This window comes from Culex quinquefasciatus, chromosome 3 (genome assembly GCF_015732765.1).
Source record: "Culex quinquefasciatus strain JHB chromosome 3, VPISU_Cqui_1.0_pri_paternal, whole genome shotgun sequence".
NCBI lineage: Eukaryota > Metazoa > Arthropoda > Insecta > Diptera > Culicidae > Culex > Culex quinquefasciatus.
Genome location: NC_051863.1, coordinates 158,222,622 through 158,362,621, shown reverse-complemented (window position 1 = coordinate 158,362,621; position 140,000 = coordinate 158,222,622). Strand labels below are relative to the sequence as shown.

General features: G+C 36.3%; 3 protein-coding genes and 1 long non-coding RNA gene across 4 annotated transcripts; 3 read left to right on the top strand and 1 right to left on the bottom strand.

Moving 5' to 3' along the window:
- Positions 1-34,150: 34,150 nt before the first annotated feature.
- LOC6051351 (protein escargot) lies at positions 34,151-121,315 on the bottom strand. The gene is made up of 2 exons (XM_038261826.1): positions 119,723-121,315; positions 34,151-41,195 (listed from the first exon to the last, which is right to left on the bottom strand). The coding sequence occupies exons 1-2, from the start codon at positions 120,099-120,101 to the stop codon at positions 39,826-39,828; spliced, it is 1,749 nt and encodes a 582-aa protein (XP_038117754.1). The 5' UTR covers positions 120,102-121,315; the 3' UTR covers positions 34,151-39,825.
- On the top strand, positions 102,999-103,426 carry LOC119769429. Its single transcript, XR_005278345.1, has 3 exons — positions 102,999-103,165; positions 103,224-103,283; positions 103,336-103,426. It is a non-coding gene; the product is annotated as an uncharacterized LOC119769429 (long non-coding RNA).
- A 6,161-nt stretch (positions 121,316-127,476) lies between the features above and the next one.
- Positions 127,477-128,382, top strand: LOC119770141 (cilia- and flagella-associated protein 251-like). Its single transcript, XM_038264514.1, has 2 exons — positions 127,477-127,500; positions 127,574-128,382. The coding sequence occupies exons 1-2, from the start codon at positions 127,494-127,496 to the stop codon at positions 128,374-128,376; spliced, it is 810 nt and encodes a 269-aa protein (XP_038120442.1). The 5' UTR covers positions 127,477-127,493; the 3' UTR covers positions 128,377-128,382.
- Positions 128,383-134,260: 5,878 nt separating this feature from the next.
- LOC119770697 lies at positions 134,261-135,387 on the top strand. The gene is made up of 2 exons (XM_038266033.1): positions 134,261-134,335; positions 134,395-135,387. Exons 1-2 carry the CDS (start codon positions 134,329-134,331, stop codon positions 135,285-135,287), a joined length of 900 nt encoding a protein of 299 aa, XP_038121961.1. The 5' UTR covers positions 134,261-134,328; the 3' UTR covers positions 135,288-135,387.
- The last annotated feature ends 4,613 nt before the right edge of the window (positions 135,388-140,000 follow it).

Sequence of the window (140,000 nt, the reverse complement as noted above, 5' to 3'; positions counted from 1 at the left end):
TTTCGATTTTGAAAGCATTTTGTTTCGATATCGGAAGCAATTTTTCCAAATCTGCTAACATCGCTGATGAATACGCAAACTTTCCATGTTTCCGAATTCGTCGCAAATATTTTTCGGATTCGCTGACCAGATTTTGTTCCGTGTAAGTCGTCTGGATTGAAACAAATGATTTAAAATCATTTTTTTGTCATTGGGAAAAAAACTCGAACTTTGATCTTGTTTAAGAGCGAGTTTTTCACCAATGTGTAACAGGTCGTAACGAAGTGCTCCGATTTGGATGAAACTTTCAGCGTTTGTTTGTCTATACATGAGATGAACTCATGCCAAATATGTTTGTTTATTGTTCACCGTCTTCGACCAGAGTCGCACAGACTGAATATCTTAAAAACTAACATAGAATTAAACAGTCAAATAACATTAAATTAAATATGAGCCCTCTAAGACAAAGGGAAGTGGGGTAAAACGGGTTTCGAAGTTTGAGGTTCAAAAAACCTAAACAATCTTAAAATTGCTCGCATTTCCGTAAGACTTCATCAATTCCAACTCTCGTAGATGCATTTGAAAGGTCTTTTGAAGCACTTCAAAATGGGCCATAGACATCCAGGATCGGTTTGACTTTTTCTCAAAGTTTTTGCAAATTACTGTTAAAAATTGATTTTTTTAAAACCTTAATATCTTTTTCCAACAGCCTCCAGTCAAAAGATAGGTAATTATATGGACTATAAGCCTACGGTATTAACTTTTTGGCCAATCGCATTTTTTCTCATAGTTTTTCAATTTTTCTACAACAAACATTTTACAACGTTAGTTTTTGCCCTGTAGGCCTCCATAGCGGCACTTTTTGGTCTCAATTTTGTCATATTCGGAATCCTCGAAAAATTTCACGTGCATTTGACACTACTTAAGTTGTTTTGTACTCATAAGTTATGTAAAATTATATATGACGAAAACAAAAAAATGTAGCAAAAAAATAATAACTACGGTACTGTACATCAAAAAATTGCAAAATTATATTTTTAAGTGCCCTCTGATTTTTCGGGTCGATTTTGGAGAGAGGGAGGAGGGGCGGGGGCTTTGCAAAAAACTTGAAATAAAAGTAGTACCAGCTTAAGGCTAAAATAAATAAATAAATAAAAATTAAATACAAGAATAACTGAGTAACTATGGAATTACACGAATCACTACGAAATTACTTGATAATTCTAGAATTACAAGAATTACTGCAGAATTGCTAAATAAGCCACGACTTTGGCACGGTGCCGAAAACTCTTGAAATGAAAATTAAAAGTCGATAATAGATTTATAAAAGGTTTACCGAGATTATTTTTGAAAAGTATTTTTTTTTTAGATTTCTGTAGTATTATGCAGTATATTTTCTCAAAGAAGAATCGTGGAATTATCATTTATTACTGGAATTATCAGGAATTACCAGGGTTCCTCAGGAATTACTGAGTAATTCCTGAAATACAGAATTACTTGCTAAAACTCCACGTTTGATAGCAAAAAGTACTTTAAAATGCATCATACATCAGTCTAGTTGTTTTGCAATAATCAGTTTCAAAATATCAAAGTATTGACGAAATAATTTTCTGTCAAAAAATTGTGGTACATCGGTATTTTATGAAAATTCAAAATATTTGCTAACATACTAAATATGATTAGGTTGGTATACAAGTTATTAAATTTTTTTATTTCAATATTTTTTATCCCAAAAATATTCTTGGAAAATCAGATTACATTAAGCATACTAAACGTGAACCAGCCTAATTTTCAATCAAGCAAAAAATTGCCTCTTCTCACTTGCAATTACTTTTTCTGACGGCATCAAAGGGCCAAAATAATCCAAGAAGCAATTTTTCTGAATATATTTTCCACTTAATTTTGCTATCTGAACTATTTAGACAATTATTATGCATTTACTTTTTCTTAGGAATAAGCCTTAACATTTATTTTAACAACTTTGAGTCGGTTATGATGAACATGGATAAACGATCAGAAATGAATGCCCATTAGGGTGACAATAAAAAAAATCGACATCAGAGATTTCCTCTGACTCGATTCCTAATGCAAAAATAAGTATCTATGCCAATTTTGAGCCAAATCGGTTCAGGCTAAAGGGTCGCTTTTCATCGTTGAAGTTCATATGGGGAAAATCCAGGGGGATGCTAAAGGCCGCCATCTTGGGTGGTTGAGTTAAACGTTTCATGTGATAAAGGTACAACTTTAAATGAGGTCATCGGCCCGATGTGTGCTTAATAATCCCTACTTTAGTAGTCTATTTTGCAAATAAATTGATAAAAATCACCTCACAAACATACACTATCTTTAAAACGTACATTGCGGTAAAATGTTACATAAAAACAATAATTACTTTATTTCCATTTTATGCCTGCAGTTTTTGTACTTTTTTTTACAGTGCGCAGTTGCTTTGTTTTGATTCCGTAACGAACAGCTGTTCTTTTGAGCTGGAGCCGAAGTTGACATTTCCTTTTTGTTCTGGTGCCGAAGGTGACAGCTTGTGTTGGCTACGGGCGAGCTGCCTGTAGTGAGATATAGATGTCGCCCCCCTGGGAAAATCACGAAAATGTATGGGGAAAAACATCGTTTCAGTAATTTTCTGCTAGGCGGTGCAGGTCTCGTCCAAAATTGTCCAAGTGTGAGATTCTTGTAGGAAAATTAATTCCCTACAACTTTGTCGAAGGGTGCAAAACGATCCGAGTTGATCCTGATTTTTGGTGATTTTTCTAGAAAAAATATTTTCTTATATGAGCAATTCTCTGAGATTTCGGTCATTCGATTTTTTTTTTGTATTTTTTAATCCGGCTGAAACTTTTTTGGTACCTTCGGTATGCCCAAAGAAGCCCTTTTGCATCATCAGTTTGTCCATATAATTTTCCATACAAATTTGGCAGCTGTCCATACAAAAATGATATGTGAAAATTCAAAAATCTGTATCTTTTGAAGGCATTTTTTGATCGATTTGGTGTCTTCGGCAAATTTGTAGGTATGGATATGGACTACACTGAAAAAAAATGATACACGGTAAAAAAAAATTGGTGATTTTTAATTTAACTTTTTGTCACTAAAACTTGATTTGCAAAAAAAACACTATATTTATTTTTTTTTAATTTTTTGATATGTTATAGAGGACATAAAATGCCAACTTTTCAGAAATTTCCAGAATGTCAGCGTAGTCGCAGTTTTTCATTTTTTAAAATTAGTGCCCATGGGCAACACCTTTGAAAAAATAATTTTGAAAAGCTGAGAAAATTCTCTATATTTTGCTTTCTTGAACATTGTTGATACGACCCATAGTTGCTCAGATATTGCTATGCAAAGATTTAAAAACAGGAAAATTGATGTTTTCTAAGCCTTACCTAAACAAGCCACCATTTTCTAATGTCGATAATTCACCAACTATAAATCCGATTTACAATGTTAAAACATGAAACATTCGTAAAATTTTCCGATCTTTTCGAATACAATATTTTCAAAAAAATTAAATCAAGACTTACATTTAATATGGGCGTAATATTGAATGTTTGGTCCGTTTGAAATGTAAGTCTTGACTTTAAATTTTTGAAAATATTTTTTTCGAAAATGGGTATGTAGTTATGACACTATTAGTCTACCGAAACATATCGAATATAAAATATTGAAAGGGATGAAGTTTGTTTTGATTGAGTTACTTAAAATGCCTCAAAATTTATAGTTTTTATTAAAAAAATCTATTTCATGTACCAGGACTAAAAAAATCGACGAAGAAAGAGAAATTTTAAATCGCAACTAAAATGAAGGAAAGGAAAGAGGAATTTTGTGATACACACTGTATTACACAGTGCTCAAATTTTTTGAAAATTAGGCTCAAAATTTGAAAAAATAATGCTCTCCTACTCGAACACAAAAAGGGCTAAGGAAAATGAACACATTTTACAGCGACGGAAACGACATGTTTTGGCTGATGGGTCGATTTAGGGTGACAAGAAAAATTTAAATTTTTGGAAAATCTCAAGAGATACCCCCTGGCTCGATTCTTCAAGCAATAATAAGTAAATCGGTTCAGGTTTAAGTATGCCCTTAGCCAGGGGGTGGGCATCGGGCTGAAGCCCTATCCTCGAAATTTTTGGAAGACATATGGGAGAGAGGGAAGAAGAAGAAAAGATGAAGACTCGGATGAGTTTTCAAAAAGCCGTTAGAGAGCGTTCTTTTATTACGTAACGCGAAAATCCTGAAGCGACGCTTTTCCCCATATAAACTTTAAAAAATAAACCATTACAAACAATAACATTATTTGAGTTCTGGAATCGTTTTGATATTGTACGAAATTTATTTCGAAAAAACTGCAAAAAAATTCACAAGATTTCAAATTCCAAGTAATTCAAAACAATGGCAAACTAACACAAAAAATGTAACTATCAAAAGACAGTTCAAAACATTCTGTTATTTTCTTTATTGTTTGTGTCATACTGTTCAAACATCAAATAGATTCAACCTGAGGTTGACCTGTTCGCAAAGTAGACGTGAGTTGTGCGGTTAGCAAAAGCAAACAGGTTAAAAGCGTTGAATCGTGTCGCATAAAATCGTTGACATTCCTTCTGAATGTGCTCCTGTGATGTCCCTTGGTTCAGACAGACAGCTCTCGGGCCAAGGTGCAACAGGACGAAGGACACGTGGGCAAATATGCTGTTGGGATACCAGCTTCTAGCAGTAGAAAAGAAGGACAAACTTGGTTTTTCATTGAATGTGAGCATGATTTGAGGGGAGGGGAATCGGTACTCTTATGGAAATTTACGACAGCTGATGGTCAACGAGAAGAGATGATGACGGAATGCATCGGTGGGTTCCGATGGACATGCTGGAAAGTTTACAGAAAGAGTTGACTTTGATCAATTGGGTAAACAGAAGGAATCTACCGCAGACTATCTTCATTGATTGCAGAAGCTGGATGTTTGCACTGTGAGGCGTTGAGGAAAATATTATAATTAACTCAATTTATTTAATTTCCCTGAAAAACAAGCCACTTATCCGATAAATACAAAAACCGTTTAACTGCACTAACGATGCATCATTTCGAACAAGCACCAACAAACAGCAATTTTCCCATGGCTTCGCTCGGTGTTCAACGGTGCAATTTAGTGAACTGCATCCAAACTGCATTCAGTAACGCCACCAACACCAACAACAAACCAATTGCACTTACAGTTGCCACACCGCAAAACTGCACTGCATATGTTGAGAGTGCATAAAAGACGGGGATTGAGGAGGAGAGGGGTTTAGGGTGGTTCTGTACGTGCCACATAAATCAAGATTCGCCGCAAATCCGCTGCAAACTGCGTCAAATTTCCTTCAACGGCAAAACCACCAAGCTTTCTCCGCTGTGCTGGCTGGTTTGAAGGCAAGGGAAGAATTACTGTTAAGAGGAGTGAGTTTGGTTGTTACTTCACTTCAAAGCAAAACAACTTGAGAAACAATTCTAAAGTTTTTTTTAACCCTCTACAACCTAAAATATAATTATATTAGGTGGTAAAATATGCCAAATACTACCAAAAACAAAAATAAACTATACAAGATAAATGCAAATAAAAATACTAAAAATAAAACAAGAAAAACATAAAACAAAAGAAGTAAAGTTTTTCGTAGAACAAAAGTTGCTCAAAAAGACCTCCTAAACACGGAAAAAATAAAAAAAAATTAAAATAAAAAATTGGGCAGTAAAGGGTTTAGAAGTCCAAAATGCTATTGTATTCCATATGTTTGTAGGAACTTAAAAAACTCTGGAATTATTTTTAATATAACTAAGCAATTTTAAACAAAATACAGTCAAGACAACATTTCTTTTTCGTCATTCGATTATCCGAAGTGAAATCGTGTTAGACTGTGTATTAATGTTGTTTTTTTTAAGAAATAAAGTGTTAGTTTATTTTACGTTTGACTTACAATTTGTTCACCATAAAAGCAATTATTTGCATTTTTTAAATTAGTCAACAATGTTGTACTATAAGGTCATTGCTAATTTTATATCAAGTTTTTGTCTCTCTATCATAAAAAGCATGAAAAGTCAAAATTATTCTTGAAAATTAGAACATTCTTTAATAAATCATGAACAACTGAACGTCTATAATTCGTTTTTTTTTTGTATTTTTAATCAAAACACACAGAAAGCATCTAAAGCATCAGGCTTAAATTGGAAATGTAATAATTTCAATTTTGACAGAAAATTCCGCAACAATACATTCAAATAATGATTTTTTGAATTTGTTATATTTTTAATTTGCATAAAAAATCTTTTTTTATATAAAATTCAAGCGAGTCAAATTGCGCTTTTTAAAAGTTTTGTTCATGGACAATTTTCTACCAAAAGCGGAAATGGAATTTATTTGTATTTTTTAATTTGGCTCAAACTTTGTGAAGGCCTTCCCTATGTCCAAAGAAGCTATTTTGTGTCATTGGTTCACCCATACAAGTCTCCATACAATTTTGGCAGCTGTCCATACAAAAATGGTACGTAGATATTCGAATATCTGTAACTTTTGAACGAATTTTCTGATCAATTTGGTGTCTTCGGCAAAGTTATAAGTATTGTTGAGGACTATTGAGAAAAAAAATAGGTACATGGAAAAAATGCCGATTTTTTAATATTTTTTTAACAAAAACTCAATTTCTCAAAATACGTATTTTTTGATTTTCGAGATTTTTTGATATATTTTAGGGGACAAAAACCCGCAACTTTTAAACCATAGAAAAACATGGTCAAAAAATCTGCCGCCGAGTTATGATTTTTTGAAAAAAAAGTGATTTTTGAGAAAAATCGAAATTTCATGCAAAGACAAATTTCACGTAATTTTTTAATGTAAAATTGAATTTCCAATCGAAAAGTACTCGACAGATTTTTTGATAAAAGGCTCTGTTTTCAACATATAGCCACCGAAAGTTTGATATTAGCGAAATATTTGCAGTTTTTCGATTTTGAAAAAAAATGACCATGAGTGACCATTTCTAAAAAATTGGAAAGTTGGAAATTGGAAAGTTCACAATCTTTTCTATAAAATTGTCTAAGAGACATTGAAGATTGGACCTCTGGTTGCTGAGATACAGCGGCTTAAACAAAAAGAAACACGAAAATTTAAGTTTTCTAAGCCTTACCTAAACAGCCCACCATTTTCTATGGTCGATATCTCAGCAACTAATGGTCCGATTTCCAATGTCAAAACATGAAACATTCGTGAAATTTTCCGATCATTTCGAAAAAAATATTTGAAAAAATTTAAATCAAGACTTCCATTTTAAATGGGCGTAGTATTCAATGTTTGGCCCTTTTGAAATGTTAGTCTTGATTTAATTTATAACTTTGCTCAAGACACCAAATTGATCAGAAAATTCGTTCAAAAGTTACAGATATTCGAATATTTACGTAACATTTTTGTATGGACAGCTGCCAAAATTGTATGGAGACTTGTATGGGTGAACCAATGACACAAAATAGCTTCTTTGGTCATAGGGAAGGCCCCACAAAGTTTGAGCCAAATCAAAAAATATAAAAAATAAAAATGGTCGAAATCGGCCGAATTTCGTAGAGAGTTGCTCTCATATTAGGGGGAATATATCCATTCCCATCATTCTTAGCGGTGGTGTCTGAATGATACTCGATGATTCGGGTTGTTCCTTGAAATTTACTTAAAGTAGGTACACCAACTAGTAGAGCAGCTTCTTGTAATCATTTCCGTTTAATTTGACTTTTACCAAAAGTTTTCCCTATTTTTTACAAGCAATTTACAAAACTATTTGTAAAGTCTTTTCTCATCTGACGAGATTTCATTATACACAGTAAAAAAAATGGTAAAATTACATCTAAAAAGGGGTACATCTTTTATGTCAGAAAATAGCTTTAATTTTACCTCTAATAATGTGTAAATTTACATCTGGCAGACGCTAGGAAAAATATCTGTAATCCTAAAAAAATATGAAACCAGCGATAATTATATCTAGCTTACTAAGTCCGCGCCCCAACCCGCACGGCCAACTCGCCGCTGTGAAAACTGGACGATCAAAGGCAATTTACCTCTATGTTCTCCGTACATTGTATACTGTATTTATTTTATTAACATACATTTAGGATTAAACTAACAAAAAGTTGCGTTTTCAGAGAATCAAGGGTTCCGATTATCGGTTCAAAGATCAGAAATCACTCACTCATCGCCGAACGAATCTTTGCCGACAGGAGCGCGCAACCAGTCGCGAGCGAACAAGCAATCTATCAAATGATAAAAACAAATACAATCGCAAACTATTTTGAGTCATCATTGAGCGACATAGCGCATTCGGTCTCTCTGAGCCATTCGCTGTACTACCTCATTGGAGTGAGAGGGAGAGCGGAGAAAGAGTTTTCAGTTAGTGTAGAAGTGACAAACGATAGAAATGGATCAAAACAGTCTCGTTCGATTTAAGATCACGATTGAAAGAGTTTGTTTTGAGTTATCAGGACTCTTGATTAAAATTGTATCATTTTTATTCATGATATTTTTTACAGTTGTCACTTAGATAATAAATTGAAACACCATTTTGAGAATATTAACATTTCTAGAGTTTTTTTAAGGTCCTATCAGATATTGTCTTCCATATGTTTATAGGACCCTTTAAAAAAAACTCTGGATTTTTTCCATTTTTATGTAAACAACCTAATAAAATTCTTTTACTGACATAATTAATAACGTTTGTAGTATAAAGTTTTCTTTAAAAAAAATAAAGTGACTATTTAGATGCATTTACAAGTTTAAAATTATTTTCTTCTAAACTGCGAATACCTCATTGTTTGTTTTTATTAAAAAATACATTTTTATATTTAAAAAAGTATTTGCATTGTGAACTAGTTTACGGACCATTCCATCTAAATGTTGCATGAAAAATGCAAATTTGAAAATTACCTTCACCAATCCTGCTTTAATTTGGCAGGGCCAAAATTTCATCCAAATCGGACCACCTATTCCTTTTTTAAATCTGCCCAAAAATCAACTTTTTGGCAATTTTATATTGAAAGCTCTATGTTCAAACAGCGATAGCTCAGGAAACACAAATCACACAAATTTTGAAGGAAATTGGACGCATATTCCATTTCCGAGATCAAAATTTAGTTAAAAATATTTTGTCTGACTGTATTGCGCAATCGAAAACTTTAAATGGACGTATCTCAAAACACAAAAAAAATAAAATCAAAACAACAAGCCATTGTCTTAACATTTCAAAGAAAAAAAGTGTTAAAAAATGCATTTTACACTAGTTCAGTTATTTTTCAATCATTATTTTTGAATTTTTTTCAAGATTTTTTTGTAAGATTTGACACCAATAAAAATAATTGATTACCTTTAAAATTCCATTGACATTTTGAAATTTTTTGAAAACTGTACTTTTTGGCCGCCTTATTTTTTGGGACAATTTGAAGGAGGAGAGGGAGTGACAAAAACTACTTCCAATAAGGCTGCTAATATCCCCCCCCCCTCCCTTAAAAAAAGTCTGAAAAATTCAGGGGGCAAAGAATATTTTTCTCAAAAAACTTGAAAATTTCAATGGAAAAAGAAGTCTATCTAAAACGCCCTGTTCTGCATAGATAATCATTTTAGCATGTTTGGGCTCGTTTAAAAATATTATTGATTTTATGGAATTCCAATCTACATCACCCCAAATTTTTTTCGCAAAAATAAAAACTTCGTCAATACTTGACATTTTTGTAACTTTTGATTGCAAAACAACTAGGCAGATGCATTTTTAAAACACTTTTTTCACTCAAATGTTGAAACCGTGGCCTGTTATTTCAATTTTTTAACTTTTTTCTTATTTTTTGCCCCCTCTCCCCCCCTCCCTCGACATTGGTTAGAGTTAAAAAATGGTTTAAAAAAATTAGAGTGCATTTTCAATTGTTTACTTCTGTGGCTAGAGAGATGCACTTTTAAATGTGTTATTTAGGCCAATGCAAAATTTTTGTTCCTCACTCTGACAGCAAAAAAAAAATAAAAGAAAAATATAATTATTCTCAACATGAGACAAGTCATAGTATCAACATTTCAATGAAAAAGTGTTTCAAAATGGAATTTAAACCAGTTTTGCAATCATTTGTTGTTAAGATTTGACAAAATTAAAAATTTTAAGAAAAATAAACATATTGCCTCGAAAATTCACAAAAATTTAAAAATGAAATATTCAAAAAAATCACTCAAAAAATGAACGTTTAATTTTGACCTCCTAGACCCACCTTCATTTATACTTATCGTTCAGAAATATGCACTTGATTTTCATGTATCCATATGAAACTTTGTTTAGAAACCAACTAGTTCAGAAAACTCTGCAATTGGGAACGCCAGGGCAAAGTTTTGGAGTGAAAGGTATAATTTATTTTGAGTTAGAACTATGTTTTCCAAAAAAAAAAATCAAATTCGCTTCAAAGTACGGTCTTACTATCCTAAAAACCCGGTTTCAAAACAAGCCAAACGAACCAACGACTCGATCGGCCCCATTAGAACATTCCTTCAATTAAAATTTCATACCGCAACCACCAATCACAATAAAACTGCAGACATATCGCAAGAACAATTTAATCTCACACAGCACCTCCTCCTGCCCTACCTCCTCCCAAGACTCCCACCAAGTTTGGCGAGCTTTTCAATGAATTGCACTACAGACTGCACTTTCCACCGTCAACCACACACACTCACACACACACACATGTGCAACGTTCTAGAAGAACACATGAATGCCTGCACACACACACACACACACATGTTGAATGGTGGGTACCGCAGAACCTGGCAGACAAGACTTGAGGGGGGAGGGGAAGGTGCACGAGCCAAAACTAGGACCATCCCCGCCAGGCCACCCCACCACCACTTTGGTTATGAGTAGTGCTGCTGCAACTGTTCAGCTGGATGAGAATTGCACAACTGGAGGAGTTTGGCCGTCGTCGTCGTCGGTGGTCGTTTTGTTCCAGATTTATATACGGCCTACAATTGCCAACTAGGCCTACACTAGACTAGAGTCTGCAACAGGGAAGCAGGTTGAAGACGACGACGATGGCCGAAAAACGGGGAAAAACGCATCCGTATACAGCACCGGATGTATGGAGGAAAGAGCGTGTGGTTTAGAAAGATAGCGATAAATAAGGCAGGGTTGAAGGCGGTTTGTTGTTTTGTTGTTTCTACTTTTAACATATTTGAAAACCTCATTAACGTGAAATCAATAACAAACTAATGAAATACTATAAAACATTACAGCTGTTTATTAGTTTATAGTTGTAATGTATTTTCATATTCATTCTTTTTTTTTGGTAAAATTTCATCCCTTCGTTCCAAAAGAACAAGAGAAAAAGATCACCAAAACAAATTTTTATACTTTGTTTGAGTTTTACAATACCAACATCGAGTTTTCAATAAAGTTAAAGAATATTGCTTTGAACATAATGTCCCTATGTTTCCTAGGACAAACATAAGATAAAAATATGAGCAAGACAAGGCACTATGAAAGAAGGACTATTTTTTAAGACATTTTGTATGGTCTATAGAAAAATTTCGTCGGGGCATTAGGTAGCATTTTTTTTGGTTATTTTTAGATTACGCAGGATTTTGTTTAAGAAAAGTTGCTGAAAATAGATGGATTTATGTTCTGTACATATCAATCAAATAAGTTTAAATAAAATCCAGAAGTTTTGGAGAAAATAACTTTTTTTATTTTATAAAATTGGGCATTTATCTGCTTATATTGAACAAAAAAATGATACTTTTTAAGGAAAATTGTTCTGATGCGATTGGTTCGAGAGAATATTTTAAAATGCAATAGTGGCAGAGATTTGAAAAAAAAATTGAACCCTTTTGGGTAAAAAATAGTTGATTATTAGATTACTCTAAGTTTGGCAGTGTGACAAATTGTTCAAATAAAAGATTTTTAATCGATCGTATTTTTTCACCCTTGCTGGAGAGATGCTCACGCGCTTTCGTGCCTGCCGAAACAAGGCAGAACAATTCCAAGCTCTCAGTGAGCTGATGATGAAGTACATCTACAACGGATAAGCTGCCCTGTGCAGCGAAGTTTTTCGACGTTAATAGTCAAAACATACTGTGATTTAGTTTTTAGCTTTTTTATTTCTATCCTTTTCCTTAGCAAATCTAAGTTTTTTTTTATTAATTTTTCCTTCTCTTGCCAAAATTATTGTTAGAATATCCAATTCCATCAAAATGAATTAAAGTTCAAATCATAGTAGAGAGGAACTCCAAATTTCTATTAGATTATAAGAAATACGGAATTGCAAATTGATTATTTGCTAATAAAATAAATTGAATTGAATTAATTTGTCGTACTTGAATTTCTAGCTTGTTTCCGGAATATTTCAAAGAATGCTAGAATTTTGTCAAATCTGTTTTGTAAACTTTTTTTGTAATTCTGTCGTGAAACTAATTCCTTTTTCTGTCATTCTAGAACGATGAAACAGCGCAAATTTACATCAAATTGCACTTAAATTTAAATGTTTAATGACGAGCAAAAATTTTACATCATAAATGATGTAACATTCGAAAATATTTTGTGTGTTTACTTTTTGTATTAAAAATCACAGAATCGAATAGTAACATTTTTTCATAAAAATGCTGAAAAGTTCTACTTTTCAGCACTGAAATTGATGCTGAAAAATTCTCCGCACTTGTTGGGAAAAGTTAAACTTAAAAAAATTATTTGAAAGATTAATTTACTCAATGTACGAACATTTGTCCTATAATTCTGTTCAAAGGGTGTTTTTAGGAATTGCAAAAAACGTTGTATGAAACTCGCAGCAAAACTTGATTGTACTGTAATAAAAATCATCTTAGAAATCCATAATATTTTATAATTATTTTTTGAAATTTACAAAATGGTTTTCAACTGACATGAAGTTTTGTTTCAATTCTCAAACATATTTTTTTATCTCAATGCCAAAATATTAACTCATATTAAATATTTATATTTATTTTATGCGTATGACACGATGCAATGTGATGTTATTCACGATTTGATTTTTTTATCTAAAAATAACAAAATACCGTATTTTTGAGAAAAATTAGGTTGGAAAAATTTACTTAAAAAATAAATGAAAAGGGTTTTGTTAAAAAAATGCAGCTCTATTTAAAAAAAACTCAAATAAAGTGAGAATTCAATATATTTGAAATTTCTTGATGTTTGATGCCAATATGAAAAATTGTGTTTTTTTGCGTTTTCAAAAAATACAGTACCTTACATAAAAATAGTTTATTAAACTCTAATTTAGTATAATTTTCTACAAAAAATCAAGTTATTTGAAACCCGTTGGTACTGCAAATTATAAAAACAAAGATATATTTAAAATTTTGTGGAAATATGTTTTTTAGTAAAAAAAATGTTTGAGTCCAATTCATTTTATTTGAGTAAATTTAAATTTGAGAGTTACTCGAAAAATATTTAATTATGTAAAATAATATCAGACAACTTTTACGTTTCATACAATTTCACGTCGTTTGAAAACTATATTACAAATTGAAAAAATTTCAGAATTTTTCAAAATAAGGTCATTAAAATAACCGATCATTGCGTTGAAATCCATATTGCATAAGGTGGAAATTTCATTTTTTTTTTCAAGAAATACTGACTTTTGTGAAAATTTGTAATTTTCATTGGGAAATTCTAATTTTAAACACATTCTCACGTCATTTCATGAAAAAAAACTTGCAATTTTTGCCTTCCTCACCTTACTGAGGAAAGGTTATAAAGTCACTCAAAAAATGAACTTCTTAATTTGACCTCGTAGACCCACCTTCACGTATACCTATCGACTCAGAATCATGTTCTGAGCAAATGTCTGTGTGGATGTGTGTAGATGGACAAAAAAATTGTCACTCGATTATCTCCGGACTGGATGAACAGATTTTGACCGTCATGCGACCCATCGTTAGTTAGATAATTGAAAGACCTTTCAAATGAGCCTAAAACATCAAGGATCTGACAACCCTATCAAAAGTTATTGGCAATTAGGTGTTGTTATTTATATACTTTCTGGAGGCCGGATCTGAGATATTGTGATAACAATATTGTCTGAATCATCCATGTGAACTTTCGTTGGATAGGTTTTTTTTTATTAGACCTTGCCGATGAGCCAGAAAAATTGAAGGTCTGCGAACCCTATCAAAAGAAATCAGTAATAAAATTGATTTGTTAAACATGTCAAGGGAATGTTGCTATTTTTACTGAATGTGTTGACTTTATGAATGTGAGGAAGGCACCAACCACCTAAAGGTGGATTAAGTTTCGTTTTTTATTTAAAAAAATATGCAATTTTTTTATTTTTTGAGTATTTTACAAAACAAATTAGAGTGTTTTAAAAATTATTTTGAATCATATTTCGAGAAAATGAACTTGTGACATTCACTTTCACATTAATAAATGCAACATTATCAAAAAAAAAATATGTGTTAGTATAAAAATTCTAACTCTGAATTTCACACACCAGTGTGAAAAAGTTGAATTCAAATAAGTTTATTCAAAAAACGTTTGGCTTTCTTACAAAAAATAAAAGATTCAAGATTTGCTCATTTGTGATCAAAAAAAAATATTAAGGATTTTTTTTTAAATTTTGTTTAATAACAACACATTCATAGCGACAAAACTGCTAGTGCCCAAAAATTTAATTTTTGTTTTCAGTTTTGTTTCATATATTTTTCATGATTTTTAAACAATCCATGTTTACTGCTTAAGATTGCATTAATTATCAATAAGGGTTTTTTAAGCAAACAATTTTTGGATTGTGGTACCACAGATCGGAAAAGACTTTAAACATTTTTAGAAAAAAAAATATTTTCATAAATTCATTACCATTTAGAATTTTGATGACGGTAACATAACTTTAATATAGTTTATAAGGCATTACTTTTTGATAATTTAAAAATTTAAAAATTCGTTTTTTCCAAAAATAAAATCCACCATTACATCCCTGTCATCTCCCAGAACACTACCTCTACCCACCTAGCGAATAAAACCCTTATTTTCAACGCAGAAACTGCAACTACTAGCTTATTGTGCTGCCGTCAGTGTAGTTAGGGTACCTGTCGATAGAAATCGCGGCGCACCTGTTCGTTCCAGCACTATGGAAGAGAGAAGTAGAGTGTGCTACTCTACTTGGGAAAACCATAAATTTGCGGAAGTGCAGGTGTTGTTTGCAACAATCGCCATCTTTCCCTCGGCTGCAGCCTCGGTTACGTTTAGCGCAGTTTGTTTTTATGTTTGAAGTTAAGTTTTATGACGGAAATTTGAGTAAAGTGTGTTTTAAAAGTGACTTTTTAGCGCAGAAATGTTCAATAAGTTTAAAGTAAGAATATAGCTTCTAAAAAATCTATCAGAATCAACATTCAACTCATTAGTTCAAGCGATCCCACTTACAAATGTTAGTTTGCACCACAGAGTGGATGTGTTGTTCTGCGGACGTTCAACAACGCCAACGCACCACACTGTGGCACCACGTGGTGGAGAACTCGGCGCTCATTCGCGCCTCCTCCACGTGGGTTCGTATTTCCGATAGAAGCGAACTGCGGGGGTAATTTATTGAATCTTTAACCGATTTATCTTGGAAATTTATCAAATCGGATTCCCGCATACAAGCGAAAGGGTAATGAGAAATACTTTACAGATTTCGTATGGGAGAAGGTGGGAGGACTTTGCGTGTTCTGGGCCTGGGTGGTGGGTTGGAGTATTAATTTGCATTTCACAAACATTCCCGCCCACCGGTTGGTCGATGCAGGAGAGTGCAACTGTGAGGTTCTAAGCTATGCAAGCGCCGTACTGCGGGAGATGACCAACCAAGTGCGTTCTGAACGTAATTGATGGGATTTGGCAGGGTGGATCTCTCTCTATTTATGGATCGCATCATGAATCTGCAGTGACCTTTAGAGACGAGGTTTATTTTTGAAATCAAACGCAAAAAAAAATTACCTTATAAATTACAATTCTTTCCTCCTTCTCTCTCTAACTATCCCCGATCTATTAACTATTTTGAAGGTTATTTTGAAGCTTATTTTCCTTCCAAACTCGGTTCCCAATTTGAATTAAACAGCTGTTGAAAGGTAGTCCACATCTCAGCTTAGGATGGTAACTTCACATAAGTAATGCTTAGGCTTAGTGATTTTTCACGCTCGAAAATTGCAAATTTCACGGGGACCTCAATTTCAAAACACCAAATTTCACGCAATTTTCGCGGAACTTGAAAAATGTTAAAATAACTCTGAAAATTCTATGTTTTAATCACAGAAACTATTTTTTTATGCTTCATTGTGTATTATTATGTTAAAAAAATCTTTACTAAATTTGAATGCGACAAAAAATTCTTCCAATTAAAAAAATCCTCCTGGTAATTGGATGGGCTCTATATATATTTTGAAACAAAATGTAGGGCACGCGTATTCTCATTTACTGAACTGCTCTTTTAATATTCGACTAACAAAGCCCACATGTTTTCGCTAATTTGCTTCTGTTACATCATTTGACATTTTATTGAATTTCATATCAAAGCTAGATTTGTCCAGTAAAAATGAGTAAAATAAATTAAATTTTCTATAATATTTAACAAAATCGAAATTTTTATTCTTAATGAGATCGTTAAACTTGAACAGGCCCAAAACTAATTTGTTATATTTTTAAAAAATGATTCCGAAGATAAAAAAATACTTTTCATTTTATTTTGATTAAAACATAGCTTGTTTCTTTTAATTTCATTCAAAACTATACCTTTCAAATAAAATAGCACTAAAATTTTGAATACAGCGAATGAAAATATTACTAAATTTTGTTAGATTCTAAAAAACTAAAAAATCTCATCATTTCTTCAAATGGTTCATATCAACTTGACACACATATATAATCAAGCTTTTTAATTTCTTTTCTTTTTGGATGAAATATTTATTAAGTTGTTAGGCTGGCCCTTCGAAGTTGGCCCGAAAAATCAGGGGAAAAAATATTTTTATCAAAGAACTTAAAAATTTCAATGGATCAGCTGAAATAAATTTAAAATTCATTCCCCTGCGTTTTTCATTCCATTTTTAAAATGTTTGGAATCATTTTAAGAATGTTTGGGTTGATTTAAAAATCTTTCGAATTTTTGAAAATTTTCGATGTTTGTTATCGCAAAATGTTTTTTTATCTTAAATTTTTGTTTTCGTCAAATTTTACATTTTTTGAAAACTAATGATTGCAAAACTACTGAACTAGTGTAAAATGCATTTTAAAACACTTTTTCCATTCAAATGTTGAAACTATGGCTTGTTATTTCAATATTCATGTTTTTTATTTGTTTGCTCATATTTGCATTCAATGATTCGAGAAAATTGATAAATTTCACGAATTTCACGCCGTCTACGAAATTGTCAAAAATCATTAACCCTATATTAGTAATAAAACCAGGGTATTCACTCGCTTAATTCTACAGTAGTTCATAACATTTTTTTATTCCTTTTTAAGTTTGATAAGTTATTTCATGAAAAATCGTTACATTTTCACACAAACATAAAATTTCACGGGATTTCGCGGAAAAAGCCAAATTTCGCGGATTTCACGCTGTCCGCGAAATCGTGAAATTTCACTAACACTTGTAATGCTTAAGCAACGAAATAAATGAAATGATATGAAACAATTAGTTCTATAAATACTGAAACACAGACGTTTATAAAACATTGATTTGTTAATCACGAAAACACAAAACAAAATAAAAATTTAACATATATTCGATTGGTACAGCCCATTTTAAAATTAAAAATTGTTTAGTTCTTCTGAACTACACCAGGTATTCAATTTCGAAAAGTAAGAGTTTAAGGTGGGAAAGGGGGGAAAAACCATAAAAAAAAATAAATTACAAGCCAACTTTTCAAAATTGAAAAACCGTTTGAAAATGCCTTTTATACCAGTCTAGTTGATTTGCAGTCAGGCCGTTCCAAATATTTTTTGAAGTTTAGGCTGGTACAAATTTCATTTAAAGTTTTTGTTACCCTTCAAAATTGACACGAAAAATCGAGGGACAAAAAAAAATCTCAAAAAACTTCAAAATTTGATAAGAAATTTAAGTGCAATCAGCTAAATTCAATTTAAAATACATTCCTTTGCGTAAAGAATAATTTTTTTCATGTTTGGGTTGATTTAAAAATGATATGAATTTAAGAAAATTTTCGATGTTTAGTATCGCAAAAAGTTTTTTTTTTTCGCTCAAATTTTTGTTTTCGTAAAATCTTACCTTTGTCAAAAATTTATGATTGCAAAACAACTGAATTAGTGTTTTAAAAAACTTTTTGCATTCAAATGTTTAAATTACGGCTTGTTGTTTCAATGTTTATTTTTTTTATTTTTATATTTTGAGACTAAAAAAACAGAAAAAAGTTTTAAATTAAAATTACAGGCCACGGATTCAACATTTGAACGAAAAACTGTTTGAAAGTGCACATTTTCAGTTTTGCTATTATAAGATTGCAAAATTTCTAAGTATTCACGAAAAATTTATTTTTGTGAGAAAAAAAAATAGTGGTGCTGAATATGTAATTTCATAAAAGCTCAAAATATTTTTTAAACAAGCCCAAACAAGCTAAATTTGATTATCAATGCAGAAAATAGCGTTTGAAATTGTTTTGATTTGATGAGACTTCTATTTCCATTGAAATTTTCCAGTTTTAAGAAATTTTTGCCCAATGATTTTTCAAACAAATTTCAAAGAGGTGGGCGACCTAAACTTTGAAAAAATTTGCCCTCATTTAATATCATTAGTTTTCAAATAAATCTTAGTGTCGAGGAAAAAAATTTCAAGGATAAAATCAGCAATAGCACGTCAAAATTTAAATATGCACGTCAAAATTTGAAAAAAAAGCATCAAGGTATTTTTAGGCAAGCCCAAACATGCTAAATTTTCTTTGTCATTATCTGATGTTTTTGCTTGTATAGGTCCAAATAAACCAAATTTTCAGTTTTTCCTTTTTGGGTGTTTTTAATACCCCTGACTCAAGGCGGTTACAAAAACATCCAAAATGCAAAAACTGGGAATTTGGTTTATTGGGCCTTTTAAAAAAACTCCAGATATATGCTAATTATCATCAAGTTCAAGATCTTTGCAAAAAAATAGCCTGATTTTTTGGGCTTATTTTAAAAGAGAGATGACAAAAAAATAAAAAATTTTTAACAGAATAAATAAAAAACGGATTCTATGCCAAATCAACCTCTACAAATCATATAAAACTTTAAAAAAAAAATCCAAATCTTTATGTCTTAGAGTCTTTTTCGTTTGAAAGTCCTGCTTAAAATCGGGTGATTTACAAAACAAAAAAACAAATCGATGTGAATCGAAAATGGGATAAATTGTGACTTTCTTCTCAAAAATGCTATAAAAATATTGAATAGTCATCAGAACATAGAAAATCTCTTTCAATAGATATGTTTTACCAAAACTGTTGTGAATTAAACTTGCAACTCTTATTATACCAATTTGAGTTCTTACAAAAAGAACAATATATATTCAAGGATTATAAAATTTTAAAATTGATTAACTTCCTTTAATCATTAATTTAAAAAATCGGTTCTATCCCATTCACCAGAGTTCCATTCCTCAGAAAAGGTTTTTTTATTACGTAATGTACACAGAAAAAAAAATCATGGTAATATTACATCAGGGAAGGGGTACATCTTTTATGTAAGAAAAAAGGTGTAATTTAACCTCTGGAAATGTGTAGTTTTACCACTTTTCTGCTGTAATGTCACTTTTTCAGTCTAAATTGAGGTAAAATTACTTCATAAAAGAGGTAATATTCAACCTTCCAAAATTAAAGCTTACAAATTTACATTATTTTTTTCTGTGTACTATTTATATTAAAAAAGTGATCAGTTTTAAAAAGTGCAATGTTAAGATTTCGCTTTTTTGGGATTACTGCTAACAAAAGTTGAATGTTTCCTTTTTAAGGAAGGGAAAACTAATAAGACTTTACAAAATTCAAGTTTTTCCTATAAAGTTGCAAAAACTACATTGGTTTTGCTAACGTTCACTGATTAAATTAAATTTAAATTTAAAAGTCAAGGTTCGCCTGTTGGAATATCGCAAAACTGGCAGTTAAACCCTAAAATTTCAAAACAAATATTTTATTGCTTTGATTTTTGCGCAAAAGTAAATAATATTTGATTGGCCTCAGCCTCAAATTCATTAGCATTACTTATTCAGGTTCAGTAAAGACATTATTTTCTAATTTTCAATATAACAGAGACAATTTCGGCGATGAATATAATATATTCAGCAGGAAATAAATAAAAAAGTGATGAAAAAATAAAAATGGAACCCAACACATGGAAAATAATATTATTTTCAGGTTACTGAGGTATGCGACTCATTTCGGAATCACAAAACAAAATGGTCTAATTCCCTAAAGCTTACTTATTTAAACTCTATGTTGCCATTTTTTCGATGATTTTTATGTTTCCTGTATAACTCTTTTATAGTGTTCTTATGCATTTTTCTTGTTACAGTTTTGTTTTGTAGTTTTAAGACTATTTGCAAAACTTTGCTAATTTTCGATTTAGTTTTAGTGTTTTTCACATTTTTTGTTATATGCACTTAAATAAATAACTTCTAATTCGCAACTTAGTTAGTAAAAAAAATACTACATACAAATCTATTTTTACATAAAAAGATAAGGATATTAGTAAAAAAACACGGCCAAAGTTGACCTCCGAAAAATATTTGTTGAACACATTGAAACAAATAAAATAATCAAACTAAAGATTAAGAAAGCAGAGTTCTTATTTTTTAATGCTTTTAGAAGGTTCAAAATTGAATGTTAAATTGAATTCTGGCAATTTTTTAAAATCAGAGCCCGATAGTTACAAACTATGCACGTGGAAGCAAATTCTTGGCATTAACAAATGCATTAACTGAATTAAAAGATGTCAACCCTATCACATGTTCAAATCCATCCCTCCAATCAAGCCGAAAGCCACTGACTGGCACTGCTGCCACGACATCTGAGCCTGATTCGATTCACTTCTAATGGCATTCTAGTGCAATCATTGCCCACAAAAAGCAACTGTCCAAATCCACTGCCACTGCTGCTGCAATCGCTGATAGACTGCCACTCTATGTTTGGTTCATATCGACAAATCTACAACCACAGCTTGGATAACATTTGAAAATGATGTAAAAAAATTACCGATCTATTTTGTATTGTTAATTTCAACAAAAGTTGAGTTTTTTACAACAAAAAATTATGGAATATTTGAGCACATTAAACCATTCAAAAGTTGCTCCACAAATCAACACCCGCCAGTTGGGACGTAAACCGCACACGCACCAGGGATGGGGGTTGCCGATCCGCTCAATCGAATGCAAAAGCCTAAAAACCTCCACACACCTCCCCTCCCCCGCGTCAATTGTCAATTTCAGCAATTGCACACCGGGATTGCAACCGCATAAGCACCGGCTAGTTGTGCAACGCAGCACACTTTCGGAAATTGTTTGTAATTAATACTAGGGGCTGGGCTCCGGTGACTTATGGCCCGGGACCGAGATCAATCGGTGAAAGCACGCAAATTGCTATTTGAATGGGTTGGTGGTTTTTATTTGGAGGAGCGGAGAGGTTTTCTGAGTAGGAAGAGAGTGAATAAAGAGTAAATTTTGGTTTAATTATTAAAGTTGATTTAATGTTATAAGTTTATTAGTGTAATTTTAACTTTAGGGCAGGACTGATCAACATCCGGCCTGCGAAGTATATTTTTTTTGCCTTTCTTACAAAAGAAAGGTTTAAGGTTTGCTTTTGGAAAAACGCTTTTCTCAGAAATCTTTTAAAAAATCGTGCACGGCGGGGAATTTGAAGATTTTTAGAGGTATTTTTGGACTATTTTACAGATAACACTATCAATTTAAAAGAATTCCGTTTAAAACAAAAAGCCATTCGAAAACATGCGCCATAATCTCCTTGGGTCCAAAATTTGAAACTTTTCCAACATGTATTTCCAGAGATATAGCCCACGGGGATGCTACGGCTGTCCTCTGCATACAATGTCACTAGGCTTAGTGATTTTTCACGCTCGAAAATTGCAAATTTCACGGGGACCTCTGTTTCAAAACGCAAAATTTCACGCAAATTTCGCGGAACGTGAAAAATGTTAAAATAACTCTGAAAATTTTGTATTTAAATAGCAAAAACTATTTTTTATGCTTCATTATATAATATTCTTCAATAAACTAAAAAAATCTTCACTAGACTTGAACGTGACACAAAAAAAAATCTCCTAATTTTCAAAAAAAAAATAACTTTGTTTATGGATGTGCTTGAAACAAAATGAGGGGCATGCGTATTCTCATTTACTGAACTGCTTTTTTTTTTTTAAATAATAAAGCTAAAAAATTTTGCTGATTTGCTTCTGTTATATCATTTTACATTTTATTGTATTTCATATCAAAGCAAGATTAAACAATCTTGTAAAGCCAAAATGAATAATATAATTTGAACCTTCTGTGGAGTTTAAAATAGATTTCAAGGTTTTCATCTGACTTTAAAAAATAAAATCAATAGGCAAAAGTAATATAAGTTGTAACAAAATCGAAATTTTTATTGAAAATGGGAACAGAAAAAAAAAGTTTTTTTTACTTTCACGGGAATCAATCATCCAAAAAACCAAATATCGTTAAAATTAAACAGGACTCAGTAAAAAAGCTCATATGTTTTTAAAGGTTGATTCAAAGGCAAACAATTTTCTTCATTTTATTTTTAATGAAACAAAACTTTATTATTTTAAGTTCTTTTGAAAACTTTCAAAAAGATAACAGCGAATGAAAATATTACTAAATTTAGTTAGTCTCTAAAAAAAACCTAAAAATTTTAAACAATTCTTCAAATGGTTCATATCAAGCTTTTCAATTGATAACCTATAAAATTTACTTAAGTAGTCTTTATGCATGAAATATTTTTTGTGCTGCTATTTAAAAAAAAATGTTTTGAGAAAATAAATAGATTTCACGAATTTCTCGCCGTTCATAGAATTGTCAAAAATCACTAACCCTCTATTAATAGCGTCATGTGGGGCGAATCGGGACTACAGTCTGAATAAGGAGAGCACGTTTTAGAGCAGTAAAATGCTTAAAATTTGTAAATGGTTGTACTCAATTTGTTGCTCTGAATATGGTCTACACAGAAAAAAAACGATTCTCATAATCGTGAATTAAGTTCACGAATGTGAGAATCACGAAGGAATTTATTCATGGTGCATTTGCACTATAAACGTGAATATATTCCTTCGTGGTTCTAGCATTCGTGAATTTAATTCACGATTTCGAGAATAGATTTTTTTCAGTGTACCCGAAACCACTCAACAATATTAAAATATTAGACTGCAACATTGCCAAAACAGCTATTCCAATTCACTCCAGATGACGGTAATTAAATCAACTCGCTTATTTTTACAGTAGTTCATAAGATTGTTTTTATTCCTATTTGAATTTGATAAATTATTTTGAGAAAAATCGTTACAGGTTCACGCAAACATAAAATTTCACGGGATTTCACGGAAAAAGCAAAATTTCACGGATTTCACGCTGTCCGCGAAATCGTGAAATTTCACTAACCCTAATGATCTGTAAGTTGATTGGCCAAATAAGAATTTGTGGAAGACATTTCAGAGGATTTGAAAAATACATCTGCTGGGAAGCTTTGCCTGAGACCTGATGCTAAACATATATTGTTGTTGGCGGCATTTTTGGTTTATTTGAGCAGCTACAGGATTTAAAAAAAAAAAAATAAGATTTATTATATTTTGATATGTGACCCTCTGAAATGTTATTCCCGAAACAGCGCCACCAAACATTTGGTGGCGGCTTCAGCAAGCTCCGTCAGTATCACAGGCCTGATATAGCCATATAATAGCTTTACGTCTTATTTTAACCCTATTTTTTCCTATTAAATTATTAGTTTTATGCAGAATCATATATTGAACATCAAATTCAAAACTCTTAGCCCTGTCTTGATCAAAAGATCGACAAGTCGTCAAGTTGAAACATAAACGCCAGCACATTTACGCTTGCGCGTTTTACGCTGCGCGTGAAAGTGTTCTTTCTGGCTTCTCATAACAGATCGACAAAGAGCAATATCGATACATATTTTTTAAGTTAATCATAGACTTACATTAAAGACTGAGTACCCTTTTTGACAAAGGACTTTGTCTTAAAGCTCTATCTGCGGTGTCAATGCAAAATTTTTCGAAAATGTAGCGTTACCGTCGCAAGCCCTCGGCGTGACATTCTGTTTCTGTTGCATAGATGCCGTGAAAACTATTTAAGCTAAAAGTTAGCCTCTGGAGGATTTAGTGTCCATCAGACTTTCATCAAAGACGGGCCTTACGTTGGGAATTTTATTGCTCAAACACACACACACGCAGGTGGTGCACGAACTTGAGAGGAGGTCCAAGAAGTTATTGACGGTAGCCAGAACGGTCACCGGAATACCAAAATTATTGGGAACAATTTGGTAGGATATCGGCCACACCCGGAGTGGCCAGTGCCCTGAGGGAAGGTTCTACCGGGAGGACATTTACGGAACCATACAAATTTGGGCAATATGGGTATCAAAATTCATGGTTTTTGATACTGGTTATGAAAATGACCATTTTGGCAGGATTGGCCACACCCGGAGTGACCATTGCCCTGAGGGAAGGTTCTACCGGGAGGACATTTACGGAACCATACAAATTTGGGCAATATGGGTATCAAAATTCATGGTTTTTGATACTGGTGATGAAAATGGCCATTTTGGCAGAATTGGCCACACCCGGAGCGGCCAGTGCCCTGAGGGAAGGTTCTACCGGGAGGACATTTACGGAACCATACAAATTTGGGCAATATGGGTATCAAAATTCATGGTTTTTGATACTGGTGATGAAAATGGCCATTTTGGCAGAATTGGCCACACCCGGAGCGGCCAGTGCCCTGAGGGAAGGTTCTACCGGGAGGACATTTACGGAACCATACAAATTTGGGCAATATGGGTATCAAAATTCATGGTTTTTGATACTGGTTATGAAAATGACCATTTTGGCAGGATTGGCCACACCCGGAGTGGCCATTGCCCTGAGGGAAGGTTCTACCGGGAGGACATTTACGGAACCATACAAATTTGGGCAATATGGGTATCAAAATTCATGGTTTTTGATACTGGTGATGAAAATGGCCATTTTGGCAGAATTGGCCACACCCGGAGCGGCCAGTGCCCTGAGGGAAGGTTCTACCGGGAGGACATTTACGGAACCATACAAATTTGGGCAATATGGGTATCAAAATTCATGGTTTTTGATACTGGTAATGAAAATGACCATTTTAGCAGGATTGGCCACACCCGGAGTGACCATTGCCCTGAGGGAAGGTTCTACCGGGAGGACATTTACGGAACCATACAAATTTGGGCAATATGGGTATCAAAATTCATGGTTTTTGATACTGGTGATGAAAATGGCCATTTTGGCAGAATTGGCCACACCCGGAGCGGCCAGTGCCCTGAGGGAAGGTTCTACCGGGAGGACATTTACGGAACCATACAAATTTGGGCAATATGGGTATCAAAATTCATGGTTTTTGATACTGGTAATGAAAATGACCATTTTGGCAGGATTGGCCACACCCGGAGTGGCCATTGCCCTGAGGGAAGGTTCTACCGGGAGGACATTTACGGAACCATACAAATTTGGGCAATATGGGTATCAAAATTCATGGTTTTTGATACTGGTGATGAAAATGGCCATTTTGGCAGAATTGGCCACACCCGGAGCGGCCAGTGCCCTGAGGGAAGGTTCTACCGGGAGGACATTTACGGAACCATACAAATTTGGGCAATATGGGTATCAAAATTCATGGTTTTTGATACTGGTAATGAAAATGGCCATTTTGGCAGGATTGGCCACACCCGGAGTGGCCAGTGCCCTCGGGAAGGTTCTACCGGGGGGACATTAATCGAACCATACGACTTGGGGCAATATAGGTATCAAAATTCATGGTTTTTGATACTGGTAATGAAAATGGGCATTTTGACTGGATTGGCCACACCCGGAGTGGCCAGTGCCCTCGGGAAGGTTCTACCGGGGGGACATTAATCGTACCATACGACTTGGGCCAATATGGGTATCAAAATTCATGGTTTTTGATACTGGTAATGAAAAATTCCATTTTGGCAGGATTGGCCACACCCGGAGTGGCCATTGCCCTGAGGGAAGGTTCTACCGGGAGGACATTTACGGAACCATACGTCTTGGGGCAATATGCGTATCAAAATTCATGGTTTTTGATACTGGTGATGAAAATGGCCATTTTGGCAGGATTGGCCACACCCGGAGTGGCCATTGCCCTGAGGAAGGTTCTAACGGGAGGACATTTACGGAACCATACAAATTTGGGCAATATGGGTATCAAAATTCATGGTTTTTGAAACTGGTAATGAAAATGGCCATTTTGACTGGATTGGCCACACCCGGAGTGGCCAGTGCCCTCGGGAAGGTTCTACCGGGGGGACATAAATCGAACCATACGACTTAGGGCAATATGGGTATCAAAATTCATGGTTTGGCCACTACGGGTGTGGCCAATCCGGTCAAAATTGTCATTTTCATTACCAGTTTCAAAAACCATGAATTTGGATTCCCATATTGCCCCAAGTCGTATGGTTCGAATAATGTCCCCCCGGTAGAACCTTCCCGAGGGCACTCGGGTGTGGCCAATCCAGTCAAATGGCCATTTTCATTACAAGTTTAAAAAACCATGAATTTTGATACCCATATTGCCCCAAGTCGTATGGTTCGATTAATGTCCCCCCGGTAGAACCTTCCCCAGGGCACTGGCCACTCCGGGTGTGGCCAATATCCTATACATGTGGTCCCAAGCCCATTGCCCCAATCATAAGAACAGAATTCCTCCCAATTTAGTGCACAAACTGTGTCTTTCAATGTGTGCGTGTGTGTGTGAGAGCAATAAAATTACCACCGTGGATCCGCTTTTGTCGAAACCTCGTAAGGCACTGAATTTTTCTGAGGCTATCTGTTAGCTTAAATAGTTCGCATGAAATGTGGCAACATGGTGCAAATTTTGCCTCCTCTCCTGTTTACGTGGAACTGTCACGCGAGAATGTTGCACCACTGTTGCAACATTTCATGCGAACTATTTAAGCTAACAGATAGCCTCAGAGAAATTCAGTGCCTTACGAGGTTTCGACAAAAGCGGATCCACGGTGGTAATTTTATTGCTCTCACACACACACGCACACATTGAAAGACACAGTTTGTGCACTAAATTGGGAGGAATTCTGTTCTTATGAAGATTGTAAGGACGGTCACCGGACCAGAATGATTTGGGGCAATGCACAGTGTTCGGAATGGCAAAATTAAGTGGAATAAATTGTTAACTCCTTTATTTGATGTCCTAGCCAAATGGTGTCTTCGGAAGAGTTGTTGTACTTGATAAGGGCTATCTTTTAAAGTTATTGACATACAGGGTGACGACCTTCCAGGGTGTCAACCAAAAACTAACTTTCTTGGATGACATTGTAGGGCTTTGGTGTCTTCGGCAAAGTTGTAGAGGAGAAAATTTCATGAAAGTTTGTCGAAGGCACCAAATTTGTAGCTCTTAATCTATTCGAGATATACGCCATTTTTGCAAAAATGGTCCAAAAAAGCACTTTTTTGGTGATAACTCAAAATGTTAGCATTTCAGCGGCCTACTATGTTCTGAAGAGTTGTTTATGACATAAAATTACACATCTTTGCCGAAGACAGCAATATGTTTTGAGCCTTTATTGAAGAGTTATAACCATTTTTATGTGATTTTGAGCCTATTTTCAAGTTGCGCAATTTGGCGCAAAACCGAACAATGCACCTGAAAGTACACACTTTCAACTACATTCCCTGAAAATATCTCCGTGTCTATCCGTGTCTATTTTTAGATATCTCGAATTGAATTTGACGGTTTTTAATCAATTTATTTATATTTTAAAGCGGAATCTTATTGAAAACGTGGTAATAATCGGTAAATTGATCGATTTTTATGGAAAATACATTGTTTATGCTTAAAATTATGACACACATTCTAAAATTATGAATAAAAACATGTTTAGCCCAAAAAAAAAATGTAAATAAAAATTTTAAATAATTGTTTGTATTTAAAATTAAATATTTCCTTTTATATTTGGTCAGTTTAGAAAGGTTGTCGTATTTTTTTATAGACAAAGTATTTTCCATAAAGATTGATCAATTTTCCCTTCAATTCACCCATTTTCAACTCGTATTCAATATGATTTCGATTAAAATTTATAAATAGATTGATTAAAAACCGTCAAATTTAAATCGAGATATCTAAAAATAGACACGGATAGACACGGAGATATTTTCAGGAAATGTAGTTGAAAGTGTGTACTTTCAGGTGCATCGTGCGGTTTTGCGCCAAAATGCGCCATTTTGAAAACATAGCAACTTGAAAATAGGCTCAAAATCACATAAAAATGGTTATAACTCTTCAATAAAGGCTCAAAACATTTTGCTGTCTTCGGCAAAGATGTGTAATTTTATGTCATAAACAACTCTTCAGAACGTAGTAGGCCGCTGAAATGCTAACATTTTGAGTTATCACCAAAAAAGTGCTTTTTTTGGACCATTTTTGCAAAAATAGCGTATATCTCGAGTAAATTAAGAGCAACAAATTTGGTGCCTTCGACAAACTTTCATGAAATTTTCTCCTCTACAACTTTGCCGAAGACACCAAAGCCCTACAACGTCATCCAAGAAAGTTAGTTTTTGGTTGACACCCTGGAAGGTCGTCACCCTGTATGTCAATAACTTTAAAAGATAGCCCTTATCAAGTACAACAACTCTTCCGAAGACACCATTTGGCTAGGACGTCAAATAAAGGAGTTATCAATTTATTCCACTTAATTTTGCCATTCCGAACACTGTGCAATGGCCACTCCAGGTGTGGCCAATCTTGTCAAAATGGCCATTTTCATCACCAGTATCAAAAACCATGAATTTTGATACCCATATTGCCCTAAGTCGTATGGTTCGATAAATCGACGGTAACATTTCAAAAGACATCATGTACATTTTGACACTTTCTGGGTTATTGTATATTCTGAAAGTACTTCTAATAAGCTACCTCTCCACCAAAAATGAGCAAAAGTTACTTCAGTAAAGTCTGTTTAATCATGATTTTAAATAAAGTAACATAAACAAAATCTCTGCCATCAGCAGTCTCTGTTTATATAGCCCTGTCAACCTGTCAAACAAAAGACTACATAAACCTCGTGACGAAAAAAAAGCAACATGAAAAAAGCGCCATGTACATTCGGCGAAGAAAAACGAATCATAACAAAGCGCCCCCCTCAGTGACAGCAGGGTGATATCGACGTTGGTGATTTCAAAAGAAGTTATGTTTGTTTTTCTCAAATAAAATTACGGAAATAATGTTTTATTGAATATGGATGATCAAGTATCAACAAAAGCAATGTTTTTCATCGTTTGTTATCATTAGAACATCTTATTTTGCTTTTATATAAAAATGGTAATTGAAAATGGATGCTCAACATTCAAATGCGTTTTTTTCAAAACGCATGGTTTGTACATGATGCTTTTTGAAATGTTGGCATCGAAATGTCCCCCGGTAGAACCTTCCCTCAGGGCCATGGCCACTCCGGGTGTGGCCAATCCTGTCAAAATGGCCATTTTAATCACCAGTATCAAAAACCATGAATTTTGATACCCATATTGTCCCAAGTCGTATGGTTCGATAAATGTCCCCCCGGTAGAACCTTCCCTCAGGGCCATGGCCACTCCGGGTGTGGCCAATATCCTACCAGTTTGGTCCCAACCCCATTGCCTTGAATCATTCTGGTTTCCGTGTGACCGTTCTAACAATGTTCTTTAGAACAGAATTCCTCCCAAGTTGGTGCACAACCTGTGTCTTTCAATGTGTGTATGTGTGTGTGTGAGCAATAAAATTACCACCGTCGATCCGTCTCTGACGGATTTTCAGTCAAAACTAAATCGTTCAGAGGCTATCTGTTAGCTTAAATAGTCCGCATGAAATGTGGCAACAATGGTGCAACATTCTCGCGTGACAGTTCCAAGAAAGCAGGAGACGAGGCAAAATTTGCACCATGTTGCCACATTTCATGCGGACTATTTAAGCTAACAGATAGCCTCTGAACGATTTAGTTTTGACTGAAAATCCGTCAGAGACGGATCGACGGTGGTAATTTTATTGCTCACACACACACATACACACATTGAAAGACACAGGTTGTGCACCAACTTGGGAGGAATTCTGTTCTAAAGAACATTGTTAGAACGGTCACACGGAAACCAGAATGATTCAAGGCAATGGGGTTGGGACCAAACTGGTAGGATATTGGCCACACCCGGAGTGGCCATGGCCCTGGGGAAGGTTCTACCGGGGGGACATTTATCGAACCATACGACTTGGGACAATATGGGTATCAAAATTCATGGTTTTTTAAACTGGTAATGGAAATGGGCATTTTGACTGGATTGGCCACACCCGGAGTGGCCAGTGCCCTCGGGAAGGTTCTACCGGGGGGACATTAATCGTACCATACGACTTGGGGCAATATGGGTATCAAAATTCATGATTTTTGAAACTGGTAATGAAAATGACCATTTTGACCGGATTGGCCACACCCGGAGTGGCAATTGCCCTCGGGAAGGTTCTACCGGGGGGACATTAATCGAACTATTCGACTTGGGGCAATATGGGTACCAAAATTCATGGTTTTTGATACTGGACATGAAAATTACCATTTTGATTGGACATTTTCCGAACCATACTTGTTTTGGCAATTTATTTCCACAGAGGTGCCAAAGATTGAAAACATTTTATAGGAATAAATTATTTAGGATTAAATACATAGGCAATGTTTTAAAAATTTAAAATAAAATAGAATATTTTTTAGGAGTTTTGTACAAAGTTCTTTGTCATATTGGTCATGTAGAACATAACCACCTGCACCTTTTTCCTAGTAATGTCAATCCAATATGTTTTTTTCTCAATTCAATATAATTGTATTGAGGCTCATTATGTACCCCTGAAATTGAAAAAAAAAATGCATTCGAGGTTTAGCCTAAAATGGTTCGAAGCTTTAGGTCAAATTCTCATTGAGTGGTATCATTATGTTTCTGAATTGCACCAATTTATTTGTCGGAGTTTCATCATTTAGTCTCTATTTCACCTCTGGTGATATTAAATCGGGGTTTTTTAATCTTCCAATAACTGGCTTTTAGGCCATTCATCAAATATGGAATAAAATAAATTTAAAAAAATAAATAACTGTGATCATGCATTTCAATACGGATATTTTTAGCAATCAAATGTTGATAATGTTACGTATTACATGGACTTTGCTTTTGTCGTTTTTAATATAAATATATTTTTACCAGCTTAATTTAAGACGTTGTTTGTAAAATTCTAAATTATTATTTTATTACTTTATATTGAAAAAACATCACATCAGAAAACAAAATTTTCCATTTATTTAAAAAAATTAAGCTAAATTCAACCTTCTAACAGATTTTAACGCGTTTATTCCAAATTCAATTTTATGTTTGCTTAAAGAACATGATTTAACTAAACATTTTTTTTTTACATTTTTTGCCCCCTCCTAGGGGCCATTCTCGACTTCATTAAGGGACATGAATTTGAAAAATATTTGAAACGATCAAAGTAAGGTTTCCATAAATATTTTTTTGCAATTCCGTCGTGAAACTACTTACTTTTCCTGTCATTCTTGAACGACGAAATAGCCTACTTTTCTGTACCAAAAATAACAGAATCGAATAGCAACACTTTTCAAAATAAATGCTGAAAAGTTCTACTTTTCAGCACTCAAATGGGTGCTGAAAAGTTGAACTTTTCAGCACTTGTTTCGAAAAGTAACACTTTTCAACATTTTTTTATTTAAACGATTTATTGACAAAATACATGAAAATTTGACATTAAATTTCACTCAGTGTGTGTTTTTTGGAATTGCAAAAAATGTTGTATGGAACTCGTTGCAAAACTTGATTTTTTCAGCACTCTTCGTATTTATCCAACTCGGTGAACCTCGTTGGATAAATGTACGACTCGTGCTGAAAAAATCCTCTTTTTGCAACTTGTTGCATAATCTACTATTTCCGTTCAAAAAAAAATATTGAAAAATTTTACTTCTCGAAAAGTTTAACTTTTCAGCACTGGTATTAAATGGTATAAATTTTCAATTCTGCTATTTTTGGTATAACAAAGTAGGCCCGATAATGACAGGAAAAGTAAGTAGTTTCATACGGAATTGCAACAAAATAATTGTAAAAATTTGAAATGAAGGATCTCATGTTCATTAAATTTTAAACAATTGTTTCCAAGAATTTCAGAACAAAATGCAAAATTTGGTGACGCATTTTTTTCTACTTAAACTAAAATTCAAAAAGTGTTTTCTCAACAATTAGCATTGAGAGCAAAAATAGTAGTTTATGCAACAAGTAGAAAAAAGAGGATTTTTTCAGCACGAGTCGTACATTTACCCAACGAGGTTCACCGAGTTGGATAAATACGAAGAGTGCTGAAAACATCAAGTTTTGCAACGAGTTCCATACAACATTTTTTGCAATTACAAAAAACACACACTGAGTGAAATTTTATGACAAATTTTCATGTATTTTGTCAAAAAATCGTTTAAATCAAAAAAAATGTTGAGAAGTGTTACTTCTCGAAACAAGTGCTGAAAAGTTCAACTTTTCAGCACCCATTTGAGTGCTGAATAGTAGAACTTTTCAGCATTTATTTTGAAAAGTGTTGCTATTCGATTCTGTTATTTTTGGTACAGAAAAGTAGGCTATTTCGTCGTTCAAGAATGACAGGAAAAGTAAGTAGTTTCACGACGGAATTGCAAAAAAACTTAAATGGAAAAATGAATGAAATTTTCTCTGCTTTTCGAAACTGATTTTGCATTAGGTCTTTTTCATAAATTGTTTTAATTGAAGAAAAAAAATGTTTCTGAAAAAAAAATTAAAACTCTAATAACCTCAGTACAGTACACTTTATAAAAAAAAATCTTTAATCAAAATTTTACGTCTTACCAAAAAATGTTTTATTTTATTTAACATTATTTTCGATCTTCAAAAAATAGTTTTGTTTATAAAATTCGTGACTTTAGCGCCATATTTGGTACCAATGCAAAGTTTAGCAAACCCTTAAAACTTATACAAATCTATAAGTTGAAATTAAATTGATCAATAATCAAAGCAAATTGGTTCAAGTGATCTGTTTTATTAAATCGCGAAAAGATGAAGTTTTGGAAATAATATATGAATGAATCAATATGTTTTAATGTTTCATTGAATTTTTCAAGAGTTATTAAAAAAAATAATTTGGCTCAAAAAACAAAAATAGCTAAAGCAGTTTTCTTTAATACATTTTTAAATCATAAGATGCATGCAATTTTTGTGTGTTTTGATGTCATGTAAGTGAGTGTGTTTGTTTATGAAATGCTTACAATGTTTTTTTTTCTAAATTATTTCAAGTCCGCCTACAATTTACAAACTATCCACATTGTTCTACTTTATTCTAGTCTAGTTAGCTTTTGAATAGTTATTTTTACATTTTACCACGGGAAAAAACAACTCTCAGTTTCGCCCCCCATTTGAAGGAACATTCTACCGATTGACTGCTCTAACTAGTTTACTGTGCAAAACATTACTTGTTATGCTAACGTAAAACGAAAAGTTTAGAAAGAGAATTGGACAAGCAAGAAAAGAAATTAGAATTTTAAAGAGATAAAAAGGGTAAAATCCAACTCGTTTCTAGTAGCACTTCAAACAACTAAAACTTTCAAAAAACAAGTGCAAAATGTTTCAAGCATCGAAATTTCAAACAGTTAAAAAGCCAATTTTGAGTACTTACCGGCACTTACCCTATATTACTGTTACTTTTAGGCAAAAAACGAGGTGAATTTCTCCAAAAGAATAGAAACAAGGCGGACTAAAATGATTCTCCGAGGAATAAAGACAGACCGAGACAGACCAAACAATACAGGGACAGTTCGAAAGAAACGGGTTCCAAAATCAGAACGGAAATGAAAACAAGTGTGTGTTTTGCTTTATAAACTTTTCAAATGTTTTTTTTTGTTTTCTCTATATTTCATTCACTTTTTCTCTGCGCCACTTTTTTTCTGCTTGTTCTCAATCAATAATAATATAATAATAGTTTTTCTTCTTCTGAATGTTTTTTTTTGCGGTTCACTACTCTTAAATAATAGGTTTTTTTCTTGTTTCCTTTTATTGTATAATATCATCAATTTTAATCAATAAGTACTGTATGCATTTTCATTCATTGTTTTCACTTTGCTTCCGCTTGTCACTGGGTTGTTTTGCGAAACATTTCACTCCGACTTTTTGAGGGGTCGTGAAATATTTCAAGCGTGTCGTCTTGTTTTTCTCATTTTTTTGTTGTTGTTTTGTTTTCACTTCTGCCTCGCTTGTTTTATAAAAATATGACTTTTTGCTTGGTGCAATCGGCCGTTTTGATCGCGTCTTTTTTAAATATATATATATATTGCTCACTACTAAACTTTACTTGTTATGGGTTGTGTGTGTAAGTTTTTTTTCTTTCTTTCTCTCATTTGTTGTTGTTGAGTGTCGGTTACCGTTTTTAAAAAGTATTAATTGCTGCTTGTCATTAAAACTTGTGTCATGTTTGCATCTCTTTGTGTAATATATTGCTTATTTACAATTGCTCTGCTGTTCGCTAGTGACTAATTGCTTTTTCATTTCATTTTTTTTTATTAGAGTAAAATGATCAAATCAATGAGTATATGATTCAGTACTGGCTAAAAGTTACGCTTTTCTTAGCATAGGGGGTTTGAATAATTTAAATAAATAAATAATTTATAAATAGTTGAGTATATTAAATGAACCTTATTAGGAGAGTTTTAAAATTTAAAAGGGAAATAGCGGCTACACTTTTGAAGTTTTATCCTTTTGCTGCCCTTTTTCATTTAGTAAATTTCGCTACGCTTTCAAGTTTAGTTTGAAAACTACTTGTCAAAATTAGGTTAGGGGATTACAAAAAATGTAAACAATACACTACCACTACTGGACGCAGTCTCCCGGAGGCTGCTCGCTTAACTAGGTTGGGCTAATTTTTGGTTTTCGTTCTACTGTATGGGGCCTTGCTATGTACATTGTTTTTGTTTTTTTTTTATGTTTGACGTTTCCAGCCGGCGACGCCATTTTGAACCCTAACGATCCTGAGAGAAAGAGAGGGCGCCTTCACCTTAACTAAATTGAGATCGTTGAAAAGCCTCTCGCGAATCTTTTTTGTTTTGGAAATGTTTACAGACTATACTTTGTTTTAGGTTAGTTTTTTCTTGTTTGACTAGAGCACACTCCGTTTCTTTACAATCGTGTTGCAAATGGCCTTACGTTAGCGAATTGAATTAATTTACTTGAGAAAGGATCTCTGCCCGCGGGAATCTGCCAACACTGGTCCGGCTTAAGGGCAGGTTGGGATCCCGCGGGAGATTTCGTAGTTAACTCTACTGCTGAGAATAGGGGGTAATAATTAACAAGGGTTTGTTTACCGAAAGTTATATAGTGTTTGTAGGTTATGGTGTTTTTAGTATAGATAAATATATGGATTTCTGTATGAGGATGGGCTCTACTAATTGCTCGATTACATAGTGGACTAAAGCTCTCGTATATTTCCCAACGTCTGGATGGATAAATAATTGCGTCATGATGAGAGATTAAATTAGAATTGACTGTCGATGGTCGACGAGACCCGTTTCCGGGAACCTCCGGAACCATCAGTAGGGATCTCACGCATCCGAAGAAACGAAATGCTCAAATTGACTATACAATGCATTGAAAAAAGCTCATTTTAGCAGGCTTGATGCACTTATTTAGCATTGAAAACTAATTCAGTGCAACCAAGCCTTTATGATAACTGTTGTCGCTTCCCTTCTTCATCGTTTGAGAAAAAAATAATGAAATTTTTCATCAAATTTGAATTTTTTAACCGAATGGTATTGTTGAAGTGATTCTGATACCGCGGTAGATTGTCTTGAAATATTTCGTTGGCGTCAAACTGTCAAAAATTGATTGTTTTAAATGCCAGTAAATACCTTCTACCACAGTTTTATGTGTAATCAATGTGCTGATTTGGTAGATTTTTGACAGTTCGATACAAACGAAACATTTCAAGAAAATCTTCCACGGATCTATCGAAATCAGTTCAACAATATGGTTCAAAAGTTTGACGAAATTTGACTTTGTTGTGACAGATGTCAAACCAATACGTGTCAAAATTGACTGATGAAATGTTTCATCAATCATTCACCAACCATTGAAGAAGGAAAAGCGACTTATTTTATAAAGGCGCTTGAAACATTTCGTTTGGCAAATGTCGTTCCCAACCACGAAATGTTTCAAACGTCAGAATAAAAACAAACCATTTAGCTCGAAACTTAACCTCTAAATTCCACACTCTGCTCACATTCAACACTCCACCCGTGGGAAAAGGCGGCCGGAAGCCGCCAGCGCGGCCAACCAGCCCCACCAAATCCCCAGGTTCAAATCCTATTGCACGTGTTACCCACATCTCCGCGTCCACATCAGCACGTCGTCGCTCGTCGTCGATTGCTTTTTTTCTGAAGGGGGTCTTGGAAAGAAATGACGAAAAGAAGAAGGAAGAAGACGAAGGCAAGCGAAGAAAATAAAGAAGATCCTTAAACCTAACCTCAAAACAACTCTCGCTCGCTCACTCACTCACTCAACTCTTTCGAAAAGTGTCAATTTGGGATGCTTTATCTTGCACTTGATTACCGCCGAGGAGGGACCCCGGCTCTGACACCTGTCAACCCCCGTCGTCGTCGTCGGGGGGGTTTGGTGAGAAGATAATTCATTATCCGGGAGGGTCCGGCACCCCACTTGACCAACCAAAATGAAGATGATTGATTTGACAAATTAATTTCCCGCTTTGAAGCTATTTTGAGTGACAGCTGCGTATTTACATGGTTTGGAAAAGCGTCCTTTTGGTTTTGCTTGCTTGTTGTTTATAAAATCTAAGGCTACGAGATCTACCATCTCCTCTCTGCTACTGTATATATTTTTTTCAGAATTCTGTTTAGTTTGATTACGCGTTGTAAAATTGCAGTTTCCAGTACTCAATCAACATCTAAAGAAGCGTTTTTTTTTCTTTCTTAATTTGCAGCTTATTCACTGATTTGCTTCAAAATGGCGGCGCTGCGCCATTTTCACAAAATTTAAACCAAAACTGACAGCTGACAGAACCGTCAAGGTGAGATCACTATGTACAGGAAAAACAGAAAACGAGTGAGACAAAGAAGGGGAAAACCTAGAAGAAAGTACAATTGTTTTACTTACGGCCTAATTCGTTGTTTGAGAAACGTTGCTTTTCGTTCAGAACTTTCGTTGCTTGAGTTTTGGGTTTACGTTAGTTTTGTTTTCTAGGTTATAATTCGTTTGTTCGCACCTACCCGTCAGTTGCTGCGCGAACGGATTCGTTGTTTTTGTGACTTTGATGTGTTTTGAAATATTTCATGACTCTTTTGTTTAGGTTGTTTACGTATTGCTTTTGACAGTTCACAGGGTTGCCAGATTGAGGGGTTGCGTGAAGGTTGAAGTTTTACAGCAGCACTTTTCGAGTAGGTCGAAAGTTTACAGCTTACAGACTACAGAACTAGAAGAAGTTTCAAAGTATGAATGAGTTTTATGGGGGGTTTCCTGTTGTTTTCAACGATTCGGCTCCCCGCGGGGAGCTGCGATCGCCTAGGACTAGGTGAAGACTAGATTTTTCAATGTTTTGTTTAACCTTACGCACGCTAAAGTTATTATCTCTTTCACTAACTTACGGTTTCTCTCGTCTCGCGTAACCAATATTAACAATATAAGTATTTGCCTTTGCATGTCATTCCTCTTACGCACTAATTGTCCTAAAAGAGACCCTTAACCTGCCTAGAGCTGCTTACTGGTTTGTTTCTACTATGTTACAGACTTTTTTGTGTTTTTTGTTGTTTTTCGAAAAACCACTGGGGTCAAACAGAACGAGATTGTAACTTTTCCTTTTTGGGTTGTTTACATTTTGATAACGAAAACTTTTGGTTTGTTTTTAAAACATTTTTCCCTCCTGCGACGCCTTTGGCATCACTTCCGAAGGGGGACTAATACTTGAATTTGCTTAAAATTGTGTTTGTTTACCTTAGTTGTTTGGACGTTTTCATGATTTCGTTTAGCTTCAGTTTTGCACCACCACCACACCATCTTGTCTGTGGAAATGTTTCAAACCTCTTTCGTTGAAATGTTTCACCAAATTAACCTGTCAAAAGTGATTTTCTTCCGTGCACTGACCACGGTCCGAGGGGGTGATCGTGAGATAACGATAACTAGCAAACGACACGGGCTACTTAGGCGCCCCTCGTCGTCGAACAAGGGGCGAAACAGCGGCGATGAATAAATAATTGAATAAATACTAATAAATAGTTCCTGCCCAGAGGGGGGTCGGGACCGACTTCGGGACGGAACGGACCGGATGGAACGTTCGAAAAGGGAATGATTAATGGGTAAAATTGCTTGTAGGAGGGATTTTTTTGCCTTCCGGAGTTTGTTTGGAGATTTTTGCGGCCGAAACGAACTGGCATCACTGCGCTTTTGACACTTGTTCGCGTCGCGCCATAATGGCGTCGCCATAAAAATCCCACAGCCTTCTTCCAAAATTCCACTCCACCCCGCCGAAAACCGTCCCGATAAGACGACGAAAATGAAGACCTGTCACACCGCAGGAGACCTTCTCGTGGCGTGACTCCACTTATCAGTACCCACTGCCGGTGATATTTATTTCTTCATTTTTTGACTCCCTCCGGTCGGCGACGCCACCGTTGGGGGGTGACATTTCCTGATCCATTGCCACCGATAAGGGCGCTGCTGGCAGGACTAACAAAGTGCCCCCCCGTAGTACAAAATACTTTTGTCTTCCTGTGTGTCGACGACATTTGACATTCCAGAGTGGCTCTGATAACCGCGAGCGAGCTCGATAAGGAGTCAAACGTCAGAAGCGGCCGAGGGGTCGCCGGCGGGAACGAACGCAATGTAACGAGTTTGAAGCTTGGTAATTAAGGTTAGTTGCGCGGCGGCCTACTGCTTTGTTCTTTGATTAGCATTTCAGGTGTTTGTGTTAAGTGTGTTTGTTGTTGTTCAATAATAATAATAGTGGTGTTTTACAGCGGGGGACGGGGGGCCGTCCGATTTGCGCATCAGCGCGCTAATTGAAACGTGTCTTTTGACTAATTGAACCGAATTGCTATCAGGGATTGCTTGCTGGGTTGCCTTTTTTAAAACGTTTTTGGATAAAATTTTATAATGCGTTTGTTTTCGTGTAAATACTTGTTTGTTTACAGGTTGGATGTCGCTAGATGCAGTATATGTAAAGGTTTAATGAGGGCGACCTTGACGCGTTTGCTCAGAGTTAATAAGAGTAAATGAAACGGAAACTACTTACAAACGGCACCGCTTTTTGACCGGCAGTTGACTCACCCCTCGGGTGATTACAAGCTGTCAGATTTGACGTTGCCGAGGGGTACTCGAGTCAACTGATTCTCGCCGTGCGGTTTCCCCTGCACTCTCTACTAGGAAAGTTTGAGAAAGAAGAACTTCAAAACTACTACCTTAAGCGATTAGGTTAGGGCTTCAGTTTAAAATGATTCGGTACGCCTTGGGGGCGGCCAGCGAGGCGGCCGCATCCACCAGCGGTTACCCGCTGAAGTTGACGTTGATGTGCACCGGATGGCTGGAGGACGCCAGCAGGACGGCCGCCGCGGCCGACGGGTTCGCCATCGTGGTCAGCAGGTTTCCGTTCTTCATCACGAGTATGTTGCTGGTTGCGGCACTCGCACTGGCAGCGGCCGCCGCCAGCGTGGCAAAGTTTTGATTTAAAGCTTCCTCGTTGTTGTTGTGCTCCTTCTTCATGACCAGCTTGTGCGGACTGCCGGTCAGCTCGAGCTTGACGTTGTTATTGTTCTCGATGTCGATGTCCATGCTGTTGTCCGAGCACGACCCGAGCGGACTCATGCACCCGTTCGGGGGCAACACTCCGTCGTCTTTGAAGCAGGCGGACTCCAGGTGCTTGTTGAGGTACGACTTGAGGGCGAACGTCTTGTGACACCGCTGGCACTGGTAGTTCTTGTCGATGGAGTGCGTCTGCATGTGGGCTCGCAGGTTTGACCGGTCGGCGAAGGCCTTGCCGCAGTGGGCACATCCGTACGGTTTCTCGCCGGTGTGTGACCTCAGATGACCTTGCAGCAGCCAAGGTCGCGAAAACAGCTTGCCGCAGACTCCACAGCTGTGCGACAGTTTGTGCGTCAGGACGTGCATCGCCAGTGCCGGCATCGAGACGTACGCCTTCCCGCAGGTCATGCACTTCTTCGCCGACTGCGAGTCCAGACTTCGGTGCGTCTGCTTATGCCGCGACAGATTGCTCGAGGTCGCGTACTGCTTGCCGCACTCCGTGCACGTGTACTTGGCCTTGGTCTCCAGCACCGTCTTCGGATCCGCCACCTTCTTCTTCGACCTGCCGTCACTCACGAAGAACGCCTCGTACGTGTACGCGACCGTCTTGCTAGACCCGCCATCCTCCAGCGTGTTTGTGCTGTTTTTGTTCTCGTTCTGCTCGGGCGAACCCAACGAACTGGGCACCGTATGCTGACCCCGGTCCTCCACCACAACCTGCTGCTGGTGATGGTGCTGCAGCAGCTGGTGTGGCGCCGGCGGCGGCAGAAAGGCCGTCGAAGCACTCAAGTCCAGAATCGCGTGCGCCGCATGCAGGTCCTCTTCCGCCGGGATCCGCATCTCGTAGTTCCTCGGCCTGTCGTCCAGCGAGTACGGCCGGTAGATGTCCTTCTTCTTGGGGGGCAACGACAGCGCCGCGCCGGAACTGCTCGTGAAGAGCGACGTCTTCTTTGGCGACTGCGACGGACTCCGATCTTCCTGGGGCGACCGCGGAGGGGACGTTGGCGTCGGAGGCAGGATGTAGTGCGTCGTCTGCTGGGAGTAACCGCCGGCTTCATGTTCCAGCTTGGTTGGCAGATAGGCGGTGAAGTGGTGCGTAATGTCCGGGGTGTAGCCTGAAATGAGGAGAAGAGATTTGGGGTCAACGTCGGTGAGTCTGAAGTAAATTGCTTGAACAAGTAACAGCTTTCGCTTTTTCAGCTTCAGCTTCGAAGGTTTCTGTCAAAACTGAAATATTTCACTCGAAATATTTCATTCTCTTCTAGCACGGTGCACCATCTTCAATCCCAATTCTATGCAGCGACTTCTTCAAGTCATTACGACGTGGCGTCGCGGCCGCCATTGTGTGTTTGTTGCTTTTTCTTGTTGTTGTTATTGTTGATGTTTGGCGCCACCACCACCACCTAGCTTCTATTACTATTCCGACACAGTCATGGGGCGTGTAGTTTTGTTCTGCCAGCGCTGATGTTGTTTGTTGTTGCTGTTACAGCACGAGAATGCAAATAAATTACTTCGAACAACAACAGTGGCAGACAACAGCGGCCAACCTTTTGCGAAGCAACAAGATAGTAAGAATGATGGGGTGGGTTGTCCAGAAATTACGGAAATTTTTAAAATTTGAATTTCTTTCAAATTTCGTTGAATTCTGAGTACAAATCGCTTAATTCTGACAGATATTTACTCATAACTGATTAAGTTTGATTTTTGACAAAAACTGAGCGATTTCAAATGTGCGTGTGGCGCGTAGTTCTGGAACAACCCCTTTCTTGTAAGTAAAGAAGTTATAGCAAAAGAAAAGGTTGAGTTTGCCCCTCATAATGGCGATGCAAATACAAGAATTTGAGTAGAGGAAATGTTTTTCTCCTCATCCAGGCTTGGCGAACCTGTAGCGACCTAATTCCGATGGTGTTCATTTTATGCTGATTTTGGGTTATGGTAAGTTGGCAATAAGTCATGGAGGAATGGCGGTGAACAAGACGTTTTTGTACACTATATAACTCCTATTCTAAAAATTCTTTAAAAAATAATAATTTCCGCAATATTTTGTTGCCTAAACTTCTGTCTTAGGGAGGTATTAGATTATGACAAAAAAAAACCTTTTTTCGTGTTTGACAGTTTACCAAACTCGCAAACAATGCAAAATGCATGCAGTCTGACGTTTCAGCAAATAAGGGCAACTGTCAAAAAGTGCGAGTTTGTTTGTTTGTCACACAGTTTAATACCTCCTTTATTGGCCAGACGTAAATTGAAGCACGTACACTGCGTCGATTTTGCTTCACGAATCGTGCCATAACAAATGTATACCATAAGAAAAGCGACTCGATTTGGTGTTGACAGCAAACACAGTTCAGGTGAGGGGGGAACCCCGTACCGGAAGTGGGAGTTGAATATCCGCATTTCGCACTCTGCAGTGGCGGGCGTTGGCAAAATGAATGAATTCCGGCCGAGCTGGCCCTGTTTTTTTAATGCAACGCAGTATTTCATAAAAACACATTTATTAGCGCTAGTGAGTGGCTTAAGGAAGTCTAGTTTCAGTTACTCGGTCCACTCTAGTGAGTGTGTTTTTAATGATGAAATTACGGTTTTCTGAAGTGGGGTTAGGTCCTCGTCCTCGGAAGAGAAGCTCAACAGGACAAATTGGGGAAAATCCTCAGCCATTGGGGGGGAAATATGTAAATTTTGCATTATCAACCTGCTGCTGCTGAAGGTGGGCTGGTCGTCCGGGGCAGGTCGTCGTCGTTTTCCTGATGGATGTTTTGAATATAAATAGAATAGCTTGGAGAAGGCTGCCGGAGGGGCATTTTAAAGGGGAAGGGGAGAGTATTGTATGAAGGAGGGACCTGTCAGTGGATAAATAAGGATAATATTATCATAATTTGCTGAAAATTGATGGCAGGATGGTGCTGAAACGCTTGGATGGACGCAAAGAAGCTTTTCTGGTTTAAAATTAGGAAAACGATTTCATAAATGACTATGTTGATGTTCACAAGCCCAAAAATGGACTTTCCTAAATCTCTAGAGTAGAGCTCTACTTCAATTTTAGACTTCAATGTTTAAAAAATAAGTTTGGCAAACCAGAATCTAGATCAAGTACGTTCTAGAGAGTTTGACTTATTTCGTCACCTCTATTACGGACTTCAATATCCATATGACAAAACTGTTTTTAAGCGGTTTGAAGCTTTTGGGGTAAGTACAAGTGTAAACAGTGAAGTGAATGCTGCTGATGATTCCAGAATGTGATGGTTGGTAAGTAACTTTGTCAATGTCAAACTGTCAATTTGTTAGAATAAGTTTTTTAAAGTTCCATTTAAATTGTAGACTCATGTTAGGACTAGGACTAGGATTCTTTTCGTTAAAATTACCAAAAAATCAAGTTAAAGACAGATAAAAGGCCACTAAATCTCAGCCAACTTCGAATCACGTCCGGATCCCCGCGGAGAAGATGATCCTTGGAGTTTGAAATCGACGCAATCATGATATTAATAATTCAATTACTGCAACAACCACCACAGCAGCAGCGACTCCGATATCCAGCTGGGCATGACAACTTCCAAACAACTGGCAAACTTCCCCGGGAAGCCGGCCAGAAGTCTCGCAAGGATTTAATTAAACATCTCCAGCGTTGCCACGACGCCAAATTCGGCGATTCAACTTGTCCGCAAAGTTATTATTGGATGCTTGGAAGTCTCTCTGGGAAAAGTTTCCTCCCTTCCCTGGAAGCAGCAGCTGAGCTCGAAACTTGGCTCTACTGCGCGCCATTAAGATAATAAAAGCACTTGAAGGCTCTTATCACGTAACGCATATTCCAGGGGCCGCTGCGCGCGTACGAGCTGACGATCCGTCATTAAGGTCCCACTCCCTCCCCTCCAACAGTTCAGGGAATCGATAAGGAATCCGAGAGCGCAAAAGTAAGTGTTTATGACCTGCTCAAATTGCATCTAATTCGATCATTACCGACGCTTCGTGACGAACCTGCCTTCCTTCGCCGCCTTGCGGACCAAGTGCGAAAAACCATAATCTAACTTAACGTCCTCCCACACCAGGACCTTCGGCTTTCTCCCTGAAATGTGATGTTCCGGAGCAGCAGGACACCCACCCTGCCGACGGTCCACACACCAACCAGTAGCTCATCAATCGTTTAGAAGCGATAACGAAATTTATCCTCGCCGTACTCTCATGTCGTCGGGAGTTGGTCTTGAAGAAGCAGGGTTGGGAAAAATCACTGGAATCAGTCGTAACTTTCCCAACCCTGCTGAAACCATCTCTCACAAGCTATTTTTTTTTCGCAACTTCCTGTTTCCACATCGGTTGTTGTCGTCGATTCTCGTACAGCCCATCCATCCGAACCTTGTCTGAATTAATGGGATATTTTCAATGACAATTTGATCCTCATTGAATAATCAACCGCCGAGCCATTTAATAATGGTGAAGTCCTCGTGGCTCGATGACAAACGCAGACAAGCTGGAAAGCTACTCCGGGAAATCGTCTCTTGCGTAACAAGACGGAGTCTGGAGAGAAAAAATTGCGCTGGGGAGGAACTTGAGAAGATTGTTGTTGTTTTGAAAAAATATTTACAATTGCTTGGAATTTTAAGCGATTCGATAAAGAATAATTCTAGAATTGTAACATCTCACTTCAAAAACTGACTTCAGTTTTCAAAATAATATATTTTATTGTTTGAAACGATTTAAAGTGCACAAAATTCTTCATCTCAAATACTTGAAGTCCGTATCCGCAGCAAAAAATGTGATGCTGAGGTTGATTGGAGACATTTGAGGTGAGTACGTGTATTTTTGTATGTTACGTGTTTGTAAATGCTGATGACACTTGTTGGTAAGTAAATCTGTCAATGTTTATCTATTATATTTTTATAATAGTTCAGAGATTTTCCAAAAATCTTTTCTGGCGACTTATTGGCGACTAACTTAAGTTTAGATCGATTTTTTAATTTGAAGATTTTTTACGAGTGTAAAACTATTGGAAACTATTTTAAAAAGTTTTTATAATAATTAAAATAATAATAATAATAATAATAATTTAAATATCAATGTCCAGGTTATTTCGAGGGATATAAGAGCCATTTTCCTAAATGTAAACAGGAATGCTGGTGATCCTGGTTGATTCCATTGTTTGAATTTACAAATATAACATACAAAACTCTATTAAACTTGTTCCTTTTCGTGTTAATATAATCCTTCCAATCATTTGTTTGATGATCACTTATTAAATGATATTTTAGCACGAATATTAAGGTTATTTTTTGTAATTAATTATTATCTACATTTTTTTAAATCTTTCAGCAATCAAGAATATTCCAAAAAGTATTTAATAGTTACAGAAAAGGAAGTATTATTTTCATCAAAACCTCAGGGATATTAAAGACAATGTTTGATTGTTTTTATTGATAATTGAAAAAAAAAAATCAAAAAAATAACATTAAAAAAAATTAAAAATCTTCAGAAACTGCTTTTTTTAAAACGATCGCTTTCATTACATCAACAAAAATTATTACGGTTGGATTTATACTTGATCACCGTTCTAAATTAATTTGAAATTATTAAAAATATTTCAGAATTCAATTCATGATTTGAAAATTATACCAACTAATTATTCAACCATTGTAATATTTTTAAAACCACAGGTTTTATCAAGGTTCTGAAAAACCTCATCCAACCTACAGGCCTACTTAAAACCTGAAATGTTACTAGGAAACACTTCATACAAAAAAAAAAAAAAACAATTGAAAATTTCAAAATGTATAATGCTCATGGTAAACAAATATTTAAATTACAAAATGTCCAAATTCGAGTCTATAAAAATTCATTTTTTAAATATAAATCAAATCTTGTTGATTAATTCTACATTAAAAGATATTGGGTGGATTTTTTTTATTGATTTAAAAAGTAAAACATTGCAGATTTTCACATTTTTTGTACTCTAGGTTCTAATTTTTAGTTCTAGATCTAAATTCGAGTCTTTGAACATTCATTTTTTTCTATTATTAATCAAATCATTTCGATTAATTATACATTAAAAGAAATTGGTTGGAGTTAAAAATTTCTAATTTCCATTTTTTTTATTCTAAAATTTTTGCATTTCATAATTATATTTCGAATACAAAAAAAAAAAACAATGAGAACGAGAAGTATTAATTTACTTATTTTATTTATTTTCAGCTCGTATTTTCGACATTTCAAAAATCCTTTAAATGATTTACAATTATATAATTTCTGGAGTTTTTTTTTATCCTTGAAACTATTGTATTTCATATGCTATCGGACCTTTGAAAAAAAAAAACTTCAAATTGAATAACGTCATGATTCGAATTCCCGGACGCTTCGAAACCCGGACACGTCAACTTGTTTTATCAATTATTTGGATATAAGTTCGCATTATGAATGTCAAAACTGTGTTATTTGATGGATTCTAACAACAACTTTCATTTAAAGTTTGTTTGAACGCTGTAGTTAATGCCAAAACAATGAAATAAAATAAAATTATAAGTTTACCAAAGATGTGAAACATTTCAACGGAAATATTTCATAGGCGTCCGAAGCACCGAGAAGCCAAAGCAGAAATTTATGTTTTTGATTTCCTTAAATTCTAGCAAATTTTTATATAAACTATCGATTGTTTTGATGTTAACAGCTTATTTGAGACCTAAAGAATGCCATTCACTAACATTTCAGTCAAAATTTGTGCGATTCATAAGCAAAATCGAGTGTCCGGAATTCGAAGCAAAAGTGTCCGGATTTCGAATCAGCTTTTGACAGTGTCCGGGATTCGAAGCACAACAAGTCATTTTAATTTTCAAATTGTGATGAAAAATTGTTAGAAAAGACATATTTTACATGCATTCTCTTAAAACTGACTGTTTATACTAAATCCTGATGATATTTCTACATTTCCAACTTATTACATGATTTTTTGCCAGCTATAACAAAAATAATATGGTACTAAGTGTCCGGATTTCGAATCATGACGTTAGTGCCAAGATCTCAAAATCCAAAAATTGTGACTTGAAAAATTTATGTAATGCTTTTCCAATAAATCAGGGAACAGTTACAAAATTAGAAAAATGTATAAATTTAAAAGGATAAAAATGTTAATTCAATTGTAAACTACTTTTGAATAAACAATGGTGTGGAATGATTCTTCAATTTCTGTAAATTTTAATTTTGAAGTTTGTAAATCAATTTAGGACGTGAAATTTTGAGAAAAAATATGTTACATTTTTTCAATTGCAAAACTGAAATATTGCATACAAAATTTGTGACTTTTTTTTCAATATGCGTCAATATTATGCTTGAAATTAGAAATTCAGTAATTTTCAAATCAAACGGCGTTGAACAGAGCCAAGGAACAAAAACATAAAATAGTATTTCTTTTATTTTTTTGAATTTGTAATTCAAAAGAAAATATAAACCTATTTGTTTTCGAATATTTTTTTATGTCAATCGATTACAATCGATTTTTCTGAATCATTTAGCAATATTTAGATTGTTTTGCCTCACACATTCCACTTTTTTTGTATTTTCTAAGCGACTTTTGATATTCCGAATATTTTTCATGATTTAAGCAATTTGGAGAGGTTTCGAAGAATAGTGATGATCTTCTGCTTAAGGTGAAGCCGTTGATCATTTTCGAAGAAAATTGATCATCACTATAAAATATTCTGTATTAAATTCAATTTAACGAATTTCAGCACCAAAAGGAATCAGCATGGGCCGGTTGTTGCCTTCTTGAAGCCACTAAAAGGATTTTTGATCTAAATCAATTGTGCTTCAAAATTTATATAATTTTGTGGCACAGTCATTGACGTTCTAGTTGGCAATCATTGATTAATGACGATATCCATAACTTTACAAGGAATGGGATAATCGTTACCAAAAGGAATCAGCATGTGTAGGGCACTATTAAAAACAATTTGTTGAAGGAATTTTGTCAAAATATTGAAAGCGACGCAAAATTTATATCTTTGAACGAAAAATCATGACAATGATGGAAGTCTTTACGTTTAGGATACATCTTTAAAAATATCTCTAAATTATCTGTCAAATTGTTTATACAAAAATTGAACAAAAATAAATTTCATAAATCGATGTCTTATTCCCAAGAAAAACAAATATCTTTTCATAACCCAAGCCGCAAAACACGCCTTTCATCCAACTCCATTTCCAATTCAAATTCTTTTCACGCACAATGGAAAGCACACAACGAAAAAACCGCCGCATTTCTCGCAACCCAAAAAAAGAAAGAAAGAAAACTTGCAGCAAAACACGATATAAATTTTAAACTGCAATAACAGCTTCTTTCTGTCTCAACCCGGCTCGGCCAGCCGGGAAAAGCTTCTTTCCATTCGTTATTTCCACATTTAATTGATAATTCTTTCCGTCCGCTGCAGCAGCCATTCGGCATTTTTCTCGCAATGAAAAGACTTTTCTCTTTGAATGAGTTTTTCTTTGCGTTTTTTTTCTCTCGCTCAAGTTGCTGCGGCCTTCCGCAACAGGCAACAATATTGCCGATTTATCCGAAAACCGCGTCCATTCCTTTTTTTCTTCGCCGCTGTGTTTTTCTTCTCTTAGAGTGTTTCATTTTGCGGGAAAAGGCTTAAAAGTGATTTTCCGAACTTTCACAAAAGAATTTGGGTGGGGAGGGGGGAAGGGAAAGGAAAAACTTGCCCGGCAAAGACGAACGACTGCAAATAAATGATAATTTTATGTTATTTTCTTTCCTCGGGATTTTCGGGGCCATTCATTGGCGATTGGTGTCGTTGGGGGGAAAAAATACCGCATTGAGTCAAAGTTGTTCCGAATGATGCATTGGACGCTCGTTTCGCACAATCACAGCAAAACAAGACGTGAAATGAATGAGTTGACGCTGTTGGTTAGTGTGTTTGCTTTTTTTGTGGGAAATTTATTCGTGAAAATGACTTGATGGAGGTTGTCTGCACTTCGATTGCATACATTCAGGCTATTTTTTAAAGTTCGTGATTTCTCCACCTCTATTACGGACTTCAATATCGATATAACAAAAGTGATTTTCAAGCGAACTTTGAAGCATTTGGGGTAAGTACAAGTGTTAGTTTAAAGTGGAAGCAGATGATGCAGTTATTCGTGTACGAGTATCTAATTGCTGGTAAGTAATTCTGTCAATGTCACACTGTCAAAGCTAGTTTATATTTCCATGTTAGTATTTCCTTTAACTTCTTTCTAAAAATAACTCTGCTATATTGATTCACTTAAAAGCATCCACTAAATCCATGAATAAGCCACTTTGCGTCATCTAAAGCCCACATTAAAGCTTGTATTTCCTAGAATAACACCCCTACCCCCGGCTTTCCCAGCCACAATCCCAAAATCTTTGTTCGCCACAAATACATTGTCGCGTTCTCATCTCCAAGGATAACATCGAGCCTCCCTCATGAGAGCAAGCAACAGTAGCAAGAAAAAGCTCCTCGGAAGCTGCCGGGGCGCGCGCAACAATAAACCAATATACCGAAACGAGATTGATTGATTCGTTTTCTTAATGTTTTTTGCGCCACTTTTCCCCCCCACAGTCTTGTTGTTTTTGCGCTAGGCACAGTCACAATCTTTCATTTTTTTGCCCCTGCTATTATCCATGCTTTGTTCGCGATTTATTCCGCCGAAATGTGTGCGTGTGGAGCGCGCCCGCCATTGTGTTTGCTTATCAGCATCTTTTTCCCGAGAAAAAGAGGGAAAAAAGTGAGGTGATTTTCCTCCCTTTTTGAGAGGAAAAAACTCCCAAAGACGCGGCGCGTCGTCTTGGTGGAAGTCACGATGATGAATTTGATTTTCCCCTCACCCAGAATTTCCCAACAATCTGACTGACTTCCCGAATATCTAATTCGAATTTAGCGATTCATAGCGCGGGGATGATCGAAAAAAAGGACGACTTCGTGGCTGCGCGGCATGATTTGCTGAAATAGATTTGAAGTTACTGTTCTTTGGGAAAAGTTGACCGTGACTCAGAAAAGTCGATTTATTTTTTTCGAACTCACACTGTTAGGTGATTTAATCAATTAGTCTATTCCAACTGGTTGCTGCTGACGGAACGCGAAAAAAGAATTCTTCGCAACAGTTGAGGTCATTTATCGTTTTCTGGGAAAATTTGGCTGCAAGAAAGAAAGACTGATTCGTTGGAGGATATCAGACTACGGAATGAGTTGGCGTTCAGAGCAAATCAATTGTTTTGATCGGGAAGATCCGCGCAAGGAGTAATGAACCGAAATATTCGATTTTTCACTTCGATTACGGACTTCAACGTTGGTGTGCCGAAATGAAAACACTCGTGAGCTTGAGTTTCTGGTAAGTACAAATCCGATTTTAACTCTTCAATTACGGACTTCAAATTCAATGATTCAGAAGAACTACGATGGTCGTTTTCAAAAAGGTAAGTACAAGTGATGAAGCTGGATTGTGAGGATCTTTAATAGTAAGTACATCAGTCAATCTGTCAAATCTTCTGTCAAATAGTTTTAAAGAGTCTTTAGGAAAGTTGTTCCTGCAACAACTTTCCTAAAGTTCATAACAGAACCCCAACTCAGAACAAACCTCTGGCCAACCCATGTTTGTTCCGGTTTTGGTTACCCCTCCGCCACGTGGAACCTTTCTTGTTTACACTCGTTTGCCAACTTCCGCTAGGCTTCGCGTTCCACCACCCAAAGGAAGGAAGCCACGATGATTACCGGCGGCCCCCCCTAGAACAAATGATGGAATAGGTCATAAAACCTCAATGTTTATAATAACGTGGGATAATAAAGCAATTTAAATACGACTGAAAAGTTTCGTGTGTCCTCGTGGGCCCAAAATTTACATGCCCACAAATTCGGCTGGGGGGGAAAGTCGGGTAGACGGGGGGGAATCGTAAATCTACCTGGTGTGTCCTCCTTGCCCGGTCTCCGACCGGTTCGTTGGTTTTTATTATTATTTGCTTTCCACTGGTGCCGGAATTCATTCAAGCGTTTCGAGGAAAACAACTCACTCTCCCCGGTTGCCACCGAGGAGTTTGACAAAATCATAAATAGGCAAGCGCACCTGGTTGGGTGAAAGAAGGTGGGACGCGCGGGAGCTTTTGCAATTGAAAAACATTCGAAGCTCGCGAAAAAAAAAATGCCCGCCTGATTCGGTGCCAACCGCCAACTGGGTAAGAAATTATGGTTCCGACACAGAGATAAACAGCAAAAAAGAACAGAGGCGGACAAAAAGTGGGACAGCTAGGGGTGTCTTCAAGGACCAAGTTTGAACGAGACTAAATTTACCCAAGACACAACCAAGTTTAGCCCTTACACAAACAATTGTAAACGAGATAATTTCAATATCATACAACACCAAGTTTGGAAAGACAATATCAAGTTGAGACAAAACAAGTTAAGCCAAGAAACAATCATTTGTAAACGAAACAGTTTCAACAACGGCAACTCAAGATTTGTAAAAAGCAACAGCAAGTTTGGGTATAAAATACCGAGTTTAGACAAAACAAGTTAAGCCATGGCACTATCAGTTATAAACGAGACAATTTTTTTTATCACACAAATTCAGATTAGGAAAAGACAACACCAAGGTTGGAAAGATAATTTCAACATCATACAACACCAAGTTTGGAAAGACAAACCAAGTTTAGACAACACAAGTTTAGCTAAGACACAATCAATTGTAAACTAGACAATTTCAACATCGACAACTCAAGATTTGGAAAAGACAACACCAAGATTGGAAAGACAAACCAAGTTTAGACAAGACAAGTTTAGCTAAGACACAATCAATTGTAAACGAGACAATTTCAACATCGACAACTCAAGATTTGGAAAAGACAACACCAAGTTTGGAATGGACACAAATTCAGATAAGGAAAAGATAAGACCAAGGTTGGAAAGACAAACCAAGTTTAGACAAGACAAGTTTAGCTAAGACACAATCAATTGTAAACGAGACAATTTCTGGAGTTTTTGATTTGGAAAAGACAACACCAAGATTGGAAAGACAACACCAAGGTTGGAAAGACAAACCAAGTTTAGACAAGACAAGTTTAGCTAAGACACAATCAATTGTAAACGAGACAATTTCAACATCGACAACTCAAGAGTTGGAAAAGACAACACCAAGTTTGGAATGGACACAAATTCATATAAGGAAAAGATAACACCAAGGTTGGAAAGACAAACCAAGTTTAGACAAGACAAGTTAGGCTAAGACACAATCAATTGTAAACGAGACAATTTCAACATCGACAACTTAAGATTTGGAAAAGACAACTCCAAGTTTGGAAAGGACACAAATTCAGATAAGGAAAAGATAAGACCAAGGTTGGAAAGACAAACCAAGTTTAGACAAGACAAGTTTAGCTAAGACACAATCAATTGTAAACGAGACAATTTCTGGAGTTTTTTTTGAAAAGGACCTATAAACTAAATTTTAAATTTTTGCTTTTTGGGTGTTTTTAGAACCGCCTTGAGTCAGGGGTATTCAAAAACACCCAAAAAGCAAAAAATGAAAATTTGGTTTATAGGACCTTTAAAAAACTCCAGATTTCAACATCGACAACTCAAGAGTTGGAAAAGACAACACCAAATTTGGAAAGGACACAAATTCATATAAGGAAAAGATAACACCAAGGTTGGAAAGACAAACCAAGTTTAGACAAGACAAGTTTAGCTAAGACACAATCAATTGTAAACGAGACAATTTCAACATCGACAACTCAAGAGTTGGAAAAGACAACACCAAGTTTGGAATGGACACAAATTCATATAAGGAAAAGATAACACCAAGGTTGGAAAGACAAACCAAGTTTAGACAAGACAAGTTAAGCTAAGACACAATCAATTGTAAACGAGACAATTTCAACATCGACAACTTAAGATTTGGAAAAGACAACTCCAAGTTTGGAAAGGACACAAATTCAGATAAGGAAAAGATAAGACCAAGGTTGGAAAGACAAACCAAGTTTAGACAAGACAAGTTTAGCTAAGACACAATCAATTGTAAACGAGACAATTTCTGGAGTTTTTTTTGAAAAGGACCTATAAACTAAATTTTAAATTTTTGCTTTTTGGGTGTTTTTAGAACCGCCTTGAGTCAGGGGTATTCAAAAACACCCAAAAAGCAAAAAATGAAAATTTGGTTTATAGGACCTTTTAAAAAAAAACTCCAGATTTCAACATCGACAACTCAAGAGTTGGAAAAGACAACACCAAATTTGGAAAGGACACAAATTCATATAAGGAAAAGATAACACCAAGGTTGGAAAGACAAACCAAGTTTAGACAAGACAAGTTTAGCTAAGACACAATCAATTGTAAACGAGACAATTTCAACATCGACAACTCAAGATTTGGAAAAGACAACACCAAGTTTGGAATGGACACAAATTCATATAAGGAAAAGATAACACCAAGGTTGGAAAGACAAACCAAGTTTAGACAAGACAAGTTTAGCTAAGACACAATCAATTGTAAACGAGACAATTTCAACATCGACAACTCAAGATTTGGAAAAGACAACACCAAGATTGGAAAGACAACACCAAGGTTGGAAAGACAAACCAAGTTTAGACAAGACAAGTTTAGCTAAGACACAATCAATTGTAAACGAGACAATTTCAACATCGACAACATAAGATTTGGAAAAGACAACTCCAAGTTTGGAAAGGACACAAATTCAGATAAGGAAAAGATAAGACCAAGGTTGGAAAGACAAACCAAGTTTAGACAAGACAAGTTTAGCTAAGACACAATCAATTGTAAACGAAACAATTTCAACATCGACATCTCAAGATTTGGAAAAGACAACACCAAGTTTGGAAAGGACACAACTTCAGATTAGGAAAAGACAACACCAAGGTTGGAAAGACAATATCATTTTTATCCAAGACACAATCAGTTGTAGATGAGACAATTTCAAAATCAGACAACTCCAGGTTAGGAAAAGACCACACCAAGTTTAGACAAGACAAGTTTAGCCAAGACACAATAAGTTGTAGACGAAACAATTTCAACGTCAGACAACTCCAGGTTAGGAAAAGACAACACCAAGATTGGGAGACAACACCAAGTTTGGAAAGGCAAACCAAGTTTAGACAAGACAAGTTTAGCTTAGACACAATCAATTGTAAACGAGACAATTTCAACATCGACAACTCAAGATTTGGAAAAGACAAAACCAAGTTAGAAAAGACAAAACCAAGTTAGAAATGACAATACCAAGTTTAGACAAAACCAAGTTTAGCCAAGACACATTCAAGTATAGACAAGCTATTTTCAACCTCAGAAAAATCTGAATTGAGAAAAGACAACACCAAGTTTGCTCAATATCTCAATTTGTACATCCCCACTCAGGTCACCCAGGTAATTCCAACCTGGTGATGCAATTTAAATCCATAAAGCGAACCCCCGAAAAGGCAACGCCAACACAGCGGCAAAGCCGCACCAGGAATTGAATGAGCCATTAAAGCTTGTCCCCGGAAAGGTAGAGGTGGGATACGGAAGTGCCCCCTTCTCTCTCTCAGTACCACCAGCGAGGTGGCAGTCATGAAATAGTTTTGCGGTGAAATTTTGTCGTTAAAATATTTTCGCTTTCATAATTATTATTATTGTTATAACATAATCGTAAATGGCACTGCAGTGGAACTCGCTCTGTGGCTGTGTGTGTGAGGGGGGTCATGTCTTTTATGCCTTGTTTGCGGGGCACATTTGGAGGCAGGGTTTGAAGGGGACCGTGATTTGTGTCCTGAAGCAAACAGGTTTGGCCACCGAAAATAGGAGGGGGAGCGCTGTTGCTTTTTATTGTCCTGGTGTGGAGGCAAATTCCGGTCATATCGGGACGACGACTGTTTTCAGGTTATTATTAGGATGATGTGTGTGCCTTTTTGCGGAGCAGGGTAAGCTGGGAATTGTCGGGAAGGTTGCGACAAGTTGGAAAAAGGGTTAGATTTATGGGCGTCATGTTGCGTTGGCGATGTATAAACAAAATTTTCGTTAGAGGTTTGTGTCTTTGCTAATCTTCACCAGATCTTCAAACTTTCGAGTTAAATTCAAAAACTGTCAAATTGCTCCAACCGGGAAATAAAGTCCTAATGATGATGGGACGCTGATGACGACGACGTCGTTGAGAGGCAACCTGGTTTTATGGCACGGTACAGTTATAATTCTTGGGGGGCCGCAAAATCGGAATTTATGGCTTGCCTGACTGGAACAGCGTGTGGAATGTTTTTCGAGTCGGGTTGGGATTTTCGGTTTTGATTTAAGGGTTGTTTTCTGCCAGGAAGAGGGACGACTTGCTGTTTTGTGTTGTCTGTGATTTGAGCGGGAGTGTCATAAGACAAGTAATTGAAAAATCGTATTTATGGCTGCCGGGTTGAAGATAAGAAGATGTTTATTTAGTTTAGTGGAAGGAAATTATGAGGTTCTCTTCTAATGCGGACTTCAACTCATAGTTTCGTAGTTTCCAAAGGAAGCTCTTTATTTCGTCACTTCAAAAACGGACTTCAAAATCATGCTACCAGAGAAATTTATTAAAAAAATTCTAATCATATCACTAGTACGGACTTCAACGTTAAGTCATCAAAACAATTTGTCCTGGATTTTGAACAACTCAAGGTAAGCAAGTGTTAGCTGGTAGACAAGGTAAGTAAGTTAATGTGATATCAAAAGGACCTGAAATCTATTTTGGTAAGTATATTTGTCAATGTCAATCCGGCAAATTGCTAGAATTTTTAGAATTCGATTTCGTTACAAAGCATCTGAAACGTAATCTGTTCATCAAAGTAATTCTCAAAATTTATAAAAAAAACATTTTTGTAATAGACACTTCAAGTACGGACTTCAACTTCGTGTTATCTGAGACAATTTCTACAGGATATTGAAAGACTCAAGGTAAGTAAGTGATAGCTGGTGGTCAAGGTAAGTGAGTGTGAAAGCAGATGATCCCGTAACAAAGATTTTGGTAAGTATGCTGTCAATGTCAATCTGTCAAAATCGTAAAACTCTCTGAAACCGATTGCATTCCACTGCTCTGAAATGCAATCCGTTCAGCAGAGAATTTCACACATAGTTTACCCCTCGTTATCGACCACAAAATTTTAAACCAAAAAATCTCTACCGAGAAAACATAAAACCATTGTATACAGTATCGTAAATCCAACCATTCCCATGCACTCACTTACGAAGAAAGAGCTAACATAAACTTCTTAGCGCTGAAAGACTTCGGGCTTCAAGCGTAATCCAATAATCAGATCTAGCTGCTCAGTTTTATATCGACAACCATCTCAACCTCCCTTCGAACGTTCCTTCCTCGGTGTAGGTTTTCCCACAAGTGCGCACACACACACACTCTGTGGGAAAACTCCTTCAAGATTTGCACTCTACTCTCAAGACGGAAGGTATTGTTGAGCGAGTAGAAGGCGCCTCCAGCCCCCCACTTTTCAGCAGGAAACGAAAGCCGTTGTTATGATGCAATCCAGTGAAGAATGGCTTTCCCATGGCTTTGGCTTACAAATGCTCTCTGTGTGTGTGTGGGGAAGATCTTTGTGGTTGGCTTCTTCGAAGACGTCGTCGTCGTCGTCTTGCGGTACCATCCCACTCGACATATAGGTGAAATATGACTAGAGTGATGTGGTCCCCACTCTCAGGGAATTCGTGATGCAATTTTCCAGAACAATGCGACTGTCAATTCAAAGGGGAGCAAGTTCGAGCTGGGACTTGTCCTTAATGAGTTTTGCACAACCCCACCCCCCTCCTTCAAAAAAGCTGGTCATCTCCTGTTGCGCTAGCAACCTGTGTTGTACGCCGCAGGTGTACAGAATGTGACGACGACCACCGAGAGTAGGGAGGGACTAATGGCGCAACCGTTACTGCGTCAAAAAGTTTCGAGGGCAACAGCTTGTTGCAGCAGCAGCAGCTAGCAGTACCGGAGTCCTGTTTTCGCACCCTGTGCGGGGGAGTTGAGGAGGGACGATGTTGTCATAATTGAGTACAAGCGTTGAAGTTGCAGTGTATTAGTCCAGGTGAGTCAGTAGACTGTGAGGGACTTGTTGAAAGTTGAGCTGGAAGTAGTACTTTGTAAACGTGTTTTGGCTGCGATGAGTATGGTTGGTTTAGGGAGAACATGGTTGGTGTCTTTGTTAAAAAAAAGACATTAAAAGTCGAATAATTGCTCTCAAATCTCAAATACGGACTTCACGCTCAAAAATATTCATAAAGTATTCAAAAATATCGATTTGAAGATTCGAATTCAGAAGTGATATATAGTACAAGTGTTCAAGCGTAAGCTAAAGAATCTGTCACTAAAAAGGCTTAAAAAAGAAGGGGCCTTACACCAGGCGTTTAAATGTGTCTTCTTTTTAAGCGGAATAACTCTTCTCTTATACAATCTTAATTTGAAGTAAAAATAAGTGAGTTGTGTTGAAAACCCAATGAAAAATAAAACCGTGACTTCAATTGCGGCCTTCAATATTGAAGTTCACGTAGCGTTAATTGAAATTAATTCGAGTTTCAAGGGTAAGTACAAGTGTAAAAGTGATTAAATTAGAACCTGTAACAACTCCGGTAAGTACTTCTGTCAATGTCATTCTGTCAAAAAACAGCTTAGAAGCAAGCAGATTGCCTACCAAAAGGCGCTTAAATCTGCCTACTCTCTATCGAGTTAAAAACAAAGTGCAAGTGAATTGCGATTGAAATCTAAAACTTCCAAAACCATGCCTTCTATTACGGACTTCAATATTGAAGTTCACGAAGCATTTATTAAAATTGACTCGAGTTTGAAAGGTAAGTACAAGTGTGACAGTGATTAAATAAGAATCGTAGCAAGTCCGGTAGGTACATCTGTCAAAGTCACTCTGTCATCAAACAGCTTAAAAGCAAGCAGGTTGCCTACCAATAGGCGCTTTACTCTATTTACTTCTAAGCTAGTTGGAAACAAGTGAGTTGTGTTAAACCCAAAACTTTTAAACCTGTCTTTAATCACGGACTTCAACACTGGAGTTCACAAAGCGTTCATTGAAATTTAATCGAATATCAGTGGTAAGTACAAGTGTAAAAGTGATTATATTAGAACCTGTAACAACTCCGGTAGGTACTTCTGTCAATGTCAATCTGTCACAAAACAGCTTAGAAGCAAGCAGATTGCCTATCAAAAGGCGCTTCAATCTGTTTACTTCTAAGCTAGTTGAAAACAAGTCAGTAGAGTTGAAAACCCAAAAATTTCAAAACCTGTCTTCAATTACGGACTTCAATATTGAAGTTCACGAAGCGTTCATAGAATTTAACTCGAGTTTGAAAGGTAAGTACAAGTGTATAAGTGATTGTATTTGAACCTGTAACAACTCCGGTAAGTACTTCTGTCAATGTCAATCTGTCACCAAAGAGCTTATCAGCAAGCAGATTGCCTACCGATAGGCGCTTTAATCTGCCTACTTCTAAGTGAATTATCTCCAAACCTTCCAGAACCGTTTGGTTACCACCAGACCGTTGTTAAACGATTCCGTCCTGCAATCCTACACGAAAAAATCCCTGTTTGCCCTCTCTAATGTGTCACTGCGCTAGTTTTCCAATCTATACCACACTGCCACGTTTATTGCCATCCTTGCCCAAAATTTCCACATGCTGTTGCGCGCAGACCACTTTTTGCGCCATCCTCGGAACATCAGGTTCCGTTTGCTGTTGTTTCTAGCCCGCGCTATCAACCTCCTATTATTCCAATCCATTCGAGCTCGTTTTTTCCCCATTTTCGGACTGGTTTTTCCGCTCAGCCTGGTGGCATGGCCATTATCATCCTCCTCGCGCGAGCGCAACAGACAGGCGGACAATTTCGACCGTGAACCGAAGGAGCTTCTGATGATGATGACGTGCCGCGTGAAACGTTCAATATCTGCCTGGGCGGCCAGCTGGTCGAGGCCTCGTCAAAAAAAAAAGCGCGCCATTGTCAGCGCCGGGAATCGACACAAAAAATCTGGCGAACCTTGCGCCGCTTTTGGAGTGGTTCCAAAGTAGCGGGAGGGCTTGCCGGAAGCATGGGGGACGAGGTCGAGTGGGGGAATGTTTCGAATTTATCAATAATGTAGGTTGGCAATTACCTATAACGTTTTGTTTGGAGAGGCTTTTTTTCTTTGCGGGACGACCTCGAAAGAAGCCAACGAATTTATTATGTTTGTCGGTGCTTTTTGCGAGCCTGAGTTGATTTGTGAGTGTTGGGAGGGTTGCCAAAATTTAGGAAAAATCTAAAAATAATTGATCGTAGCAAAAAAATTAAAAAAATATCAAAAGGTCAAAACCGTCAACTCTATTACGGACTTCAATTTCACAATGTCGGAATTTATTTGCAAAAAATAATGAGATTGATTGAAGGTAAGTACCAGTGTGAAAGTATTTATTGAACGCAAGTCACTTCTATTACGGACTTCAATATCGTAGTGTTAAAATTCATTTGTGAGGATAATCGAACCTGATAAGTTAAGTAATAGTGATAAAGTGTGAATATATGATCCAGCAAAAAAAAAATCAGGCAAGTATTTCTGTCAATAACTTAGACTTAAGAGGGTATTACACTACATCAATCGTTTAAACAAGACCAGCCATTATGTGTTTTGAAGGTTTGTGTCTTGTCTAAACTTTAAACTAAGCTTGATGTCAGTTTAACAATTCTAGTCAGAGACTTTTTAAACATTGCCCCTGTTGCACTCTCCGAATCAATATTTATCCTTTCACTTCCACATTTCGGTCAACCTTGCGGTTAGTTTGGCCTCTAACCGTATTGAGAAATAAAATCCAATCGAGTACAGTGGCAAAAAGGGTCCAACCTACGCGAAAAAGCGCGCACTGCACCGGTTTTTCCTCCTTGTTTTTTTTTGCCCCTTAACGAAAGGGTCACAAGCCACTTCAAAAAAGGCAATTGCGGTTTTACTCTCATGTAGTACGAACTCTGCCCGGAGGGGGAACCCCTCTAGCCTTCGGCTCCGGTCTGCAGAACGCGATTTTTACCACCGTGACACATCAATCCTGACCCCCCCCCCCCCCCTCTCCCTCCAAGTTGCCCCCGAATGTAGGCACCAACCAGTGGTCAACGGGACAAAAAACCCCAACCAAACAAGCTCTTCGGAGACAAGCAAAAAGTGTCTACATGAAACCTCTTTTATGTCCGTACCCAACACAGGACAACAAGTAGTAGTAGCAGGTTCTGGCCGCCGGAGGGCAGCACTGGCGGCGACGCCGCTGCTTGTGGTGCCATTTTGGGTTACTTTCTGAAAGTGATCAGAGAAATAATTGCGCCAGCCATGCGAGAAAAGCTCCGCGCCGGAGGGGGGTCCAAACGAGGAAGAGGGAGATTCCGGCAGTTTTTCCGGAACAAGTGGCTCGGCGGGTGGTCCGGTTCGCCGGAGCGCTGGTTTTTATTATTTGTCTGTTCAATATCGTTGCCAGAGAGGAAGCGGGAGTTCAAGTGCAGGGCGTTGAGGATCTTCAAGAGATTCTTGAGGGTGAGGGGGGGCAGATTTACGCGCTTAATGTCCTGCAATCTCTTTGGTATGAACTCCGTGGGAGGTCGAGACTTGAGCAGAGAATTGTTCAGCGGAATCTTGTTGAAATACTTTAACTCTGGGTATTTTTGGGTTGCACTTCTTTACTTAGAATGAGTTTTCCAGTGTTCAATACTCACAAAATCATAAATTCCATGGAAGTTTGATGCTTACCTGTAAGAAAAGAAGAAAACATAACGTTAGAAATTATTTTTAGTCAATTTTTCACTCAAAAATCCTACTTAAAATCCAGCTTTAACTCCCAATTTCCCACCCCTAAACAAGACTCTAAAGAAGAAGCCTCCCAAACTTGCGCCAACTTTCAACTTTCGCCAACTGGTGGTGCAGTTCCTGCGGGTCTCGTCTTTCAACCAGCAGACTTCCAGAACGCCCACCGTTGTCGTCGCGAGGAGCAATTTATTTCAGCCCTGACGTTGTTCTGCACGTTCGATGGAAGGGACACCCCTCCCGGAACATGCGGGACGACTCCGCAGTGTTCAGGGTGGAAACTTTTTCGGTGGGGGCACATAGATCGAAACTTGTTCTAAAGAGGGAATTTTGTGAGTGGGGAGCTTAGTGTGGTGCTGATTTTAAGGTTTTGAAGACTTTTACGCGATTGAATGATGAATTTTGAGGTAATTTTTGAGTGTCGACCTAAAAGGTGGATTAGGACGACCCTCGAAACGAGTCAGAAAGCTCGGATCTCTGGGTGTTCAAAATTGTAGATTCTCGAGGTTGTCCTTGATTGTGTCGACCTATTAGACAAATTAGGACGACATTTTCAAATTTAACACTCGAAAGAACTAAAATTTTCATAAAATTTTAAAAAATACTGAATAAGGAAGCAAGCTAAAAACGTCAAGGAAAGAAAAAAAATTCAAGACGAAATTTGTTTGGTTAAGCTTGAATTTAATATATTTCCAAAAATTTAGTAAAACCATCCAAATTATGTGGAATTTTCGAGCATCCTCTTAGTATTTGGTAAGTTTCAGAGTACAGTCTAGACTCGATTATCCGAAGCCTCGATTACCCGAAATTTTGATTATCCGAAGTTCGAATATCCAAAGGTTTGTATGGGACTCCGGATAATCGAATCACGAACAAATTTGTTTTTCGTTTTTTTCTTTTTCTTGTTTTAAACATCAAATTCGAGTTCTGCGACCCCATTTTAGTCACATTTGAATAGTTGATTGCTTATAAAATAATAAAATGCATTATTTCAATATTTCGTCACCGCCATATTGGCCGCCATCTTGGATTAAAAAATGTAAATCACTTTAGCGTAGTTTAGGGATCATACTTACTCGACAATCAAAAATAAGACAGCGAAAAAAAAAATTTTTTTTCGTGATTCGATTATCCGAAGTGAAATTTTTCCGAGGCCTTCGGATAATCGAGTCTGGACTCTATAAATACTAAAATTTTCACACCGTATTTTTTGAAAGTACTCAAATTTTTATAATTTGCAATATGGGTATCAAATAATTCGAAATTTTGCATGTATTTTCAATGTTTTAGATTTTTTTAAAAGAATTGTTATGTGAACTATAATGTTCAAAAAATACCGTATTTCCTCGAAAATACTCAAATTTTCATAATTCTCAGTATGGGTATCAAAAGATTCGAAATTTTGCATGTATTTTAACTGTTTTAGAGATTAATGAATGAAATACTAAAATTTTCACAAAAAAAAACCGTATTTCCTCAAATATACTATTTAAAAAAAAATTAATATTGCTATCAATATTTTAAGAAAATACGGTATTTTGTGAAAATTTTAGTTTTTCATCCAAAAAACTCCAAAACAGTAAAATTGCACGCGAAATTTCGAATCGTTTTATACCCATATTGCGAATAATAAAAATTGAGTATTTTCTAGATATTTCGGTACCTTGTGAAAATTAATGTTTTTCTCTCACAAAAATCTAAAATAGCGAAAATGCAGGTAAAATTTTGCTTCGTTTGATACTAATATAGCAAATTAAGAAAATTCGAGTACTTTCAAAAAACTACGGTATTTTGTGAACATTTTAGTATCTCATTAAAATAACACTAAAACAATAAAAAAAGAAGGTAAACTTTCGCTTCATTTGATACTCATATTGCAAATGATGAAAATTTGAGTACTTTAAAAAATACGGTATTTTGTAAATTTTTTAGTATTTTCTGCAAATCACTAAAGCAGTTTTAAAATACATGAAAAAATTCGAATCGTTTGTTACCGATATTGCGAGTTACAAAAATTTGAGTATTTTCAAAAAAAAAAAATCCGGTATGTTATGACAATTTAAGTAATTCATTCTAAAAACTCTAAACAGTCCCACGTTGCGAACTAAAAAAAAAGAGTTTTTTAGAGGAAATACGGTATGTGGTGAAAATTTGAGTATTTCATTCAAAAAACTCTAAAACAGTGAAAATGCAATTGCAAATTATAAAAATTTTAATACTTTCAAAAAAACAACAGTATTTTGTGAAAATTTTATTATGTATGCTTTGAAACTTAGGCCGTTGCAAATATTTTTCAAAGTTTATGTCGCCTCTCCCTTCAAAAATTTTCCAAAAAATCAGGGAGCGAAATTTTTTTTATAAACTTCCAAATTTTAATGAAAATAAAAGTAAAATTAACTGGAAACAATCTAAAACGCATTTTCTGCATTTATTATCTTATTTAGCAGAGTTCGGAAAACCACTCACACTCACAAATCGAGTAGGCTTCCTCACAGCAAACACTCCCGATACTCACCGTGAGTGTGAGGGCTGAGTAAATTTACTCATATTTGAGTAAAATGAGGGCGTGAGTAGGCCGTTTCCAACAGTTTGTTATTTACAAAATCAATGACCACATCAATCCAAAACCAACTGACTCTATCAATCGGTTGTACATTCGAGGTAGCGTCAATGTCTATTAATCCGAAGGTTATGTGATGGTATTAAAGTGGAAGCAATATTTTTTTGTCTGTCTCGTATTTTTTTTTTTTTTTTCATTGTTTCAAAAGAAACCTTGGATTGTCAAAGTCCAGCGGATGGGCAATTATTTTCATAATTTTAAGATTGGTGACCGGTCTAATTCGTTGTGGATTGACCTACCGCAGGATAAATCGGAGGCCACATACGAGAGCAGCTTTTGCGGGTGGATATTGGCAGCCATACCAAAAGAAGATGGCCGTGTTGCTGTGGGTAATGGTCACTCCTTTCGACAGCTGTGCAACTGTGGCCACTCTCGGTCGCTGACAGTTCTACCAATATGTCTTGCCTAAGAACCAGGATACGCCAATGTAGCCTCAGCGGCCGCCGGTGACCCTAGCCTAAAGCTGTCCAAAGCACTAGATCGTCCTTTTTTAGTTTTCAGTGAACCTCCAAGCCAAAGCCACCGGTGGCTACTGCAACTTCTCTGGCATGTCCCGATTCTTAATAAAAACACATTTGTACAAATGTCGACGACCGGGAGTGGCCACTTACCTTAGCAACACGGCCATCCACTGCTGGTAGAGCTGTTAAAATCCACCCGCAGAGGCATCCCCCCTCTAAACAACCTCCGACCAATCCGTCGGTAGGACAGCTGGAAGCTGACAACAAACTTTGTGATTAAAAAAAATTAAAGTCGATGAAAAAAAACCAGATTAACATCAGGATTTGAACCCCTGTGATAAAAAAAACTTCTAATTGATAACACTGCGCGTCTACCAACAGGACTACTTTCTCGTTGTTGAGTAAACAAGAAAATTACCGATGTAGAGTTTGACATCTCGAAATTTGTTTTCTAAAATAGCCCTCATGAGCGCTCAAAGCCCTCTTTGTGAGTAAATGAGGAAGGCCCTCACACTCACCGAGAGTGATGAGTAATTTACTCGCAGGTAACTTAGTTTTTCCTCATGGTTGAGTAACTTGTGAGTGAGTTTCCGAACTCTGTTATTTAGTATGTTTGGGCTGGATTTAAAATATTTTGAATTTTTATGAAATTCCAATGTACAGCACCGCAAAAACTTTATTTTTGGCAATTTTTTTTGATTTTGTCGTCCTTATTGACAGATAAGGACGACATTTAAAATTTATAGCATTTATATGGTCATGGTACCCAATTCGAAATATGTATTCCAAAAGGTTACGGTTGTTGAGAATGACGATTTTTTTGTCGTTTTGATGAATTTTCATGAAATTCTTGGTTGTCATCCTAAAAAGAAGATGAGGACGACTCTCGAAAAGAGTCAGAAATCTTTACAAGTCTCAAATTTTTGTATGAATTAGATTTGTGTCCATAAAAATAGGTTAGGATGACATCAGAAAATTATCACATTGACACACAACTCGAAATAAAATCTGGATATTTGGCTTCCCTGACGGTAATGTAGATTTTTTAAGTTTATTTGGCAACTTATGACGTTTTTCTTGATAGTCGACCTAATCAGTGGATAAGGACGACTTTCAAAACAAGTCTGATGTTTGATCAAATCAGTATTTTTTATTTATTTTCAGAATTTTGGATTTCCAATGTTCACCTGGATTGTCGACCTAAACGACATATTTGGACGTCAGTTTAAACTTAGCACATTTATATACTATCAAAGAGGATCCGGTCTTGAAAATGATCATTTTACGTTTGAATGACCAATTTTGGCGTGTTTATCGGTTGTCGTCCTAATGAGTGGATTAGGACGACTCCCTTAAAAATGTCTGATTTTTTGGCAAAATCTCGGAATTTAATATTTTAAGAATTGTGGATTCAATATGTTTAGATGGGTTGTCGACCTCATTGACATAATAGGACGACATTTAAAAAAAAAAACATATTAAAATAGTATCAAAGAAGCCGACCCAGACTAAGGTCAAGACTTGGACTTGAACATTTTCTTCTGAGTATGATTTGAAAGCTTGTAGATTTTTGTTTACGTTTAATACCAAATTTTTATGTTCTTCTAAATTAGTTTATTAGGACGACTTTCAAAACAAGTCTGTATACCTGATCAAATTTTGAATTTTTGAGAATTTCAGTTTGATGACTCTCAAAATTCACCATGATGGTGAAGCCTATTTTTTATATTTCAATCTCAGCTAATCAGCAGATTAGGACGACGATTGAAATCAAGTCGTATTGAAAGGAGAAGCAACAAATTTTTCCTCAACATGTAGAAATTCGACCCCTAAAGATCACCCTAACTTCACCGTAGCATCCTCGCAAGTAGCATCCCCGAACTCCCGAGACGCCATGCATCTTTCCACACTCGAGCGAAAACGAAAATTAAATTGAAATCCATATATATTCGCACTGAAATGCGTCTCATTTATATCAGCAGAAGACCCTGCCTGGGCCCTTGACCGTTAAGAGGCGAGCGAATCTTTCATCCGGTGACACCAGACGCTTCACAGGACGACTCCCGCAGAATTTATGACCGTCCCAGCGTCAACGGTTCGTCCAAAGATGGTTGGTCTTATCGCGCGCTCTTGTCCACCGGACTCCCAGATTTTCGGTCCTTTTACGACCGGCAAGTCGTCCCTATTTCGGAGACGCGCTTAATTTATCGATTTTGAATATCTGCTGGGGAAGAACTCGGCGCCGTTCTGAGAGGGCGAGCTTTCTTGAGTTTTTTTTTTCTTCTATTTCCTCGAGGGTTCGATCGATTGAGCGAAGGCAAATTGACTTTTCGTTTCGTTTTTTGGGGGGTTTCCTGGGCCTGTGAAGAGTTCAACGGGCAGAGAAGTCTATTCCAGCGAGCGATGGCTTGATCAAAGGGTTGGGTTGCCTGAATTGACAGTAAATTTGATAATCTGTGCCGGGGCTTGGAGCTGAAAGGGCTCCAGCTCAAATGGTAAACATGTGGAGTGCAGTGTATGTAAAAAATGGTGTCTTGAAACGGGAGATTTAGCGGAAAAGTGCTTTGAAGAGGGTTGAATGGAAATTTGGAACTTGATCAGAATTTGAGTACGATTCGGTAGTTTTGCTTTCAAATAACTTCAAATGAAAAAAATGTTCAAAGATCTAATCTTAAAATTTGCTTCTCGAAAAGATAAAACATTCAAACTCAGAATCAACTTAAAAATTGACTCAACTTAAAAAAGCTGTATCTTTTGAAGGAGTTTTTTGATCGATTCGGTGTCTTCGGCAAAGTTGTAGGTATGGATATGGACTACACTGAAAAAAATGATACACGGTAAAAAAATTGGAGGTTTTTTTTTAACTTTTTGTCACTAAAACTTGATTTGCAAAAAAAAACACTATTTTTATTTTTTTTTATTTTTGATATGTTTTAGAAGACATCAAATACCAACTTTTCAGAAATTTCCAGGTTGTGTAAAAAATCTTTGAGCGAGTTATGAATTTTTGAATCAATTCTATTTTTTTCAAAACATCGAAAAATTGGTCGCAAAAATTTTTCAACTTTATTTTTCGATGTAAAATTAAATTTGCAATCAAATAGAACTTTAGTGAAATTTTGATAAAGTGCACCGTTTTCAAGTTAAATCCATTTTTAGGTGATTTTTTTTAAAATAGTCGCAGTTTTTTTATTTTTTTAAAATAAGTGCACATGTTTGCCCACTTTTGAAAAAAACATTTTTCTCTATATGTTGCACTTTAGAACTTTGTTGATACGACCCATAGTTGCTGTTTTCTAAGTCCCACCCAAACAACACACCATTTTCTAATGTCGATATCTCAGCAACTAATGGTCCGATTTTCAATGTTAAAATATGAAACATTCGTGAAATTTTCCGATCTTTTCGAAAAAAATATTTTCAAAATTTTTAAACCAAGACTAACATTTCAAAAGGGCTAAACATTCAAAATTTTGCCCTTTTAAAAAGTTAGTCTCGACTTAAAAATTTTCAAAATATTTTTTTTCCAAAAAATCGGAAAATTTCACGAATGTTTCATATTTTAACATTGAAAATCGGACCATTGGTTGCTGAGATATCGACATAAGAAAATGGTGAGTTGTTTTGGTGAGATTTAGAAAACTTCAATTTTCGTGTTTCTTTTTCCTAAAGCGGCTGGATCTCAGCAAGCCGAGGTCCAATCTTCAATGTCTCTTAGACAATTTTATAGCATATTTCTTGAACTTTAAAAAAAAATATTTTCAGAAATGGTCACTCATGGTCACTATTTTTAAAAATTGAAAAACTGCAAATATTTCGCTAAAATTAAACTTTCGGTGGCTATTTTTTGAAAACGGAGCACTTTATCATAAAATCTGTAGAGTTCTTTTCGATTGCAAATTCAATTTTGCATTAAAAAATAACGTAAAATTTGTTTTTGCATAAAATTTCGTTTTTTCCAAAAATCACTGTTTTTTCAAAAATTCATAACTCGGCGGCAGATTTTTTGACCATGTTTCTCTATTGCTCAAAAGTTGCGGATTTTTGTCCCCTAAAACATATCAAAAAATCTCGAAAGTAAAAAAATACCTATTTTGGGAATTTGAGTTTTAGTGAAAAAAAAGTTGATTAAAAAATCTGCAAAGTTTTTTTTCGTGTACCTATTTTTTTCCCAAAAGTCCTCAACAATACCTACAACTTTGCCGAAGACACCAAATTGATCAGAAAATTCACTCAAAAGTTACAGCTGTTTGAATATTTACATACCATTTTTGTATGGACAGTAGCCAAAACTGTATGGAGACTTGTATGGGTGAACCAATGACACAAAAAATACAAAAAAATGGTCAAAATCGGCCGATTTCGCAGAGAGCTGCTCTCAGAAGATATCAAGTTGTGGACCTAATTCATTTCAACATCTACAAACTTATTCTAGACAAAAAAAGTGATGCTTCCCTTCTGCTCAAACCACTCTGAAACACTCCACTTTGCTCCTAATAAATTCTAAAGAACCCACAACCCCCTTCAAAACTGTGCCAAAAAATTACGCCACACAAGCCTGTTGTCCTGCCGTCCTAGAAAAAGGACGACATCTTCTTCTTCGTGCTACCACAGCAGCAGTGGCAGTTTGTTTGCCTTTTAATATGTTTGTTATTGCGCCAAACTTGAGCTGGCGCGCTTTTCACTCAATATTTTAGCCCTTTTTTCAGAAAAGGTGGTCTGCACACTGATTTTCAGGTCCAGCCTGCACAAAAACCGGCCATGTCGTACTAGCTGCTGCAACGAGGTCTCTTTTTTTTGGCTACGGTTCAATTTTATTGAATTGTATTTTGATTAACAAGGATTTTGCCGCAGTCTGGTTTTGTGAAAATGTGTGTGTGTGTGTGTGAATGCATCTGTCACGAGAGCTTTTCCGACCGGGGTAAAAAATCTCACTGTTTATGCGCTCGAGTGGTTTGAAAAATTGCTGACAATAACGTAAAACGGTTCGTTGGTCGGTTTTTTCGCAAGGAAACATGCGATTTTCTCTGTTGTTGCGGTTTTTTTTTTCGGGCAGATTTGTGCACAGGAAGGGGAAAATGTGTATTAGATCGATTTTGGAAGAGGCTCAACTTTTCTGGGGCGACAAAATGGAATTGGATTGCATTCCGAAGGAGGTCGGACTTTGTCGTAAACAAATCGTGTGATTAATGGGCAAATTTGGAAATTGGATGGAACTGTGAAATCGACCGTGAATTATGGCTGGGGAAATTTTTGATTTAAATTGGATTTAAAAAAAGAAGCTCGTTTCGAGCATTTAAAGCAGCCTCGTTAGGGGCAAATATTTTCACCCCAAACAGAAAAAAGACAGCAAAATCAACAGTGTCGAAAAAACAACAAAACCAAACCACAGTCCGCGTCGTTCCGGGCAAAAACAAAATTCCCACTAATTCAACCGCCGTCGGGTTCCGTTTCATGTTGTTTTTTCGCGCGCGCCAAACGATTTCTTTCCACCTCCAACCCCCCAAAAAAATGAGCGGCATTACTCCATTTTCCTTTTTCCTGGCGCCTCATTTCCCCCTCCCATTCTAGACTGACTGAGAGAGAGCCCAACAAAAAAAAAGCCAAATACATTCGAAAGACTGCGCCGCTGCTGATTGCTAATGAATGGTAATTTACGCTGACTACGCGCGAAATCCACCCCCACGTCCACCTTAACCACACAGCCGAATTTCCCTGCCGAAAATAATCATCAAAGTGCGAGCGCCGCCCCCCCCCCCGGAATGGCCCGAGGACGTTTCGGAACCTGGTTCAAGAACCGTTGCGTTGAAAGTTTGAATTTCTAGAAGAAAATCCAATTTTAAGCCTGAAAGTAGACTTCAACTTGCGTTTTTGTTAGGCGATTGCGCCTAAAGTTATACCATTTTGTATGAAAAATATAAAACTAAGGTCAGCACCACCTGACGGTCATGTTTTTTTTTTTTCAAACGGAAACTGTTGCTCAAATGTTGGGCCCCTTCCGCGAGAGGTCCCTGACATCAGCCCCACCACGCGTCCGCTGGGAAAAGGTGTGAAGGTTCGGCGTCCTTTTTGCCGTTCAAATGCTGCTTCGGGGCATGGAAGCACGCATCGATTGCTTCCGTGTTATTTGCGGAAGGTTGAACCTGTGTTTTTTTTTTTGTGCTGGTTCGCGGCTAAAGTCGGCAAATTATGGTTTTGGTAGTCCTGCTGGGAAGGTGTGGAATAGCAAGGACGTTGTGATTTTAGAAGGTAAGGTGGATTTTCAAAAAAGATTCAATTTAACCAATTTTTAATTTTTTTATTAATTTGTGTTCAATTTTCCAATTTATAATTCAAAATTAGCGAGCATGTTTTATGTTTTCCCAAAAGCCGCTCTGAAGGAAAAAAAAAAACACCTTACCTTCTATAGTCAAAATACGTTGACGAATTTACCTTAAGGCTAGCGAGAGCAAGGGGTGGTGGCGTTTAATCAACCCTGGGGAGAGTTTGTTGAATCCGGGAGGATTTGGGATCCCGCAGGGAATAATTAAGATTTGATTATTTTCTGGTTGTAAATTGGATGGGCTTGAAATGAAGCCATTTTTGTTTATTAATTTAAGATTAGCTGAAAAGAAAATGGTGACAAAACAAATCAGATTTTTTGCATTCTGATTTAACCAGGGCTGTGGAGTCGGAGTCGGAGTCGGAGCCGGAGTCGGTAGAGTCGGGTCTTTTTGGGAAGCTTGGAGTCGGAGTCGTCAAAATTCGAACAACTGGAGTCGGAGTCGGAGCCGGAGTCGGCTAAATTTCATAAGCTGGAGTCGGAGTCGGAGCCGAAAATTTCTGATTACCCGGAGTTGGAGTCGGAGTCGGAGTTATCTTAAATTCAACAAAAAATATGTTTTTTTTTTATTTTTAAATATAGGCTTTGCTATAAAACAGCTTAATTTACAAAAGTTTTTATATTTTTAATTGTTTTTCAAGTTGCATGCGCTACGTTGCAATTTTTCATTTTTTTTAGAGATCTTTGATCACTAAATGATAACCTGTTAATCAGCTCTTACCCAAGTATGTAGTATCATCATAACTCAAAAATTTTGAAGCAATATTGGTTTTGTAGTCAGATATATTTAATTGATTTTTGACTGCACCCTTTTCCGATATTCATGTACCCTTTAAATTCAAACTTGACCAAATTTAATCCAGTTCTTTCTGAAAAAGTACTCACACAATCATCTTATACCCCGATAGCGAATGTCTTGGAGGTTTCAAGTAAATCAATGTCCAGGAAAAAAGTTACAAGGTACATCAAACGATAAAAAAATAATAATCACTATTTATGGAAATCGGAAAAAAACTGACAGTATAACTCAACAGATATTCAACGATTATAACAATCTATTACTTGGAACCCAACATGCGCGTTTAGTTTATAACTTTGTACAAAAAAAAAAATCAAAGTGTCACGCTTAAAATATTTAAAACTGACAACAAATATCAAAATAAAGTTGTGACTAGTTTTAAAGTCTTCATTGAATATGTTGAATATATCGATTATCTTAATATTTACTATTTCTTTACTAAAATCTGAGAATGTTCATCCTTAGGCAAACTATTTTGATATTGTTGCAAATTATCGTTGAACAAATGTCAAGTTTTCAGGACAGGGTAGGATTTCAAGATAAATAAAATGCATAGAAAATTATAAGATTTTAATTTATATTTTAAATATTATTCAAAAAAATCTAAATCAAAACATATTTCAACCGGTAAGAATTTTCACATACTGTTTGTCCTACGCCAATATGACGAAAGGTGATTACATTGCAACAAAATGTATCTAAAAAATCTTTTTGTATGGAGCTTAAGGATCCTTTTGAAATATCCGTGACCTAGAAAATATTTATTCCAATTCAATGCTTGCGCCTCCTTTTAAATATATATAAAAATAAAAATTCAAATAAATCCAAAATTTCAAGGTAAAATATTTTCTAGGTCACGGATATTTCAAAAGGACCCTTTAAGCGTCCTTACCACGAAGATTTTTTAAGATACATTGATTTGTAATAATAATAATCTTCTTCAGTCATGGCGTGATGTCCATGTACGTCTTAAAAATATCAATGGAGTTTTTAAAAAATAGTTTCGTTTAAAATTGTTATTTAAAAAAAAACAAGTTAACTTTGATAGTCAGTAGTGCTTCATTTCAATGTCAACCTAAAAGTGAGCAAATTGAATTTATCTGAAGATTTAACTGTTAAATCGATCATTACGGCTAGATTTCTTTTAATGATCATTCAAAAACAATTTAATATTTTAGCTTTTCATAAATTAAATTAAAATTTTAGGTTAAGTAAATAAATCAAATTTACTTACCAAACTGTTCTTCTGAAAATGCCTTCAAAACTAGAGTTTATTTCTGTTTCAATAACGTATAAAACTTGTTAAAATATACGTTTCTTCCACGTAGAGAGTTTTGAAATCATCCTATTTATCAATTATAGTTAACTAACTTTTGAAACATTTAGAAATATGTGGAATCGGAGTCGGAGCCAATCATTTTTTTAAAAACTGGAGTCGGAGTCTGCTAGAGTTCGTAGACCGGAGTTGGAGTCGGAGTCGGAGTCGGCTAATCTCAAAATGCCGGAGTCGGAGTCGCTTGAAATATGACCCGACTCTGCAGCCCTGGATTTAATTTAGACCGTTGCAAATATTTTTTGAAGTTTATATCCCTCGACTCTGGTCGGGGTCGAGGGGGGGAGGGGAGCAAAAAATAAAAAAATAAAAATTTAAATGACAAGCCATGGCCTCAACATTTGTATGAAAAAAGTATTTGAAAGTGCATTTTACATCTACCCAGTTTTCAAAATATTCAAGTATTGAAGAGATTTTTTTCGCCGAAAAAAAACATGTTGCGGTCCTGTACAGAGCTAAAAATCCGATAGTAAAATCGCATGCAAAAGCATGCACATCACCTTCGTCAAAAAAGATACTTAATATTACACGCTGCATGTACAATTTTTGTAAACACAACAAAAGAGTTGCAACCGACGGGACTCAAATCCAGCACCAACAGTAAGGACTGGCGCCTTAGCCCGCTCGGCCATCAGACCGATGAAAAATGGAGAGGATTAACGTATATGTGAGCTTCACATTTCGGTCATCTAGGTTTCCCATGCTGATGGGCTACACATTTCAGGGTGTAATATTACACAGAATTTCATAAAATAATGCACAATTTATTTTACACCCACGCCTTTTACACGCAGCTGGATTACTACTTTATTTGTTGTGTACATTAGAATTCCACAAAAATCCAAAATGTTTTTTATCGATTCTAGACGTGCTAAATATGATTTTAAGCGCAGGAAAACGCATTTTTAATTGTTTTCAGTTGGTTAGACTTCTATTTCCTTAAAAATTTTGAAGTTTTTTGAAAAAAATATTTTTTTTTTGCTTTCTGATTTTTCGAGCCGATTTTGAAGGGTAGGCGACATAAACTTTGAAAAATATTTGCAACGGCCTTATCAAATTTTAACAAAATTCCAAATTGAAATTTAAAAAGGACTATGGCAAGTTTAAATGGAATTTGAAGTAGTACTAAATCAACAAAAAATGAGGAAGGTTCATTATTCATAAAATTGATAACATGAAAATCAAGAAAGTTTTCCGTCACCAAGGAAAGGCAATCACTGAAAAAGCTTGAAAAAAGATTTAAGTAGGAATTTTGTTGAAAAAAATCAAAATTTATTTTTTGCTATCGATTTTAAGGTAAAGTTATGATGGGGAGAGACACCAACAATGATTATAATTGAGATTTTATGAGCAATTAAACAATGTATCATTTTTCATAAAATGCATAGCATAAAGACCTACAAGATCAAATGTACAAATAAAATAATTTAATAAGCAACAACTCTAACAGTTAATTGCCATGAATTCTGATTTGATGGTCTATTTTGCCCAATTTTCTACCTAATAATAAAACAAAAATGGGGAAAACAGTCTCCAAATTCTTCGGTGGATGAGACTATAACCTTTTTAGGTTGAATTAGCCTTTTTTCGTTCAAATTGAATTAGATTTTCCGTAAAAAATTTCATTGGATTATTTTTTTCTTTATTTCATTTCATTGAATTAGCAACAGGTTGTGTTCTATTGTGTAATGATTCAAACATTTTTTTTTTAAGATTTTGAGTTACGCTTTTTAAATTGGGAGAAAAATTTTACTGAATTTTTAGCCATCCGATTTATTGCATTTTTGAATCTAGCTTAAAAATTTTGAGTTATAATCAAGAGTATATTTTTGAAAAGGTTAAAATCCCTTAGTTTTGACATTTTCACATTTTGACATTTTTTTATATATTATAATTTTTATCGAAAAGAACAGAAAATGTCATAAAACTTACTCTCTTATATTTACATTGAAAATCAAACCATTAGTTCACAAGATACCAATAATCAAAAACGAGGGCTAGATGGACAACACTGAGAAAATCTCATTTTTCCAGCAATCAAAACCCGTGTGAACAAAGTTCAAAAAAGTTAATTGTGAGAACTTCTGCTTATCAAAAATATATTTTTTGAAACAATGGGCAATCAGGATACCATTAAAAAACAGCGGCATTTTCAAGAAAATTGTTTAAATTGGCTTTTTATAGTAAATTTTTCATGAAAAAAATATAATAGACATCATACCGTCTTTTCAGACTGATTTTACTAACTAAACGGGACAAACATAGAACACCCAGAGGAGATGGGCGGGAATCGAACCCATTTCAGTAAGAATTCAGTAAGATTTAGAGCATGAGCATGAGCATGAGCATGGTTGACTGCCAATGAGCTGCTACTCCGTTATTGACGGATCAGCTGAAGTTACACAATGAACCAACAGATGATTAGTGGGAGCTAATCATCCTCACTGTATAACCCCTGAATAGAAGAATTCAGTAAGATTTAGAAATTCAAAATTGAATTTGAAAAATGGCCTTTTTCGTACCGTAAAGTAAACATTTTAAATCTCTGGAAAACATATATGAATGTATTTAAATGTCTTTCGATCGAAAAAAATAGAAAAAAAGAAAGACTAATTCGTACATGCAAAACACCAAAACAAAAAAAAAATCGGCTATAATTTAGGGAGATTATAAAACAATTTACAAAGATGCACATGAATCTACCAGGAACATTTCATTATTGAATGAAAAGCTAAAAATAATAAAAGTTATATAAAACAATTAAATTATTTCAAAAATGCTTCTCAAAATTGCTACACATTTCGATTGGCAAATCACTCTTCAAAACCAACAATATTTCGTCTGAATAATTATTAGTCCACTCTTCCCACCTAAGCCATCATTCTTCTTGAAGAATAATCTCCACCCCAAGCTGAGCTGTCAAAAGAAGAAATCAAAACAATCCCTCAGCGAGAGAGCCGAAGCCACCAATATGAATTTCCCGAGCGCCCCAAAAATACCGCACACAAATCTCAAAGGTAAATAAATACGACCCATTATGAGCAAGAGCTGCGCCCCTTCTTTCCCGTTCTTGTCACACTCTGACTAGTCCCTCGGCGACGGGGGGTCCCCCACCGGCTGAATTGGTTTGCCTTTCGGAAATCTTTTTTTTTTTTTTGTGTGAAAAATCGCCATTGTTGTCACCCACCCAAAAAAAAAATCCTGAAGGAAAAAAATGAAAATGTCAAAAGTGATTGTGTGCGAGCCTTTTGCTGAATGAGGGCACACATAACTTTGCTTTCTTCCTCTTCGTTTTTGGTTGAATTTTGGGCACAAAGTGGGCCCGAAAAGGGCTGCTGCGCGACGAGGGGTTATTCGTTATGAATGGACGTGATAACAATAATCAGACCCTCGTGACTGCGGCTTGAATGTAGATTGTGTGATTTTTTTTTGTGTTGGGCTCTAAAGGAACATAATGAATTGTTGAGGAGAGATTGTGCGCGAACTCCTTGACAAACTATGTTTTCGATGAATATTTGATTGGGAGTTTAGGCGGGTTTTTTTAAATCTTTTTTTATTCTTTAAATTTTCAAAAGGGCACAACTGTCGTCATGCATCGCTAGAGCAACAAGTTTCAATAACATTAAAGTTCGCCAATTTAAACTTTCCACCAAAATCGATCCCGTTCCCTTTCCCAGCGCATTTGTCGCTCGACAGATGTGCAAGTCGATGCCACACCATCGTGAATTTCCATTTCCGGCAACGAACTACAACTTTCAGACCCCCTTCTCCATCACCCGTCAACTTTTCAGAACTTGTCCCGGGATGTGTCCCGGCCATCAGTCGCACAGCGAGTTGCACAAAATTTCAATTTTCAACAAGTTGGTTTGGAAAACGGTTCGACGAGCAGCTACAAAAGAATTTTCCCGCTTTTCCTCCAGGAATTTTCCCCGTAGACGACAGTTGCCGAGTCTGTGTGTGTGGGAATGTGGAATTTCAAGGAAGCAACAGGAGAGCGAGACTCTCAACCGCCTGTGGGAGTTTGTGTGTGTGAGCGGATTTCGGAGTTCCAAGTCCGGGAAAATTTTTGTAGTTCTTGAAGTCTCGCTGCGAAAAGCAGGTGGGAAAATTGGAGTCGCCGAAAAAAACAGGTCTCGGGAACGGGACACGAAGCAAACAAGAATAATTTGAATTTTTCAGGACGTGGTGGGACGAGAGAGTGAAAGGGACTAGGAAGTGAAATTCCCATTTTTCCAAATGTCGTGAGCACACTTGGCACTATGGACTTAGTTGAAGTGATTTTTTTTGTAAATAGTCTTAGTCTGCAACTTGTCAACTTGTCAAATTGTCAAATTGTCAAATTGTCAAATTGTCAAATTGTCAAATTGTCAAATTGTCAAATTGTCAAATTGTCAAATTGTCAAATTGTCAAATTGTCAAATTGTCAAATTGTCAAATTGTCAAATTGTCAAATTATCAAATTGTCAAATTGTCAAATTGTCAAATTGTCAAATTGTCAAATTGTCAAATTGTCAAATTGTCAAATTGTCAAATTGTCAAATTGTCAAATTGTCAAATTGTCAAATTGTCAAATTGTCAAATTGTCAAATTGTCAAATTGTCAAATTGTCAAATTGTCAAATTGTCAAATTGTCAAATTGTCAAATTGTCAAATTGTCAAATTGTCAAATTGTCAAATTGTCAAATTGTCAAATTGTCAAATTGTCAAATTGTCAAATTGTCAAATTGTCAAATTGTCAAATTGTCAAATTGTCAAATTGTCAAATTGTCAAATTGTCAAATTGTCAAATTGTCAAATTGTCAAATTGTCAAATTGTCAAATTGTCAAATTGTCAAATTGTCAAATTGTCAAATTGTCAAATTGTCAAATTGTCAAATTGTCAAATTGTCAAATTGTCAAATTGTCAAATTGTCAAATTGTCAAATTGTCAAATTGTCAAATTGTCAAATTGTCAAATTGTCAAATTGTCAATTCTTGAAGTCGTCAGGTCGTTAAGTAGTTAAATCGTCAAGTCGTCAAGTCGTCAAGTCGTCAAGTTGTCAAGTTGTCAAGTCGTCAATTCGTCAAGTCGTCAAGTCGTCAAGTCATCAAGTCGTCAAGTCGTCAAGTCGTCAAGTCGTTAAGTCGTCAAAAAACAACGAAATTTTCGATTTGAATATGAATTTTACTTTCATTTCATCAATGATCTTCCACTGTTCCATTTCTGCAGGTAGCTCGAGGGTCGGGACAAACAGTAATTGGGAATTCTTGGAGATTCTGCTGATCCCGGCGTTGGCTGAGGGGCAGGATGAATAGCAACAGTTCCAACACCGACATCGTGTGTATGTGTGAGGACCCCCCGCCAAGTGCGAGAACCAGACTCCGTGTGTGTTTGTGATGTGGTTATTCTTCTTCTTCTTGGGAAAAAGAGCGCAACAGCTGTTGCTTCCACCTTCACAGACCCAACCAACCATGTAGAATATGCTCCCTCAAGAGAACGAGGTGGAGTTTGGGGGAGGGGGGATCGTCCTCGTACGCAAATGTGTGTATGTTCTCAACAACTCAGCGGGGTTGAAGAGGCGTGTAGGGGAGAGGGTGGCTCAAGTGTGGCACTTCAACCGTTCAACTCGTTTATGCAGGCACGGCGACGACGACGGAAACGACGCACACACACACAGCACAGCAAATGCTGGAATTTTTAAAGTGGAAAAGTTTGCACAATTTATAGAATCGATTTAAATGCGGCAAAGAAATTTCCTTTGCGAAAACGGAAAAAGGAGGACGAGTGGCGGCTGGAAAAGCTCCCCGGAATGGCGGTTGTTGTCCCATCGACTGGGCTGAAGTATGCAAAAACATTTTGAAGCGATTTGGGAAAATGGCGTACGCCATTGGGACAAATGATGAAAGTTTGTTTTGTTTGGTATGTGGTGTTTGTTTAGGAGAAATTGTGGGCATTGATGGGGGGGAAAGTCCGCAAATATTATCAATTTGTTTGCTAAATTTCAATACAAATTGTTTTAAACAAAAACAATAATCATCATTTTCATACATAAAATTGAAATTACAAGCAATGGTATACACATTTGAATTAAAAGGGTGTTTTAACATGCATTTTACATCAATCCAGATGTATTGCAATCATTAGTTTTAATTTTTTTTAATGGTATTGTACATCGGAATTTCACAAAAAAATCATTCAAAAATAGAAGAATGACTTATAGAAAGTAGAATCCTTTCAAATGCAACTTCAGATACAAAAGACTTTTAAAAAGTGATTTCATCAAAAAATTGATAAAATTTATTATTTAAAAAAATAGTTTTCAAATGCCGTATAATTTTCAGAATATCAAATTATTAAATGGATTATTAAATTATTAAATTTTTAATTATTATCACATTACTGCAATTTTTGATGAAAAAGGCTCAAACTATCAAAAAATCCGATTTTTTTATTTTTTTTTCTTGATTCGCGTAAAGCGTGTACCTTTGTAAATACAAATAAATCACAATATATTGATTTTTTGGAAGGTATTCCAATGTTACAAATTGCAATATGGGTATCAAAGGAAGCATTTCACATAAAAATCTTAAAAAATAACTCAAATTTTCAAAACAATACTTATTTAAAATAAATCATTTAATTTAAATTAACCTTTAAACAATGAAAATCTAATTAAAATGTCATGTATTTTGAGAAAATATGGTATTTTATGAAATTTTTACAATTACAGTGAGAATCTCTAAGAATTTTTGTGACGTTTGACATCCATAATGCTTATTTAATTATTTTTTTTACAAAAATTCGTGATTTTGTGATAACATATACTAATGAGCTTCCTGCACTTTCAAAATGATAGATCTTAAATGTTATATAAAAAAATCATCGGTAATCGTAGATCAATCTAATCTTACCTTAATTTCTAATTTTTTTAAATAATCCATTTCGTTATTATTGGACGATTAAGTAATCGTATAACAATGTTATTTTTTTTGCCTTCCTCACGTTACTGAGGAAAGGCTATAAAATCACTCGAAAAATGAACATCTCAATTAGACCTCCTAGACCCTTCACGTATACCTATCGACTAAGAATCAAATTCTGAGCAAATGTCTGTGTGTGTGGTGGGATGTTGATAAAAAAAATTGTCACTCGATTATCTCGACATTGGCTGAACCGATTTTGTCCGTTTTGGCGTCATTTGATTCGTCTTGGGGTCCCAGAAGTCGCTATTAAAAATGATAAAGTTAAGTTAAGTACTTCAAAAGTTATGCTAAAAAACGAGTTTAACAAAAGTCCGGAAGATTGTAAAAAGGGTGGTTTTTGTAAGAAACCTCGTCATGTTATACATTTTTAGAAAGGTATTTGAAAGAACTTTTCAACGCGTCCAAGACATTGAAGATCTGACAACCCTATCAAAAGTTATCAGCACTAACAATTAGCAATAACACACAGTGTTATTTATACGCTTTTTGGAGGCCGGATCTCAGATATGTTGATGAAAACGTTGTCCGGAACTCTCATGCGACTTATTGTTGGATAGGTATTCAAAAGAGCTTTCCAATGCGTCTAAAACATTGAAGATCTGACAACCCTGTCAAAAGTTATAAGCACTTAAGTGTTATTTACGCACTTTTTGCATTTTGGATAGCACCGTTTAAATGTGAGGAAGGCGCCAACCACCTAAAGGTGGATTAAGTATCGTATTTTTAATTAAATTCTGCAACGATAAGATTAAAAAACATCTCAAAAGTCTTGGTGACTTTTGGATCGAATTGAAGATATTTGATGAATCGGAAAAATCAAAAGGTTTCAATTTCTTAATTTTATTTAGTAAATATCCTTTACATTACAAGTTTTTTTTTCAAGATACTAATACCACGATAGCAAATAAAACATTGAATATCAAACATTTTTCGATATTAAACCAATTAGCAAAAAATAGAAAAAAAAGGAAACAAATATTTGAATTGATTTACTGATTATTTCCATATTTTTCGTATTCAGAAGTTGTTAACTTTATTGGAAATGGTTTTCGATACAGCTTTCTTCCATCGACAAATAAGGTTAGGAATATATATTTTTCTTTCTTGTTAGTTTAAAACGTCGAAATATTGCCAATTCTGTCGTAGTTTAAGCGTATAAATGTAATTTTAAAATGAATATGAATTAAAACATATTTTCAGTCTTGAAGGTATTGCAAATCTGGCAACACTGTCAAAAGTTATAATTACTTAAAAGGAATTCAATATTTTTAAGGTAAGATGTTGTAAATTACTATCGAAATTGTTTAACACAGCACATAATAAGATAATTTCCTGAAATTTTAAGATATGGCAACACTGTCTAGAAATATAGCCACATAAAAGACATTACATAAAACTACATTATAAGGGATATTGCAGATATTGCATTTTAAATCAACTGAACATTCAGAATTATCTTACTTAAAATCTTTTCCTAGCATTTCAAAAACTTTTTCGGTAAATGTTCCGAGATCTGGCACCCTGATTATAATTTTTTTTTTCATTTTTTGTATTTTTAAGGCTGTACAGTGTACATATTGAAGAACATAAGGTCGTCGAAACAATTTTTTACGCGATTATTTAACTTCAACTATGTTTCAAATTTTTTATTAATTGTTAAATAAGGCCGTTGCAAATATTTTTCCAAGTTTATGTCGCCCCCTCCCCCCTCTTCAAAATTAGTCCGAAAAATCAGGGGAAAAAATATTTTTTCAAAAAACTTCAAAATTTTCAAGGGAATAAAGGTCTGACCAACTGAAAACAATTAGAAAAAACATTTTCCTGCGTTTAAAATCATATTTAGCATGTCTGGGATCGATCAAAAATAATTCATTTTTTTTGTGGAATTCCAATGTACAGTACCGCAAAAAGTTTTTTTTTCGGCAAAACAAAAATCTCTTCGATACTTGTTTTTTTTTTTTGAAAACTATTGCAAAACAATTGGGCGGGTGTAAAATGCACTTCAAAACACTTTTTTTATTCAAGTGTTAAGACCATGGCTTGTTATTTAATTTTCTAATTTTTTTATTGTTTTGCCCCACCCCCTCAATTGTTATAATTACAAATTACAAATTTGAAAAAAAACAGACTCGGTTTAACGTTTTTAAATCCAACCTGGCGGCCAAAATGACGGTGATGAAATATTGAGAAAATGCATTTGACTGGTCGTCATTCCCCAATTAGCGCCCATGAATAATTCACCCAAATCTTTTGATTCTCCCCCACAACAGAGCACGTGTCCCCGAGCAAAACATCATCTTACTTCACTTTCCGAACCAGCCCAGCAAACTCTTATTTGATTAAACGACAACCCCCGGCAAGAAGCCAAAGGCCAGGGATCAATCCACACCCAAATTACGCCATATAATCAAACATTAAAAACTTCAATAAACTAGAAAGCATCGCCCTGCTGCTCTCTGCTCCGCTTTCCACTTATCCAATTAAAAGTGTCAATAAAGTTCAACCCCTTTTTCACGACTCCTTGCAAGTGGGTGGAGTGGGCGCTGCCAACCCTATTCTTGGAAGAAAATTGAGACGCGCCTAAACACACGCACCACATTTTGCTAAACAGAGACAAGAGCGGGGTGTCTTCGCTAAAGATTCGCCAGCTCTATTTTCCGCCTCGTAATTCTCAATGTCAAAGCCTATTTCATGGTCCTCCCCCCACGACTTTAAACACGGTCCTAGGAATCTAAATTTAGGCGCACTACCGGTTAGAGCCTACAAGTAGGCAACCGACCGACCGACGTTCCTTTCGACGAAAGAGGGTTAGGCGTCATCCATAAAGTATGTCACGCTCTAGGGGGGGAGGGGGGGGTCTTAGCAAGTGTGACATTGCATGTTATAAGTATAGGAAAAGTGTGACAAAGGGGGGGAGGGGGGTAAATTTTGGCTGATTTTAGTGTGACGTACTTTATGGATGAAGCCTTATTTGATTAAAAATTCTTTCAGAGAAAAATTCATTCGGGGCGAACAACCCGGCCAAAACAGGGACGGGAAAATGCCGGGAAAAAGATGGGCCTACCACTATCGCGTAGAAAAGTGGGAGAATTTAACGTTTTACGACGGAGGATCGTTTCGGACGGAAAAGTTGTAAATTTTCGAACCCCTTGGCGAGGTTCTGGCAGGGCGGCGACACGTGGAAAACGTGAAACCGTGTCACCGTCGATTCGATTCCAAAGTGAGGGGGGAGGAAGGTGGGTTTAAATTTAATTTTCCCTTAAAAACGACGAACTAAAGGCGAAATAAAGAGCTTGGATAGGGGATGGTTGAGCGTACCGAGTGTCATGTAATCAGCGAAAAATCCTGCGCTAATTCTAGGGATCTCTCGGTGCGAGGACTTTAACATTGAGGAATAGGGGAAGGTGGTTAGTTTTGACAGATTGTGGTTTCAATCTAAGATTTAGTTTCAACTTAAAAAATAAATAATTCTATTCTGAAGCTGTAGCAATCACATGTTTCTAGTTTGGTTTAAATCTTGAAATAATTAATAATTTATTTTGGAAGTCATGAAAATAAGGAAGTGGTTCAACCCAACCAAAAAATTGTACCTTTCAAGGTTCAAACGAAGTTTTTGGGGTACAACAAACATAGATTGAAATATAGGTTCAAGTTAAAGATCAATTCAGTTTCTTATTTTGAAAAAAAAGTATTGATGTCAAGGTTTACGTATAAGTGGTGAGGATGACAAAGTTAGAGAAGTCACTTCAAACATCTATATCTCAATTGATTTTGATGATTCTTGTGCATTTGATCCGGGAAAATCTCAAAAATATTTTTAAATAGTTCATTTACCCTAAGTTTCAAAAGAGAAAACATTTACAACTTTTTTTCCATCTGATTTTTTTGCTATTTTCGTCAAGTTAATCAAAAAAATGAATCAACGCTTGGAATTTAAAAATCCATCTGAACAAGATGCTGAATTTCTTCATTTTTCAATCTTGATCATGGTATATTTTTAAACTCTGGTCTTAAATTTGGTTAAATTCTGGCGTTACTTGATCCAAAAATAATTGTGAGATTATATTTTAAGTCTTAAGTTATGATTCAAATCTAAATCCGAGATCCATTTTTTTTAGTTCAAGTCCAATCAAGTCAATAGGGAAATACACCCTTTCTAATCAATCACCTATTTTCGTCATATGGAGAGTTTGATGCTCGATTAAAGCTCCTAAAATACTATTTAGACTATAAACTTACCAGCAACAACACCGTCTCAAGTAATCACGCAAATTTATGCCATTTACTTGCCAAGAAGGTCAAATTTAATGCACTTTTAATAACAATTTCTATTTTGCGAGACCATTTCTCATCATTTTGGTGGCACACACATCAACACGCAAGATGAGAGCTTAACTGCTTAACGAAAGTAGCCATCAATATCTTTTCACTTGCGCTAACGTTTTCAAAACGCTTAAGAGGCAGTATTTGTAGATTCTGCTCGGTTTGTTCTAGAGGTCGTATCGAGGTGCTCCGATTTGGATGAAACTTTCAGGGTTTGTTTGTCTATACATGAGATGAACTCATGCCAAATATGAGCCCTCTACGACAAAGGGAAGTGGGGTAAAACGGGCATTGAAGTTTGAGGTCCAAAAAACATGAAAAATCTTAAAATTGCTCGCATTTCCGTAAAACTTCATCAATTCCAACTCTCTTAGATGCATTCGAATGGTCTTTTGAAGCCCTTCAAAATGTGCTATAGACATCCAGGATTGGTTTTACTTTTTCTCATAGCTTTTGTAAATTACTGTTAAAAATGGATTTTTTTTAAACCTTAATAACTTTTCCCAACAGCCTCCAACACCCATACTCCCATAGGTCAAAAGTTAGGGAATTTCATGAACTATAAGCCTACGGTATTAACTTTTTGGCCAATCGCAGTTTTTCTCATAGTGTTACGATTTTTCTAGAACAAACATTTTACAACGTTAGTTTTTGCCTTGTAGACCGAGAAGACGGCACTTTTTGGTCTCAATTTTGTCATATTCGGAATCCTCGGACAATTTCACGTTAGTTAGAAGTATTGGAGTTGTAATATTTCTTTTAAAAATAATTAAATAAAACATTTTTGAAAAAAGAAAAAGATCTTATTAACCCTATGACCAATACGTCAAATGCTGTATCAAGTAGGCGAAAACCTGTTTTACCCCCAATCCAACAAATTGTTAAAAACATTTTAATTCATTCTAAACGGCAATTTTTCCAATCAAATTTACAACTCCAATACTTCTAACTTACGTGAAATTGTCCGAGGATTCCGAATATGACAAAATTGAGACCAAAAAATGCCGCTAGGGCGGCCTACAGGGCAAAAACTAACGTTGTAAAATGTTTGTTCTAGAAAAATCGTCAAACTATGAGAAAAACTGCGATTGGCCAAAAAGTTAATACCGTAGGCTTATAGTTCATGAAATTCCCTAACTTTTGACCTATGGGAGTATGGGTGTTGGAGGCTGTTGGGAAAAGTTATTAAGGTTTTAAAAAAATCCATTTTTAACAGTAATTTGCAAAAGCTATGAGAAAAAGTCAAACCAATCCTGGATGTCTATAGCACATTTTGAAGGGCTTCAAAAGACCATTCGAATGCATCTAAGAGAGTTGGAATTGATGAAGTTTTACGGAAATGCGAGCAATTTTAAGATTTTTCATGTTTTTTGGACCTCAAACTTCAATGCCCGTTTTACCCCACTTCCCTTTGTCGTAGAGTGCTCATATTTGGCATGAGTTCATCTCATGTATAGACAAACAAACCCTGAAAGTTTCATCCAAATCGGAGCACCTCGATACGACCTGTTTCACATCGGTGAAAAACTCGCTCTTAAGATATGAAATTGCTTCCAACTACCGGCAACATGTTCTTTTGCACATTAGTTAGTCACTCACTTGAAAAATAATCCAGAAACATGTGAATAATTAGCAAGCGCCATAAAAAAAACAAACGCGCCAATTATTTTGACGTTTGACTTTTGACGACCCATTCCAATCGAAGGCTGAAGAAAACCGAGCGAGGAGCGAAGGCAAATAAAGAACAAAGGGTGGCCACCAACACCACCAGCAGCGCCTGTTGGAGTGAGCCAGTGATGCCAGAAAATTTTCTCTATGAATGCTACTTTTCGTGAGTATTCGCTTAAAATTTCATCAATTTTGGCAGCAGACCCTATAGAGCGCTGGAAGAAAAAAGAACTAAGCTGAAAATAGGAAAATTGGCGTGGCCTAATGAATTCTCGACTGATTAGAATACATTTGGAAAATATATTTTTAAATGATTGTAAAAGGAATAGAATAGCTTTTAGTAAATGTGAAAATAAACATAAATGTTCACAAAAAGTTGGTCTACTCGTTGGTGTACTTGGTTTTGTAAATTTCAACGAACACTCCAGATTATCCAGCATCATTCAAAAATGGCCGCTTATTAGGCTTAAAATGGGAATATTTCCCCTAGTCCTAGACGGAAACAAGATTCTGATTCAAATCTGTTTCCAGACCATGCATCAATTTAAAATTCTAGGTAATAAATAAGTAAAATAAGTTAAATCATGTAGTCAAATCAAAATCCCTCCTAAAACTAAGCTTGTTTTCCAGATTTTTGTGTCAGAATTTCTCCATGATAAAAATAAAATTGTTTGTACTCCAAGTCCTAAAATGCAGCTAATTTTGATTCAATTTAATAGCAAAGTCATGGATCAAGTCAAAGTCTTTAATCTAATCTAATCTAATCAGACCCTAGCGCAGCCAATCTTTCGAAGGGATCCTGGAGAGTGCCTTAGGTTAGATGACGCCTAGCACTCTTCTTGTCATTTATTAACATCTGCAGTGCGTCATTGCATTGGAATGCATTGAAACATCACAAGCGTTAAAGCGGCCAGGCCTACTGCGTAAAGCCGTATCGCAGAGATGACTCGTAATTGGATTGAGTTCGAGCACTGAGTGTTCGAACAACAACACAATTCTGAATCGACAGGGGAGGAAGAAGCGTGGGGACACACCACCATACGCTCCGAGATTTGGTTGTATTCGTTGGGAGCACCATGCTAAGAAGGTTTGGTACTCCGGGACCCTCTGGGATGGGACATTGTATTTCCACGAATGTCCTGGACACTATTTGCCGTGGTTATAGCGCCACAACTCGCTCAGGATCAAGTCAAAGTCTTTAACAGGAAACAAAATTAATGTCTCAGTCCTAAAAAGGGCCAAAGTCCAAATAATTGGTCAAGTCAAAATATAAATCAAGAAATATGATTCTGAGCAAGGTTGTAGTCTTAGTCCTAAATTTTGACTAATTTATATACCATATTTAAAAAAATGATTATCGTTAAGGTTTTAGTCCCAAGTCTTACAAATTATATTTTAGTCTTGATCCAAGACGTGTTTAAAGTCAAAATCCTAATTGAGAAATAAGATTCAGATGGTATTTGTATTTCAAGTTCTAAATTTTGACAAGTTATTTTTCAATTTGATAACAATGTCATGGATCAAGTCATAATCCTAGACGAAAAACAACATTAATGTCTAATTAAGAATAAATTCTGATTGAAATCTGGTTCTAAATCACCGATCAAGTCAAGTAGTCTTAGTCCCAAATTTCGCCAAATTCTGACTTCATTTAATATCAATGTCATGGATCATGTTAAAATTTGGATAAAAAGCAAGATAAGTATCAAACATTTATTTTGAGTCCAAAAATATGACATATTGTGATTCAAATCTAAACTCAAAACATGCATCAAGTCAAAGTCTTAAGTAAAAAAAAAGATTCCTAAGTCCTTAGTTATGAATTCTGAATAAGGACGATTTTTTACTAAAATCTATTTTAAAGTCATGGAACTAGTCAAAATCTAAATAAAAAATAAATTTCAGTTTATGGTCTAGTCTAAGTCCTGATGTTTGAAAAAAATCAGATTTTATTTGTTAACACTGTCATGGTTCAAGTCTTAGTTTTGAATTTAAAGCAAGATTAGTATCAAGAATTTATTTTGAGCCCAAAGTTTAGACATTTTCTGATTCAAATCTGAGCTCAAGTCATTAATCAAGTCAAAGTCTTAAATAAAAAAAAACTTCCAAATAAGTTCGAAATTCTCAATCAGACCAAAATTTGACTCAAATCTAGTTCAAAGTCATTTATCTCGAAAAAATCTTAACAAGAAATACGATTCTGGTTAAGGTGGTAGTCCAAGTCTTAAATTTTGGAAAATTTTCATTCATTTTGATAACAATATCTTGGATAACCATAGCTTTAACAAGAAACAAGATTTATGACCAAGCCCTAGGTAGGATAAATTCTGATTCAAATCTAGTTCCATATCATGGATCAAATTTTAATCCCAAATAAGAAATAAGTTTCTGGTCTGCAGTCTAAGTCCTAAATTTTGAAAAAATCCTGGATACGTTTTATAATAAAGTTGTGGGCCAGAAACAAAAATAATGTCAAGGATTCAGTGTATTGAAATCCAAGTCCAAGTCATGGTTCAAGTCAAAGTCCTTAAAAATTTTGTTTCGGTTCAAGTTAATAATAATAATTCAAATTCAACGTCAAAGTCTGAGTTCAAATTCAAAATTTCAAATGGCATCTTCTTGAGGGAATGAGTTCTGTCTGAGGCTGAGTTCTGTCAAAGTCCTAATATTGATTCAAATTCAGGTAAAAATTTAAATGAATAGTTTACATCCAATACCAATTACTGACCACCCTCCCCTAAACTTCAGCCAGCAGTTAGGCCCAGCTTTTCCCAAGCTGCCTACAGTGTCCTCCCATATCTGTGATTACTTTCTCGTATTTCCCGGCGGCGACGGCAACGGAATACCTCCGGAAAAGGATTGTATGTCGATCTATTAACAGATTGTTTTTCAATAGTGAAGCGCAACTGGCGAGATGGGCGGTTCGGGACAGAGTTTCAAGGCAGGGTTGGATGTGTTTGAATTATTAACGCGGGCGGCGACGCTCACGTGGAATAGATCAAAGGTTTTTTTGCACACGTGTTCTTTGAACGCCTCCAGGGAGGGCTTTGGAGCTGGTTGACTGGAAGTGTTAGAAGTGTGATTTTTTTTGCGAAATCAATTTGCATGACACGAAATGGTATTGTGATGAAACAGTTGTTTAATGGAGATTGATTTCAAATTTAGACGTCGGCTGATAACACGGGCTTCAATTGAGATTTCACCTTAAATCTTAATCAACATTTACTGAATTATGAGTACATCAACTGAAATCTGAATACATCAACTGAACTCTGAGTACATCAACTGAACTCTGAGTACATCAACTGAACTCTGAGTACATCAAATTAACTCTGAGTACATCAACTGAACTGAACTCAACTGAATTCTGAGTACCTCAACTGAAATCTGTGTACTTCACCCGATTTCCACGAGTTCAATACTTGTCGTCCTTTCTTCCAAAACAACAACTCCAAAAGACGAAATTCCCCCACATTTCCCAAGCCAATTCAGCCGGATATCACAATCCCACTTTCTTCCCGCGAGAATCATTCCATTAGGATCACCTACATTTCCTCCAACACAAAAAAAGTAAAAAAGCGAGAACCAAACAAGGAAATCGTGTTGAAATATTATAATTCCACCAAACCCAAAACACCTTTAGCGTTACATTTTCTTCCTGTTGTAGTCATCCCGGGAAAACCTCCTCGCCGGAGAAGGCGAGCTTCTTGCTTGGCAAACTCCCACCGGGAATGGTTTTCCACCATTTTCGCGCGCCTTCTGAGGGGAGGTGGAAAAACCAACTGTTGAAATTAATTTTTTTGCTTCAACTTCCTGGCACCTTTTTTTCCATCGCTCTTCGAGCCATGAATCGTCAATCCTGGGAAATTTTGCCCAAATGTGATGCAGGATGAAGGAGGCGGAAAATGTCAGACCTGGAAATATTTAATTTAATTCCGAGTGATTTTCCTGTTTCATCTTTTTTTCGTCTTCCGACTCATTATCACCCCCGGTGTAAAAGGTGCGAAAGATTTCCACCTGTGGCAATTTGAAGACCAGGATGGGGGGGTTCAGACCTTAACGCGGCTTAACGCTTGACGTCGCAGAGAAAGGTGTTCAAGCGTGAGACGCTGGACGGTTTTTTTTATCTGCGCTACTTTTTAACAGTTTCCAGGAAAAGTCGATGATAGCGAACAACTTTTTTTCTCGTCACATACTGTCTGTCTAAAGTTTCACCGGGCAAAGTATCGATTTTCCTTTTTGAAAGCGGAGGTCTGGGGTGGGGAAAGTTGACCAGAGAGCAGGACAATTTACGGTGAATGAAGATAAATTGCTGCGGTCGTCAATTAAGGTTGGCTTTTTTTGCTGTTGTTGCTGGTGCAGTGAAAAGTTGAGAACTTTGAGGCGATTTTTTTTTTTATAGAAGTCTCACGAATGTGAGCTGAAGCTTTGGACAAGTTTAGTTTGCTTTAAATTTTTACCTCAAGCGATCTCTGTGATGTTGTCTGATATCTGCGTTAAACTGTACCACAAAAATCATTGTTACTACATCAACTGAATTCTGTGACATCAGCTGATCTATGCGACTTCAACTTACTTTGAACTCAGCTGATCACAGTGACATCAACTGATCTCTGTGACATCAGAACTTTTCGTTGACATTAACTGATTTCTGTGACATCAACTGATATCTGTAACATCAGGCCTTTTCGTTAACATTAACTGATTTCTGTGACCTTAACTGATGTCTGTGAAGTCAGGCCTTTTCGTTGACATCAGCTGATTTCAGTGACATCAACTGATCTCTGTGACATCAGACCTTTTCGTTGACATTAACTGATTTCTGTGACATTAACTGATGTCTGTGAAGTCAGGCCTTTTCGTTGATATTACCTAATTCTGTGACATCAACTGAATTCTGTGACATGAACTGAATTCTGTGACATCAACTGAATTCTGTGACATCAATTGATCTCTGTGACCCCAGACCTTATCGTTGACATTAACTGAATTCTGTGACATCAACTGAATTCTTTGACATCCATTGAATTCTGTGACACTAACTGATCTCTGTGACCTCAGACCTTATCGTTGACATTAACTGAATTCTGTGACATCAACTGATCTCTGTGACCTCAGACCTTATCGTTGACATCAACTGAATTCTGTGACATGAACTGAATTCTGTGACATCAACTGAAATCTGTGACATCAACTGAATTCTGTGACATCAGCTGATATCTGTGACATCAACTGAATTCTGTGACATCAACTGAATTCTGTGACATCAACTGAATTCTGTGACATCAACTGATCTCTGTGACCTCAGACCTTATCGTTGACATTAACTGAATTCTGTGACATCAACTGATCTCTGTGACCTCAGACCTTATCGTTGACATCAACTGAATTCTGTGACATGAACTGAATTCTGTGACATCAACTGAAATCTGTGACATCAACTGAATTCTGTGACATCAGCTGATATCTGTGACATCAACTGAATTCTGTGACATCAACTGAATTCTGTGACATCAACTGATCTCTGTGACATTAGACCTTTTCGTTGACATTAACTGATTTCTGTGACATTAACTGATCTCTGTAACCTCAGGCCTTTTCGTTGACATTAACTGATTTCTGTGACATTAACTGATCTCTGTGACATCAGACCTTTTTGTTGACATTAACTGATTTCTGTGACATCAACTGAATTCTGTGACATCAGCTGATATCTGTGACATCAACTGAATTCTGTGACATCAACTGAATTCTGTGACATCAACTGATCTCTGTGACATCTACTGAATTCTGTGACATTAACTGAATTCTGTGACATCAACTGAATTCTGTGACATCAACTGATCTCTGTGACATCAACTAATATCTGTAACATCAGCCGATCTCTGAGCCAACCGTTGACATTTATAACAATTGCTCCCATTCTCCGTTTTTTATGGTAATATTTTTGTTTAAAATAGCATTTTTTGCCCTCAAATTTTACTTTAACACTTGCAGAATTAATCAGTAAGTCTTCCAGCATTCAACTTCAACATCACGATTTCCAAAAGTTGAAAAAAAAGTTTTCTCAAAACCTGCTGCGGTTGAATCCCGGTGCCGCCGGAAACCGCCACTTCCACCCAACTCCGGGAAACCTTTTTGCCGTCCAAAAGGAACCAGAACCAGTGACGCTTAAAATAGCATACTCGCAACAATTTAGTCCTCCCTCCTCCCCTCCCAGCCAGACTCCAAGAATTCCAAACATCCAGCCCCAGAAACCCAACTTGTTACTGCAGCCTCAAATCCTGAACCCCCTCCCCTGCGTTCATTCTCGTCTCGTTACCCTTTCGCCGGACTGTCTGTTGTCGTTCTCGGTCCGTTTCCCCCGGTGTGGCGAAGCGGAAAAAAATTATGAACACATGAAAATCCAGCGGCGTCAGATAGCGGAAATGGCCGTTCTCCGTTGCCAAACGGGAAAAAGCGACAGGAAAAATCCGCCTTTTGTTCGGTGAGATCTCTGCCCGAGAAAGAGCCACCTCACACACGCGCGAAGCAACACCCCTTTGAGCAGAAATAATAATATTCAATTATATTTTTGCTAATTTTCTTTCGCCTAGCATTTTGCATACATTTTCGCCCACGATGGTGCAGTTTTCCGGCTGAATTTGCCCTCCAGGCACTGGAAAACAATTTTCCGTATTTTTCCTCACATTGGAAAATGGTATTTGATTGAAAATCACAACTTTTAGCTGAAAAAATAAAGATTCGTGAAACGACGAAAAATGGACCATCCTGCAAGGTGGCGCCCACCCAACCTGCCGTCCCCGGTTCGAACCCCGTCGGCGAAACTTTTTTTTTGCGCTCCCAAACTTTTTTTACAGTGCCGAAACACCGGAAGAGCCGCACGGGAAAGGTACCGCGCTAAAATATACCAAATGTACGGCACGAGGGCATAAATTTGAGCAAAATGGCGAGGAAAATCATCATGCAAACTCGGGAGGGCCGCCACCACACAACACACACAATCACAGGTTGCATACACATTCCGTGGCGGCGAAATAAACCGGGGAAGGATTTCGTACCTGTCTTTGTGTGCTTCCTTATCCATATATTATTCTAATGTGGGCGGCTGCAACTGCTGCTGCCGAAATGGAGTCGAGTTTTTTTCGGTTTTTGTTGTTGCTCTGTTTGGGTTGTTTTTCCTTCGTCTTTTTGTGCGGGGTAGGAGGGAGGGCTTTTGAAAGGAAAATTTTGTTATGCAAAATATGTGTCACCAACCGGTGTGGGGGATGCTTCGAATTTGGGGACTGAAAAAGGAGCTGCCAGGTAGGAAATTTAAGGGGGTGGGTTGATGTGTTTACAACTTTTGGTTGGTCTAATTCACTAAGTCAACAAGGTGGAAGGTGCTTTGGATCGTTTTGGGTGGATTAGACGAGCTCTAGTGAAGAAATTTGGGAGCAATTTGACTAATCCAGTTGAAAAGGTTTTTCTGAGTTCGAAAATCAGGTGATGAAGTACAAATTTAATAATTTAATAAAATTCAGTTAATGTCGAAGAACTGAGAAAATGTCAGACAATTGAAAAAAAAGCAATTCCCTTCAAGCTTGAGGCTCGTTGTTATGGGTTTTAACTCACAGTAAAAAAAAATCAACACATAAAAAAACTTTCAGTGACGGGATTTGAACCCAGGCCCACGACTTGGTTGGGTACCACCATACAGGATGGTCTATTTTTTTCATTTGACATTTTATCGTTTTTTGCGTTTAAAATTGTACATTATAATTGAGAAAAGTATTTAGCATATTAAAAAATATTTTTGATTTAAATTTTTGGGCAATTTTGTTAATTTTATTTTTTTTTAACTAAAAGTTTAAAAATTAAAGTTATTCTATCAGTATTTTTTATAATACTTTTTCAAAGTTAAGAAACAAAATGTATTGATTGTATTGAAAATATAATAAACGACCATACAATAATTGACGAATTTAGACTAGTCGGTTCAGTGGTGACCCTCAACCCGAGGGCGTGGATTCAAATCCCAACGCAAGAAGATTTTTTTTCGAGTTAAAATTCAATTTTTCCATTGAATATTGCCAAAATTTCTAAAAAAAATAAGAATTCCAATGGATTCAAGCACCCTCCAATCAAAATTGAATCCATTATCTTGAAATTAGTCAATCGACTGTGCAATAAAGCCTCTAACCTCGCCGAGTCCATTCACCTTCCCAATAGAACACTGTCACCTCTCCGACTGCCTTTTTGTGCAGACTCCGCCAGATTGCTTAATTAGTATCGCTTTCACTTTGCCTCTCAGCTTTCCCCCCTCACCCCGGAAACGATTCCCCCGGGGAGCTGCCATAATTTCGAAATCGCAAACTCAAATTAATCCAATATTTGATCTCGCTCTTTCCCTCCCGTCACCCCCCTGAAAGTCTGCAACCTGCACGGCACCCCGAATTCATCTGCATCAAGTGGAAAATCGTACAACTGGCAGGGGGGCCGGGGAAAAAAACTCACAACAAAAACCGGGCCCTGGAATTCGTTCGGCTGGAAAATCGAACGACGGTATCGATGCTGCGGGTTGCAGCATTGCAGGCGCGCGCGACTGAAACAAAAAAGAGACGGGGAGCTGCAAAAAAGCGGCAGTGCCATCTGACGGCGCGCAAAACGGTGGCCAAGTGCAAAAATCAATTCCGGAGCTCGCATCACTTGTCGCGTACACTTTGCCGGGCATAAAATATGCAAATCGAGGCAGCGTTTCCAATAAAATTTTGCGAGTAGTGCTGCTGGGAGAGGGATTTTTTTTTTTGGTTCAATATCCTCCTAAAAGACGTTAAAATTTTCTTGAATTTTGAATTTGTTCATCTAACTTTGATTAGAACGAAGAAAGGCCGAGTAAGCGACCACGTCTGACTTGGCGACTTGGCGACTTAGTCTGAAATTTAAGAATTTTCCATTATAAAAATGACACAAGGGAACGGTGTCGCTTTCGATATCACACGACGGGGTAGAAATCTCTGCATTTCTGGCATTTTGTATGCTGCAGCTGTTCTGCGGGAGTTATGGCAGGATATGATAATGAGAAAGTGTCGAACCCCTCGGATTATGGCGCACTTTTTGTTTGTTAAAGTTGAGCGAGGTGAAAATCGATTTCAAACTATGGTAGAAATGTTAAAAAGGGTTTGTTTTGATTACATCAGGCAATATCTGTGCGTCAGCTGAAATCAGTCACAGAAAATGTCTGCCAAACTCGCCATAACAAATAGTGTTCAGATGATTGACAAAACTGAGACATTTGAGACAGTGTGAAAATTGAGTCAAAAAACTGGCACACTTGAGACAACTGCAACAACATAAACAGCTGAGAAGACAATTGAGACACGTGAGACATCTGAGACACTTGAGACAAATGAGACAGTTGAGACATCTGATCCACTTGAGACAATTGAGACACAAGAGACATCCGGGACAACAGAATCAATTTGGGCTATTGAGACAACTGATATAGCTGTGATACTCAAGAAAAATGAGACCATTGAAACAACTAAGACAACTGTGACTCAGATATAGGTGAGACAACTGAGACACTTGGGACAACGGATACAACTGTGACATTTGAGTCAACTGAGATACTTGAGACAACTGAGACACTTGAGACATTTGAAACTTTTGAAAAAAAAATAGAGACAACTGAGACAGTTGAGATAACTGAGTCACTTGGGACAACTGAGACAACTAAGACATTTGAGTCAACTGAGATATTTGAGACAACTGAGACACTTGCGATTTTTTCGATTACTGAAAACTTGAGACAAGTGAAACTATTAGTTGTTCAAGAGAATTGAGAAAATTTAATCAACACAGATAATAAAGACATTTGAGACAACTGAGACAGCCTAGCAATCTTTAAAGTTGATAGAATTTGTAATAGAAAGAGTCACGTTCTTGGATCAGCTGCACGTTTTCCAATAATTCGCAAATGGCGTGATAATTTTCTGTCTAAATGACAATTTGCCTTCGAAATGGTTTGAACCAATAAACTTTTGACCTTTGACGGAACCGTCCATTTTCGGAGTGCAATCTCCCATTTGACCGAAAGGGTCATTCCCGTATAGAGCTTGCTATTGCTTCATCACACAACCCGTGTCGAGGGCACGTTTGACCGATTTTTCCCGGCCCATTTCAAAGCCTTCCCTCCCCACACTGTGGACAGTTCAAAGCTTTTCGACAATAATGAAGCAAACTTCCGTTTTTTCCCCCTATCGTCACGACGCCATCTTCAACCTCCTTGAGCACGTCGTCGTCGTCGACGGGCTTTGAAGTTCCGCGTGTGACCTCTTAAAACCCCGGGCTAAACTTGAAGTTAAAAAACCAGCCTTGCCTTAAAGTTTCGCCCAGCGAACCGGAAACCGGAAACCTGCCAACCGAGCGCAAATATTTTTGCGTTGGTTGGCTTTTTCGTCCAAGAACGCGCGCCCGCGGAACATTTTGCGGGGCCAAACAAACAAGCCACCGCAAAAGGGCCAGAACTCCCAGATTTTGGCCCTTTGCCAGAAACCAGTGCCCGAGAGCCGCAAAACCGAGTCGGGACGGGAACAAACAAACAAAACCAAATGAACGCGCTGGTTAACCCTGGGCGGGGAGTTACTTTGAGTTTGAGGTTTGAGTTGTCTCAGTTAATTTCAGTTTTTTTAGTAGTCTTAGTAGTCTTAGTTGTCTCAAATATCTCAGTTGTCTCAAGTGTCTCAGTTGTCTTAAGTGACTTTGTAGTTTCAAGAGTTTCAGTTATCTCAACTGTCTCCGTTGTCTTAAGTGCCTCAGTTGTCTCAAGTGTCTCAATTGTCTCACTTGTCTCAAGCGACTCTGTTGTCTTAAGTGTTCCAGTTGTCTCGAATTTCTCAGCTGTCTCAAGTGTTTCAGTTGACTTAAGTGACTCTGTAGTCTCATGAGTTTCAGTTGTCTCAAGTGTCCCAGTTGTCTCAAGTGTCTCAGTTGACTCAAGTGACTCTGTAGTCTCAATGGTTTCATTTATCTCAACTGTTTCATGTATTTCAGTTGTCTCAAGTATCTTAGTTGTCTCAAGTGTCTCAATTATCTCACTTGTCTCAAGTATTTATGTTGTCTCAAGTGGCTCAGTTGTCTCAAGTGACCCTGTAGTCTTAAGGGTTTCAGTTGTCTTAAGTGTCTCAGTTGTTTCAGTTGTCTCAAGTGTCTCAATTGTGTCAAGTGACTCTGTTGCCTCAAGTGTTCCAGTTAACTCAAATGCCCCAGCTGTCTCAAGAGTCTTTGTTGTCTCAATTGTCTCAGTTGACTCAAGTGACTCTGTAGTCTCAATGGTTTCATTTATCTCTACTGTTTCAAGTATTTCAGTTGTCTTAAAGGTCTTAGTTGTCTCAAGTGTCTCAATTGTCTCCCTTGTCTCAAGTGTTTATGTTGTCTCAAGTATTTATGTTGTCTCAAGTGGCTCAGTTGTCTCAAGTTACTCTGTAGTCTTAAGGGTTTCAGTTGTCTCAAGTGGCTCAGTTGTCTCCAGTGACTCTGTAGTCTTAAGGGTTTCAGTTGTCTTAAGTGTCTCAGTTGTCTCAGCTGTCTCAAGTGTCTCAATTGTCTCAAGTGACTCTGTTGTCTCAGTTGTTTCAATTATCTCAGTTATCTCTGTTGTCACAACTATCTCAACAGTCTTTTGCTAAAATTGTCTAAAATAAAGTTTAACCTAAAATTCAAAAAAAACTGACACTCCAGGGTTAAACAGGCCATCACCATTCCGCCCGCCTCGACCAAACCGGGAGGAGATACTACAATGAGGTACCAACGGGTTCGTGCGCCCAGAAAAACTGTACCCAATTCCATCCCCCTGCCCCCAAATTGCAGAAGAAGCAAAAAAAAACAAGCCGCAGGAGGCTGCTCCACCGTGAAAGGTATTTACCCGGAGCGTCCTTTTTACGGCCTCCTCCGCCTCCAACGGGTTTCTGACTCATTTAACACTCACTTTTATTGCACGTACACAAACCAGCAAGCACACAGCCACATTTGTGCACATGGTTTGGTTTTTTTGCGGGGGAAGAAGTCGGCTTCCCTTTTTTTTTGCTTTTCGGAAAAAGTTAAATTTGCACAGTTGAAAAAATCTTGATTTTTTTAACCTTCAAGATGGGTTGAAGTTGGCCGAAACGTCAATTTAATGAAATTGCATTCAATTAACTTGTTTGCAACTTGCGTGATTGCTTTGAATCTTGCTAAAAACAAAATGTTTTTATGTGAAAGACATGACCTAGTTGGCAAGGTGCTGCTTGTGTAATCTTGGTAGGCTGGGTTCAATTCCCGATCTTAAAACATGTTTTTTTTTTCGCTGTGTCAACTCAAAAACGACAAAAAACTGGATTAAAGATTATGATGGCCCTCCCCTACCCCCTCCTTGCAACCGAATCTACCCCCCTCGCGCGTTATCTCGTCGGGTCGGGCTTTTAACGATTTTGATGTCTTTTCTGGCAGCTCATTTTCGGTTGTAGGGAATTCCGGCGCGCGGCCAAGGGGTCGTCCGTACGACCCCGTCCCGCCACCCAGCTTTTACGGGTGCCCCCCGAATGAGATTATGGTCATGATTATGGCCCCGATGGCAGCGGGGCTCTTCAATTCTATCATTTTATCATTTCATTATGCCCCCCACCCTTCCCCTTTATCTTTCTCTCTCGGATTCAATGGTGAGGTTATGTTTGAGGGGGGGAGGGTTTTAAGGACCTCGTCCCTGTCCGGGATAAGAGTGAGAGCTGGCGAGGCCTAAAAGTGCAAGGATTCCGTAAAGGGTCGTCAAGGTGAGCGGTTTATGGGCTGTTTTTGGTGTGCTCGTTAAAGCTGCATTCGTCAGAACTCGTTAGGTTTTACGATCTGGGAAAGGGGGGGCGGTGCTTGGAGGTGGTTAAGGACAAGTGAACTACCAGTTGCAGGAGATTAAAGATTCTTGGCTTTACTGTTATCGTTGGAGAAAATTTGGGATTTTGAGAGCGTGACACTTGTATGCAATTTTCCGGAAACTTGCATGCAATCATAAGATTTCAACTTGAAACAAGATTAGAAAATTTTCAACCCTCTTTTCAAAATTAAATTTGTGCAATAATCACTCTTTTCACTCAAAGAGAAACCTTTCATTTCCATCAAATCAAACGTGATAACCGTGAAAAAAGCCATCACATCATGTCAATTTCCCCGTCACTTTTTTTTTGCTCACCTTCCAAAAAAATGGTGACATTTGGAAAGGTGACACAACCTCCGATTGACACTTGCATTTCCGATTTCCGATCTCTGACGGCGACGTCGTATTCCCTTTGATTTTCCCTCTCCTTTTTTCTGAACGTAATTAAAAAGGGCGAGGAAATCGCAATCCGACTGAAACGGTGCAGAGTAGGCGGGAAAAAAGAAGCAGTTCAGGCACACTGTCAGTCTCACATCAAAGGGATAATTGACAGTGTCTTCTTCGGGTGCGTGTGTGTGACGGTGTCTGGTTTGAGATGTTTTCTGTGTGTGGAATGGAAAGGGGGTTTGAAAAAAAGAAGGGAAAAGGAGGTGAAGACACTGAAAAATATACGTTTTGAAGTTTTTTGTTTTATTTTAATATTTAAGATTATTTTTTATACATATTATATTTAAAAAAAACTCCGGATTAATTAACAGGCTTAGTGGAATGGTGACAAAAACTACTTCAAACTTAACATTTTAAATAAAAAAAAATGTGGAAAGGTCTAGCAATAGATAATTCTCGTCATTTCTTATCTTGAACTAAATTTTAAAATTTAAAATAAAATAAAAATGAAATAAATTTCATCGAAAAGATCACAGAATTTCACAAAAGATTCAATTTTTACATAAAAATAAAACTAATAGTTTTTGAAATATGGTAGGTTGAAAATTTTCATTGAACAACTGATTTTCATAGATTTGTACTTGTTGTGAAGCTGTAACTCAGAAACCATTTTTAAAGTCACAGGGAGACAACGGAAATAATTTTTCTCAGCTTTCATAAAATATTATTCATTCCTTTGTGGCTTTCCTGCATAAAGTACTTTGAAAAAAAAAAATGTTCAAATTTTGGAGAACAATTGCCTAAAAGTAACTCTAACTCAAAAATGGCGCACTTTATCAAAAATTCAGAAAAATACTATTTTGAAAAATATTTTTTGAAATTCCGTCGTGAAACTACTCACTTTTCCTGTCATTCTTGAACGACGAAACAGCCTACTTTTCTGTACCAAAAATAACAGAATCGAATAGCAACACTTGTCAATATAAATGCTGAAAAGTTCTACTTTTCAGCACTCAAATGGGTGCTGAAAAGTTGAACTTTTCAGCACTTGTTTCGAAAAGTAACACTTTTCAACATTTTTTTGATTTAAACGATTTATTAACAAAATACATGAAAATTTGACATAAAATTTCACTCAGTGTGGGTTTTTTTGAATTGCAAAAAATGTTGTATGGAACTCGTTGCAAAACTTGATTTTTTCAGCACTCTTCGTATTAATCCAACTCGGTGAACCTCGTTGGATAAATGTACGACTCGTGCTGAAAAAATCCTCTTTTTGCAACTTGTTGCATAAACTACTATTTTGCAATTCCGTCGTGAAACTACTCACTTTTCCCGTCATTCTTGAACGACGAAATAGCCTACTTTTCTGTACCAAAAATAACAGAATCGAATAGCAACACTTTTCAGCACTTGTTTCGAAAAGTAACACTTTTCACCATTTTTTGATTTAAACGATTTATTGACAAAATACATGAAAATTTGACTTAAAATTTCACTCATTGTGTGTTTTTTGGAATTGCAAAAAATGTTGTATGGAACTCGTTGCAAAACTTGATTTTTTCAGCACTCTTCGTATTTATCCAACTCGGTGAACCTCGTTGGATAAATGTACGACTCGTGCTGAAAAAATCCTCTTTTTGCAACTTGTGCATAAACTACTATTTCAACTTCCCTGAAGCATTGAAAAAAAAAAATTGAAAACAGTAATAAAAAGTTTAATCAAAATATTCATTTTTCCGGGAACTCATTTTTTTCTGAAAAAAAAAAATCCAATCATAACCTAAAACATTTCCAAAGACACAGTCGATCACAAAATTTTGGATTTTTGCAAGTTGTGGAAAGCAAATTGATCACAATATTTTGTTTTTTTTTGGGTTTTGAAATTTTTGCTAATTTTTAATTTTTGGACCCCTGTTTGAGAAATTTATTTATGACTTTTTGAAAAAAAAATCGTTTTTGTGGACTCATTGATATTTACGTATATTCGGTAGTAGCTAAATTTTGATAATGTTTTAAGCATTTTGTGAAAAATCTTGCTTAAAAATAAAAAAAAATGCTTGAAATTTGATAAAATAAATTTGTGCTACATTTGCAACTTGATTGTTCACCAAAAAATCCAAAATGAATTTAATACAATACACTTAAAAAGGTTTTTAACTAAGGATAACTCTGAAAAGATATTATCTTTTTCGTTTCAAATTTCGATGATAAAAACATTGAAAAGGAAAAAAAAGTAAAGAACTACTTACTATCCATGAATTCATTTTTATTGCAATTTTTTACCCTCTATGCTCCTAAGTTATATTTATAATTTGAAAATATAATTTACTTTCTTAAAATTTGTTGATCCTTTTCAATGTTGAAATTGAAAGTTTTAAAAATGTCTTTAAGCACACAAATATAAAATCCAAGAAAATTGCACTTCGTAATAAATAAGTTTGCCACCAAATGCCGTTTTTACTTTAAAATATCTCAGAATTAGAACTGATGGTTATTGGTAATATGTAAAATTTACTGAAATAATTGATAAATTAAGAATACGAGCAATTCTCTACTAAATCGGTCAATTTGGGCAACATCATGTTTGAAAAAAAAATCAATATTTGTTAACATACATTTTTATATATAAATGAAATTTATAATAGAATAGTGTCACAAAATTATGTATAAAGTGCACCGAGATAGCAACTTAACGATTGATTTTATTTAAAAAAAAATCAGTTTCTAATTATATATTTTTTTTTGAAGAGTTCAGATAATGTCCCAAGATTTAAACATTAGAAATTGAACCTCTGGTTTTTTTTTTTTTTTACTGTGAACAGACACGGACCACTACGACACTTGCGTATCTATTGTAGTATGATCTGTTCTCAGGTTTTCTGTTTTGCTGCTATACACAGCCTGCCGAACGATCGTCTTCCGTAGCGCTATTGTTTGAGCGAGACAGTATTTGACAAATTATTCGAGCAGTTTCCCCCTCTCATTCCCCAGACCAATCCCCCAAATGCCATGCCACACGAGCACGAGAGACCGATCCGAGGACGTGGAGATGAGCGAGATTGAGGGGAAATCTCGTTTATTTTTGACCTATCTAGAGATCGTTACCGATCATATAGCCCAATCTTCAGCTCGAATTTTGCCTGAGAGCATGTGACCGAGTCGAAAGTAGCATTTGAAGCTCTTCTCTGCGTATTGTTACAGAGTTCTTCAACGCTCAGACTCAGTCGCCAACAGATCGTCCGAGAGATTGGATGGGATGAGTTTTGGAGAGGCTTGGGACTTGACAAAGTCAATTCCCGCAGCAGCCGATATCCCCTCTCGACCGCCACCTACCCCTTTTGCCTCGCCAGATGGGTTTCAAGCCATCGACCTTCCGCTTACAAAGCGAAACCCGTACCACTACACCACGGGAGACCTCTGGTTGCTGAGATACAGAAAATTATTTATTTTTTCCTAAATCCAAACAAACTATGGTCTTATTTTCAATATTAAAAAAATTAAACAGTAGGGACATTTTCTGATCGTTTCGAAAAACATATTTTGAAGGTATTAAAAAGACCTTTCAAATGAGCCTAAAACATCGAGGATCTGACAACCCTATCAAAAGTTATTAGCACTTAAGTGTTATTTATACACTTTTTGGAGGCCGGATTTCAGATATTGTGATAGAAATATTGTCTGAATCTTTCATGCGAACTATCGTTGAATAGGTTTTTTATCAGACCTTGCCGATGAGCCAGAAATATTGAAGGTCTGCGAACCCTATCAAAAGAAATGAGTAATAAAGTTGATTTGTTAAACATGTTAAGGGGGGATTTGCTATTTTTACTGAATGTATTGACTTTATGAATGTGAGGATCGCACCAACCACCTAAAGGTGGGTTAAGTAACGTTTTTGTTGCATGGTTAATTAGAAAAAAGGCAAGTCTTTTTTTTCCGTGCACCTATTTTTAACGAATATTCCTCAAAAATCAATCGATCAACTTCGTTGAAAATACTACTTCGATTAGAAAATTCCTTCAAAAATTTCAGATTTTCGAATATTTACGCACCATTTTTTTTTTGGCAGCTACCAAAATGTAACGTAGACTTGTGAACCAGTTCTAAAACTTTGGCTTCTTTGGTCCTAGGAAAGGCTCCCGAAAAGTTTGAACCCGTTCAAATAAAATATAAGTAAAATCCATTTCAGGAGTATGAGGTATTCACGGTATCTGATCTATTGATGTATTGATCGAGCAAACAATGAATTTTAAACAAAGTCAAGCAGTCTGGTCAGTATCCGGTCATTAGAGATTCATTTTAAACCGCTAATTAAAACACTTGGGAGAATTAATAATAACTTTTCTCTGTATATAAGAGAAAACTTGGGAGTCACCAACACTCATTGGTTCGAACAAGTTCAACGTGAATCGTTCTACCCTAATTGAACACAAGTTCATTTGACAAAGTCAAAATGAAGTCCTCTCAAGCAATGTATTGTATTCTGTTGATTTCAACGCTTTTGATGTTTGGAAATTGCTTTCCTGCAGTTGGAATTGCTGATGGAAATTCATCGCAGATTACTGGTAAGTTTTGGCCACTAGAATTGAACTCGCTCAAAAAAATCTATCATTTGGTTCTCAGATCCTCAACCCCCCTTTGATTATGGCGGCATTTTAGTTGATCCTGGAATTATCGGCAACGGTAAGATTTAGTTACTTCCAAATAAGTTCAATCAGTTAATCTCTCCTTTCAGAAACATCTGGGAATTCAACTGTTCCAGAACTTCAATTTCGTCGTTGTATCTGGTTTTGTTTGTGGTGGTAATTAGCAACAACAAAAAAAAATCGTTAAAGAATTTAATAAACAATTGGTAAAAAAAACAAACTCTTTTCTTTCCGTGCCACCCTTTTTCCACCCGCAATCTTGATGGGAGGAAAAACTCTGCGAGGTGTGAAAATGCTAATTCGTGTTCCGCCTGTGCAGTTTTCCCGCCAGCTTTTCCGTCTGTCATTTCAATCAAAAGACTTTTTGCACCGCTGTGGATGAAGAGAATTAAATCCTTCCCGAACGAGTCCAAACCCCGGAAGCCAAACAACGGCAGCCCGAACCCGTCTGTGGCAATAAATTTATCTTTGAAACATGCATGAAAAGTTGCGATAAAATTTTATGAATTTTTAATGATTGCAAAACTTTGGGACCACCCCTCCCCCCCTGCGGCCGCCCTTCCTCGGAGAAGTGTGTTTATTTCTGCGCTCTCTGTGAATCTGCTGCTAGCTCTAGGTTGGGTGCCAGAAACCAACCAAAGTTATGAGTTTTTACGACCCAAACGAGGCTATCACTTTCCTTGGGAGTCGCAGCCATAGTTGGCAGTTTGGTCTTGGTTGAATTGCTGACCAAATCCTTTGAACAGTGGGGTCAAATGGTCAGATTCAGAAAAAGCATGATTAAAATTTTGAAATGCGTTTTTTTGTCAAAACTTTTCTATTTTTTTTTTAATATTTCAAAATTTAAGTAAAGCAGTGTCCATCTAACCCCAAATCTCCACAACACCAGAAACAAAAATCGGACCACCCACAAGTGGCAAGTGTGAATGTCCAAGTCCATGTGAGTGGGTGCAAGTTTGCGAGCGGGAGGAGGGGCGGGGGGGGGCCTGGCATCATTAATCCTTATAAGAAGCTTAAATTATTCAATGGTTTATGTTACCCGTCCCGTTTTGTTGGAGTTGGGCTGCGCCAGCCCCAGATTCGGTATGAATGAATGTTGTTCTGGCAAACAGAGGATCGCTTAAGCCGAAAGAAACTAGCTTTTTGGGACCGGCAATAATATTCTTTGGTATTATTGCTTTTTATATTTTCTTTTTCTCTCCTTACAGGGGGAAGGATTCAAACACTTCACCGGGGACGAAAGGATTACAGACCTGAAAATAGATTTTTTTTTCGGAAAAAATGTATTCCCCCCTCAAATAAGATCGACGACCTGGCAAATCAATTTTAGAGGGAAATGTCCTTTGATATATGAGTTGGCGTAAACATGAGTGACCCCTTTTAAACTGCTACTCAGTTTTTCGAGTGTCCGATGGAGTTTTTTCTTTGTCCTTTTTTGACACTTGAGGAATGCTGGTTGTTGAGCAATTCTCTACGAAATCGGTCTATTTTCTTAAGTTTTAATTTTTGTATTTTTCAATCCGACTGAAACTTTTTTGGTGCATTCGGTACGCCCAAAGAAGCCATTTTGCATCATTAGTTTGTCCATATAATTTTCCATACACACAGCTGGTCAAAAATGATGTATGAAAATTCAAAAATCTGTATCTTTTGAAGGAATTTTTTGATCGATTTGGTGTCTTCGGCAAAGTTGTAGGTATGGATACGGACTACACTGAAAAAAAATGATGCACGGTAAAAAAAAATTGGTGATTTTTTATTTAACTTTTTGTCACTAAAATTTGATTTGCAAAAAAAAACTATTTTTTTTTAATTTTTTGATGTTTTACAGGACATCAAATGCCAACTTTTCTGAAATTTCCAGGTTGTGCAAAAAATCTTTGAGTAAGTTATGAATTTTTGAATCAATACTGATTTTTTCAAAAAATCGAAAAACTGGTCGCAAAAATTTTTCGACTTTATTTTTCGATGTAAAATCAAATGTTTCGTTTTCGTTTTCGTTTTACGGAGCAAGGTGGGGGACGCGGCCTCAAGTCAGTCCAAGTCCGGTTTCTTGTGGAAAAAAGGGTAGTGGCCGAACTAGTATTGCATACCAAATGAACACCACCGGAAGATATAGGGGATCGGGAGGGGGGAGGTGAAAGAAAATTAGTGTTGATGATCTAAGTTTAACACTGAATAAAGAAAATCTGAAATTGTGATTCAAAGTAAGAAGGCCCGGAATAAATTTAATTATTAGTTATTTAAATAAGAAAATGTAACTAATCGGAGATCTATACAAAAGAAACCTATGATGTATTCCAAATTTAAAGGAAATAAAAATACTAGAGAAAAAAGATGAAAACTAACTGCCGACCTGTCACGTCCGTCAATAGTCTTGTCGTACATTACAACTAGAAACAGATCTGCCAATGAAATGTTACACTTCGTTCAAATCAACTAATCATTTAAGTCCAATTATTCATCTACGGAAAACTATCTAACTTTAATCAACAACCTAAACTAAACTGTCTGAAAGTAAATTTAATCTCAAATCCCCGAATGTTTTATTATAACGCCAAATAAGGTAAAGGATCTTGTTTTTAAACCAGTCTTGCCGCTTCCAAAAACCAATAAACATAAATGAACAGTTCATAAGTTGAACACTAGTAATTAAGACGACTATTTCATGCCATTCATTTTATTAGGGCATAGAGCTTTGCAAACAAGAGTGCATCTCTATTATACCTTATGTAAACTGTCATTTGAGTGAAGGAGACACACTCCTGTTCACAAAACCCATGCGCCCTTTTGAAATGTTTTGAAGGCTCCATCTGATCGTCAAGGCTCCAGTAGACCCTCGATTCGCAACAATGGTCGATACAACCATAATCCGAAAACCGTTAGTTCAACAGATTAACGAATTTTGTCCGATATCATCGCACTATTGATTGACCGAGACTCTATGGAAATTTTGACATATCAAAATGCTACGTAATAATATTTTTTTTAAATAAATTTCAAAATCTATTCTATCCTACAATGCCTAGAAGAGGCCTCTGTTTCTGTTGTGAGTAAGCGCTGGTTTCAGAGTTCATTTTTCAATTTAAAAGGGGTGGGAGACGACTAATTTGCTTCATGAAATCCTACTCGGCCTTGAGACCAACTCTTAAGACACTGATGGCTCCTAGCTAGGAATTAAACCTAGACACAGCGTCGAGGCCCGCTTCGCATGGCAAAAATGTTGGCTGGGGGGGAAGTGATATTATCACGAAATTTTATTTTAAAGCCAACATTGCTAACGGCGTCGAGGTCCTTACTCATGCCCAAGGCCAAACATTCAATATTACGCCCTTTTAAAATGTTAGTCTTGATTTAAAAATTTTTAAAATATTTTTTTCGAAAAGATCGAAAAATTTCTCGAATGTTTCATATTTTAACATTGAAAATCGGACCATTAGTTGCTGAGATATCGACGATAGAAAATGGTGTGTTGTATGGGTGAGACTTAGAAAACATCAATTTTCCTGTTTTATGGCAATATCTCAGCAACTAAGGGTCGTATCAACAAAGTTCATAAATGCAAAATATAGAGAATTCTCAGCATTTCAAAAATATTTTTTTCAAAGGTGGGCAAACATGTGCACTTAAAAAAAAATAAAAACTTCGACTATTTTTAAAAAAGTCACCTAAAAATGGATTTAACTTGAAAACGGTGCACTTTATCAAAATTTCACTAGAGTACTTTTTGATTGCAAATTTGATTTTACATCAAAAAATGAAGTTGAAAAATTTTTGCGACCAATTTTTCGATTTTTTTAAAAAATCAGTATTGATTCAAAAATTCATAACTCGTTAAATTTCAGTGATATTTTCACAGTGTACAGCACCGCAAAAAATATTTTTTGTTAAAACTTAGTTCTTTTTAATTAACGATTGCAATCCAACAATACTAGTGTATAATGTAATTTCCAACAACTTTTCCATTGAAATGTTGAAATTCTGGCGTGTAATTTTAATTTGTTTACAGGGGAAATATACCCTTTCTAATCAAACACCTATCTTCGTCATATGGAGAGTTTGTTGGTCGATTAAAGCTCTAAAAATACTATTTAGGCTATAAACTCGACCATCAACAGCACCACCGCAAGTAAGCATGCAAATTTATGCCACTTACTGGCCAAAAAGATCAAATTCAATGCACTTTTGATCATAATTTCTATTTTGCGAAACCATTGCTCATCATTTTGGTGGCACACACATCCACACGCAAGAAGAGAGGTTAACTGCTTAACGAAAGTTGCCATCAATATCTTTTCACTTGCGCTAACGATTTCAAAGCACTTAAGATATAAAATTGCTTCCAACTACCGGAAACATGTTCTTTTGCTTATTAGTTAGTCACTCACTTGAAAAATAATCCCGAAACATGTAAATAATAAGCAAGCACCATAAAAAAAAACAAACGCACCAAGTCGTTTGACGTTTCAATTTTGACTACCCATTCCAATCGAAGGCTGAAGAAAACCGAGCGAGGAGTGAAGGCAAATAAAGAACAAAGGGTGGCTACCAACACCACCAACCTGCTGGTGCAGCGCCTGTTGGAGTGAGCAAGTGCTGCCAGGAAACTTTCGCTATAAATGCTACTTTTCGTGAGTGTTCGCTCAAAATTCCACCAATTTTGGCAGCACGAAGCAGACTCAAAAGAGCGCTGGAAGAAAAAAAGAACTAAGCTGAAAATAGAAAAATGGGCGTGGCCCAATGCACTCGACTGATTAGAATGCAGTTTTGAAATGTTTTTTTTAAATGCTTGTAAAAGAAAAAGCATAACTTTTAATAAAAATGAAAATAAACAGAAATGTTCACAAAAAGTTGCTCTACTCGTTGGTGTACTTGGTTTTAGTGAATTTCAAGGAACAATCTAGGTTATCCAGCATCATTCAAACATGACCGCTTATTAGGCTTAAGATATAATGGGCATATTTCCCCTGAATTATGTTCTTTTGCCCACCCCCTCGATCATCGCCTTGAAAACAAAAATAAAGCGTTGAAATGTGTTACATGCTTTTGAACAAATTTACCATATTTTTTTTGTTTTCAAAAATATGACTTGGATTGTAGAAAATATCACCTTTAATTGCCAAAAACATTATGCAATAAAAATTATCCGAAAAAAAGTAATTATTATTATATTTGAAAATATTACAATCCGTGTCTACTGGATATACTTTACGACTCGACCTTCACCGATTTGGACCAAACATTGAGGGAACGTTCATCTATCGATAGTTGACAGAAATCTCAAGTTTGGTGCCTATATCATTACTATAAAATAGCATCATTATCATTTGAATTGTAAAAATGCGTAGAGGGATAGTCGGGAAACTAGAAAAAATACTGCATACTGATTTTTACATAAAATACAGGAAATGTTAGTAAAAAACACAGTCAAAGTTTACCCATAAAAAATAAAATTTTAAAAATATTTGCAAAGTCAGATAAAACAAATAAATTTCCAAACAATAAATTTTCTAAAAATTTAAGAGTTCTTCTTTTCAATACTTTTTAAAAACCAAAAATTGGTTGAAAATTGATTTTTGGCGATTCTTTAAATCGAAAACCAGTCTAAAAGCGGGGTTGGGTTGTAGAGGGTTAAAAACCTTGTGTTCAAAGGTCGATAGCATGGATTCTTGTTGCGTTCGATTCCAAAACTGAATCAATGGTAAAGCTTCAAAATTGAGGTAATTATGCTATCTTAGGCCGCTGCAAATATTTGTCAAAGTTTACATCAAATCAACATCCCATTTTTCTCAGCTCGCTTTCATCAGCCGAGCTTATCTACCCACCAAACTCCCTGTAAAAGTGCCATTCAAGTTGGGAAAACATCTTGTAAAACATAAATATCCCGCAATAAAACACCAAAACTACCTTCGTTTTGTTTTTTCCCCGACGTAGGTCGCCATTTCCCAGTTTTATTTTCGTCCTCCTTCCTAGCAATTCTCCAGGAGCAAACTTTTCCTTATGCTCCATTTCTGTTGACCAACCTTTCCCTCTTCCCTAAATCTACCCAAACTCCAAAAATAATAAAAACATAAAAAAACAAGACCCACAGTCCAACTTTTGCGATTCCACTCGTATTTTTTCACATCATTTTCGTCGCCGTTGTTTTTACCACCGCCGTCCTCGAAAAAAGTGAGAGTTGTGTTCTAATGACGACGTCGTCCTGGTCCCAACCACGGAACCATAATCCGCGTCCCTGCCCCGTTCCACCTGCCGAAAGTGGGTGGCAAAATGTTATAACGAAGCGCGCAAGCAAAAAGATTTACCGATTGTGCGGAATTATTTATAGCATAAATTATCTTGTCAGACTGCGCTCTGGCTGACCGCGCGGCGTGGCACTGGGCGAGTGGACGGAACCTGGTCACCGTGACTAACGAACCGGCGCACCAGGAACGCATGGAGCGTTGATTGGGGTGTTTTATTTTTAAAGAAAATGGTTCATGTGGTTGAGATAGGAAAATTTAGTTTTTTTTTAACAAATATGTTTCACAAAAAATGCATAAATTCTTTCTCATAAAAGCTGCTATAAAAATAATTTCAAATATTTGTGAAGATTTTACGTTTTTTATTTGCACACAATTTAAAAAATCACAGCTACAGAAAAAAACAGAATTTAGAAACCATCTACACTAAGAAATCTTCAAAATTGTTGAAGTCTAATGTGTATGGGAAAAACGATACAATGCGGGTGTACCCCATTTGGCTTAATGAACATTTGGCATAACGGGTTTTCAAGAAGGACGTATGGCATAATGGATGTTTGGCATAACTCGTTCAAAAACCTTAATGGACGTTTGGCATAATTATTACTGTTTTTTTTTGTTTTTTTTTTAACAAGTATTTTTAATTTTTACAAATTTAAATGTATTGTTTTTACCTTTTTATAATACTATAAGAGATTATAATTTGTTTCAAAAAAATAAGGTATCTCTATATTTTTTCCGCAATAGTAAATTGTTTCCTTTTTGAATAATTCAAAATAAAGCATTTCAATGAAGTCTTCATACCTTTTTATAAAATTTAGTTTAAAGAAGGAAATATCTCTTGTTAGCTTTACATTTTTCCTCTTTCAATAAAATTAGCATTTATATTTTTTTAATGAAATTTTCCCTTCTTTAATATGAATTTCAACATAAAGATGAGAAAAACCCCTTCAAATCTTCTACAATGGAGACACGGCTTTTCTTTATATTTTGCAATAAAGTTTTTTTTTGCAATTTTTCCATCTTTTTTATTTTCAACTTGAAGAAGGGAAATTCTCTTATAGATGTTCTCTTCAAACATGTCTATCACTTCTGCAATTTTTTCTCTGTTGGTTTTTTTTTTCGCAATACAATTGTTTACGCAAGTTCCCTTCTTTTATTTATTCGAAACCAATTTTAAAGACGGGACAATAAAAAAAATTAAATTGATTTTTTGAATAGATGTAGGTGAAAAACATAAAAAATAATGCGATTGTCAAACATTTAAAGAGTTGCAAAATGTTAATCTTTAAAGAGACTTTTCCTTATATAAGTTGATTTTTATTTAAAAGAAGGGAAAGTTTCATAATCAAACTTAATTTTCAAATAATCAAAAAGAATTTTTTTTCAGAGATGTTCCTTTCTAAAAGTTGAAATTAAAATAAAAGAAGGGAAAATTTCATAACAACTCATTTGCCAACTTTTTAAAGAAAGAAAAAATCTACATCCATTAGGTTGAATATAAAAGAAGAGAAAATTGCATAAAAAACAATAATTGCAGAATATTGAAAAAAAAAAACAAACTGCACAGCTTTTGAATGCTTTTGCCTTCTTTACGTTTTAAAATAAAAGAAGGAAAAATTGCTTTAAAAAACTTATTGCATTTCTTTGAAGAAGAGCAAAATGCAGATACATTATTTAGGTTGATTTCAAAAAAGAAGGGAAACGGGAAAATAGCAAAAAATCTTTCCTGCAAAATATTTAAAGACTGGCAAAACATCACTTTGTTAGGTTGAAAATAAAATAAAAAGGACAAATTTTATACAAAAAATTAGCAGCAAAGTATTTCAAAGGACAAATATATCTTGATATTATATAAACTATTTTTAAATACATTTTTAAGTAAATTAAATTTGATACATACAATTAAAATGGTGCTGGTGAGATATGTTTTGTGGCAACAGTAAATAACTAACTTTGATATTATTTGCTTATTATTAAATGGGGTGAGCTGGGACAGATGTTTTAACCATCAATCTAATGTATCAAATTTATCTAAAAACGATTATCCCTATTCAGACTGAAGTCCCGAATCTTCCACGATGACTGTTATACATATTGTCAAACCTAGAACAAAATTAATAAACAATCGAAGACTACTTACAAACTTTGTCCAACATTTAAAATTGTAAAATTGAACAGAAAGTGAAGAAATAGGAAACAACCAAAACAGTGAACCTGAAAAATGTTTAAATTTATTCGAAAATCTATAAAAAATGATCTAAGAAATATAAAAAAAGATATAACATATATCTTATAGACGTTTAGAAAATGTTCGAACGAAATATTTAAATTGTAATCCAAACACAATTTTGACAAAATAGACAGCAGTTTTTTAATGTTATTTGTCAACTAGATAAGTGTTAGACACCAAAACAGAATTGAAAAGGATTTCTTTCCGTTACATGAGCTGAAATTTCCTACACCCAAAAGCGATGCTAAAAAGTATTTTTAGTACTTTTATCATAATCGAAGAAGGCATGGTAAACCAAGTAGGCCAGAATCGCAAAATTGAAATGTTTTTTTTTTATTATTCAAATTTGAAACTGCGAGAATTTTTTTAAAACTTTTTTTTGTAACTTGGGTTTTTGTGTATTTTAGTAAGTTTATAAAATCCCAACAGTCATAAATTAAATAATCCAAACGATCCAGCACCAAACCACCCTCCAACAATTGAATTTCCATTTGCAGTTTAAAATTAAATATAAATTAACAAAAGCAAGCAAATTGTGTTCCAATCCCGCCCCACCTGGTCACCCCAGCGGACACATTAAACAAGCCCCTGATTGCCGACCAAACCGGCCAGTCCCCGTCGGAGAGTTCCCAAAACGTTGAAGTGTTTCAGGCGTTTGCCACATGCAAACACCACGGTTCCCCCCTGTTCCGGCGGCAGAGCTCGGCAACGCGATGGCGCGCGTTTGACAATCACTCAAAATGACAGCCGCCGGCAGGTTGGGGATCGGATTTGGATTTGAGGGTGTGTGAGAAAGAGAGAGGACAGCTTTTGTGATCAAGTCTGGCGGTGCAAACCAGGGAAAGTGGCCTCGAGCGGAATGGCAACCTGTCGAGCAAACTGATGTACCGAGTGTTGGAAACAATGTTTTTGCATGAGTTCCGAGCATTGAAAAATTGCAAAGCATTAAAAATATTGTTTAAAATATTTAATTTGCATGCAAGATTACACAAAAATATCTTATTTGAAACAATCAAAACTAGTAAATTTAAAGAAAAAAACAGATTCAATCCAGATCCAGGTGAAAATTGTACGACTACTACGCCTGCAAGCACACCACACACACACGTCCTTGCAGGGGTTGGCCCTGTTTCCCCGGAGAAGGGAGGGGCTTGATTTAACAAACTCCCCCAACCCCCTCCTTCGACGGCACTGATTGGGTGTGGGGGATAAAATGAATTCCGAATCAAAATCAGAGTGAGAGAATCGAACTCATAAATAATTTCCGCCCCCGCGCGTCCTGAATTTTGTATGCCATGCAAAGGACGCCGCCGACGGCAAACGAGTTGTTGCGCGCCAGGATTTGCATGTCCTCGAAGACTGTAGCTAGGCGTTAATTTGAACACTTCAATCGCTAGAAAAATTCTAGATTCTTCAAACATCCTCACAAGCTGCAATGCAGCTTGCCTACCCGTAGGCGATTCCCCCAAACAAACCGCTCCTCGTTGCACCGCGTGTTGCCTACATCTCGGCTAATCCCGCCCAATTCACCCCCTCCGGACGGTCGCAACCTGTCTCTCCTGGCGGGTTGACATTTGATAAAGGTGTTTTCCGACGTGATTCGCAGCGCGTACTGCCAGGGACCTGCTGTCCTGATCAGCCGAGCGTGCCGTGCGCCGGAAGTGCTTGTGTAGAGCAATAATCGTTAATTATTGTTTTTGTTATCGCGCGCGCAGTACTCCCGGGCTGGCTGACTGGCCCGGGATGGAATATTTAGTCCCCCCACCAGGCGGAAGTGTATTTGTGTACGTGTGTCTGCAGATGTGTTTGTGTGTGTGTGTGTTGATTTTTCTATAGTACTGAAGCGTCAATAAATTATGAGGCATTATTCAATTCCCTTTGGTTTTTATTTTATCGCGGACAATCGACACTCGAGGGGGTTGAAATCGGGAGGAGTTGAAGAGGAAAAGTTGTATATACCGACCGATATAGGGCTGGTAAAGTGCAGCATAGCACCGTCGAACGCTAAATAGTTTATTTACTCCGGGATTTGGGTGTAGATTACCGGCTATGAATCATTAATGCGACCGGTTTAGAGAGTGGAGTGTACGCAGGGACTAGTGAGTGCTGACGGGTTAACTGGGACATGGAAATCCCTGTTTGGATAGCACCTCCGTTTGTTGTTTAGTGGGAAGTCATGTTTTGGATTTTTATCATGTTTGAGTGGAAAAGCAGTGCAAATTTCACACTTTCAAAATCGATCAGAATTAAACTGTCGGCCAGTCTATGCACTCAAATACGTATAAAAGAGATTGTGGAAAAATTTTAGGTGTTTTTTCCATCCAATTTCATTCCTCAGAATGTACAATTCCTTAAAACAATCACTCACCGAATCCCATAAATCAGAATGTACCATTCCCCAGAAATGTTAATTGTTGCTGTTCTTTAAAAAAATAGGGTTAATGTTTAGGAGAAATATGAAATTAAAAAAGGGTCATTCCATCTCAACTGTGCACGAAAAAGTGCAAATTTGAAAATTACCCTCTCCGATCCTGCTCAAATTTTGCAGAGCTGTTGATACTATCAAAACATGCAAGAATCCTGAATTTCATCCAAATCGGACCACCCCCTCCATTTTAGTACCTCCCCAAAAAATCGACTTTTTGGCGATTTTTGACCAAACCTCCTAGTTTCAAACGACGATAACTCAGGAACCACAAATCTTAGAGGGTCGGTTTTAGACTCAATTTTGAAGGAAATTGGACGTAGAATCCATTTCCGTTATCAAAATTTTGATTAATTTATGTTTTCTACCTGTATTGCGCAATTGAAAACTTTAAACGGCCGTATCTCAAAACACCCCAACTTATTTTTTTTTTATTTGACCTCACCAACGTGTTCCCCGGACAATTTTACATAAAAATCACTTATCGACAGAAATGAATATGTTTCATTCCAGAGATATCGAATTTTAAAATTTTGTGTTTTCGAGATAACCTACATCAGCTTCATTCGCCACATCTGCTAGAATCACACAGGCGGGCTGATCAATAACTGCTACCTGGTGTTATGGGAGATGATTAATTTAATTTATATTTCTATAATTTTACGCAAATATTTATTCAAATGGCTAATAGGGGAAATTCTCGTATGTTTGGCAGGTTAAGTTCTCGCTCCTAGTTTTGTCCAATTTGCTCATTTTCACTATTTAAACAACAATTTTTGCAAAACTTTTGATTTCAGTTGAAAACGCTTTTAATCAGCTGTAATTGAATGCCAAAGCGCTGATATGGCAACATTAGAGGAACGCTGGAATTAGATGCTGTTTCCCTGCCTTGATCAATCTATTTGTGTGAAAGGAATATTTATTGGGTTATTTTACGTGTTGCTAACCGTTTTAGAGTACCTCCGAGGCCATGACTAGGGCCTTCATCATGGGCGGTAGCAAAATAGTGCCATTTAGCAAAAACCCCAAAACCTGCTTTATTATTATTATTATAGTTTATTATTGACACTTTACCATAATTTGGCAAATCCGATTTATGGTTTAAAAGATTGATCATATGAAATCAATTTTTATATTGTGAGCCAGCTCCATTTGATTAAAAGAATCCAAGAATGATGTAAGAAAAAAATACTGTTGTTCGGACGGTGTCGAAATCATCGCAACTAAATTTGGGGAATCAGCCGCTTTGTAGCAGATCAATCTTTGTGATTTTCTTACATTTTTCAGTTTTATACTTTCCAGAAATCCTTTTCCTACTCCTTGTGATCGTCCTTCACTAGAGTACAACGTATCAACAAATTTTATTAATTTTAGTTCATATTTTTTACTCAGTAATGTATCGTGCACTTATTGTTCAGTGATACTAACAAGATTAATTGCATTTTCCTGCTCGCTCCGTCGAAATCCAATTCTGCCCTTTACTGTGTGTCGTTATTGCTCTGTCCTGTGGGTTAGCACAGAAATTCACTTCATTCATTTTTTTGAGCAGATAAACATTCGTTATTTAACTCCAGTTTCCTACAGTGTTATACAGTCAATTTTTCCCCAATTTGATAAAGATTATTTATGATGAAATATTATTTCAATAAATGGCCAGGTAGCAGTTATTGATCAGCCCGCCTGTGTGCTTCTAGCAGATGCGGCGAATGAAGCTGATTTAGGTAATCTCGAAAACACAAAATTTTAAAATTCGATATCTCTGGAATGAAACATATTCATTTCTGTCGATAAGTGATTTTTATGTAAAATTGTCCGGGGAACACGTTGGTGAGGTCAAATAAAAAAAATAAGTTGGGGTGTTTTGAGATACGGCCGTTTAAAGTTTTCAATTGCGCAATACAGGTAGAAAAAAATAATTAATCTAAATTTTGATCACGGAAATGGATTCTACGTCCAATTTCCTTCAAAATTGAGTCTAAAACCGACCCTCTAAGATTTGTGGTTCCTGAGTTATTGTCGATTGAAACTAGGAGGTTTGGTCAAAAATCGCCAAAAAGTCGATTTTTGGGGAAGGTACAAAATTGGAGGGGGTGGTCCGATTTGGATGAAATTCAGGATTCTTGCATGTTTTGATAGTATCAACAGCTCTGCCAAATTTGAGCAGGATCGGAGAGGGTAATTTTCAAATGCTGTTCCGCTTCAGATGGAATGACCCAAAAGATAAATCTTTCTTTTTCAAGTTTAAAAGATTTGATGGTTTGATGAGGTTTATTTAAAATTTTGATGATTTAAAGATTCACAGCTTTGTAAATTGATCAATGAAATATCAAAAGATTTGAAGACTATATTTTTTTAAAATAGTAGATTTGAAGATTTGAAGAATTAATGATTTGAATATTTGATGATTTGAAGAAATCTAGAGTTTATAGAAACTTAAAAAACTCTAGATTTGAACATTTAAAGATTTGATGAGTTGAATATTTGAAGATTGTAAGAACTAAAGATTTAAAGAATTGAAGATTTCAAGGTTTCAAGATTTAACGATTTAAAGATATCAAGATTACAAGATTTCAAGATTAAAAGATAAGAAGATTTGAAGATTTGAAAATTTGAAGATTTGAAGATTTGAAAATTTGAAGATTTGAAGATTTGAAGAATTGAAGATTTGAAGATTTGAAGATTCGAAGATTTGAAGATTTGAAGATTTGAAGATTTGAAGATTTGAAGATTTGAAGATTTGAAGATTTGAAGATTTGAAGATTTGAAGATTTGAAGATTTGAAGATTTGAAGATTTGAAGATTTGAAAATTTGAAGATTTGAAGATTAGAAGATTTGAAGATTTGAAGATTAAAAGATAAGAAGATTTGAAGATTTGAAAATTTGAAGATTTGAAGATTTGAAGATTAAAAGATAAGAAGATTTGAAGATTTGAAAATTTGAAGATTTGAAGATTTGAAGATTTGAAGATTTGAAGATTTGAAGATTTGAAGATTAGAAGATTTGAAGATTTGAAGATTTGAAGATTTGAAGATTTGAAGATTTGAAGATTTGAAGATTTGAAGATTTGAAGATTTGAAGATTTGAAGATTTGAAGATTTGAAGATTTGAAGATTTGAAGATTTGAAGATTTGAAGATTTGAAGATTTGAAGATTTGAAAATTTGAAGATTTGAAGATTTGAAGATTTGAAGATTTGAAGTTTTGATGATTTAAAGATTTGAAGATTTGAAGTTTTGAAGATTTGAAGATTTGAAGATTTGAAGATTTGAAGATTTGAAGATTTGAAGATTTGAAAATTTAAAGATTTAAAGATTTGAAGATTCGAAGATTTTTTTTATTTAAAGATTTTAAAATTCAAGATTTGAATACTTTAAGATTTAAATACTTGCAGTATTCAAGATGTGAAAATGTAAAGATTTAGATTTTTAAATTTGAAGAAAGTAAAAAAAAATTAAGGTATGATGATTCATTTTTAAAAATTAGTAGTTAAGATGATTTGAAGATTTGCAAACTTATTTTTTAAAGAATTGAAGATCTCATAGTTCAAAAATTAAAGATAAATTATCAAAAAGAAGGGTGAATTTCTAAGATTTTCATAATCCTCTCAAAAAAGGTAACCTTCTTTTGGTAACTCAGCAAAAAAATTATTTCTGCGAAATGTTAAAAAAAACGTTTTTTTCTCGAAAACAAATATTTTGTGAATGGAAATGATTTTCATGATGATGTTTTTTTTTTGTTTTGAAGTATCATTTTTTAGTCCTTCAAATTTAGTGGAGGTCGATTATTTAAAATTTCAAGCCATTTTTTGTGAAATTTAAGGTAAAAGTATAACAAAAATGTGTTAACAGTTATGCTACTGTCGCAAATTTACAAAATTTGAATGAATTGTTAAAAAAATATTGAAGCTTTTCATGAAATTTTGATCATTTTGTAAACTTTTGGTAGATAATTTTAATTTAAAAGAGTTTTTTTTGCCAGTTCTGAAAAATATGAAGATTTTAAACCTTTTTTCCGAGAAAAGATTTAAAAAAATTTTTTGCAATTCCCTCGTGAAACTACTCACTTTTCTTGTCATTCTTGAACGACAAAATAGCCTTCTTTTCTGTACCAAAAATAACAGAATCGAATAGCAACACATTTCGAAATAAATGGGTGCTGAAAAGTTGAACTTTTTAGCACTTGTTTCGAAAATAACACATTTCAACATATTTTTGATTTAAACGATTTATTGACAAAATACATGTAAATTTGACTTAAAATTTCACTCAGTGTGTGTTTTTTGGAATTGCAAACAATGTTGTATGGAACTCGTTGCAAAACTTGATTTTTTCAGCACTCTTCGCATTTATCCAACTCGGTGAACCTCGTTGGATAAATGTACGACGCGTGCTGAAAAAATCCTCTTTTCGCAACTTTTGCATAAACTACTATTAAACTACACCCTTTTACTAAAATTTAATATTCTACTAATTATCACGCTATCGAATTATAAAAGAAAATAAAATGATTTGGCTAAATCTCTCGACTGGAATATTTCATACATGTTGATGATATTCTGTGAAAATTTTCGGGAGTTTGTTGTGAAACGACAGGCTTTTAAACATTACAAATAGTAATATTTTCAACAAATCGGGACACTGATACAGACGAAATTTTAACAAATTTATTGGTATTAGAGTCTAGGCTAGCAACAAGATTGGTTTTAGTTTATATCGTATTTTTCCTTTTCTATTGTTATTGTCTGTGGTTTATTGTTAGCATCATGCAAATGTTAGTAAATATATTAGTAGTTAGTAGTTAGTATTTAGTAAATTTTCCTTGTTTTAATGAAGCAATAGAATTTCAGCTTCAGTAATTAGAAGTGTTAGCAAATGATGTTAGTTGTTAGTGAAAATGTTAGTAATTGTTAGTCTTAAGTTAGTATCACTTGATTTTTATTTTTTCCTTTCTTCCTTTTTCACTTTTGACACCAATGTTGATCTTTTATTTTTTCTTCTTAAAACGAGATATAAGATTCACCCAGGCGTGGGGTATGAACTCACGATCTCTGGATTTCGAATCCAAAGTTTGCTAGCTTATCCCCTTCCCCTAGTTAGAATTCCCAATGAGAACTATTTTAGTCTTTCTTTATGTGAATGTTTCAAAATGTAAGCAAATTCTAGAATGATTCGTTCGAACTGAGATTATATTTTATCTAAATTTCAGAGTTTTTTTTGTTTAATAAATTTGCCTTAAGGCTAAAGACGTCCTCAGCTAACTCAGAATTATGAAACAACACTTGCCCAAATGAATTCTTGAATTCTTCCCAGGCTTCACCCCCTCGCAGCAGTAACGCAAATCGCTCCTCAAACTTCCCCCGGAAACGAAAACGGTACACTTTCCTTCCATAAAATATTCAACCCAGCATCGTTTCAACCCGTTTCCCTTGCATATCTGGTGCTTTCCCAGCACCGATAAAGTATTCAACAGCTGGCTGCTGGTTGCTTTCTTCCGCTCACCATCAACATCTCAACATCTCTCAATCCCCCCTCCCTTGCAAATTTATTATTCCGGTCACACAAAGACCGGGGACTTACCGTTGTACAGGATCGTCGAAGACGCGGACGGCGACGACGCGGACGAGGACGAGGACGCATCCCGGGTGGCCGCTTCCGGCGAGTGCGGCGGTGGACTCGGCGCCGTAGCTCCGGCCGTCGGCGAGGACGGGCCCCAACAGGTGCTGGCGGTGGTTCCACTGCCGGCTCCGGCCGAACTCGGCGAGGCGCTTGTGGCACCCCCGTTGTCACCGACCACGTCGATTTCTTCGTCCTCCTCGAGGACCTCGACGATGACCTGGGGTGGCGGCGGAGGGGACGGCGGAGTGGGCGAGCGGCCGGAACTTGGGGCCTGTGGTTCCTCGACCCGGTCCGGCCACGGGTAGGCCTTGAACTTTTTCGCCATCAAGCAGCGGGGCATTTTGGAGGATTTTTTTTGTTTTGTGAGGACAAGATTCGGGTTCAGGTACTTGTGTGTGTGTGTGGTTTGTTTGTGGGGACGAGCACGTGCAGTCACGAGGGTCAGTTCATGACGAAGGAACACGGCGCCCGGGAAAATCGATAGTTTCTTCCTGCCGGAACGGCGCTGCGGCGACGAGGTTCTTCTTGCCTTCTTCAGGAATAAATTTTCTACTTCCGAACGTGACACAGATACCAAAAAACTTTCTTCCTTGGCTTCGGCGAGGGGCGTTTCAAGGGGTAGGGATGGTTAGTGTACAGGGGAGTAGGACAGTTCAGTTATAGTTTTACGAGCTTTAGTGTCTTCACGAGATGTTCACGAAACTTAGAAACGCACACAGAGTACACTTAAAGGAAATCCAGAGAGTGTATGAGGACAGTTCACGCAGCAGCAGCGGTAGTACTAGGTTGTAGTGTAATAGTAGTTCATCAGCTTAAGTATCCTCGAGAGTTCGTAGAACAGTTGGTAGAACAGCGACAACGACGACGACGACGACAGTGTAGCAGAATCTTCATCCCGTGGTCACGGAACCAAAACAACAACACAGAGAGCAAAACGGAAGTGGTCACACTGTAGCGTACGCGACGACGTCAGCGACATCACGCGTGGAACAGAACAACCGGAAACACGAGACCACGAGATTCGAAATTAGCCCGTTTAGCGGGTCAGCTTGAAGTTCCGGTCCGGCATCGAGGAGCTCGCCGGTGAACCGCAACCGGAACTGGCTACGTTGATGCACATCGAACTAACCCAAAACAGGGTTACGGAACGCCGGATGTATCCAAAGCCGGCTGTTCAGAGTGTTCTTCCTCCGGATTCCGGAACGCACTATTGCACACTGGTTTCTTCCCGAGAGTCGCGCGCGCGATGTTTGCACCAGGTTAACCAATCACAGTTAGCCGTGTAAAAGTGACAGATGATAGGGGTAGCGTTTTTATTTACAGGTTGACTCGACGAAATGTACCGAGAGATGACTTACTTCAAAGATCGCGTATGTGAGCTTAATGTATGTATGTATGTTTTGCAAACAACAACGGAACGAAACGGATTCGAAACACAGAGAGTGTGTATGTGTGTGTGGAGAAAACGACACGACAGACAGAGAAAAATGGTGTGTAAGTAAGTGTGTGTGACACGTGTGACACGACACGAACCGCACTGTTGGAACCGTGAAAGGCTTTTGAGTCCTGTCGGCCCGTCGGCGGTCCCTTTATAAAGTTTCGTCGGCCCACGAGCGCGACCCGAACACGTCCTGTCGTGTTTCCCCTTCCTTTCGCTAACGCTACTAACGCTTCCTCTTCCGTGCCCAACAATACACACACACGCAGTAGGCGACGGCAACGTGTTGATGCACGCGCTCTCTCTCCCGAATTCAGGGGAAGAAGCAACAAACCGGATCCGGTTCGGCTCTCTCACTCTCTCAGAACGTTCTCAAACTCTGCCGAATCAACACAATGCTCTAACGGATCGCTTCCCGATTTATTAGAGAACCTGAGAAGGTTCTCTACGATTTATGCTGCACACCGTGTGGATGTGGTTTATGCTTTATGCTTCACTGATTTGGATTCGGCACTCTCTCGCGCTCTCTTGCCACTTCGTGTCCTGTTTTCCTCTCTTAAGGGGAAGGGGCACGCGTCGCACGTCATTCAGTCATCTGGCGCCCTCTCTCTCTCTCGTGGAACGTTTTATGTTGCTTTTTATGCTTTTCATTCAGAATAGCGTTTTTTTTGCTTGCTTGCTTACTGGAAAGTGGCAGCCGATTTACTTTTCGGGGTCCGATTCAGGATGTGTGGAGAAGGGAAATGCGGAATTCTTCTTCTTCGTTTTTTTTTTCGCTTGCGTTGCTTTCGACTTGTTTGTTTGTTTGCGGCGGCAGCAGTTGTAGTAGTAAGGAGGATTTAAAATCCCGGCCTCTTTCTGGGTCAATCCATTGGCGATTATACGTTTTGGGTGAGATGCGATGGGAATTGAAGTTAAGAGTTGTGATACAGTCGAATAGAAGAGTGTGTCGAGTTTTTTTTTTTTTTTTTGATGGTTTAGTTTTTCATATCAAAACACTAAATTTTTAAATTTCCATCGAACTAGGTTTTTTTTAGATTTATTTTGCCTAAAAGAGCACTTAGAAATATGTAACCTCCCTGCAAAGTCTCATGAAATGAGTTCAGTTGAAAGGTTCTGCAAATCTTAGAATTGCAAATGTTACATTTTGAAGCAGAACTTTTAAATTCTAATAAAAACACTCATTGAATTAAAGTGAGGAAATTTCGTGGAAGTTAGCAAAAAAAAACTTAAAAACGTCTGTAGAGCAATTCCATGCTAAATAGGAAGTTGGTTGTACCGATAGAGGTGGCGAGGGTGGTCTCCGATATCAATGAAACATTGTAGATATGTAACTTGGGCTTATATAAAACATGTTTGTGTAAATGGGAACAGTTGCACTCGAGAATGGCATTTGAGAAGGCCGTCAATTATTCCAATATTGTTGTATTTTGTAATTTATATAGATTCCAGACTCGATTATCCGAAGGCCTAGGAAAATTTTCACTTTGGATAATTGAATCACGAAAAAAATTTATTTTCGATTGTTAGATAATCAAGTCTGAACTGCTTTGCTGTTCCGTAAAACGGACTGACTTTAACAGGTTTGAGATTTTCCTTGAACAGTACAAATTAAATACGTATGAAATGTTATGGAAACATATTTGCTGTGTAAGATACTTCAAGAAGTAAGCTAATTTAAATATTTTAATATCCTCAAAGTGTCATGATTTTCTCAATGAGCATGATTTAAAATAGGAAAACAGAATGCTTTTTCGGATTCTTTGGACAATTTTTCAGTAAGATCAGGTAAAATAAAACTTTAAATGATGAATACTATGTGCTTTTGAAACATAATAAAAAAAACTCAATTTTATTTTTTTGTAGAACAAATCTGATATAAAGTGTGAAACTTTTGATTCGTGCTTCAAATTCAGTTTAAAATGCAATATTAATAAATAATTTTAAAAACAAAACTAGATTAGACGAATTTCTGGCAAAGTTCTGACTTTATAAGAATTTTATCTAAAATCATATAATTGTCAAAAAGCTAATAAACTTTGTTAACTAAATACAGACATTATTTTTTGTTCTTAAACAAATATCAGCAACCTTAGTATTTGACGTAAAACAGTAGTTTATGCAACAATTTTCAAAAAAAGGATTTTTTCAGCACGAGCCGTACATTTATCCAACGAGGTTCACTGAGTTGGATAAATACGAAGAGTGCTGAAAAAATCAAGTTTTGCAACGAGTTCCATCCACCTTTTTTTTGCAATTCCACACCATGAGTGAAATTTTATGTCAAATTTACATTATTTTGTCAATAAATCGTTTAAATAAAAAATAATTGAAAAGTGTTACTTTTCGAAACCAATGCCGAAAAGTTCAACTTTTCAGCATTTATTTTGAAAAGTGTTGCTATTCGATTCTGTTATTTTTGGTACAGAAAAGTATGCTATTTCGTCGTTCAAAATGACAGGAAAAGTAAATAGTTTAACGAAGGAATTGTAAAGATAAAATTTAAACACCTCAAATCTGATTTTAACAAGTCACTTTATCAAAGTAACCCCTGAGTTCAAAATAAGAATGTTAACGCAACTATTTTTTTTAAACACTATAGAAAAAAATATTACTTAATTAGGTATTACTTGGTGCTTTTCCCACATCAATATACTTTTGATAGGGTTATCAGATCTTCAATTTTTTAGATAGGTCGCATAATAGATCCAGATAACGTTTTCATCGAAATATCTGAGATCCGACCTCAACAAAGTTTATAAATAACACTTAAGTGCTTATAACTTTTGATAGGTTTTTTTAGAGCTAAATTACAAGACAAAAACTAGCCTTTTACAATCTTCCGGACTTTATTCAAAATCGTTTTTCAGCATATCTTTAGAAGTACTTAACTCAAAATCATGATTTCTAGATAGCGAATAGATAGATAGATAGATAGATCAAAAGAGTCTAAAACGGATTTGATTCAGAGTCGATTTGTGATTTTATAGCCTCTCCTCATTGAGGTGGCAAAACATTTTTCAAAAAATAGTGCATAGACCTTGTGTGGCGTACCTTAGTATACATATTTTTTAAAATAATTATAATAATTATGGTATCTCAAAACCACTGCATCGTTACAAAAAGTGGTCAAAGACGAGCTTGTAAAATTCACGCTTTTTATAAGATTTTTTGATTTTCAGGTTTAAAAGCAAAGTTTGGAGGTGGGTCCACGTTTAGTTTCTTTTTAAATTGTTTTTTTTTTTTTTTTGGTTTTATTATAGAGACTTTACACCATTGTGCATTCATCTCTTCAAGGTGGATAGTGGAAGAGGAAAGGTTACAGAGTGTTAAATCACTTGTCTGGCTATATTTCAATAATTGTTACCATGCCTTTTTTCCAAATATTTCTGTCCATGTTTCAAATATTTATCGGAAAATTTTGATTTTAAATTATCAAGTTCTTCAATTTTATCTTCGTCCTCTTCCTCCAGGGATTTAACAGTTATCTCATAACACTTATTCCTATAATATTTTGCTTTTATGACATCTTCGTCTTCTTAATCTGTTGTTTCTTCTTCAGCCATCTCTCTTCGTTTTGTTGTCAATTCGTCATCCGCGTCCAAATATGCTTGTAAGCGCTTCCGGGTTTTGCGAGTGTGCTTAGAAAGCACGGTCTCGAATCCATCGTTGTCTTCTTCGTCAATTTGACTTGTTTGCTTTGGATGTTGGTCTGATTTACTGTTGTTGCTTTTACTGCTGCTGCTGCTACTTGGCTCAGGTTCAATCGGTGGTGTACTGCTTTTTTGGTTCACCTTTTTAGATGAATCCGCACATTTTTGTTCTTTGCTTTGAGTTTGCAAAGCGATTTTTTGCCTATAATCGTCACTGTTGCAGCAGCATTGTTTACAGTGATTGATTTCGGCGTTGGCTGTTTCAGCAACATCCGCAGGGTCCGAACTCCATTTGGGATTCCTGGGAAGAAGTTAATCCAGCGGTCGTTGGTGATGGTCAAAATTTCGCCGTATTTACTCATCACTTTTACTACGTCGTCATTGCTTATGCCTAGAGGTCAAGCATACGAACTTCTGTAGCGTTGTTGTACAGGTAAATCGGGATTTTGCAACCCTGATATACCAGAGGTTTGTCGATGATGGACCACTGCTGAGTCGGCGAAGTGCAACACGGCTATTCTTCTTCTATTGTATAAAAATTGTTTTGAAAATAGCTCTAAGCGTTGCAAAAATGGTCCGATTTTCAATGATAATACATGAAACATTCGTGGAATTTTCCGATCTTTTCGAAGAAAAAATTATTTTTAAATCAAGATTAACATTTTAAAAGAGCCAAACATTGAATATTGCGCCCATTTAAAATGCTAGTCTTGATTTAAAATTTTTCAAAATATTTTTTTCGAAAAGATCGGAAAATTTCACGAATGTTTCATGTATTAACAGAGAAAATCGCACCATTATTTGCTGAGATATGGTCATTAGACAATGGTGGGTTGTTTTGGTGAGATTAAGAAAACTTCAATTTTCGTGTTTCTTTTTCTTAAAGCGGCTCTATCTCAGCAACCCGAGGTCCAATCTTCAATGTCTCTTAGAAAATTTTATAGCAAATTTTCTGAACTTCTCAAAAAAAAAATATTTTTCGAAATGGTCACTCATGGTCACTATTTTTAACAATTGAAAAACTGCAAATATTTCGCTAAAATCAAACTTTCGGTGGCTTAATCTTGAAAACGGAGCCCTTTATCAAAAAATCAAAAAATCGATTGCAAATTAAATGTTGCATTAAAAAATAATATCAAACTTGTTTTTGCATGAAACTTCGATTTTTTCCAAAAATCACCGTTTTTTCAAAAATTCATAACTCGGCGGCAGATTTTTTGACCATGTTTCTCTATGGCTCAAAAGTTGCGGATTGTTGTCCCAGCAAAATCAAATGGCGTCTCGTATCTTTTTTGCCGGGGCCGATTTTTCGAAAAAATGCCAAACTTTGAAGGTCTGTACCGAGCTCCAGGATGCTCCAAACTTCAATGTTATATATACCAAAAGATGCGCAAGGATCTGGCCTACACGCCAGTGATGTTTTTGGTAAACGCATTGGTGGCCAAAATGCCTCAAAAAATGAATTTTTTGAAAAAATCTTTTTTTACGGGTTAAATCCCATTTAAAATTGAAGGGCGGAGCGCCAGCTCCTGTTACGTCCAATCAAGCTCATATTTGGGATTTAGGCTCATTATGCCCACCAGAACAAACCCCTGAATGCCCGCCAAAAAGTCATTTTTGTTACATCCTAATATTTACATACCATTTTTGTATGGACAGCAGCCAAAATTGTATGGAGACTTATATGGATGAACCAATCACACAAAATAGTTTATTTTGTCATAAGGAAGGCCCCCACAAAGTTTGAGCCAAATCAAAAAATACAAATAAAATCTATTTCCGGTTGGTAGAGAATTGCTTACTTGTATTAAAAAGTAATATACAGTGCAGGGGAATGACTAAATTTATGGAATTGCAAAAAATGTTGCATGGAAACTCATTGCAAAACTTGATTTTTTCGGCACTCGTCGTATTTTTCAGTGTAGTTAGTTGGATGGTAGTAACTTGAATAGGAAATTAAATTACATCAATTAACAATGATTTGAATGTAAATACTATCAAAGGTAAACTTATGAGAAGTTGGATGAACAATCCGATAAATTTAATTTTCAGACTAGAAAATCAAGTCTTACTTATAGAAATGACCAAAAGCCACAAAAAATGACAATTATACTGTAGACAATATCTAACATTGTCTATATCGCTAGCTTAAATGTGAAATTTGAAGAAGAGGCACCACTCTTAAACACATCTTTATAGATTTTTCTGTGTTGATAGGTTCTTTTGAATGTGTTTCTCGTTTTGCACTAGCGTTTTATAATTCACCCAAAATTTAACTTTACCATGCCGGAAATCCCTAACACAGCAAAACAATAAAACGCTAGATAAAAAAAACGGCCACGCATCTTCCGCGACATTCTCAAGTTCCCCCATTCAAAACACCACAAACAACAAACATCTCCCACAAACTTAAACTGCTTGAACTGAATCATGACCCAGGAATTGTACGAACCAAGCGGCGCCACAACGCCAGCAGCAGGCAGCTCCTCCACGTGAGGTTATGGCTAACCGGCGATCAACGGCCGCAGGCACGTCCAACATACCGATAAGCCCCACGCCCTACTGTTTGTTATATAAAAACGCAGGGCCGTCCTCCAACGAGTCAACATTCGATCGGTAGCGGTTCTCTAGGTCAAACAGGATGAACGGTAAGTTAAGGCGCGGCTTGTACCGTACCAAGGTGTCCCCTCCCTTTTAACGGTGATCTTCGGTTCCCCGCAGGAATCTGTGTGGCACTGATGCTGGGGCTCGTGGCCTCGGCCGCGGCGTACCCGTATCCCTCGAAGCAGCTGCGAATCCGGCAGGTCGTGGTCCGCTCAGCGGAATCAGCCCCCGAGCCGGAAGTTCACGATCCGCCGAGCCGGTTTCCACCGTACACTTTTGGTAAGCAGGTCGTTGCGCCGGAAGAGCCGGAAGCTCCGGCCGAGATTGTCGAAGTGCCCGATCTGGAGGAACACAAGGCCGAAGAGGTGAAGGAGAAGGTTGAGGAGCCGTTCATCATCAAGCCGGAATCGAACTCGGACGATGAAGCGGTTGAAGTTGAGGGTGCCGATGAGGAAAAGAAGGAAGAAGAGCAGAAGAAGGAGGAAGAGAAGCACGAAGAGGAAGAAAAGGAAAAGGAAGAGTACAAAGAGGAGAAAGAAGAAAAAGACGAGTACGTGAAGGCGCCAAAATCGAAGGAAGAGGAACATGAAGCTTACGGTGAAGACGAGGAAAAGAAGGAAGAAGAGGACAGTTCAAGCTCGTCGTCGGAGGAGGAGAAGGGAAAATCTGGGGAGTATGAGGTTAAGCCTGATGCGGAAAAGGATGCTGAAATTGACCCGCTGGTGCAGGCCGCCCATTACGACGAAGAATCGGACGGAAAGGCGGAACAGGTGCCGAAGGCTGCCCCAGCTCCGAAGCCGGCTTGCGGTAACGATAAGGAGCTCAGGCAGCGCGTTGAAGCGATCATTGCCGAGCTACACGAGATTAAGGAGCTGTGCTGCAAGCTCGAGGAGATTGAGTCCAAGGAAGAGAAAGCTTAATGAAAATCTGTGCTTTAAGAGGTTGTATTTGTATCCATAAATGTATTGAAAATGAATGGTTATCTTCAGTGTGAGATAAAATAAAAACTGAACAAATTTATTCAAACAACAAACACATTTTTTATGAATAAAGCACATTTTCTATCAACCTTTCATGAATGCAGAACGCATCAAACAGACTAATCAAGTTGCTCTAGTTAAGGTAAAGTAATAAAACGTGATGTTCAGCGAAACGGTAACCAATCACTTGAGGCACGTTTGGAACAGATAAATGGCATGCGTGTTTAAGCTTGCTGCTGGTAGAGAATTTACTGTTTTCTCTCTTGAAAATTCTTCGGGATTTCGTCCATTGAAAAATCATTAAAAAGGACAATTTAAGACACTTGATGGCATTGATAACAAAACAAAAAAACAAAAACAAAAAAAAACAAAAACAAAAAACAAAAAACAAAAAAACAAAAAACAAAAAACAAAAAAACAAACAACAAACAACAAACAACAAACAACAAACAACAAACAACAAACAACAAACAACAAACAACAACCAACAAACAACAAACAACAAACAACAAACAACAAACAACAAACAACAAACAACAAACAACAAACAACAAACAACAAACAACAAACAACAAACAACAAACAACAAACAACAAACAACAAACAACAAACAACAAACAACAAACAATAAAGCACTAGAAAAGTGGCATTTCAACTAAAAGGTGGTAAATTTGACATAGAAGAAGTTCTCATTCCCAAATGTAATAATGCCATGATTTTTTTGCTCACATTGATTTTTCCCGAATTTGGTCAAGTTTATCGAATTTTCAACTGTTAAAAAGTTCTGTAAACTGAAAATTACCGAATTCGAAAAAAACTAACAGAATTTCGGTTTGGCAGTTCATTATTGTTCATCGTATAACCGATTTTTGGTAAAATTTTGTTCATTTTTCACTGACCTTAACATTATTGTGTGTGTACCGAGTAAAGTATGCAAAACTATTGAATATTTGAACAAATGCTTGTCATCAAAATCCGTTACTAAATACACAATCCGGTTTCCCCTGTTTGGAGTTCTGAAAACACTTTATTTCCGACTCTGAAATCCCGCAAGGGGCAAAATGCATTTCGAAATCCAAACCTGGCTGATATGAGAGATGCTTTTCTCGCACTCAAATCCAAAACCCAAATCATGTGGCAACATTTCGGCAGCAGATGCGCCGTCGTCGTCAGCCAACCTACCCAGCAACAGGACATTTTTCAATTTGCTTTTTATTGCTCCTTGGAGAGAAAGTGTATCCTTACTTTTGGTTCTATGTGAAAAGTGAGTAAAATTGCGTTCCGACTCTGCTCAGGGGAAAACGACGAGTGATGATTCCTCTCGCATGTGTGCGGTGAAAATATTGACTGGAAAATTTGTCATTGACGATTGTTTTCACCCGGAATTACTGCAGGAAATAAAGTATGATTTATCGCTTGTCGCAGTGCTTTCAGCAACGCTCGACAGCTTTGCAAACACACGCACGCGAGTGGGAAATAAACTTTTCAAACATTTTGCAAACTCGATGAGTCACGCGGTCGAAGGGTTGATGACTTTCCAGAACGATTCACGAACTTCTTCGATGGGATCGAATTTCGATCGCCCGAATCATAAAAGTTCAAAACGAAACTCACAGCATTAAAGGGGGTGGAAATACAACGCATATCCAACACATACACATCCGGTTTAGCGTCGGAACCACGTTCCCAAAAGCTGACCACGAAGGGCTTCCCTCTGGGACGCCGGACCTGCCAGCAGCAACCTGCCCGATCGGAACGGTTCATTTCCTCGGCCGGCCGGGAGGAAATCGATACTTGAAATAAGACGCAATTTCCTGTGTCCCATGACTGGACTCACTCTCAAGTTCAAACTCAGGTGAGGTGAGGTTTGGGTCAGGTGAGGTGCCATCAATTATCAAATTTCACATGGGTGTTGTGCTTCATCTGAACAAGTGATACCAGCGGAGGGTTTCTGGAAGGGCACTTGAGTTGAAAGGGAATTGAAGTTCGATATGTTTGTTTGAGTTTCAATTTGTTGCTCTTGAAGCTGGTGTACCGAGGTGGAGGAACATCTTAGAATTGTTGAAAGTGGCGGTCTGATCAAATGTCTCAAGTGTTTCCTTCCTGGTCATTGTGGTCAGTACATGGATATTAAAATAAATGTATTATAAATCATAAAGAAATCATGAAAATTATTGTTTTTGCCAATCACAATTACAGTATGTAAAAAAGTATTTACCCCTTGGGCACTATGCACATTTTGTGATGAAACATAAAACAATTTACAGTTTGACAGAAACCTAGTACTACGTTTTGTTCAGAAACTCATACCGAACATTATGCTACAAAAAGCTCATGAAAAGATGTTTTCTATAAAAAGTTATATAACAAATACTATTACAAAAATCAAAAAAGGTGCAAAAATGATAAAAATGCCAAAAATGACAAAAATGACAAAAATGACAAAAATGACAAAAATTACAAAAATTACAAACATTACAAAAAATGACAAAAATGACAAAAATGACAAAAATTACAAAAATTACAAAAATTACAAAAATTACAAAAAATTACAAAAATGACAAAAAATGACAAAAATGACAAAAATGACAAAAATGACAAAAATTACAAAAATTACAAACATTACAAAAAATGACAAAAATTACAAAAATTACAAACATTACAAAAAATGACAAAAATGACAAAAATGACAAAAATGACAAAAATGGCAAAAATGACAAAAATGACAAAAATGGCAAAAATGACAAAAATGACAAACATGACAAAAATGACAAAAATGACAAAAATGACAAAATGACAAAAATGACAAAATGACAAATATGATAAAATGACAAAAATTACAAAATTACAAAATTACAAAAATTACAAAATTACAAAATTACAAAAATTACAAAAATTACAAAAATTACAAAAATTACAAAAATTACAAAATTACAAAATTACAAAATTACAAAATGACACAAATGACAAAAATGACAAAATGAAAAAATGACAAAAATGACATAAATGACAAAAATGACAAAAATGACAAAAATGACAAAAATGACAAAAATGACAAAATGACAAAAATGACAAAATGACAAAAATGTCAAAATGACAAAAATGACAAAATGACAAAATGACAAAAATGACAAAATGACAAAATGACACAAATGACACAAATGACAAAATGACAAAAATGACAAAATTACAAAATTACAAAAATTACAAAATTACAAAATTACAAAATTACAAAATTACAAAAATTACAAAATTACAAAAATTACAAAATTACAAAAATTACAAAAATTACAAAAATTACAAAATTACAAAATTACAAAAATTACAAAATTACAAAAATTACAAAAATTACAAAAATTACAAAAATTACAAAAATTACAAAAATTACAAAAATTACAAAAATGACAAAATTACAAAAATGACAAAAATGACAAAAATGACAAAAATGACAAAAATGACAAAAATGACAAAAATGACAAAAATGACAAAAATGACAAAAATGACAAAATGACAAAAATGACAAAAATGACAAAAATGACAAAAATGACAAAAATGACAAAAATGACAAAAATGATAAAAATGACAAAAATGACAAAAATGACAAAAATGACAAAAATGACAAAAATGACAAAAATGACAAAAATGGCAAAATGACAAAAATGACAAAAATGACAAAAATGACAAAATGACAAAATGACAAAATGACAAAAATGACAAAAATGACAAAATGACAAAAATGACAAAAATGACAAAATGACAAAAATGACAAAAATGACAAAATGACAAAATGACCAAAATGACAAAATGACAAAATTACAAAAATTACAAAATTACAAAAATTACAAAATGACAAAAATGACAATAATGACAAAATGACAAAAATGACAAAATGACAAAATGACAAAAATGACAAAAATGACAAAATGACAAAAATGACAAAATGACAAAATGACAAAATGACAAAATGACAAAATGACAAAATGACAAAAATGACAAAATTACAAACATTACAAAAATGACAAAATGACAAAATGACAAAATTACAAAATTACAAAAATTACAAAATTACAAAAATTACAAAATGACAAAAATGACAAAATGACAAAATGACAAAAATGACAAAATTACAAAATTACAAACATTACAAAAATGACAAAATTACAAAATGACAAAATTACAAAAATTACAAAAATTACAAAAAAAAACAAAAAATACAAAAATTACAAAAAATACAAAAAATACAAAAATTACCAAAATGACCAAAATGACCAAAATGACCAAAATGACCAAAATGACAAAATGACCAAAATGACCAAAATGACCAAAATGACCAAAATGACCAAAATGACCAAAATGACCAAAATGACCAAAATGACCAAAATGACCAAAATGACCAAAATGACCAAAATGACCAAAATGACCAAAATTACCAAAATGACAAAATGACCAAAATGACCAAAATGACCAAAATGACCAAAATGACCAAAATGACCAAAATGACCAAAAGGACCAAAATGACCAAAAGGACCAAAATGACCAAAAGGACCAAAATGACCAAAAGGACCAAAATGACCAAAATGACCAAAATGACCAAAATGACCAAAATGACCAAAATGACCAAAATGACCAAAAGGACCAAAATGACCAAAATGACCAAAATGACCAAAATGACCAAAATGACCAAAATGACCAAAATGACCAAAATGACCAAAATGACCAAAATGACCAAAATGACCAAAATGACCAAAATGACAAAATGACCAAAATGACCAAAATGACCAAAATGACCAAAATTACAAAATTACCAAAATGACCAAAATGACCAAAATGACCAAAATGACCAAAATTACAAAATATACCAAAATGACCAAAATGACCAAAATGACCAAAATGACCAAAATGACCAAAATGACCAAAATGACCAAAATGACCAAAATGACCAGGAAAATGACAAAATGACCAAAATGACCAAAATGACCAAAATGACCAAATGACCAAAATGACCAAAATGACCAAAATGACCAAAATGACAAAATGACCAAAATGACAAAATGACCAAAATGACCAAAATGACCAAAATGACCAAAATGACAAAATGACCAAAATGACAAAATGACCAAAATGACCAAAATGACAAAATGACCAAATGACCAAAATGACCAAAATGACAAAATGACCAAAATGACCAAAATGATAAAATGACCAAAATGATAAAAGGACCAAAATGACCAAAAGGACCAAATGACCAAAATGATAAAATGATAAAATGATAAATGATAAATGATAAAATGACCAAAATGATAAAATGATAAATGATAAAATGACCAAAATGACCAAAATGATCAAAATGACCAAAATGACTAAAATGACCAAAATGATAAAAATGACCAAAATGACCAAAATGACCAAAATGACCAAAATGACCAAAATGACCAAAATGACCAAAATGACCAAAATGACCAAAATGACCAAAATGACCAAAATGACCAAAAGGACCAAAATGACCAAAAGGACTAAAATGACCAAAATGACAAAAATGACAATTTATGTTCCAAATAAATGGAAGTCGACCTAGGCACTCTTTCCTTATAGGTTAGGAATTCAGACGTTAACATGAAATAAATTCCATCAAAAGAATTACAGGGAATCTCGTAATAAACCTTGCTATATGACATTTTATCTACTTGATCATTAAAACAAACAGCGGTTTCAAATAGTTCTGTTCTCTAAAATCACAAGCACTTGAATTTAAAGTGCATTACCAGAGAAATCACTTTGACTATGGCATGCATTTGTTTGCTTAATATCCCCTAGTATATTGCTATAAAAGTCGCAGGAAAGTTGTAAAAGCTATTCAATCTTGAAGAATCGGTCCAAAACACGGTTATCAAGATGATCGGTGAGTATTCCAACTCCACACGGGGCCACAGTCAACTAATTCCCTCCCTTATTCCACAGCCCTCGCACTCACGCTGAGTGTCCTCTTCGGCGGAGCCCTCTCGCTGCTGTGCCCGTCCCAGGTCGACCCGTCGGTAACGGTCAACGTGGCCCATCCGACGACCTGTGCCAAGTACATGTCCTGCGTCCATACCCAACCAATGGAAATGTACTGCCCGGGGGGACTCGAGTGGAACGACCACGACTCGCTTTGCGACTACCCGGGTCGGTCCGGATGCGTGAGGAACGTTCCGGAAGAAGTGGCCCGGCTCAACGGGAGTGAACTGGCCGCGGCCAGTGTCTGCTTGCCGCAGGAGGCGAGCGGGTGTCCGTTGAACTCGAGCCCGGGTGAGGTTGCATTGAGAAAGCATCGGAACTGTCGAATGTACTACTCGTGCTCGCTGGGCAAGGAAAGTCCGATGTACTGTCCGAAGGGGTTGTACTGGAATGCCGGAAGTTGTCGCTGTGACTACGAGAGTGATGTCGAGTGTGGTGAGGATGGGGAGCGACCGGTGGAAGAAGAGGAGGAGCAGGAGGTGGCAGTCGATGAGGTCCCGGAGGAAGAGCAAGAAGAACAGGCTGAGGAACTGCAGGCGGAATCACAGGTCGAGTACGAATCATCTTCTCGGTTGAGATTCCGTCGTGATGCTGGTGAAACTACTGAGTCTAGCAATTCTGCAAGCTCGACCGGATCGGAGAGTTCTGGCAGCACTACCGTTGCTGGAAATTCCGGAAGTTCTGATAGTCCTGGTAGCTCAGGAGGTTCAGGAAACTCTGGAGGTTCGGGAGGCTCCGGTGGAAATAAGCCCATCGAGGGTGGAAATGGTGACGGCACCGTCGCTGCTGGCGCTGGAATTCGTGAGGTGTCCGCTTTTGCTGTAATGCTGGCAACACTGGTATTGAATGCCATGTAGGTATGGAGGAAATCACCAAGGTGGAGAGGAAATGAAATGTAGTTTAAAAAAAGGTGATGGGGAAAACCAATAATACAGTAGCAATTTTCTGGCAAATCAACTCTCTGTTTTCATTAAATTATTTTTATTTCTGTCATTCGAGCACATGAAAATCTAAAAGAACCAACAAAAACCGTCCACTAATCAATTCACCATGTTCTACAAACTCCAAGATCCAATCGCACTTCCAAGTATGACTAACCCCAAGCGCCACAACCACCTTCGCGACCAGCCACCGTTATCGCAGCTTGTCTACTCAACGGTTTTTATCGCCACCTCACTAATGTCCAATAGGTGTCAAACGCAGCACGTCGCAGTCGCGCGGTGGCCACAGCGCTTGGTGTGTTGGGACAGACGGGAGCTTGGAGGCAAAAAGCGGTCTAACTTCTGTTCAGGCAGACCGCCAACCTCACACCTTGGCGTTAGTATCGACTAGAGAGTAAGTGTGAGAGAGAAAGTGACGACAAAGTGCTGGAGGGTAGTTAGTACCTGGTGCTTGTGTGTGACTATGTACAATGGGTTGATTTCAAACAAGAACAGTGGAAAATTGTCTAAATTCTAACGTCAGTTTCTAAAACTTAACGATAAACCTGATTGCTTTCAAACATAAACTTGAACTTAAACTTTAAATACAGTCATCCCACATATTCGGAACGGTTTCCAGATCAGCCAATGTTCAAAAAATCATAGAAAATCGATAATTGAACTTAATGATTCGCTTTTACCTTCATTTGAAAGCTTTTCTTGCGATCTTTCGAATGCAGTATCGAACATCTGCAAATTTTAAGTTTTATATAAAGTTTTTGAAGAATTACTTTGACCCTTGAAATCCACAAATTCGGAACACTTTTTTCTTACGAAAGTAAACAAACTTTGGATCTCTCCAGGAGTACATATTTATTACCAAATAATGACTTCACACACTGAATCCAATGAAACTCAAGCTTAGTGATGTTTTATACATGGTTTGATAACTTTTTTGTGAAAATATCAGTTAAAATCAGGTGTTCCACAATTGTGGAAGGTACAATAACATCCCACAATTATGAAACAGGCCATTTGGAGGCAGTGTTTTGCTGCTCTAGACAAAATAGTCTTGGAATGAAGTTTTTTGTTCAGAAAGTACTACTTTTACTAGTGAAATAGAAAGATAATGTCCAAATGAAGGTTCTAAAAATAGTAAGGTCGACAGAAAAGCTACTTTTGGCATGCTATTGACAAATTATCATAAAAGTGTTCTGAATTTGTGGATGTTCCGAATATGTGGGATGACTGATGATGATTTTTGTAAATGTTTGTAAGGATATTTTGAATTTTTTTGTATTTTTGTATTTTTGTATTTTTGTATTTTTGTATTTTTGTATTTTTGTATTTTTGTATTTTTGTATTTTTGTATTTTTGTATTTTTGTATTTTTGTATTTTTGTATTTTTGTATTTTGTATTTTTGTATTTTTGTATTTTTGTATTTTTGTATTTTTGTATTTTTGTATTTTTGTATTTTTGTATTTTTGTATTTTTGTATTTTTGTATTTTTGTATTTTTGTATTTTTGTATTTTTGTATTTTTGTATTTTTGTATTTTTGTATTTTTGTATTTTTGTATTTTGTATTTTTGTATTTTGTATTTTTGTATTTTTGTATTTTGTATTTTTGTATTTTTGTATTTTTGTATTTTTGTATTTTGTATTTTTGTATTTTTGTATTTTTGTATTTTTGTATTTTGTATTTTTGTATTTTTGTATTTTGTATTTTTGTATTTTTGTATTTTTGTATTTTTGTATTTTTGTATTTTTGTATTTTTGTATTTTTGTATTTTTGTATTTTTGTATTTTTGTATTTTTGTATTTTTGTATTTTTGTATTTTTGTATTTTTGTATTTTGTATTTTTGTATTTTTGTATTTTTGTATTTTTGTATTTTTGTATTTTTGTATTTTTGTATTTTTGTATTTTGTATTTTTGTATTTTTGTATTTTGTATTTTTGTATTTTTGTATTTTTGTATTTTTGTATTTTGTATTTTTGTATTTTTGTATTTTTGTATTTTTGTATTTTTGTATTTTTGTATTTTGTATTTTTGTATTTTTGTATTTTTGTATTTTGTATTTTTGTATTTTTGTATTTTTGTATTTTTGTATTTTTGTATTTTTGTATTTTTGTATTTTTGTATTTTTGTATTTTTGTATTTTTGTATTTTTGTATTTTTGTATTTTTGTATTTTTGTATTTTTGTATTTTTGTATTTTTGTATTTTTGTATTTTTGTATTTTTGTATTTTTGTATTTTTGTATTTTTGTATTTATGTATTTTTGTATTTTTGTATTTTTGTATTTTTGTATTTTTGTATTTTTGTATTTTTGTATTTTTGTATTTTTGTATTTTTGTATTTTTGTATTTTTGTATTTTTGTATTTTTGTATTTTTGTATTTTTGTGAGTTCGATTTGCGATGCCTTTTCGTTGGGTCACAACATTTTTCGCGTCCGTCGCAGTGTGTTTTTCGTTTTTTTTTTCGCGTGCGTGTGTGCGTGTGAAGGTGCGGCTGGCTTTGGCTGTCCCGATGACAGTTAGCCAGTTCGATTTGCGATGCCTTTTCGTTGGGTCGCAAATTTTTTCGCGTCCGTCGCAGTGTGTTTTCGTTTTTTCGCGTGCGTGTGTGCGTGTGAAGGTGCGGCTGGCTTTGGCTGTCCCGATGACAGTTAGCCAGTTCGATTTGCGATGCCTTTTCGTTGGGTCGCAACATTTTTCGCGTCCGTCGCAGTGTGTTTTTCGTTTTTTCGCGTGCGTGTGTGCGTGTGAAGGTGCGGCTGGCTTTGGCTGTCCCGATGACAGTTAGCCAGTTCGATTTGCGATGCCTTTTCGTTGGGTCGCAACATTTTCGCGTCCGTCGAAGTGTGTTTTCGTTTTTTCGCGTGCGTGTGTGCGTGTGAAGGTGCGGCTGGCTTTGGCTGTCCCGATGACAGTTAGCCAGTTCGATTTGCGATGCCTTTTCGTTGGGTCGCAAAATTTTTCGCGTCCGTCGCAGTGTGTTTTTCGTTTTTTTTCGCGTGCGTGTGTGCGTGTGAAGGTGCGGCTGGCTTTGACTGTCCCGATGACAGTTAGCCAGTTCGATTTGCGATGCCTTTTCGTTGGGTCGCAAATTTTTTCGCGTCCGTCGCAGTGTGTTTTCGTTTTTTCGCGTGCGTGTGTGCGTGTGAAGGTGCGGCTGGCTTTGACTGTCCCGATGACAGTTAGCCAGTTCGATTTGCGATGCCTTTTCGTTGGGTCGCAAATTTTTCGCGTCCGTCGCAGTGTGTTTTTCGTTTTTTCGCGTGCGTGTGTGCGTGTGAAGGTGCGGCTGGCTTTGGCTGTCCCGATGACAGTTAGCCAGTTCGATTTGCGATGCCTTTTCGTTGGGTCGCAAAATTTTTCGCGTCCGTCGCAGTGTGTTTTTCGTTTTTTCGCGTGCGTGTGTGCGTGTGAAGGTACGGCTGGCTTTGACTGTCCCGATGACAGTTAGCCAGTTCGATTTGCGATGCCTTTTCGTTGGGTCGCAAATTTTTCGCGTCCGTCGCAGTGTGTTTTTCGTTTTTTCGCGTGCGTGTGTGCGTGTGAAGGTGCGGCTGGCTTTGACTGTCCCGATGACAGTCAGTTCGATTTGCGATGCCTTTTCGTCGGGTCGGTAAATTTTTCGCGTCCGTTGTCGATGTGCAACAACAACAAAACCCTATCATACCATTTCATCTCGATACATCGTAACTCGCCGTTCGCAAAGTTAATCAGTACCTCACTAAACATCAATCATTCAAAACTCGTGAAATCATCTCAAGTTAAAAATTACACTGTTTAACCCTTCAGTTTTAATTACAAATGATTTTGGTTCTATCTTTCCACAGCCGGCTGTCTAAGACTAGACCATTTCATTTAAAATTTAACAACAGATAAACGGGAAATGTCTCATCCGCAGCCTCCGATTGCTTGCCTTGAGAATAATACAAAATACCGTTCAACAAACACTATGATTTTGGGTCGCATCATCATCTTCTATGATGAATCCTGACCAAACACCCTATCCTACTAACAAGTTTTCAGGTTCCTGGCGCTCGTGGGGTGTAAGCACAGAGTAAATCAGCTGCCCTAGTAGCAACCTGCGCTAACTAACATTCCCGTCCCTTAAAATCGAGGTCTACAAACTGACATGGCGGGCGCCGTTGGTGGCCAATGACTGTTACCTATTCGCAACTGATCTAGCTTTAGCAATCATGGTGTTTTATCTTTTCAGCGCATTCATACATGCTGTTGATAAGGGAAACACCACTAGATCGTCGAAGCCTATAATCAGTAGTGCTGAAAGGATATTACGGTTCTGTTCAGCAACGGAGGGGCAACCATGGGTGATCTCTCATGCTCATGCTCATGCTCATGCTCATTTTTGTATTTTTGTATTTTTGTATTTTTGTATTTTTGTATTTTTGTATTTTTGTATTTTTGTATTTTTGTATTTTTGTATTTTTGTATTTTTGTATTTTTGTATTTTTGTATTTTTGTATTTTTGTATTTTTGTATTTTTGTATTTTTTTTTTGTTTTTTGTATTTTTGTATTTTTGTATTTTTGTATTTTTGTATTTTTGTATTTTGTATTTTTGTATTTTTGTATTTTTGTATTTTGTATTTTTGTATTTTTGTATTTTTGTATTTTTG

Bases quoted from the DNA above. Each gene is read 5' to 3' on its own strand.
- LOC6051351 (XM_038261826.1), bottom strand. From the start codon at position 120,101: ATGCCCCGCTGCTTGATGGCGAAAAAGTTCAAGGCCTACCCGTGGCCG. The intron at 41,196-119,722 runs GTAAGTCCCCGG...TCCTCATTTCAG, and splicing joins TTCGACGATCCTGTACAACG to GCTACACCCCGGACATTACG.